General features: G+C 42.9%; 4 protein-coding genes across 9 annotated transcripts; 3 read left to right on the top strand and 1 right to left on the bottom strand.

Moving 5' to 3' along the window:
- The first annotated feature begins 24,213 nt into the window (after positions 1-24,213).
- On the top strand, positions 24,214-74,185 carry PLS3 (plastin 3). 6 transcript variants are annotated; one of them, XM_084294374.1, is made up of 18 exons: positions 24,258-24,335; positions 29,878-30,024; positions 34,732-34,798; positions 53,103-53,189; positions 60,210-60,373; positions 62,936-63,065; positions 63,528-63,660; positions 64,302-64,383; positions 65,055-65,220; positions 66,534-66,676; positions 68,135-68,230; positions 68,751-68,946; positions 69,510-69,588; positions 70,222-70,336; positions 70,479-70,612; positions 71,469-71,592; positions 72,166-72,290; positions 72,881-74,185. In XM_084294374.1, exons 4-18 carry the CDS (start codon positions 53,123-53,125, stop codon positions 73,011-73,013), a joined length of 1,887 nt encoding a protein of 628 aa, XP_084150500.1. In that variant the 5' UTR covers positions 24,258-24,335; positions 29,878-30,024; positions 34,732-34,798; positions 53,103-53,122; the 3' UTR covers positions 73,014-74,185. The 6 variants fall into 6 exon arrangements, with proteins under 6 accessions (XP_084150497.1, XP_084150501.1, XP_084150500.1 ...); XM_084294371.1 differs by lacking the exon at positions 34,732-34,798 and having other exon boundaries at positions 24,214-24,335; positions 29,881-30,024; XM_084294370.1 differs by lacking the exon at positions 34,732-34,798.
- Positions 74,186-81,937: 7,752 nt separating this feature from the next.
- Positions 81,938-83,200, bottom strand: LOC311213934 (uncharacterized protein; the record flags this gene model as incomplete). Its single annotated transcript, XM_084294271.1, has 1 exon — positions 81,938-83,200. One exon carries the CDS (start codon positions 83,198-83,200, stop codon positions 81,938-81,940), a length of 1,263 nt encoding a protein of 420 aa, XP_084150397.1.
- Positions 83,201-92,354: 9,154 nt separating this feature from the next.
- Positions 92,355-93,473, top strand: AGTR2 (angiotensin II receptor type 2; the record flags this gene model as incomplete). The annotated part of the gene is made up of 1 exon (XM_084294363.1): positions 92,355-93,473. The coding sequence occupies one exon, from the start codon at positions 92,355-92,357 to the stop codon at positions 93,471-93,473; it is 1,119 nt and encodes a 372-aa protein (XP_084150489.1).
- A 33,981-nt stretch (positions 93,474-127,454) lies between these two features.
- On the top strand, positions 127,455-141,087 carry SLC6A14 (solute carrier family 6 member 14; the record flags this gene model as incomplete). The annotated part of the gene is made up of 14 exons (XM_084294035.1): positions 127,455-127,505; positions 128,191-128,359; positions 130,050-130,181; positions 131,732-131,893; positions 133,336-133,471; positions 134,128-134,260; positions 135,920-136,060; positions 137,127-137,355; positions 137,440-137,565; positions 137,665-137,783; positions 138,983-139,082; positions 139,306-139,415; positions 140,182-140,349; positions 140,938-141,087. The coding sequence occupies 14 exons, from the start codon at positions 127,455-127,457 to the stop codon at positions 141,085-141,087; spliced, it is 1,926 nt and encodes a 641-aa protein (XP_084150161.1).
- Between the last annotated feature and the right edge of the window lie 2,482 nt (positions 141,088-143,569).

Consider the following 143,569-nt stretch of genomic DNA (forward strand, 5'->3'; position numbering starts at 1 on the left):
GGCAAATCCTGGAGGAAAAGCTGATGCTATGAAGGAAAAGCGGTGGCAGCAGGGCCTTGTTAATCTAAGGCTCTGGGCAGCAGGTCTCAGGAATGCCCATGGGCATGACTTGCAGCTGAATATATCCTCAAAACCAAAGCCACATCCAGGCTGGTGTGATGAGCCATGTTCAGTCGCGGGGGGCGGGGGGCACATGGGAAAGTGGCCAACATTGTCTGAAACTGTCCAGACAGCTCTGCTCGTGGTCCTCCCATGTGGGGAGGAGGATAAGCCCCAGGGCCCCCTGTGCCTCATCCCAGTATGCATCCTCCATGGGCTCCTGGGCCATTCTGTGGGTGCTGGGGAAGAGAGGAATTATACCCTGGCCAACCCCTCTTGTTCTGTGAGTGGCTCTAAGACCAGCCAGATGGCAGATTGCTGTCTTATCTGTAAAATCATCATTCCACATGCTTCTTCAGAAAGTCTCATAGTTATTGCATGAAGTCAATATAAAACTCAGTTTTGAAGAACAAGGAAGGATCACATTACCAAGATCTCAGATAGCTACCAAGTGTTCATCCAAGCCAATTAATTCCTGGCCTGTGCTGTGTCTTTGACAAGATCTAGCAGAGAATGTCACCACAAACTAGTATGTTTTAGCAAAGATTTTCCAGAGAATGTGGGTTGGAAAAAGTTCAGAGCTGTACAGCAAAAGCACAGCTTAACACTACTAAGGATGCTACCTCATTTTGCAGTAGGATGGGAGTGTTTTTTTTTGTTTGTTTGTTTTGGTTTGGTTTGGTTTTTTTGCTTGCTTGTATCATTTCTTCCCAGAATTGCACTGTCACTATTTCACACTTTTTGGGCTCCAGGCCTTAGGAACTCTGAACATGAAGAAAAAAAAAAATCAGCTGATAGAACCACCTTGGAAAAGTTTCTGGAATAAACACTCTGCAGTTTTGTATGACTTGCTCCAACCCTAGATGGGGTCTAGAGTTGCTCTAAAAATTCTGGGACATTCTGATGAACTGAATGAGTTGCTCCCACTTTGAGACTTGGCACATTTTACCTAGATGTAGTTACTCCTGCTCAGGCTTATACCATAAACCTCTCTGTGAAGGCCCGGCTCCTGGAAAGTCCTTGCTCACAGTATTCAGAGAAAATCTGTCATTGTTGCTGCAGAATTCTGCCCAGACCAGGAGCTCTGCCTTACTCTTTCAGGCATGTGAGGAAAAGTCCCATTAATATTAATAACAATAAATTATTCAAGTAATTTTACTGTTAAGGGGAGGATGCTGAAAGAATGAGAATTCCCTCTGCGCTAAATAGATGGCATCATTCACACCTGATAACATAACACATGGATATGATCCAAGCAAAATGATGGGATGTGGAATGACACCCCTTGGAAAACTTTACTTTGGACTGTACAGCTGCACTAAGCAGGTCCTGAATCCAGCCTGTCACTGCTGATTGTGCTGCAGAGAATTTTACAAATGTCCAACAGCCACTCTTTCAGTTGCTACTTAAAGCGATGGAAAAATTTAACTTCTTTCTGAATTGTCTCTGTGATTAATTAGCTTTGTCACTAGCTATCTGCATCTTAATTTGAATTTGCCCATTTTAGTTTGATTTTAACAGTGTTTGTTCTTAAAAATGCATCCTCATCTAGGCAGGTTGTGATCAAGTCACCCTCTTTCCTCCTCATTGATTAACAGGTTGCTCAGCAGTTATATTAAAAGTATTCTTCTAGTTTGCAAATATTTTTTGTGGCCCTCTTGAACCTCTTTCAAGCATTTAGCAACCTAGGGTTTACATCAAAATGGGAGCTGCTAGATTTTGCCTGATTCTCCCCCTTCCTGTCATTCAGCTTTTTTGAGCAAAGCTCTGCTTCACATGCACAGGTAACATTCCTGCATGGCTCTCATGTTCAAGTTACCATAAATTAATTTGTGTGAGAAAGGATATCTGAGCATGGGCTAAGTCACTTGTATGTCCAGCGAGAAGCCATCTTTTTTTCTGAGGAATTTTTTGCTGAAAAAACATTTTAAAGCAAAATCTGAGGCCAACAATGAGGTTTCAGACCATACCAACATGAGGTCTGGGTTTGCAGCAGTCTAGACAGCGTCTGTCACACTTTTTGAGGGTGGTTGGAAAGCACCGTGCCCTCAAACCGGAGCAAGCTGCCAGCAGTCAACAACAACGCGTGACTTTTTTTGTCCTATTACTCAAGGAAATATTTCAGAACAAAGAAACTTACCCAGGTCTAACAAATCACCTGATTTCAGCACCATTTGTCAGTTCCTCTGTCATTTGCCTGCTTTCCTAATAGCTTGTTCTCAATTATGCATGTGATGGAGCTGGTCAGGCAGCCAGCACTGGCATTGGCTACCTGCACCGGGAAGCACCGGTGAGCTTGGCTGTGCTGGGCTCAGCCCCCTGGGATGTATGAAAATGGGAAGGGAGCGAATGCCCTGATGAACAGCACTGATGCATTGGCCTCTTATTTCATTTTTGGATTAGGGGAATTAGAAAGGTTGTTTCTCAACAGTATAGAACAATTTGTTCTCAGATCATCAGTCACAGATGGTTCTTGATTGTTTCTAATCTTTTCCAGCAATACAGGTGATCTGGCAGTAATGCAGGATGTATTATCTTTATTTCCTGGAGAGCAACACTCTCCCTGGTGAGAAATGCTCTTCATAGTACACTGTATTCCAGCAACCAAGACTTACAACATCACCACGAAAGAAATAGCTAGATAATGCTGTGGTATATACTGGAAGTGCTTCCCTGGTGTAAACAATTGCTGCTTCTTTGCCTCAGGCAAAGTTTTTCTCATTTACAGCAGATGAATACTTGGACTTTCTTGTACTTTTATACTACAAAGAGCCTCCTGACCCAGCATCATCTGTTAGATTTTGCACAACCAGCAATGAAGCTCATGTTACAAAAAAAAAAAAAAAAAAAGTGTGTGTGTGTGAGCTGCTAGAAAAGCATGGTGCTTGCAGAAAATCCAGTTGATTCAGTAGCAGTTAGTCTCAAACCTGAGGTAGGTCTTAGTTCTGGCTATACAGAGCTTCTGTGAACATTCTTATATGAACAAGGAATCTAGCAAGGTTGGACTTTCATTTGAGTCAGATCTTTCCCTTAGTTTACGGGGATGGTTTATGAGCAATTGGCCTGACCTAATGCTGCAAAATATTCAGTTGACATGATATGTTCAGCTCAGTAATTCACCTTGTCTTCTTTGATTTGTGCAAACATTCATGCAAGCAGGGTTTTGCTAGCATTAATGCTTGCAGTGGCTGCTGTTCTGACAAATCAGGGCACTTGTGAGACAGAAGGGATGATGATTATTGGATGTCTTCTGTGTAAATGGGGTCAGACTGCTCCACATTCACTCCATGCGTGGCTGCTCCCTTCTCTTTGCTCCCAGAAACTTCCCACCCAGGGACAGGCCAGTCCAAGCAAACAGCTCTCAAACAACTCGCTGTCTGAAATGCACATGGGCTTTTTACTGAACAGTTACCGACAACAATATACATCAGTAACGAAATACATGTTCATTTGTGGATAACTCACAGGCAGAGAAAAGTTGGCCTTATGTGGCCTGGTAAATTGTTTGCAATGAATAATTCAACCAGTCAAAGTGCATTTGCTAATAAAAGAGAATGGGAAAAGAGATGTGCTAGCGGCAACAATGCGTTGTCAAGCCAAGTTGAAAATGAAAGCAAGAAGTAGGGCACTTTGCTGCTTTCCCTCTCTCCTCTGCATTAGTACCCAAGAAAGTTTAGGCCCTTTGAAAGCACGAGAGCTTTGCACTCTGGCAGGGATCTCCAGAAACAAAAGGGGGCAAGATGTCATCCTGTTCATTCCTTGGCATTCTGGAGTGTGCACAAGCACATCATTCTTGATATCACATGTTTCTATTGAGATGGTGTCCAAGGGGTGCATTCAGGCTGAGCAATGGGAAGAGGCACAGTTCCCATTGAAGCCATAGATGCTGGTGACCTGTGAGCATCATGGCTGTGCACGCTGTCAGCTGGTGAGTTGTGCTCTCTCTGCAGCTGTCAAGCTTCAGACCAGCAGCAGGATTATGCAAAGGTTAACTGATTTCAAACATGCTCAAAAGGAATTTAGGAGCAGCTGGTGATTAAGAGGATGGGATTATCACAACAGGTTCCTTATTTCCTTGTGTGACGTCATTGGCAAGGTGCAGCACGCTGCCCACCAGCTAAATTGGCCAAGGCCATCATTAGTATCTGGGCTGCTGCATGTTTCTGGGGCAGTGCTGATCAAGGCACTGCCTTTGCTTGGAAATTAATGTGAGCAAAACTGGCCGGGGATCCACACATTCACAGTCATTTTTGCTCTTCATACTGACAGTGATTTGTGAGTTTAACCCCTTTATGTGCCATAGTGAGCAAGGCAGACATGCTACGGTGAATATCAGGATGCTGTAACAGAGGAATGCTGCTAACTTCATCACGTGTTGGACTGTATGCATTAAGAGGAGGATTTTGGTACTCACAAAGAGGTGTGATTTGGTCAGAGAGCTCTCTCTCTAGTTGATTGCATTTTTCCCTAGCTGAGCCTCAGTTTTCTTATCTATTCTAGAGGCACAAGGGGTATTAACTTCATTGGTAGTGTTTTGAGATCTACCAGGGAAATTCCCTCAATAAGAGGAGAGGTTGTTACTAAAACACTTTAAATTCTTCTGTTTTCAAGCCCTGTTTTGCAACAGAGTGGAAAAAAAGCTTTTTAATGCCTCTTCTATTGGCTGCTCTGTTGCAGCCCTGTGTGCTTGCTTTAATACTCTCCCCCCTTGTGCTTCAGTGTCCTTCTGTAACCCACCACCACAGCTCACTGTTACCTACATACTTCCATGGGCCACCTAACCAGGCACATGGATGGCTTAATTTTTCTTGGCATAAGAAAAGAATAAAATGTCCCTTGGAAAAAGGCCTCTTCTCCTCCACTTCTCATCCTGATACCTGGTAATGGCCAGAGGAATTCTGTTTGCCTTCTCCAGGGCAGAAACCCCTTCATTGTGTTCCTGAGTGCCGCAGCCTTCTTAGAGCTGGTTTGGCATATGAGATCTCAGCTGGGTAATGTGGAGGGTAATGCTGCTGGCTGTCCTGGGCAGAGGACGCATATATGTCTGTCCAATGAGTAATGCACTCTGTGCATGACAGGGTGTGTTAATCCTGTATTTTATGAGCGTTGGCAGTGTTTGCTGACTTCCCCTCCTGCAGAGATGAGAGTAGAAGCACCGTGCCTCCTCACCAGAGCTGGCTTCTGAGCACTGCTGCTGTTTGTTATCCACACACCAGAGACCAAGACTAACAGTGGTTATTATGTAAGTTATTCAAGGGTAGTAAACAGAAATTTCATTAAACAGAGTGTGCTGAATCAGTTCATTAAAGTGCAGCTTTTCTCAAACACATCTGAAATATCTTAGTGTGCTGAAGGGATGTCTAAAATGCTTCTGAAATTACCATATGTATTTCTTTTCTAACAGGAGTCAGTCCTTTTTCTTGCAGGGCACAGACACTGAAAGCATTTAAGAGCAACAAAAGAAGGCCAGGTCATGTGATGACCGAATGCAGGTTGCTGTTGCAAGAGCCAGGAGTAACAAACCACATATGAAACAGAATCACAGTTGGAGGTGAGCAAAGGGACACCAGCCTTGCACGCTAACACTAGGATGGCAATTTCACTGCCTCTGGGAGCTGGACAGCAGATCCCAATTTATGTCTTGCAAGGGTCTCTGTCTCACCAGACCCATTTGGGGCCATCCCTGACTGTGCTGCATAGGGCACAGTACCAGCCTGGAGCACTGGACTGCTCAGCTCCCTTTCCCTGCAGCATCCCATTTCCCCTGGCTGCCTTTCCGCACTGCTGGTACTCCTTGCAGACAGATGGGGGTCAAGGTGATCTGCCAGAGCAAAATTACAAGCCTTGCTATGGTGCACTTGTTCTCGGTCAGGATTTACGTAGCCAGCATGCTCATTGCTTGGCCTCTGCTTCCTCTATTGCCATTAAAATTAAGGGACCTCTAAGGGCGGCGGCAAAGAAAAGAGCACTCAGCAGTTACTGCACCAGCTAAGGAAAAAATCTATGGCAGGACAGCACATTCCCTCCAGGCTTGCAAAATATCCTGTTCCTATCTTGCTGTGATGGTGGTGGCTGCAGGGCTGATGCCCAGCGGGTAAGCCTGCCACAGCCATGTGCCAGGGCTGTCTGCAGGATAAGTACACAGTGTTCCCCAGCGCTGTGCTCTGACACCACCTCTGGTCTGCTATTTCCTTCCATTAACCCTGCAGCAATTCCCCAGCTGGAAGCAGCTCCGTCACACCCAGCCTGGCCAATGTGTTCAGGACTGCTAGCACCTAATGCTTTTCCTGATTTTTTCCTCTGAACACTCCCAGCATTGTGTCTGATTGTGTCTGAAGAGGACTCTGATGCTTTTTGCAGAGATGCCCTCCTCCTTGGTGGACCCTGGGACAGAGGGCAGAGCAAGATTTGTCTGAACGCACAGCACTTGAATGCTTACGAGCTCAGTGGAAAAAATGTGAAAGTGTGGGAAGCAATGATCTCTCAATAACCAACCAAAAGTGTGGAGTCAGACATTTAAAAGCAGACTTGGCAGAAAAACAAAGAGAAACTCTGCATGAACAAATCCAAAAACAACAACAGAAGTTCTCCTTTGCCCCTCTTGGGTTAGAGCACAGCCTTTCTGTAACATCAGCCTGCCACTCTGTCTCTTTCTCACATGCACCCCATCTACTCCTGTCCAAAATGTGTTCAGAAAGCAAAACAACTCTGCAGGGACAACATTAACTGATTTGCATATTTTCTGTACCACAATTCAAGAGGAGAAATAAGAAAGATCCAACCATGAGACAGCATAGAGTACAGGGCTGTCATGCACAAAGCAGCCAAGGAGCAGCACTGTGCTGCAGGCACACCCTTGGCAGCTCCAATTGCAAGAGATCTGCTCCAAACTGGGGAAACTGGGAAGCAGCAGCGTCTGTGTGCACAGAGATACACAGGACTGGGACAGGGATGATTGTTTTTTCCTAACTTGAAACATCTCTGGGAGGTCAAGAGTAAATCTAGAGTGTGAAGGGGAGATGGCTGCTCAGGGAACAGGGAAAGAAAGGCATTTGGGAAACTGTTAGTCAGTTGAGCTTAGTTTGGTAAGTTGTAATCATAGCACATCACAGATGATACAGGGCATCACTTCATGAATAGCTTGTCTTGCACTCCCAGCCCAGACTGGATGGGGTTTGGTCTCCTAAGTATACATATTTGGCAAGGAGGGAAAGCTTGCCTCCTGCTATGCTTTCTTAGAACCACGAAAATGAGGATCCGGTTTGCTTCTATAGTTTGAAAAGTTTCATCATACATTTCTACCTCTTCTATCCAAAAGGTGTATGTATAATTTTATACAGAATTATAATTCAGTGTAAGGCACTCTCTATATTCCCTCTCATGTACTTTTTTATAGCATTGCAGTGAGGTGGCTTGACTGTATGTTTTTGCCTATAAGAGGCCCAAAGCTGCTCCTGGAGCCAAAACCTCTGATGTGCAGAGGAGTGAGGTAGAGCTGTGCTGCCAGCAGCAACGTTACAGCAGTATGAATTAGAGGGAGGAGAACACAAGGGAATAGTGCATTTCAGTGCATTCTCTTCTGTCAGAGCAAATGTGGTGTCCAGTGAGTCTGTGTGTTTATCTGGCCCTTCCCCTGTGTCTCTCCCAGTCGTTATTTCTGTGCTTTATCTCCTTGTGCCATGTGTCAGCAGGGAATAATGACACTTGGTTTCCCTGCTTGGTGAGACCGGGCATGCCGCCTGCCAACCCCTTCCCCCAGTGCATCATCTTCTCATACCAGTCAGTAATGGGGCAAATATCTTATGAATAATACAAAACTGATCATCACATGACCCAAAAACCATATTGCTCTTTCTTCGGAAATACTTTAGACTGGGATTACTTTGGGAGGAGAATATTCTCCTGTGATCCACCTCCTCTCCCAAAAACTGCTCCTCTGAGTGACTTCCCAAAATATCCACACAGCTCCAGGAAAAACTCCAGAAGTTCAAATTAGAGCAGTTTGCTCTGCAGTCAGGACTTCAAACATTGCTGTTCAGCAGCCTTCTGAAATACAGTATTTCAGTGTCTTTTGCTCTTTGCACAATAGCAGTAATATGAAGAACTCTCACAAGCACAGCTGGTCTAAATAACTATGTGTATGAAATATAAACAGACTTCTTGGGCTGGGTACATACATCCTGCTGCTCTGGATGATTTCTAAACACAGAACACAGTGAGCATCAATTGACAACTCATAAACTATTGAAAAGGGATGCTAAGCTATTTCTGTACCCTGAAAGTATGCACTGTCTGGAGAAAATGTGAAAGGATAGTTTTAGTTTGCAGCTTAGATTTAGTGAAAGGATTGAGACAGTTGAGTGCATTTAAAAATACCTTGAGATGTAGTTTCTTTTCTTTTTTTTTTTTTTTCTAGAATACCTATCAAGAAGCAACTTAACAATGTACTAATGTAAACAGCTCAAGCTCAGAAATGCTTAGTGAATTCTTTCTTAAGAGGAGAAAAAAGGAGACTAGCTATAGCTGTAAATATGGGGCAGCTCTATCTCCCTGCTGTCTTTTCAACCCTCCACACACCCATGCACTGTGCCATGGCTGCAGGCTGCTGGGGTGCAGCAAGCTGTGTGTCTCAGGCTGTGCATGTTCCAGGCCTTGGACTTCGGCTTGACCCATATGCGTATCCCAAAAATTAGAGCATTGCACCCAGGAGATCAGCCCTGAGCCATTTCTGACAGGACTTAATATATGGCACAAGATCTGCTGAAGGACAGAGGATAACAGGCTCATTTATCAACCTGTCCAAAGCAGTTGTCTTACGGGTATATTTCAGCATCTCAACTATTTTGCAAGCTGCTGCTTCATGCACCTCTAAATTCCTCTACTAAATTCCTGCAGACACTACCATGATGGTCTCACTTGGGGTAAGGAACCCATGTAATGCTTCATTACTGTCATGCTGTAAACCTGGAGCTGCTTCACACACCAAAACCCTGAGGAGGAGCTCTGTACCTTGTCTTGATGGTGTTGACACCAAAGCCAAAAACTGTATGTGGCCATGAAATGAGCTAAGTGAAGGATTTATGTCATTTCTTTCTTTCTTGGAACAGGGAGGGAAATATATGTATATATTATATTTATTAGTGAACAATTTTTGTGAATTACTTCCCTTCCCTCTAAAAATGTATGTATTACAGTTCTTTGAAACTTCAGAAAATCATTATTTGACTCTTTAATATGATTATTTTATTCTTAAAAACATGGTGGCAGAAATGTTCAATATGCAGTAAAATGATAAGTTCTTTGAGTTATATAATATGTACAAAAATATAATGATTTGTAATACCTCACAAGTAAGAGCATTAGATATACACTCACCTACTAGATAACCCCTGATCTACCGAAATCACTAGATCTACTGATGTATTGGATTCTAAAGTTGGGGAAATTAGCTTTCTCTTTAGTGATATTGAATCTATCACAAAAATAAAAGGGAATGTGGAAATTTCTGATCATTGTTACAGTGGTGAAGTCCCTGTAAAGAATCACCTGCTTCTGGATACCAGGATCAGCAAAACAAGCAGAAAACCAGAACAACATTGATGGCACTTTTCTATGTAGGTTTCACAAAAAGAGCACAGGGGAAAAACATGTATTTCTTGAAGATGTGCCAAATTAGCACCGTGAATATTCATGGTTTGACCATGCACCGTGCCAAGTCCATGGTGTGGCTACCTGCCTGTAGCAAAGAGTGTTGTGGGGCACAAGCCAGGGCATCTTCAAGTATCAAACTGTCCAGAGGTGCTTTCTCAGTTCAAAGTGAGAGTTTAGTGACTTCTTGCAACTTTTTGCCTCTCACCAGAATTTTCTTGCCAGCAAACTTGTTTATTTGGATATTTGTGGAAGGTGAATCATAACAAAGGAATCATAGACCCTGCTGAAACAGGCTGTGGCCTGGTCCGTCTTTTGGCAGCTCATTTTAAGAAAACACCACTGATTTACTGCCATTGACATATAAAATCCTACAGAGGAATCAGGCCTTCCTTTCTCGGACACAGCAGTTTGATTTTTCTGGCTATGCTGGATAACAGGAGGGTTATTATTTAGAAGGAAACAGTTAAGTACAGTGTAAACAAAGAAAACAAACAAAAAGGAAGAGAGATCATGACTGCTGCAATACCTTCAGCCTCAGCTCCCTGAAAGTCCTGTAACATTTCTGCAGACCACCAGATACGGACACTGCTTTTCTACTGCATCCCAAGCTTTGCTGGGGGTGGATGTTAACTCTGAAAAATGAGCCACCCTCACTGCAACCATCAGGGGGTGCAGGACCTTTTCTCGGTGCTCCTCACCTGGCACCAGGGTCTTTGGGATGCCTCTGGAAAGTAAAAAAGAAGAGGCCTCTGTGCCAGAGGCTGTGGTCCTGGAGCCCAGCAGAGCAGCCCCTTGTTCTTCTCATTTCTATTCCTGGTAATCAAAGCATGAATCAAAAATCTCCCCTCCAAGATTCTTCAAAAACAAAGATCCCCTTTCAGTCAGTTGTTTGCTTTGTTCTTTAACAAAGTGCTGAAGTTACACCCTCTTTCAGAACAGGGGGCAAAGTACTGGGCATTGTACACCTGTACAGGGAACCTGCACAACACTGCTTCAAAGTATGCAAGATGGGAGGCAGAAGAAAATGTCCTACATCACATGCTTCACCCCTCAGTGCAAAGGGTCAGTCTCCATGCCAACAACAGAGGGAGATCTGGCCACCAAGGCATGGAGTAGGCACCAAAAGGTGTGTCTGACACAGTAATGCCCTAAAAACCACAAGAGGCAGAAATCTAAGGCTCCCCTGCTTTTCAGCATCCTCTACTCCCCGTTACTGACAGCCTCTGAGCTGCTGAGCATGTTCCGTGACAGGGAGGCTCCATTTTCTCATCACTGCCTCCAGCATTGGATGCTTCAAAAACAAAGCTGGAAAGGTCTGTCAGGTATGAGATACATGTTGGACTCAAGCTGCTATTTGTGGTTGGATGATTGTATGTTCATAACAAATATAAAATCAGTGCACTGTGGTGAGGAACTTTTTTCACCACATGTGCACCAGGGCAGAGGTACAGGCTCGAGCTGCCTCTTTCTTCTTAAACTCTTTTAAGATTTTCTGTTCTGGTGGGCAGCCCCTGAACTGATACCCATCAGTTGGTCAGATGTCTCCCCTTCCCAAAATAAATGTAAAAAGTCTTTGGGGGAGAACTGAAATTATTCACAATTTCAACAGCAGATACAGCTGAAAAATATGATTGTTTCAGCACCTTCTGTTTTCCCCTTTGTTTCACCTCGGGACCTCTGTAACTATTTGAATTTCCAATGGAACTTTTAAAATGCATTTTTTCCATTGGAAGTGACCTGAAGTGTAAAAGGAGTTAAACACGGGGTTAGGAAACACTGCAATTATTTTTCAGGTTGAGCTAAGTGCTTTCGGTTGCTTAAGATTAAATATTTCTCTCCTTCTCATCTTGCCAACCAAGACCTGTTCTTTTGTTTTGTTTTGACCACTGAGCTGATAAGCACTTCCATTCCTTTGGCTACTTGTGGGCAGCTGTAACACCAGTGCAATACATGTACTGCATCATATGTTTCATCTTTCTCCTGATGTTCTTACTTGCCTTGAGCTCTTAGGGATGAGAATTTGAAGCCTTCATCTCTGCTTTCCAGCACATTTTCTCCTTTGCATTTTTTTTTTTTCCCAATCTGACCTCAACAGCTGCCCTGCACATCTTGCTGTGGACAGAGCAGATAGCATGTGCAAATCACACCCTCGCTTTGCAAGGCAAGAAGTTTCAGAGGATGTTAAGCTTGGCAAAGCATTACAGAGATGTATCATGGCACAACAAGGTGCTTTGTCTTCTGTTTCTTTAGCTTTTTGCACTTCCTTTCACTCTGACTGCCAATGTTTTTTGCTTTGGGATGGGTATTTATCAAACACTTAAAGCCTGTCTCCCACTTGTCAGGGATAGCCAACAATTCAGATGTGTGGAAGTTTCAGCATCCGCACTGGTGGCTTGTCCGGTTTTCCTCCTGATCACCCAGTGTGGAATATTTCTATTCCTGATTCTCCTGCCAGTGTAGCTTAGGATACAGAAAGGTCACAGGAGAGAGTCCTCATTGACAAAATCCTAAACATAGGCAGCTTTACTGGAAAGATGGCATATTATATGTGCTGCCGTTACCCGTGCTGCTAGAAGAGAGATAGCACAGACAATAAAATTCAAACAATGTGTGTTTGGCCAGCAGCATGTGAGCTCACAGGCGGCTGCTGGAGGAAGCAGGGAGCAGTTTGTTCATGGTCAAGGCCAGAGAAGCAGTAAAGGAAAACTCAGGAACGACAGGAATGACATAATAGCAGCTGGAGACCCTGTTAGATAGATCTGAGTTTGTGGTCTCACTTCTCCCCGGTGGCATTGGACAGAGAAAGCGGTGCTGGAGTTGTCCCTTAGAGACCCTGCAGCCTTCTGGTCCCAGCTGTCCTGCTCTGACCAGCCACGTGCTGGCCATGTGAGAAATACCTCTCCCTGCTGCCTTCCACTCAGAGCATTTTGCAAGTAAAAGGAAAGAGAAAGCAGATAGAGGTACAAGGGGCAGTGTGGACTGTCCCCAGCTGGATCATGCCATGTGTACAACAAGGGAGAAAATGCTATGGTTTGGCAAGTGTACAACTGAGTATATGCTTTTAATACTAGCAGTGGGGCTGCAAATCAGTTTGGCACACACATGGGTCTGCAGGGCTGCTGATGGGAGCTGCTCCAGAGGCAGCAGGTGAGCCCATGTGTTGCCCTGGCTGTCGGCACCACAGGCAGCTGCCTGCACCCGTGCTCTGCCTGCACAGGCTGTTGTTTTAGCAGCTGTGTCTTCCTAATCCCCCCAGCATGTGTTTGCTCTCCCTTGGCATGGCAGTGCCAGTGGTAAGGGCTGCAGCTATGCTTGGCTGGAGCAGCTGGAAGTGCAGGGAAGGGTGGCCTCCAAGAAGACTTTATTTTCATGCTGATAAAGATCAACATTTTTCTCTCCGTGGCTCCGCAGCAGTTCCTGGCAGGGAACTGAGTCACCCATCCCAGGGTGGAGGCAGCTGCCACACAGATAAGGCTGGGCTGCACGTGATGTCCAAGGCAAGTCACAAAGGGAAGCTCGGGACAGAGGGACAGATTCGTGTTCAGACCAGAAGATAAGTTGTTAGGGGTCATTTGGATCACAGCGTTTGTCACCCATGGGCTGGCCTGTAGGAAATGTTCGTTTGCATTGCCATCATTTTTCCCAGCCTGTCACCCTCCTGTGCCCCAGGATGCTATCACTACTGTCTCCATAATCACAGCTCTGAGAAATTCCATGTAGGCACAAGGACTCCACCGTGCTAGGTAGCACATGGGCACCGGACACAATCATCTTTACCCCGAAGCATTTAAACACTCTGAAAATAGAGTGAGAAGCAGCAGACAGGCACGCAGAGAGGTGTGATCAAGGAGGTGGCACTGTGGAGGAGGGCTGAAAGTTTTAAGAATTGTGTGAAAACCCTGCATGCCTCAGTAAGAAATGGTGGGCAGTGAAGATCTAGATAAAAGGCTGTGTGAAGGGGAGTATCCAACTCACAGGACTGGTAGATTCAGCAGCTAGTTAGCATTAGCTAGGGTGGGACTCGGTAGGGGAAGCTTTCAGAATCCTGTCTTGTTCATTTGGAGATTATTATCATGGTGAGAAGATGCCAGGGTCTCAAGCTGAGGCTTAAACCTGCATATGTGCCAGGAAGATAGATGCATGTGGAAAAAATCTTCCTCCCAGCTGGAGATGTAAAACCATTACAGGCTTATTTGCATCACAGCACAAAGGGTTTATTTGGTATGTGTTACACAGAGGGTGTCTTCCATCTCCTAGGTCTGTGGGACTGGTATCCAGTGGGGAAGTAAAAATCTTTTTCCCAGTTAGAGAGTGGGAAAATAATGGTTATCCAGTTTGGCTGGGAAAACCAAACACGGAAAAGATCAGTAGAGCTGGAGTCGAAAGTTTTATTATTGGGTTGACTTGATGTGAACACTTGCAACACTTTCAACCTCCTTTTAATGTTTTACTTCATATTTGAAATGAAGTATCAAGTGATGTTGCTTAAAAAATGTTAGACCTGAATGTGCTGTTAGAACCTGTGTCCCCAGCATTTGAGGGTGATTTGCTGAGTTTGACCTGACTCCACACACATTCTGTCACTCACCGATGCTGATATTTTAGGAGAATTTGACTATGTTCTGTACAGATTACGCCCAGATTTTATGAGGAGGGCTGGTCTGGCATTGCTTGTGGTTGAGTGCAATAACAGGGCAGAGCAGCAGGAGGGTGAACCAGGACTCACTGCGGTGTAAAACAGCTCTATGCCTCAGCTCAGAGGAGTCAGAATCCTTTTTTTTTTTTTTTTTTTTTTTTTTCAAAAATGAGTGTGAGCGAGATCTCTGGGTCTATCTGCCAGCAGCCACCCTCAAAGTAGGGCCTCAGTGGTGAAAAAATAAAACATCTGTGTGATTTCCAACTCTTTGTAAAAGAGGTCTTTCAGTATACTGTTTAAATAATTGCATTAATAAATCAATGATACCCACAGTGAACACAAGTCTTTAAAATCATCTGTAAATAAGGCCAGATTTCCCAAACTCACCTTGTGGCTAACTGGACTGATAAATCCATCAGACAATATTATAGTCACTACCACTGCAAAAAGTGTGTTTCAAAAGATAAAGCTTGTACTAGCTGCTTAGCAGCTTCATGAAAAAGAAAGCTTTCTCAGATTTTCTCCCAGTACCAGTTCGATGGATCATGGGCATAAAAAGATTGGGGAAAAAAAAATCTCTTTCTTTGCAGATCAAGAGGGGATAATTAGTGGATGAAGAATATTTTTATGTGTTAATGCCTTTGGCAGTGTTTTATTCTCAAATTTCTTGTGAGATACATGTGTGAACACAAAACTAAATCAATCATAAAAATATTTAGGGCAAAATCAAACCTAAGGCCAAAAGTCGCTTGCCCTTCTTCTAGAAGAAGCACTTTTTTTCATGGCTTTCACACTAGTTGAAGTGGGCTTGGATACAAATGGCAAAAAAAAAAATAACTCCCACACTGCCATGTTTAAATATGAGATGAGATCTCAGTGGGGCAGATATGTGTTACTCTGTATGAGCTTCTTCCTCCATATGGGGCATTGGATGCTGGGAGCTCTTAACACTGTGTTTTGTCTCCATCTGGAGCGCAGGAGATGCTAGAGTCAGGAGGGATGCCCCCACCAGCACTGCCCACCTGAACCAGCTGCAGTGCATGGACGCAGATGGTGAGCATACGGCCACCTCTCCTGCAAGTGTGGCCCTCAGAAATTCCTGGGACCAGCTGCCCCTTGTCAAAAAAAAAAGATGGATCTCTGGAGAATTTCAGCTTTGGGCTCTTCCACTGGAGTTGCTGCTGGGGCAGGGACACAGAAGAGATGCGGATAGACCTAGCCCTTAAATGCCAGCAATGAAGCTCCTGGGACCAATGCTTTGGGGAATAGCCTTGGCTTGGCAAGACTGGCAGCAGAGGCTCCCAATGTCTTCTGAGGACCAGTTTCTGTACCTTTCTGTATGGGACAGTGCAGCCAGAGTCTGGTTAGTCTCAGGTCTACTGCACATGCAGAAGCTGAGGACCTCTAACTGATTTGATCTCCCATGCTTAAAAATCTTTAAAGCCTGCTTGCAGAAGCAAGAGGACGAGGAGTGCCTTTCCTTGAGGACAACACAGCCTGTTTTCTAATTATGCCTGTAACTAGTCCACTAGAGTACTTTTTTTTTTTCTTTTTTTTTTTTTTTTTTCACAGAGTATTATTGCTTTTCTTTTTTTAAAGCCACGTTGCAGCTATGAATCCCCCTCCATCCCTATCAGCTCTAACAAAGAGAGAGAGATGGGCTTCTGGGAGGAATTCCTTTCTGGAACTGCTGCTGAGAAACACTTTTTATGAGCTGTTTACTGTCCTTTTCCAGTAAATGACTCTTTTTTATAGAGCATGTTGGTCAAAACCTGCAGACTATTGTCAGGCTGGAATGTGAAATAGCAGGACAGCATCCAGTTAAAAGCTACTGTGATGGAAGTTACAGGAGTGCAGAAGATGAGGTTTCTGCTCACCCATCTTAATTGGCAGAAATGTTCTTCAGCACCAGTGGGATCAAATGCCCATGCAAAACACATTTGGTATGAATTCATAAAGATTTGTCTGTCCATAGGAATTTTTAGCCTTAAGCAGCTTCTTCATTGTTGAGTACTCTCCCCTCACGTAGGACAAGGCACAGTCTTGTTCTTTCATGAACTCCTTGCACAGACTGTCCCAAGGCTGCACGCTCCTTAGAGGATGTGTTGAAATACTGTCTGAAGGACTGAGCTTGCTCTCAGACCTGGCAGCTGCTTTTATAGAAAGGTTTTATGTTTCCTAAGGTGGTTGTCATCACAGTAGAGCTGTTGGTTTGTCCTCATCTCCTCCTGCCCAGGAAACATTAAACATTAGCTACAGACTACTGGCTGAGGAGGAGGCATATGGAAAAGACTTTCTGCACTATTGGAAATAAGTGTGGTAATGACTGCAGAATGCAGACCAGAGGGAAAATGAGCTGGGTTCTTGCCATGTGAAAGCCAATCATTTTACAACACGGAAATGCAGTTTTCTTGTTCTCTTTTGAAGAAAATATGTCTTGTTTTTAAAATGAAGCTTGCAGGAGTTTTGGTGCTGATTAGTCACCATTCCAAACTAGGTTTTTAGAGTGTTACCAACCTGCAGCACAATGCAAATGATTTCAGCAAGTGAGAGCCACATGCTGCAATGACCCAGCTACCTAATAACCTCGCCTAGAGTCAGGCACCAAGAGAAATTTCTTTTTAACACGTCTAAATCAGCAAAAAGTAGAACAGCAAGGGCTAAGCACAGGGAGTAGTACTGTGCTGGGGTCAGAAAGGAGAAAGCTTTGCTGCCAGCTGGATCCAGCACTCTGCATGCTGCTGCTCTGAGGACAGATCCACGCTGCTGTGCAGTGAGGGCAGAGCTGAGCACCACTTGTGGGGCCAGGGTGGAGGCTAAACCCGTGGCACCCACATCCTGCAGCTTCTCCGTGCACTGCTGCTACACACTGTGTGCTGCTTGGCGTCCTGTGCAGGAGAGAAAGGGGAGGAATCCCAGCCCGAGTAGTATTAAGAGGTACTTTCCTGCCACAAACAGGAACTGCAGTCCTAGGAAATAGGTCTGGAAGGGTCTTGGAGAAGACAGCTACTCTGTCCCATGGCTCGCAGCAAAACCACCTCAACCTCAACCACCCCAGACTGGTTTTTGTTTGCCCTGTCCCTGCAGTTCCTCTCCCGATCCATCCCAGGCAGTTCCTCCTGCACATCAATTATGACAAAATTCACATTATTCTTAGCCATCTCTCTCTTTACCTACTGTGACCATAGCAATGGAGCTTAGAGAATGCAAAGCACTGATATGTAAATGTTGGCCAGTGCTGTAGCACCCACCCCACCTGTATGCCCATGACAGCATCCCTGCTTTCCTGCCGTGCCAGGATGCAGCAGGCTCAGCTCTGCAGACCCACCTGTGCAGTGCAGTTCATTGGAGTATTTAGCACTGTTTTGCAGCAATGCAAGCCTGCAACATCAGGGTGCTTGGCCCAGTCACTACTCTGTGGGACACAGGAAGAGGCAACAAAGCCTTGCAATTGCTAGATCTGCAAGGTAATCTGCTCCACTCAGTCAGTCCTGGTCACTGCCTTGGGTTTCCTGCATGCTGAACCCAGCTGGAGCAACACAGGTGTTTGGTTTGGCAGGTGTGGTGCAGCCTGGCCTTTGGGCTGGGGACAGCCACCTCCAGCCAAAGCATGGCACATGGTAGGGGTCCACGGCAGAGCCACAGCCCCCTACTAGTTTTAGGGCACAGATGCATGGCCCAGGCAGAACATGCCCTGAACCCCCGGCTTCTCTGGTGCACCTGAGGCAGCTCCTGCAGCCCAGCTGGAGGGCTGCAAAACTGCAAAGCACTTCTGCACCAGGCAGTGAAAAGGAGCAGAGTGTGTGTCACAGATAGACTTCAGCAGTCACACTGCTGTGTTTTATATGCTGCGCCTGCGCAAACACACGTATGGCTGGATAGAGAGGTATACATAGAAGGATAAGGGTTTTTTTTTTTCTCCCCTTAGGTAAATAGCCTTATCCAAAATCAGCTAGTGGGAATTCTGTGAGTCTTATCTTGTTCTGCAATTTTTCTGCTTTACACAGTCACTAATAATTCCCTATTTATTAGCACTGGCACATATCCACACTGTCTCCCAAGCCTGGGCTTGCAGGAATGTAGACAGCCCTGCTCTGCTTCCGCTCCCCCTGGATTTCAGAGGCTGTGGGATTGTTGAGTTTTACAGAGTACAGGGGAACTTTGTGTCAGCATAAGTAACGTGGAGGAGGAAGCAAGATGTAGAGGGGCAAATAAAATAAACAAAGTGAGAAGAAAGTTCAAAGAAAAGGAGAATACAATATTCACAAATATGTTGTGGACTAGAAAGGAAAAGAAATCCAATTGGCTTCTAGCAAATGGGGAAATATTAGGAACACCAGAAATGGTCAGAGTCCTTGAGAGGCAAGAACACTTCCTTGGTTGTTGAGCACAGCCTCCTTTTCTTATCCACAATAGATTAATAGTATTCATCAGCTGCCACACAGTTCTTTTGTGCCTCATTTTAACTTCAGCCAAAGGAAGACAGAGTGGTGAGAGAGAAGAAAGCAAGGACATTGCTGGCAGGCCTTGCTGGCACAGAGGCCAGTCCTGTGCACACGGGAGTTCTCCTTGGAGGCCCTGTCCACCTTCCAGCTCATCCCATCTCAAGCCTCATTACACTGTGCAGAATTGTCTGCATCAACAAGTTTTTACTTCCCGTCTCCAGCCTTGTTGCAGTGTAGAAACAATGTCCTGAAATACTGATGTGGTATTGGTCCCAGCATGCCAAACTACCAGGCTTCTCCCTGATCAACCCCTTCCTAAAAATTCATTCCAGGGTGATGTTGTCCAGCTCCAAGCCTGTTGCCAGGATTTAATAAGAAGCTGCACATGGAATATCAAGCTACAGTAATAACCAGATTAGTGCCTGCAAAATCGTCAACCTAGATAAACAACCAAAATGACTGAATGTCGGCTGCATGGACAGTGACTGTGACTGTGTTTTCCACAGTTTGCAGCTAACTCTGCTTGGTTCTTCTGTACAAAATTACATATATCTGACCTTCTGTGGCTGGTGCTGTCCAGAAGTGTGATTAGCTTTGGAGTTACTTGTACCTTACCTCGGAGAAGGGAAGTGTGGATTCAGTATCTTCTCAAAGTCTGGTCTTGTTGGGTTGATAAATTAAGTGAAAAGAAGAGACAAAAACTAGTTATCATTGCCATGCTTCATATTGTATTTTGTTTTATTTTATTTTATTTTATTTTATTTTATTTTATTTTATTTTATTTTATTTTATTTATTATTTTTTGGTACATAACAATGAAGGAGGAAAGTTCACCCTGTTGTTAGGAATGGCAAATAAATCAATGAATCCCCTGAAAGCTCAGTCCATGATAAAACAGTAGTTAGGGGTTGTACAAAGATTTAACATGAATAAATCTGGCTTGCCACTGCTATGCTGCAGCTGCAGAGCTCTCCTCATGCTGGATAGGTAATTATTAAATACTCTCCTTGACAGGAAAAGCACAAATTCAAACAAACAAAACCTACGTTTCAGAATAGAGAGAGCATGAAACCCCTGGGCAACCCCTTTTCCAAAGCACGAGCTTGCCTCACAACAAAATAAACAGGAGGCACTGTTAGTTTCACAACATGGTTCAGAGTCCCAGGATGTGATCAGTTACCTGGCAGCTGGGATGGTGAGAGGGAAGGCAGCTGGCAGCAGCATGCCTGCAGCCTGGCACACTGATAATTTCAGTGGCTGATCTGCCTTCTTGTGAGAGTCTCATAAACTTCGTTAGACTTTGGATACAGATTCTTTGCACAGGCCAGGCTTGCTGGATAGACTTAGTGATATTTATTTCCCCAAAGTTGTTCTTAAGTAACAAAAACCTAGAATTATTTGAGTAAATGTTTCTAGCAGGGGGCAAATTCAGTTTGCTGTAGCTCCAAAATATTACACAGAATTCAATCTGTTTTGCTGCAATAGACAAAAAAATAGTTCTAGCTAATTAATCTATTCATAGTGCCACTCAGTTGTTCTCCAGGATTGATGACAAGTGTTTTTGACATTAATATCCTGGTTCTTAGATTATGTTAATGTTTTGGATAAGCATTTGCAGAAAACAAAACAAAGATCTAGTTGAGAACAGATGCCCTAATTCTAATGGAAGAACTTAACACCAGCTCCTTTAAAGCCTGTTTCTTTAAAGCCCACTTCTGATGTGGGCTCGCCTCTCCCCCCGTATGTTTTGCAGTTTTTCTGTTTCTTCGGCATACCCCGCAACAGAGACACAAGTTTTTAATTACCCCGTCAGGCTTTCTTCCCTTCTTCCTGACTGTTGCCACCCCCCCAGTTATGGTCTATGATGATTTTCATCTTAAAGGAGCTAGGTTATGCATGGGATATCAGGAATAACTTGCAAAGATGCACACCATTCTATGTTTGACACCACCTCTTAGGACTGTATTGTTTCTTCCATAGCATTTCCAAAAAGCACCATCTCCTGTATAACAAACCGAATATGTTTTTTTGATGGTGGTGGTGGTGTTAATGACATTGGTAGGAGCTGTCAGTCTGAAAGGAATTAGATGTGCCACTGAAAAGACAAGCATTGTTTATCCTCAAAGTCCCTCTCTAACTTTATTTGAGTGTTGCCTCACTAAGAGAGTCACATGTAAGTGAACATAATTATATGCTAAGGGTACGTATTATTCAATAACTCAGCCAAGAACAAGGATGTAACTTTTATACATCAGAAAAGCAGTACAGGAGATTTAGTACTAAGCTGCCAGATAAGAAGCTTACATTTAAACAGACATAATTAAAATTCATTTAACTTACTTCTGTGGGCACAGTTACACTGATCTCAGTCTGACAGTGGCAAAGATTGTTAAGGACTGGTACAGCTTCCTCAGGAGTCAGTGACAAAGGAGTACTGGAGGCAGGGTCAGCTCTTCACTTGTCTGGGGATGATTATTAAAATAAATAGTATTTATGAAAAATCATGTCCCTACAGTTAAAAATATTCAATACAAAAATCCAGTAGGCAATCCTTCTACTGTGGCATTATAGCCAGGGCATTTTCTGATACCTGTTAATTTCACAATAATTTACTGAAGTACTGCATTTTCAAAAAAAAACAAGGCCTATTGCCTTTCTTTTAAGTTCCTGTACTCTATTAGTTTGAAAAGTCAGTATTCTGAAGGCACATATTTTCTTCAAAACTTTTTCACTGAAACTTTATTTATGAGTCATATCAAATAAAACCACCCTGTGGCGTAGATCAGGTTTGAAATACCTGTTCTCTGTTTGGGCCTAACCTCTCTATTAATGCATGCCATTGTGCAGAAAGTCCCACTGGGTCAAGAGTGTTCCCTGTTGTTGTCTAAACAGCAACCTTTTTGAAAGGGCCTTTCAAAATGTCCCAAGCATTATTTCAGACAGTAGCCAACACTGATATTTCAGATCCAGCCCATGCTTCAGTCTCCACTTAAAACCTCCATGGGACTTTTCATAAGGGCACTGGTTTTCCCCTGTGACCTTTGCCAAAATTTCACCTTTCCTCACCCAGCTACTTCACCTCTGGACATAATGAAATAAGAATTCAACTGCATGCTCTCAGGTGTTTTGAGAAAGTTTGTTCATAGTTCCACAAAGCAGTAATTGCTGAGCCTTGTGTTTATTTTTTGCAGGGAAGGGAAGCTAGTATCTGTGTTAATGAGTGCTTTTAACCGTAAATAATCACCTAAGATTGTGCATTTTTTGTTTGTTTTTGGAAAGAAGGTATTCACTAGTTATGTATAAATGAATCTTCACTGGACACATTTTGGCATCTCAGAATACAGTAAGTACATTGAGTATGCAATAAAAATCATAAATTGACCATGATGACTGTATCAGGATACAAAGCAGAGTTGTAGGTGAATTAATAGATTTGTCTGCTATAGCTAAACTTTAATAGTTTAATGAAGCCATGAGGAAATCCTGAAAAAGAGGCAACTGGTAAATGTTCAATATATTTAATACTTTACTCCCTCATTTGGAGAACAAAGAGTTGCCTGTTTCATACTACTGGTTTGGACAAAAGCAGGGCACAGAAACGTGTAATCTGCATTTTCTGAATAGTCAAGATGTACAAAGATGATTTCATGTCTCTAGCTCTTTTATGCTGGCATACTAGCAAAATCTGACCAAAAATCTGAAATGCAATTTTTGCCAAAATTCATAACCAGAATCAAAAATATACACAGTTCTGTCATGTCGGTAGTGCAATGTGAATCATTTGCCTAATATGAACACAGGACTCCCACCACAGAGCGTAAAATAGAACTAATCCTTTAAACCAGTATAAAATTACTACTCATCTCCTAAGAGCTAGTCTAATAAACTGATGAATATGTACAAGCTTCTGACATCCAATGAGAAATTCAGATGTACAAGGAAAATAAAAGGACAAGGGGAAGAGGGTCTGATTCTTCTCAGGAAGCTGTTCCTGCTAATGTGGAGTGGAAACTCCCACTGTGAACCATGTCGCTTCCATCATGTGGAACCACTCTGTGAGGTCTTTACATTTTGTAGCTTTGGAAAATTAACTAGAAAACAGCTTTTTCTGATGGTTTTGACAATGAAATGTGTTTTTCTTTATTCTGTAATGATTAGACTGACAGTCTTTCTGTAAATAATTCATAATGTGTGACTATGCATTTCAGATATGGAAATGTGCACCTGTAACATTGGTAACATACATAAATATTCATTACTATGGTTTTTATTGGACAGTTCTAGCTAAGTATGTCCTACATATATTTAATTTTTGAATAGAAGAGAGAGAATGATCTTGTTTTGGTATGCAACATACCTAATTATAGTTTGTTAGGTAGCTGTCACCTTTCGGCAAGTTTAATTTTCTCACAGTGGTGGAAAATAGTTAAACACACACAAAAAATTAGATGTGCTATTGCTTTATAAAAGACTTAACACCTTGCATTAATGTTCCTGTTTTATGTCTGATTTTTTTACTTTCTCACCTCTGGGCACAGACATGATTTGCCTTTCTGAACTGAAAAGGGTCTTGTGTGCCTGAAAGCATATCTGCTTTTCTCCTAAAACCAGAAGAAGCATTCAAACCTCAACCCACATTTTCTGCTGAGCCCAGTGGAGGTGGCAGTGTTGGGCTGGTGGCACACCATGCTGGGAAGCATGAGGTCCTTCATCTGAGATGCAGCTTTCTGGCCCAGCTCTGTGATAAACCTCTGGACCCCTGGTTCATTCTCTCTGTTCACTCCTTTCCTCACAGAGATGGTATTTGTTTTTCCTTTCTTAGTTCAAGGCTTCTCTTCTCAGGGAAAGGCTGCGGCAATGCCCCGTGCCCCACAGCGCAGAGTGCAGGGTGAAAGGATTGAGGCACCCCTGCACCCTCACACTTTTTGCGGGAGACTTTTTGTCTGGGTTGGCCCCCGGTGTGCCCACCTGCATCCTTAGCACCAGCATCCTCAGCACCAGCCGGGTGCTCGCTCTGGACAGAGAAAATGAGATTGCATGGGAGGAGGGGTGCGTGCCCTAGAAGAGGCAGGGATGCTTGTAGGCAGAAGGGAAGCCAGCTTGCAGAGATGCACACAGGGGAAGAACGAGGAAAGCTTCCAGGAGCGGGGCAACGCGTGCGTGGGATCGGGACGCGTGGCTGCGCGCAGGGGGGAGGCTTACAGGGCAGGAGCAGGCAGGCACGCAGGACACGAGGGATGCATGCAGTGCGGGTTAGGGCAGGGCAGGGCAGGGCAAGGCAAGGCAACTCCTCCCCGCCCTGAGTGACTCTCCCGACGCCTAATCGCCGCGCTGGGCCAACGTGATGTGCAGCAGCACGGCCCAATCCGGCCGGGGCGGCGGGGCTGGGGCGCGTCGAGCGCGGGCAGCGGGGTTGAGGCTCGGCACAGCACAGCACGGCTCGGCTTGGCTCGGCACGGGGCAGCACGGCGCGGAGCAGCACGGCTCGGCTCGGCACGGCGGCGGTGAGTGCTCTCGGCAGCTCTCCCAGCGCGGCTCCAACTTGCGGAAAGTTGCTGGCGCTCGTCCCCCCGCCCCGGAGGAGCGCCAGTCCGGGCGGAGCATCCTGCCAGCAGCGGCGGGGCGGGAGGCTCCCCCCGGCCCTTCTCGTCCCTTCTTTTCCCTTTCCTTCCCTTCCATTCCCTTCCCCTCCCGCTGCGCTCCCGGGACAATGGGGGCGGCCCCTGCCGGAGCCCCGAGCGCGGTGCGTGTCCGCCGCCCCTTCCAGCCCCGAGGCGGCGGCGGCGAGGGGCAGCTCGTCCCGTTTGGCCCCACAGCAAACTTCGCCCCCGGGGCCGAGCCGGGATGCGCTGCCCCCAGCCTCCCGTAGCGGTTTCCCGGCCGCGGCGTGGCCGGGCCCGGGCCGTGCAGAGGCTCCGGGATGGAGCGGGGGGAGCCGCCGGGGCCCGGCCCCTGCGAAACTTGAGGTTTTGGGGTGAGCCGCTGCGGGTTCCCGCAGAGCAGGACGCAAAAAGGGGGGATTCAGCTGGCGTTTAACTCTGATCTCTTGCGCAGGATAGCGCGGCCGGCGGCAGAAATGGCGAGGAAACTGGAGCCGGCTTCCCGTCTGAGCGAAGGGGGGGGGTGAAATAAAGTGAAGCAGTGGGGCAAGCGTGTGGGTTTATTTTTATACATCTCTAATTGGGACTGGGAGAGGAAGCGTCCCCGTGCTCCCCCGGACAATGGCTTCTTGTTGGGAGGCTGGGAAGGGAAGGGGAGCAGCGGGGAAATCCTCAGGAGGAGAAGCTGGAGGCTTTCCTCTGCATAGGGGAGGCTGGAGCAGCCTGGCACTGGCTGTAATAGCATCAAATTCTGATGCTAGCAGAGGTAACAGGCTCCACAGGCATGACTGTGCCCCAGAGCAAGTTTTAAATGTTTATCTAAGTGAAAATAGTGGTGAGACACGTGGAAGGGAATCCAACCTCCAGTTAATAGTAATGCTTCCCTGGGAGAGGCTGCATGTGTGTTTGCACTCTGTAGTAACATCCATACCTTCAAGCGGGGCATCACTTGGACTCCGTTTTTCTTCTTTCTTTCTTTTTTTTTTTTTTTTTTTTTTTTGCCTTTTCAGGAGAGCTGTTAGTATAGCTTTGAGCAAATGCCATTGAATTAGCCTGGAGGTTGTTATTGCTGTTACACAATCCCAGTGGAATGCCTGTGTGCAAGCTAGAGCTGGGCTTCCTGTTTTTGGTCAGTCTGTAGAAGAGACTATAAAAGATAATAGATATCTCAGATAAATTGCTTTTGCATGAGAACTTGGAGCCATTGTTCAACTAGTAACACTTGTGACGCCTCAAGTAAGCCTGGTAACCTGAGAAGAAAACCTCCTTAATGCTGGGAGACTTACTCAGAGTAACTTTAAAGACAACAGATGGAACCTGGATATAAAGAGGGAATAGTTACAGAGATCAACATATGTTAGTGCTGTTCATAATAATGTATAGAAATTCAATCTGTTTTGAAAAGAAACCTTGTTCAAAGAGGAGCTGCTGGTAGTTTGTCAGTGGTGAGCAGTGTTTCTGGGGGATTAGCTGACACAAGGCGAATCCCCTGGGTGCAGTCTTCTGTAGCTGATTTCAGCCCCAGGGGAGTTTGATGGATTTCAGTGTGGGGTGTGCCCACAGAGAACTTAAATTTCAGATCTGCTGGTTTGCATTTGAATACTTTTCGGAAAAATATACTTGAAAATAACTTGCTAAGAGAGATCTTTTTGGAACTGCGCTTATCGCTGCCCATTAATCTTGCCAAAAGTTTAACAATTTGAGGATGTTGCTTAGTTGTAACTGAGGTCCTTTGAAAGAATTCTCTGTGAAAGATGAATTACTCATTCTTTGTCTGTGTTAAGAGATCATAATGTGATTATTAAATTGAGTTATTCAGTGCTAGATATAAAGAACTGTGCTTAACCAGTGTCTTTGTTCTCTTATCAAAGCTCATCTGACAAAAGTTTTCCCTCCTATAAAGAATGCAAATACCTCCCCAGATTAAAGAATGCCCAGAACTCTAGAAACCTATTTACTAGTTTTGTCTAGATTAGCTTCACAGTGGGGAGGGCTCTGGGGACTGAAGACTTCATTAGATATTTGTCTGATAGATGCTTGGATTTGGGATAAATGCAGAGAAACTCCTTCCCCTGGGGCTCCTTTACTGAATTCTCTGCTCTGGGTTTCAATTGTTGTGAGATTAAGATGGTGAGTGAAGGAATTGCAGCCTTGTTAAATGGGTTTAATGCCACATCCACTCATGTGAGATCTAGTAGCTCTTTCCTGTGTTTACTTGGCTCCTGTGCAGCAACTTAACTTGCTTCAGAGAAATGGAAATACAACTGTTATGACTTCAAGAAGTGAATGAGAATTGCATCTTTTAATCATTGGTCAAAAAAGAATCTTAGGGACAGTAATGTGCTTAGCTGCAAGTGATCTAAGTATGCGCTTCTATAGTTAAACTTGTTTAGTAAAACTGTAAGTTCTCCATGTGGAGCATCAGTGCATTTGGGTGCATTTTTTGCTAATGTGGATAGCTTACTACATTGAGAGAAGAGAAATGCTTTCTTTTTTACATGGTTGATGGTGATATTGGGGAGGGAGTGCCTGTGATATTTCTGTATCTATATAGTCTCTTAATCCAATTCCTTATTAAATTGATGCTAGTGATAAGCAGTAAGTAACCTTGATCACCAAAGACAGCCTTGTTTAGCCTCTGAGTTGGTGTTTGGATGGTAGTAGTTCACTTGGCACAGTTGCCCAAGTACACCCTATCTGCGTTCTTGGTAACCTGTTTTGTATGACATTGAATGATAGATGGAGAAACATGAAGAGTTTTTTTTTTTTTTTTTTTTTTTTGGGGGGGGGGGGAGGGGAATGGGGAACACCATCCTAGGTATTTCTGTTTCACAGCAATCTTTTCAGATTTTTTTTTATTTATAATGTCTTGCATCTCTCCTTTCCTTTTTGAAATGCTGAGTACTGTAAACCAGAATCCTGTAGGGAGGTTTGTCCCTCTTCGGATACAGGCCTGTTGGCTTTGCCTGTGGCAAAGAAAGTGACAGGCAGCATTTCACCTATTTGTGTTATTCCATCACAGGCTGGGTTTCATGTAGCTCTAGTAGTGCCCCATAAAGTACAGTCCCAGCTCAGGCAGTACCTCAGAGCAGAGGCAATTTATGGTGCTGTGTTTGACTTGCAGTGCAGCAAGGCAGGTTGGTTGACCTGATGCATGGGCATGGGAGTAGTTTGGATTGAGAAAAGAGTTAGAAAGCTCATATGGAAAACGAAAAACAGTATGGTTTCACATGCTATGTTGTTGCTTTACAGGGTGGACTGGTGAAATTTATTTTATTTGGCTGCAACTTGGTTTAACTGTGTGCCACATAATAGCAATAAACAGCAGAAGAAACTTATGTTTGGGCTTTGTGTGTTACCTTTACCTCTATGTGTATTAGAGCAGTAATTCAGCATGGGAAGGCAGATTCTCATCTTTCTGCTCAGTGCCAGCTGTTTAAATATGTGACTGACAATCTATCAGCCTGCAATAACAGTTTAATTTTTAACTTACTGGTTACAACTGAGAACTGGGAACAGCTGCAATATGATAGGTTAATGTTTATGAACCAATTACTAAACTTTGTGTACTAGATACAATTGAATATGGACATTGAGCTCATCAAGCAGTTAAAGAAAGTTGCTAATTACGTCAAAAAGCCAAACATGAAGACAGAAATGTCTACCACTAGGTCTGCGTGAATGATAGTTAAATGTGGAATTTGAAAGAAGTGGAATTTAACGTGTATGCAGAGCAAAACATTCTCTTCATTTCAAGTAGATTAAGAAGAGTTGGTCTTAGTTTTGCAATGAGGGTGATGCAAGGATGTATTAATTTTATTTTTTTTTTGTTGGGTTGCTCTAATGAATGACACAATATCACCTTGTTTTCTCTCCGATCTATGGCTCCTCAAACCCTTAGATAGGCATCTGTTGCTGACATCTTTTCAGATATGTTCCTGTTGACACTTCGGGAATTGGAGCATTGCGTAAGCAGCCGTGGCTGTGTTTGCTGTGACCAGCTCACGGCTGAGTCTAGCGTGCAGCACTGCTGGCTGGGAGGTATGTATGTGGACAGACTGTTCCCCATGTCCCTCCCCTCTGCCAGTCCCAGAGATTGCTCAGCCTCTAACATACCATCAGCTCTCCCTGTCTGCACCATTAAAGCCTTTTCCAGCTCCAAGCTTTTCAGCCCAGAGGTGCCTCTGTCCTTGTTGCTGGTATGTGAGTAGGTGGGGAGGGTGAGAGTTGTGATCTCAGGACTGAAGGCAGCTGTGTGATGTTGTAACAGATACCTGGGCTCTGGGTGGTGTGGCTGGGAGAAGCAATGCTCACCGACCATCCTGGAGGAGCTCTGAGCAGAGGCGGCTCAGCTGACAGTGAGTGGCTGTAATCACTGTTAGCCGTGTGACTGCTGCCCATGAATGTGCTACTGTTGTGTCTTCTGCTCCACACATTTGGGTTTGTGTTCATCTGGATGTGCTGTTTCTTTTGAGCTTATTGGATGGCAAGGAGTTTAATGAAGGTATCCCTATTGTGGTCTGCTCTTGGGGTGCTGGTATGTGTGGGATGCTTTGGGAGTGGGTTGTGCTTATGCATGCCAGCATTTAGTATAGTTTCCAGCTGAAGTAATGGAGCAGGAAAACAGAAGTCCCCTCTTCAAAGGCAGGGGATGTGGGGCTGGCAGAGAGGATGTGGTGATCTGTGCATTGCCGATACCATGGACTTTGGTCCCAAAGAATTACTGCTGGTGGAGGTATTTAAGATTTTCACATGGAGGACACAATTGACAGCAGTGCTTCCAACAGGAGAGGTGTGCACCACTGGGGACATGGTGCTGGGGCATCCACTGGTCTCCTGGGAGCCTGTAATCTGTTGGCTTTTTTGGCAATAGATTAAAAATGCAAAGAATGACAAGCAAGTCCTGTCTGGCCCACTTGCAAGAATTATATCGTGTGTTCCTCTAACACAGTGGTTCAGGTCTGTATTCTGTGGGTTAACGCTTGGCCTGCTCAGAGCTGGTTTTGTCACTGGGTTTGCAAGTGGTGTAAAGATGGAGAGGTGGCCCTTGTCCTAAGAGGAGTTGCTATTGGCAGAGATGGAGCTATGTAAAGCCTTTCTTTCCCTTTTGCTTGTTGCTTCCTGTTAGTTTATCTCTAAATTTCAGCAGCCCTGTCCTCTGGTTTGTCGTGTCCAGGTGGAATGTGCTCCTGCATCACCATGACTGTCGCCACAGGGCACGTGCATTACTAATATTGGGGAAATGGTATGGAAGAAATAAAATAATTATTGGTTTGACATACAGCTGAGGATGTGGGAAGCAGGATGACTCTCTGAGATGTGAAGCTCTGGTTAGGACTGTGGCCGGTTGCTCGTGTCAATCCATATGGGCCATATGCCTCTAACCAATCTCCTTGTCTCATTTCCTCCTTTGAAATGCTTACAGCTGTTTTTCCTGCCTCTTCAGTAGGTTTTTGTTCCTGTAAAAAGACTGACAGCTCACAGATGCTCCTGGGAGTCCCTGCATAGCTGTGAAGAGAGGATATTACAGTGATCTTCAGGAGAAGATAAGTTGTAGTCTCTCTGCAGGAGGCCTAATTTCTGATGTTTTGAAGTAAGCTTTATTTTATTTGTTTCTTTTAAAGCTGAAAACAGTTTGTGTCATTCACTGTTTCCCTGATCACATAGGACACTTTGTGATGGGAAGTGAGAGACCAGGCAGTAGGTGCTGTCATTTGTCGTACTGCAAGGAAGGTGGGAATGGCATGGTAAAATATTTGTCTGTGTCAAACTGGGTTGAATGCCTTTACCTAAAGGAGTTGTTGGGATGGTGCCTGTAACAGGTAAAACCTAGTGGTCTGTTTATGTGATCTCACTCTCATTTAGGTACTGAGAGCATATGAAACATCTTTGCTTTTGATGGGTTGGTTGCCTGTTGGCCATAAACTCTAAGTAAGCAAAACTTCTATCATTTTCCAAACCTTTGACTTTGCTTTGTTTTGTTGTTGTTTTTTCTTTTTGCAATCCTAATGTCAGAAAAAATGTTGGTGTCCAAGCAGCTGTTGCACTGTTGTCAGAAATAGAAAGCCTTGTGTGAGATCCTGGTTGTATGTAGGTGGCTGGTGACCGCTTCCCTGTCTTATTCTCCTAAGAATTGCACTGCCGTGCAAGGAGCCACAGGCTGACTCTTCCTCCTGTAGAAAATAATGTGGGGCTGCACTCTTCTGTTCCCTGCCCATGTTTTAAATGGGAATTTGTAAACTGCTCTCAGAAGTAGAAAATAAAGTAATTCTGATTTATGTTCTTTTACAGCCTTGTTCTTTGGACTTAAAATACACAGGATAAGTCTGGCCCTTCCCTCTATTCACTTTTCATAGCCACCTTTGTTTTTTAATTTATATATCTTTTTATTCTAAATTCCTCCCATCCCCAAAATAGAACAGGCATCAGCCTGCAACCAAAGGCTGCCAGAGGTTGGTCTTGTGGGTTATAGTGGCTTTTTGGCCTGGTTGGAGACTGAGCCCCACCCGACATGAGCTTGGATTAAAAATAGCCTTTCTTTTCAGCAGGCTGAAAGCTGTGTACAACACGTTCATGTCTTGGCTTCTGGGGCACTGACATGGTGAGCCCTTCAGCTGCAAAATGGCTCAAAATCTGCTGCTAGCACACCAGAAAGCGTTATGGTGACCTGTGTCAGGAAGGTGCACAGCCAGGTGTCTTCTGCTCATGTGGTTATTGCAGAAAAGTTCTAGCCACGCTTCTTGCAAAAACTGATAGAGTTGAAAACTGTAGGCTGGTGACCACGGACTCGGCAGTCCAGTGGCCTGGAAAGAGCTCCTGGTCCGCTCTTGTTAGTGAAGATGGTTGGTTGCTGGGTGGAATAGATGCTGCGCTGCTGAGCCACGGATGCAGGAAGAAGTCAAAAGCTCTTTTTCTTCCTTAAATGCCTACCTCAGCTTAGTTAGTTGTGAGAAAAAACTCTGGCAGAAGTTATGGTGCTTCATTACCTGAGATGGAAACATCTTAGTGTGGTAGCAAGGTGTTTCATGGGTGGCAGGAGGACCCTGAGGCTCTCCTCTCTGAAAGGAGAGTGGAGCTGGAAGAGCCTCCTGGATGGGGAGGTGCTTTCACAGAGCAAAGTGCAGTGCTACCAGGTCGCATGAACTTGGCAGGGAGTTAGGTGAGAAAGGGCATTTATGCTGCTTACTTGGCTGGGGGCTGTGCATTCACTGGGAGATAGCAATCCTGGTCCCAAAGCACAGTCTCTTACCTTCCCTTGTTCATGTTGACCAGCATTATGATGCCCAGCAAGAACGGCAGCAGAGTTTTGGGGCTTCTCTGGCGTTAGGCTGCCGGTTTAGGTGTGCCCCAGCTCAAGAGAATTACAAGGGCTTGCAGACTGCTTCTGCCCTGTAGCCTCTCATGCTGTCCTGACTGTCCACTCCCTCTTCCCTCCTCTTAGAAAAGGAGGAAAAAAAAAGGGGGAAGCAACCTTTAAGAGCAGGAGGTTGACTAGTGCCTGATGTGGTGCCCATCTCATGCCCTCTGCCACCTATTAAAAAAGCCAAGCCCCAAAAGCCGAGGCTTCTTGGGCAAGTGGGAATGGTTGGCCTTAGGACAGCAGAGGGAAGGGCTGAGTGTCTCCTTGTTTTGGGCATCAGTTCTCTGCCTAGTAAATCTCAACCATTGACTTCTTACCTTGTTTTGCGTTGTTGTCCAGGCTTAGGAGGCAGCAAGTTGTTTCACAGAGTGGTAATAGTGCCAGCCACTCACTGTCCCCTGCTGGAGACAGTGGCATGCAGTCCCTGTGGGATGTGGGGCTGGAAGCCCCTGTCCACGAAATCCTCCAGCTCAGTCCTGAGCCCTGACAGGTGCTTTGGATAAATACATGAGCAGGGAGCATGAGAGAATAACAGAGATGCAAGGAGCCCGTGTGGTGCCTGTTTCATGGCTATTTCTGACTAGCATGCTTCATGGGCCTGGAATGGTTTACGTGACCTTGATGATCGAACGTCTCTCTGAAATGCCTTTTTCTCTTCAGTTTGCTGTGGACTCCGCCTTGGCCTGTTCTGTTTCTGGTTCTTCTAATCTAGGCTAGACTGTAGTTTAAAAAAAAAACCAACAACCTTCAAGATGGGAAATATTGTCTCATTTATAAAAACCTTTGTAAGCAGTCATGAAACTGACTGAAGAAGGGTGGTAGGAGGACTTTTTTTTTCCTCCCAGAGTCTAGGGACAGAGCCTTCATCCTTTGTCTAACTTAGTTGCATGTTTTTACTTTAGCTGAGAGTCAAGGGGCTATTAGTTCACATCTCAAATACTTAAAGTGGAAAAACTGACTCCTGCAGTTATTTCTTTACTAGACATTTTTGTGCTGAAGGGAACTGAGATTTTTTTTTTTTCCTTGAAAAGAATGTTAGCTAAGCTGCTTTTAAAATTATATAAGTACAGGAACTTAAATGAGGCAACATGAACTGCTGCCCACTGCAGAGGCAGGTCAAGACAAGGAAAACCTGCAAAATACCAGGAGAAAAAGCATAAAGAAGGAAGTCTGATCTGTGATGTCTCCGAGACAGGCAGAGTGACGCCAGATGTGCTGCTGCTCTGTACCAGTTTTTCCAACACCAGGTGCTGGATGAGGCTGCAGTTTGGGGAGATGCTGTACTTTTGCAGGAGACGTCAGCGGACACCAGTGCAGCAGCTGGGGTATGCTTGGCTCTGGCATGCAGTAGGTAATCCTCTGCTTGCCCTGGGGCCTGTTTGTGGGGCTCCTGCCCGTTTTATTTGACAGAACTGCTTCTGTTGCCTTGGCTCCAGATGATGGGGAGGCTGTCCTGCTAGAAGAAGGTAATTAATTGCAGAGCTCTAGCTAGGGAAGTCCTCTGGATTCCTACTGGAATTACAGCATCTCATTGAAGCGGCAGGAAACAAAGCTTAAGGAAAATCTCCTTTGTTCTCCCTTTTTTAAGATCAACATATGAAAAGTATTTTGATGGTAGAAGGAGAATAGGAAGACACGTGATTCTGCCCTCAAATTAATATATGTGGGACAGATTTTTGCCAGTATGTTAGGGATTAATTTAGGGCTCTCCAGTGTTGAATGCCCAAGATGCTTAAACTTGCACCCCTTCTGGATTAGATGAAAGGTGATGTGTAGTGTTTGTGGAACAATGTTGCACTGTCACCTGTGTGTCAGTTGCATGTTCTTCTGTATCTGTTGTGATTGAATCTGAAAATTGCAGCTACAATCCTGCTTTTCTGTATGCTTTTAAAGCACCTTTGTAGCTTGTTGTTGCAGGAGTTGATAAGATGAGGTGTGATCCTGCTTCTGCATGCTGGAAGTCCCATGTAACACTGGTACGTTAGTGGCAGGAATATGGGCTATAAGTGTTGATAGAGTGGTGAAATGAGTCCTGGTTGCTGCCCTGCTTTTGCTGGGAGAGCTCAGGGCAGCCCCTCCCAGCAGGCGAAACTGCTGGCTGAGCACCGAGGCTTTCAGCATTTCCGAAACAGCACTAACCAAGTGGAAACTCGAATTCCAGCTACCCATCCCTGAAATTGGCATTCATACTTCATGAAGCAGTGTTTCAGCTGGGTCATTGGCTAAACAACATTTGAAAGATCATAAATCCTGGGTCCTTGTTTATGCTGCCATCGCAATCTTATTTTCCTTCCTGATAATCAGCCGGGAAGGGTCTGTGGAGCGTTGTTTGGGTTTGGAGCAGGGCTGTGGTTTTGAGATTCCAGGATGCTGAGTCTCATCCCAGGGACAGGCTTGGATGCTGTCCTGCCTCAGAGCTTCTGTAGTAGGACCCTAATGAGCAGGCTGATACTCAAGTCTGTTGCTGTTTTCGTTGAGCTAAAACAGTGTTTGCTTTTTGCTGTAACTGCTGGATGTCTGCGGTGGAATATACATAACATATATTCCACTATAAATCCTGTAGTCAAACATTTCCTTGACCCAACATAGAACAAGGTGCTTGTCTCCAGCTGGTCACAGGAATGAGGGAAGTGAGTTCAAAAGCCATATTGCAATTAAGCTCTTTCTTCTTGAATTCTGCATAAAACGTTGTGCCTCCAAAAACAGATTGAGGACTTTACACACACATTACCCGTTTCCTAAAGTAAAGTTATGCAGTTACAATTGGTATTGTGCAGACAGGCAAGGGGAGGAGGTTTGCCCTGCCTTTAAGATTTTTTTTTTCTGTGATAGCAATGCTTTGAAGGAGGTCAACAGAGAACAAATGAAAATACAGCTAGAAATGTATTCCAGTCTTCGTGTGCTCCTACAAGTAATGACCAATCTTGAGTCTTTGTTTAGGTAAAACTCACCTTTCCACAGAGGAGAAAGGGGAAACTGGGCCTTCAGAAAACTGCAAGTATTTTGTGTAAGTGTCCCAAATGTCTGTCTGACCTAAACTTTAGCCTGTTCCTTTCTGCTCTGTTTGGCCAAGACTGGGACTAAGCTTTCTTTGGGGACATGGATGGGAGGTTCCAGTGCAATTCTGCCTCTGCCCTGCTGCTGCCTACCCCTTTGTAACATTCTCGTTGATCTAATTTCCAGCTGGTCTCTTGCCACTGTTTAATATAAACCAAATGCTTTAGCAAAGGCAGCGTAGTCAGACTACTTGTTGAAAAACTGAAAAACTTACATTGCCTGTGCCCGGCTAAGAACTCTTGGGAGTTATGCAGCTTTTTGGGGCGGGTGGTTACAGCAGCACCCAGCCTACTTTGCCCCTATTTAGAGCCATCGCTAATGGCACAGCCTTTTTTGCCTCCCTCCCCCAAGGGATATATAACCTTCTTATGGGTTATATAGGATAGTTTTAGTCTCTTTGCTCTCTGCCTTCTGAAGGTCTATGGAAAAAAAAATCAAAACACCATGAAATGGAGTGAGATTCAACCCTGTACTAATGGCCTTGAAACCCCCTGTTATGCAAGAGTCTTTATGACTGGCACTGGTCAATAATTCATGTTAGCGATTAAGGCTTTGTGCGTTGGGTTGAAAACAACTTGGCACTGAGCTGTGCATTGCTGTTTCACATGTTGGTTGCATTCACAGATAACATTCTGGATTAGCATTTGGATCTCTTTGGTCTAATGTGTGCTGTACCTGTGGTATTACTGCTCACACGTCCTGCCTGAGCTGCACAGTTACTTCGTGCCTTCTGTCAAATAGCATGCCTTGCTTAGACTTGGCTTTGTGGAGAATCTGTAGATTTTTCTTTTTTTTTTTTAACTTGGAAGGATGAGGGTTTTTTCCACTGTAATTCATAAAATATTAAACTCAGCAGCAGCAGTAGTAGTAGACTTCAGAGTATAAGAAGCCTGCAGTCAAGGCAAAGAATGGCTTCACAGGACAGAGGTCAGTCTGCTACCAGGAGCTTTTTTTTTTTTTTTTTTTTTTTGTGGGCTGGAAAACACGAGGCAGCTTGCTAATTAACAGCATAATGAGCTGTACGGTGAAGATAGCAGTCTAGGGACCTGAAGGCTATGAGTGACAACTTGCACTGTATGTGTGAGTGGTAATCTAGTACACTCATTTTTCTACACATCTGAACAGAGTGCAAAGGCTGTAGGAACTGCTGGAGTTGGCATCTCCAGCAAATCCATCCTACAGAAAATTTCCTGCAGTGTCTCAGGTAAAAGGAACAGTTCTAGGGGAAGCCAACAAATCTAGCCTCAAGCTAAATACCAGGAAAAGCTTCGAGGTCCCTTGAGATGAGATTCTGGACTTGTCCAATGCAGCTGAATTTATAGGCCCACTTGCACAACTGAATGAGCCATGTGCCAAAATCTTCAAGTCTCATGGCTCTTAGCTACCTCCAGCATCTGACAGGATGCCTGGGTGAGATACCAGTGTCTCCCTAAAGGTCCTGGTGGGCTGGGCTGGGTGTGTGACTGCTTCCCAGATTGGTCTGTGATTGCACCACCATTGCCCTGACTCCTCAGTGGTGAAACCTTTTTAATGGTGTTAGGTGACCCACAGATGAGTTGTGTGGGACTGAAGAGCCACCCAGTGGCTGTCTCCCACAGCCCCACTGCTAGCCAGGATCATTCTGCAGCAGACTGGTCTGGACAGTGGTCAACAGCTGACCAAAATTCTGCTTACTGGTCTGAGCAGGCTGTGACCAAAGTGGTGTAACCTCATCTCACGTATAGGTGGAAGATGTTACGCAGTTCCTGACCTCTGGTTCTGCATAATTGCCAGGCTTGCTACAGTCCACAGATTTATTTTGAGAGCCACATCCTTTTTGCTGTTGTAATCTTATTTTGAAGATTATACCAATTTGCCTTCTGCTTAGTAGCCTAATGAGCTGCTTCTGTAGACAAGTCACTGGTTCTGCTTGGTATTAGAGATGGCTCATTTGCTGTAGGCTTCTCAAATCAAAATGAGGCAGAGTGCTTGGCTTTGTAATAGTGCCTATATTTTAGTGTTAGATAAGTGGGTCCTTTCCTTGGAAAAGTCTGGTCTGAGTAGCTGGAAAGTTTACAGAGACACTGCCGCCACTCAGACTGTGCAATGTTCATTACTGATGGGAGGTAACAAGGCTTATGTCAGACTTGAATTAACTTCTTGTGAACAAATCTGCAGTTTGTATTGTGGTTCCATCTGCAGAAAAAAAACTTTTCCTTTGTATTTTTTAAAAGTTCCTTTTTTTTTTTTTTTCCCTGCATGTCAAGACCCCACTATAAAAAGCTACACTTCTATTACACTGCAGGTTTTGCGACGTGACTTGGACTGTATCCTCATGGAATAAACTTCACGTGGACACTTGATATGTCTCAATTGTAAATGTGACTAAATTGGGCATTGCCAGAAAAGGGATCAGAACAGCTGTTCTGTTTAGAAACCTTCTGTTTGGGCAGTTGTGTGTTCTGTAACAGTGTGATTCCAGTGTAAAACATTGTCTTCTTGAATGGTGACTTAGTGTCCAGAAGAATATCCACATTCTTTAGGTGAGCAGAGGAATGCCTGAGCCACACAAAGGATGGGCAGCCCTGGCATTTCAACTGAGAGATGTCTGTGCCTTCAAGACCCTCCTGGCAGACCGCTTGCCTCCCTGTCCTTTTCCTTTCTGCAGTGGCTTGGTCCATGGTGTGGCTGAGCTGGTGCAGCTGGGGCGCAGTGCAGGGCTGGTCTCTCTCTGCTTTGCCCATCCCTCAATGTGCTGACCCCACAGCGAGCTGGGACTGAGGAGGGGGTGAACGTGGTGGCCTGTGGATGGCAGCACGCACTGATGCCTGCCCTGCTTGGCTGTAGTTCTGCTGTGCTAAGGTCTCCTCTCTACATGCTTCAGTCCTTATCAGCCTTCGTCTCATGCCATTGTAATCACCCAAAGAAAAAGCTTTTCATTGGAGCCAATTTATTACAACCCATGACAGGCGCAAGGTGCACTTTGTGGTGGGTCAGGTGGAGGTGCAAAACTGGCTTAAAAAGACTCTCTGGTCCAGATTCCTTTCTCTTGCCTCTGCTCTGGCTCAAAGATGTTGCAGAAAGGATGGGAAGGTGCCCCTGCTCAGGCCTGTGGGACCCATGGTACCACCCACCCCTGAAACTTCGTGGGTGTTGGCTGCTGCCTGTGAAACACAGCAGATACGAGAAGCTTTTTGCAGTGACAGTGCAGAAAGTGTTCACAGCTCATCTGTAGTCTCGTTTCACAAACAAAACAAAACCCTGTAGTCCCTGTTGCCCATGATCTCAAGGGAATAACTCGTTTTTTTTTTGTTTTTTTTTTTCCTCCTCCCTCCATGTATCCCCTCTCCACACCCACCTCTGTCTTTAGAATTTAATAAAGTGGGTGAGTCAGTACTAAATAAAGCCTTCTTCCGGCATCATCTGCTTGTGGCTCATTTCCTGAAGCTGACATCAGTGGAGCCTCTGATTTCCTTATGAAATAGTAAGACATGAGATATCCTTTCCACAGTGGTCTGGGCATACTTGCTGACTTCTCTGGTGATTGCATGACCCCCTGCTCTAAGCTGTGAAGAGCTAGTTAGTTAATTAGTGTGCTGAGCTCTGCTGGAGCACAGGGTAGATCGGGCAAGTCCTCAGATGGATTTTACACTGCAAAATCACACTCTAGTTTGCAAGCATTTTAAAAATAAAGACAAACTTTCAGACCCTACTGCATATGCAGGTTTTTATTAAATAAGCATGAGCCTGACTAATGTCTTGCTTTCTTCCTGGTGACAGACTTGTTGAAAGAGTAGCTCAGAAAGCTATTAAGGGGGAAATCTCTCAAAGACAGATTTTTTTTTCTTCTTTAAAGAGACTAATAAATCGAAGAGATAAGGTCAAATACTTGCTCCTTGGTTGTCAAGTCCTTCTACAGATGTTTACTTGGTGAAATGTACTTCGCAGTTGGTCAGCATCTGAAGGTGAATGCAAGAAGTGCATAAAACCTGTTTGTGTTTGAAAAGCACAAGAGAGAGTGCTTCTGTCCATCTCTGCATAACTTCATTAAAATCTTTGTCTTTGAAAGAGAATGGACAGAACTGGGGAAGGGGAGGGTATGGTGCTTAGTAAATGGTCGCTGATCCCAGTCCAAATGAGAAGGTGATTGACCATCAACTTTGCTTTCCAGAGCCCCCTGACTTGCAAAGTGTGGTGTTTTCTGTTTGGTAGAATAAACTATATAGGTTATAGGGCTACTCTTCCAACTGGTTACTCTTTTTGCCCTTTCTCCTCCCTCTCTTTTGAAGGAAGGGGATGCTCTTGAAAATGCTTGGTTCGCTGAGCAGTTGTTCAGTGGTAACAAGACAAAGAATGCAAGATGTGTGAGTGTACTGCTGCAGGGCAGGTAACTGAGGCTGAAAAGTTTTTCTTGAATAATCTTGGCCTTCCCTGTCACTTGTTACTTGTCCTCCTGTTTCCCCAGCTCGCACCACACCTCTACAGCACCAGAGCAGGCGAGGGCCAGGCTGGGGCAGGAGGCTGAGCTGCGTTTGCTGCCCCTGGCAGCCTGCAGGGTGGCGAGAGCAGGGGCAGCAGGTGCAACATCACTGGGTGGGTGTGTGTGAGGATCATGGCAGTGCAGAAGGGGCCATCAGTGGGTGTCAATGCTCTGCTGGACTGGTGTAACATAGAGGTGCTGGGAAGGGGGGTGCACCATGTCCTACATCACCTGGATGGCAGAGTGGAGCCCAGCAAACTGCTTTTTGAAGCAGGAGGTGGAGGTGCCCCCATTCAAAGTACTTCCCCAGAAGTGGTTGGTGGTTCTTGTATAGCTTCCTGTATTACCATAGCATCTCTTGACATTGCTAGCTAGGGCTAGAAAAGGGTTCTTCTGGAGGGGGCTGGAGAGCCTGGTGTCCAGGAGCAGGTGGTGGTGTTTGCTGGGGAGAGCTGTGGGGTCACCCAGTCCGCTGTAGCTGAAGGTTGCCACGTGGTACCATTCCTTGCTTCCCCAGAGCATTACCAGGGCAGGGGGTGAGGGAAGAGAAGAAGAGAGGGGAGAGGTGACTCCGGGGCTACTCTCTCTGTTGCCTCATCACCTGGCAGGCGGTGGCTGCTCCTGCAGCTCTCTCTGAGTAACTTCTGGAGGGCAAATACGTGTTAGTGGCCTCCCAGTGAAACTTGGCAGCGGGAGCCAGGGAGGAGACGCGTCCTTGCGCAACGATGCGCTGGAGGGATCCTGTCCCCGGTATGTCAGCACCTCCCTGCAACTCAAGGGCGTTTTTGCTGCTGGTGACGTCTTTTGCTGTTGACCCTGACAGCACCACTGTCCTCCTTCCTGTGTGTGGGTTTCGGTCTGTGGTCCTGGTACCATTTGTGCCTCTCTGCATCCCTTCTGGACACAAGTACTGTCGGCAAACCAACCGGGGGAGGAGGGGAGGAAGGTCTTCAACTTAATGAATCCTCTTGCTCCAGCCACATATTTTAATGAGAGGATGGTTGATTTTTCTTTTGGTGTGTTGTGGTCAGGTTCCTCTGCAATGAGATGTGTGCTCCTGGGTTGCTGACAGTGATGAAGGAAGGGCTCCTCATCCCGTGTGCACCCCTTGCTGCATGGGTGCTTTCCACTTTGCGCAGGAGAGCGGATGCTTTGTCACCTGATCAGAGCACCTCAGGCATATCCTGTGCTTCCCTAAAAGGCTTTCTTAGGGAGGAAGAGGAAAATACGCTGGTGCAGTGGGCTGATTGTAAAACTCCTATTTTGGAAGCACATGGGGAGCCGTGTTTGCCCAGCCACACTGGAGGAAGCGGGCTGGGAGTGGCGGGGAGCTGTGCTGGGGCGTGCCACGGTGAGGAGTGGTGCTGGCGCTGCCGAGGCACTATTTTGGGTTTGCGTGTAATTGCAGGTTGCACCAACAAGGCTGGGTTTGGAGATATTTAGAGAGCTGAGTGCTTTTAAAGCTGCAGAACAACTGGCTGCTGCCGATCCTCTACAAATGTGGAGGATGGGTGTGTTTCACGCACACCCTGTGAGCGCAACCTCGAATTCTCACCATGGAGCCACTGAGCATCTGTGTTGGCTGAGGACAGTGGGTGGCGGTGCCCTTTCCCTCCTCGGCAAAGGGAACAGTGGCAGCTAGCAGCCCCATAGGGTGCATTACTCCTACCTGGAAAAGAAAAGTGAATAAGTAGAGGTTTAAAGCTCCATGGGCTGCTGGTGGCTTTTAGTTATCTGCCTCTGTAGCGTGGGTCTGACACCTACAAACTTGCAGGTGCTGCTTTTCTCTCCCAGCAACGCTCTTGCCAGAGGCAAGGGGAGGAGATTTTTCTTTCCCCTCCCCATATCAGGCGTTGCTCCTATCCAGCCCTGAAGGAGCCAAGGACAGAGCTGTCACGGAAGAAATCACAGTCTAGTTTGGGAACTGAGTTTTTGCATGTTGTCTCTAAGACCAGTAAAGCCCCAAAGCCTAAAACTTCCTAAAACTCAGTGTGAGTTTTTATTCTGTGGTATGTTTGCACATAAAACAAAAACGGAGAGGGACTAAACTTCCTGAAATTAATATATTCACTTTATGTTGCGTGGTTGCCCCAGGACTTCAGGTTTTTTTTTTGCTGTTGTGGGTCAGACAAACTCCCTACACCCAGGGACCGACTCGAAGCTGAGCCCAGCTGCTGATGCAAGTCAGAGCAGCGTTGAAGCTGCTCTTCCCAAATCCCATCTGATGTACAGGCAACCTGATCCCAGTGGAGTGCAAAAGCGCTTTTCAAGCCAACTTCTTTCTTTCTAAGTTGCAGCTGCAGTTCTCGGCTTAAAAAACTCTATTTTGGTTTTCATTATATTTACCATCCTGAGGAAGCTGGCAGGTTGTGGGTTTGGGGTTGGGTTTTTGTTTTGTTTTTTTTTTTTTAAAACCTCTTTTGAAACTTTACAGCTGGAAGCTAAATTTTAAGGTGATGCCCAAGAAATGGGACCAGGCAGTGACTCACTTCCCTGGCTGATGTAATTTAAAAAAAAAAAAAGGAAAGAAAAACAATGAGCCTATTGGTCAAGTATTTTTAATTTTTCTAATGGTCACGAGTTCTTCAAATTCTTTACTAATTCAAGTATTCTGCTTATTGGTAAGTGATGTTCTCTCCTTTTCACTATAGGAGGGCTCAGGCATTGTGGATTTATCAGGGAAGGAAAATTCTGAAATACGTAGTTGGAAAATCTCACTTAACCTTTTTTGGTGATTTATTCTGTTCCTGTATGTTGGATCAGCTAAAAAAAAAAGAAGTGCACATTTCTGTTGCTTGTCTTTTTGGTTGGTAGCAGATGTCTGTATTTTCCTCTGGAGCAGACTGGGATTTATTGTTGAGGTAATGCAATATATTGCTATGTGTACCAGCTCTGAACTTGGTATTTACCACCCATTTAGACCACATCTGTTTTTGTTGTTTGTTTTGGTTTTGTCTTTATTGTTGGGTATTTTATTTGGTTGTGGGTTTTTTGTTGTTTTGGTTTTGTTTGGAGAAGCAGTGGGGTGAAATAGGCACCATCCTACTGAATATGGGCTGAGACCAAACAGATCTGGCTTCTCATCGCTCTGTAAACTTCTGGTGGTCTTAAAGCTTTCCACAAAATAAGTGCTTCGAGCAAAATACAAGCTCTGTGTTGCTATTTGACTGGACAAGCTGAGACTAATCTGTAAAAATAACGATAAATTTTTTAGTGATGAGTATATATTAATATATGTATGTGTGTATTTGTGCATATATATGTAATGCATGTATATAATTTATACTAAGCTATAAAGATTTTTATATAAAATATAAGTAAGAATAAGAACATACACATAAATGCACACAATTTTATATTTTCTTCATATACAAATATATAAGAAAAATATATAAAGAAAATTATTTGCTTACCTAAAAGCTTTATAAAAAGCTTTATACCTTTGTATAAATTATATGCATACATTTAATATGTACACATATGTATATAAGAGGTACATGTATGTTTATACATGTGTATATATGTATATGTATGTATAAAATACAATATTTTGCTTACCTAAAAGCTTCATATCTTAGTGCCTTCTGCTCCCAGGTGCCGGGCACTAAAGGAACAAAAGCCAGTTAGGGGCAGGGGGTGCCCCCTTCCTCCTTGCCTGTTTATGGGATGCTCTGTGCCACCCTGTGGATCTCGGGCAGTGCCTGCCCACAGCGCAGGGCAAGCGCCCATTGGGTGGTGGGTGGGCGGGCAGCAGCAGTGCTGGGCTTCCAGCTCCGTGCTGTGGGCGTGGGAGACGCTGCCGCGCTCGCATGAGTTGCTGCTGCCGGGAGAGGAGGCGAGGTAAGGGAGGCTCGCTGCGGGCTGGCTCCAGGGCTGCACTGCTGCTTGGGCACCTGGCTGCCGAGCCGCCAGCACACACCGGGAGCTTGCTGTCCTGCGACTGCTTGTGTTGCTTTTCTTTAGTGGTTTATCCTCTGCAAAATGTATAGCGACCGCTAGTGCTGTAGCGGATAAAATAGTTCTAGTCGGAATCAAGAAGATGAATTGTGAGTTTTAATCTGATCTAAAATCGTTGTTTATCTGTGTACCTGGCTGAACTGCACGTGCGAACAGAGCAGAGGTGCTGTGACAGACTTTGCATCGAGGAGTATTTTGTTTCTGAGCGAGTGCTGAGGGTGTGTCTTCCCAGAAATCTCTGTCTGGGGCACGTCTTTCCCAGCCGTAGTCTGCACCAGACTTTGAAACAACAGAACTGCTTAAACTTGCATGTTAGCCTTAAATATTTAAACGTTTGTCTTGCAGAAAGTGAGGAGCTTTGAATACTTTGGGGAAATTGCTGTTGGCTGCTGGCTTTGGTGGCTACCTAACTTCCAGGAGAGGCTGGGCTCTGGGTTGCTGAGCTCAGACGGGAAGTGGCATGTGGCATTGCAGGTTGGCAGCAGTTTGTTTCCAAACTGACGAGTTTATCTCGCCTGCTATGTTTTCTGGCAGACGGTCTGTGCTTGATGCTGGGACTGACCGTCTCCAAATGCTGACTAAAATACTTCTGTACCTTTTGGAAAGCTGAGTTCTTTGTGGTGGGAAAGTGTGGACTTAACATATTGGAAAATCTTTGCCTGTAAAACACATCTAGAGTTGCTTCTTCATTACCTGGTTTTGTTTATAATGAATGTGTTGCTCTGAGGTATCATTAAGCTTGATTTTACTCTTACCTGGCATTTCTTCTATAAAACATTTGGCTGTGAGGAGTGACTTTGTCTGCTGGAGGACTGTCCCGTCCTCCTGAAGGTGGGGTAAGGCCAGATGCTGTGTAGAGCACAGAGCTGATTCCCTTCCACCTCTGTCCTGCATGTGCTGGGTGCTGCCAGGGAAGGAGGTGGCAGAACCATGTATGGGGACCCAGAGAGAAATCAGTGCTGGGTACATCTTGGAGAGCCTGCCTGGCTGTGAGATCTGCTAATCTGGGTGCGTTTTACAGAGATGAGTGCTTGTCCAAAATCTAAGAACAGAGCTAGCCTGATCTGAGTACAGGTGTGTGACTGGTGAGTTTGGTACCTTTGCTCCCTCTCTCTCCTCCCTGTAGTAATTTACATTTTAGAGGAGAAGTGTAGGGAACACCCTGCTGTCAGAGTAAACTGAATTTCACTATCATGGCAACCTCCTGGGAGGCAAAGAGAACAGTTCTCTTCTGCTCTTCCAGGCTTTTCACATTAATCTTTGAGATTAATGTTTCTGCTTTTGTTAAGGGTAGATAGGATCTTCAGCATCTACTCTAGAGAAAATAAGCATTGAATTTACAGTTTTTTCTACTTCCAAAAGCCACTAAAACAGCTATACAGCAAAGCTGATTTATTACAGTCTAGCATTGTTTCTTGCTATGAATCAAATTACTTTGACTTGTTTCCCTTTCTCCCAAGTACTTTTAAAACAAGATTATGAGTAGCAGGGGAAGGATGGAAGAAGATTTTTCTCATTTTATCAGCAGCTCTTTCTAGTAAGAGATCACTTAGGCGAAATTCCTGGTGTGTTTTTTTGTTTTGATTTTTTTTGAGACTTTTGAAACAAACATAGCCCCATGTTCAAGCTATGGTTTGTAGTTTCAGCATTCGCTGTCATGTTTCTCCGAATGTTCATTATCTGCCCAGTGGGCAGCGGTCTCTGGGCTGCTGGGATTTCAGTCCTGGCTGTGCAGTCTCAGGACAGCTGTTTACTTCAAAGCTGATAAAACAGTCTGCAAAATCGCTTGACCATGGCTGTACCTTTTGAAAGACTGCACAAAACCCACCCTCTCAAAATTAATTGCTGAAACTCCCTATTGTCCAGTTCACCGGGGATCAGCAACGTCACACTGGGTGTTTGGCTTGCGGGAGCTTGTTTGCTGGCATGGAATAAGCAGTGACTGTGTTGTGATTTAATTTAAGGATTGGGTTGATTTCTTTGCCTGGACAGGCAGGAAGCCTAACAGGCAGACTGAGTAACACTTCTTTTAATCATGGAATATTTTTTTATCAGCAACTTCACCTGCCAAGCAAAGGTGATGCCTGGGAATGGAAGCTGTAGTGGCTGTTACCTACCAAACGTGGGAGAAGCTCCTGTGTCATTTAGCTTTTGGGGGCTGAGGACCCCAGTTTGGGGGTCTGTGATGCTGCAATGGCCCTTGGTAAAAGCAGGGACCTGGTACAGAAATCATATGATGGCTCAAGCATCTGCCGTGACTTTTCTAGAGGAGGAAAGTCTTTGGGCCAGAGAGCAATGTCCAGCACAGTGCTCAGTGGGCACATCCCTCATGCACAGTGGGGCTGGAGGTGCTGGGGGAATGGAGGAAGGTCTGGGCTGTGTGGCTATGACTCCCTTGTATTTGTGAAGAGCATTATACAGCTGCTGTGGGCCAGGGCACAGCCTGAGGTCTGAAGCCACCTTTGTAAGGAACTGGGCTGTGTTAGGGCTGAATATTGGGAAATGGAAGGATACATGCCTAAAGCATGTCAGGGGTAAACTGCAGGTCTCAGCAAGCAGATCCCATTCTTTTCTGAAAGGAAGTTGCACTGATTCATCCTTGTGATTCTTATACCTCCTTGCTCATACAGGTGGGGAATCTGCTAGCTTTTCCACTGTTGCTCCGGGGGTCCCATCATAAAATGAGGGCTGCCTTTTTTTTTAGTTGTGCATGGGTGCTCAGAGGTGGGTCCTCAAAGTCTTTTATGGCTAAGAAACAGAATAGGCAGAAGGAAGTGTTTAATGCTCTGCTTTATTTGGTGAACTGCACAAGAATAAGGATTACTATGAGCATAAGAATTTCCTGAGAGGCTAGCATGACTATTCTGTGCCAGAGCCAGGAATTTAAAATAAAGCCTTCTGAGTCTCAGTCCATTAGCAGACATATGACCCCTGCCATCCCCTTTGCATTTAGGTTTGAATTCACTCTGATGAATTGTTCTTGCTTTTGCAAGTTCCAGGCAGAATGAGTTTTCTTCACCTTTCCTGAGAGGCCTTGAAAGGATTACCTGTTTTGTGCTGTAATAGCTAGTTATTGGGGAACATCATTCCACTTCCTCTGATGCGAACATATCACTGAAATTCAAAAGCAAGTTAAACTGATCTAGTGGGCTACAGTCTTGAAAGTACACTAATTCTGGAGCAGCTGCCCTACTAAAAACAGAGGTGTACATAAGTGCAACGTTTTGGGGGAGCATTTGGCAAACAGACTTTGAAGGACTGATTCACTGGTGCCTCAGGCAGTTCTTTATCTGGTTTCTACTGTGCCCTGCAGATTCCAAATCCTCTGTAGATAACTGTAATGGACTTAAGGCAGCGAGGCAGCTGGGAGCCTGTGGTGTGGTGCGGGTGAGCAAAGGCAAGTTGGTGAGGTCTGGGAGGCAGCTGCTGTCCTCCTTGAAAATGAGCACGACCCCTTCATTGACCATCCTTCTGACCCACTTGGTCTTTCATGTCAGGAGCCTATAGGGAGGAGTGTAGGTCTGTGGGAAGCTTTGTGCTTCTCCCTTCCTTTGCAGTCCTAAACACAGTTTGAAGTGTCTGACAATCCAACCTCCTAGCAAATGCTGTCTCATGGGAGTAAGCCTCCATTCATCGACCCTGCTCCAGGATTGCAGGTTGCCCTTGGCATGCATCAGGCAGCTCAGGCTTGTAGTCCTTCAGGGCTGGATGGGGCTGTGCTGGAGGGATGGCCTCAAAGTCTGTGGAAGCTTTTTTTCTTCCCATGTGCAGCTGGAGTGGGGAGGTTGTGTTACTGACTTCTGCCCTCCCATCCAGCCTTTGGGCAGCTGGGTGCCGTGTGGTTGAGCATCACCAGGTTCTTGCTGTCTTTCTGCTGGTCTGTGTCTGATACACAGAAATTTGTGTACTCAAATCTATGCAAATTTCTGTGTTGTTTCCCCAGCTTTCAGTATTTCAGATGCTGTCCTGAAAGATGTGGCTTTTCTGCTCCCTGGGCTTTTAGCGAGGGGCTAATTCCTATTTTGATGCTGTAAGTAGAAATTTATCATGCTGAATCTGGGTTACCTGTGGGTACCAGCTGCAGCTTGTTCTGGATCAGGGTGCGAATGGTGCTGACCCTGTCTGGGCTTGGCTGCACTCTAGAAAGTCTGCTTTGCAGTGCTGGAGAGTCTGAGGCATATGAATTGGCTGGTGGGCTCAGCAGTCATTTTTAAAAGGATTTAAGGGGATTGAAACTAGTGAATCTTGTTCTATCCTGCAGGGAGAGAAAAGACTTGGACCAGTTTGCAAAAACTGAAGGATCAGGCTGTCCAGGTTCAGGAAAACCAGCTTGCTCCAGTTGTTCCCTTACAGCTGGAGTGACCTGGCTTCTGTGCAACATGGGTCCGCACTGGGCATCTGCCCAGGCACTGTGCAAAAAATTCTCTGGCATTATTCTTGCTAGATCTAGCTTGGAGAAGTTTGTTTTTTAACCTGGACCTGTTGGAGGAAAGTGTGTATCTGGAGGTGGGTGCCCCATAAACATGTCTCCAAATCCAGAGAGAGCTGCTGTTAAGCCAAGGGTGGTGCTGAACTCCAGAGTGCATCTCTGCTCCTGATGGATTTGACAGATTTTTCCCTACAGTGGCAGGGAGTTGTGTAACAATGGGAGCAAAGTCTCTTCATCCGCTCCCAGATGAAAATAAACTTAGTGGGAAGCATGTCTCTCCCAGCGTGCCTGTTAGGGGAATTTGAAAGAATAAAAGCAGACCTGCTAAAGGGACACTTGCTGCTGTTGAGATGTACTAAACAGCACCCGGAGGTAAGCTTTGTGCAGAGGAGGGAAGAAGAGAGCCTTAGGGTGTCCCATGCAGTGGCAATTGCTGCCTGTGGTCTCTTGTACTTCTGCAATGCAGGGAGTGTCTGCACGACAGCTGGTGAGGCACAGAACCAGGACAGACAAATCGAAAGGACTTGGTGTGCTGCGTGTGAAGGCAGTGTCCTGAGCAAGGTGCAGAACTGAGGGGTGGGAGGTAATCAATTAGAACAACTGGATGAGCTTAGATAAATTCAGTTATAAAATTGAATCTCCATGGGGTTGCTTCTTGGTCTGTTAAGGTAAGTTGCTTGGTGCTATGCATGAATGAAGAGAGCTGTGTTCACAGTAAAATAAAGCTGAGGATGGGTATTTTGGCTGAAACTTCTTGCAAAATGAGCCGGGGGAACTGGGAAGCATAGGAATATGGATGGCCACACCATCCTCTGCTGCTGCAGCCCTGCCTGCAGAGCAGGGAGGAAGACGATGGTGAGCAACAGGAAGCCTGGGGGCCAGATCCTATATCAGCTGAATCACCAGGATTCCTTCCAAACTAGTGAGGCTGCTGCATGTGCTGCAAGCCCAGAGGGTCTGGCACTTGCAGAGGGCTGCAGGGTGTACCCAGTGCCTGCCTGGCTGTCTGGTACGTTATTCCTAAAGCAATCCTGATATTTGTTGGATTAGTGGTCAAAGGCATGCAAGTTTTGAAGTATTTTTAATTTGCTAATGCTGACTGACTTGCCTTCTCATGTCTGGAGCCTTTGTCACGAAGTGACAGCAAAACCACAGGTTCCTCTGAAAAGAGGAATATACATTGGATGAGTCACTGTTCCAAGACAAGTCCTATCTCCTTTCTTCCTTTTTTTCCTGAAATTGGATGGGAAAAGGACATATTAATATCTTTTTGTTGACACTTTAATGTGTCTCTGCGTTTGCCTGTTTGAGTAAATAAACTGATAATCAGTCAGTTGTAAAGATATTAGAATGGGGTGGGGCAGGGAAAGACAGAGTGGCTCAGTTTTCAAACTAGTGCAGAGCTGCTAAAAAAGCAAATTCTTTCATTTGGATCAGAAGCAAATTCCAGCTCTGTTTCTGTTGGAAGTGTTTGACTTGCTGTCGGGAAATATTTGGTTGCTGTCTCTTTTTAAAATTGAATTAATCCTTCACATTTTAGGATGTGCAAACTACTGTTTTGTGTTGTTGTTTTTGTTTTTTTTTAATAATTATTTTCCTTCCCACCAATCCTCTGCACAGGCTGCAGTTTCCAATGCTTCCCTCCTGGGACTGTCTGGGGACCTTTTGCATGGACAGGGTGTCTTAAGTTGCTGTCTGAGCTGTTAATCCACCCAGAAGTACTGGTGAGCTCCTGGAACTTGTGTCTGATGTCTGCACTGCAAGTGTGGAGTTCCAGAGTAGAGGCATGCCTCTGATGGAGCATCCTCACAGCTCATCTCCAGGTGGCTTACAGCTGTGAAAACACAGGGGCTGGGGCAACTTTATTTGACCTGCCAGTATTGCAGTTCTGTCTGGAGAGCAAATAAACTGACCCTGATGCACTGACTGTGGTGTGTTTAGAAGCTACAAAGCTTGTTTACACAGAAACTTGATACGGCTCCTATCTGGGAAGGGAGTTGATATTAGAAAACCTGAGATGTACTTAAAGCAGCTCTCATCTCCAGCAAAAAGTGAGGTCTTCAAAGCGCATAAATGGGCTGCACGCCTGCTGGCTGTGTGCTTCTGTGAAGCTGCTTTAATGCATCCCAGCAGCAGGGAGCCCCCCTTGCTCTTCTTTCCTGATGGAGGGATGCAGGCAGGAGTGAAGGGATGTTGAACAGGAATTACTTCCTTATACGCTCTGTTTCCGTGCACATTGACCTGAATGGGTCAATTGCACATTGAATGGGCCTTCTGTCACCAGGGTGTGTAATGAGCGTGGGATCACTAGCTTCTGTCATCTCTTGTTGCTCTTTCTCTCTTCCTTCCTCTAAAATGGGTCTTTAAGCAGAGTTTGTCTCTGGCCATCATTGCGTGCCCTACAGAGGCTCTTCTCCCAGCAGAAGTCGATGGGACGTGGCGAGGCATGAGGGACGCGGTACTGGGTCTCCACCAGGACTTTGAGAGAGACAGCTGATGTGTGATCACTAGTGTAGTGTTATAAAAGGGCTTTTATGTCCCTGAAGACAAAGCCAATTGTTTAAAAATGTGTCTGAATGAAAAACACAATTCTGAATGCCCTTGACTCAGCTACTAAAAAAAAAAAATCAAACAAAAAACCAACTAAGCAACACACACAAAAAATAAAATAAAATAAATCTGAAGAGCTCTCCAACCCAGTGTGCCAAATGTAGGTGTAATCCTCTTCACTGGGAGAAAGCAGGGGGGGACCAACCAAAATGGAAAACCCACAAACCTCCATAAAATCCTTCTAGGAGCTTAACTGTCCCTGTCTACTTATAACTGTCTCCATCTCACTAACCTTTTCAAATACTGTTTTGTTGTATCATAACACTTTCCCCTTCTCAGACAGCTATAATGAGGTCAGGTGTCTGCTTTTTTTCTCTCTTGGTTCAAGTTCTCTCTTTCTCCTCTCAACTTGAGAAACAGAAAGAAGAAAGTGATATGAAAACAGAGGTAAATCTTTCATAGACTTGCTAAGATGAAAAACATAGAGACTGGATTTTTTTTTTTCCAGTGAAAACCCACACAAACAACGGTAGGGCGTATCCTGAGTGTGATAATTCTCTGATAGTCAGACAATGCAGCTTTAATAAAAAAACTCTCAGCTTACAGTGGTTTTGGTTGTTAAGGATGGTAGAGATAGACAGCAGCAAGTTAAATTCCAATGAAATGGATAGGTAGTGATGTTTTTGGAAATCCATTTTTCAAACCCTAATGGTTTGAAAATGAATTGGAGCAAACAGGGATTAGGAAAAAAGAATGAGTGAGGGTGGCTTGGCTGAATCTTTAGTATTATAGTTCAGCCTCTCCTGCCTGTCAGGTGATGCCATGTGTAGCCGAAACTGCTTTCAATCTCGATACCAGAGTGTTTCTGCCAGTTGTGAAATCCACCTTTGGTACCGTGCACTGAACTTGCTCAGAGCTGACTTTGTTGCCAAGCAACTGCTTTATCCCCTGGAAAAAAAAAACAAACACTCAGGTTTTGGTTTTGGAGGCCCCAAGGACCAGGCTGGTTGGGTGCTACAGAGGAACTGGCTCGGTAACAGAGAAGGTCCCGATCGGGTGGATTGGGCACGCAGTGAGAGGAGCAGCTGTAAAAATTTACCATGGTGTTGTTTTACTCTGTGAACCTGAACAAGCTTTGCAGCAATTCCTCCTTCTGTCCTGTTCTTGTAGTATGAACCCAAGGCTGAAGTCAGTTGTCTGGCTGTCAGTGGCTCTTGCTGACTGTTAAATATCTTGTCCTACCTGCTGGCCACTCTGCAGATGCTCGGAGCTGGGGTCTGATGTGCTCTCCTACATGGCTCTGCAGTGATGCAACTTCTTGTTGCCTTTCTCTGCTGCCACCTGTCAGTGCTGTTTTCCCAGGGTGCCACGCCTGCCCATCGCTCTCATCTCTAATGACTTCCCTCCTTCCAGACTGAATGAAGTATTACAGAAAATGAATATTTACAGCTATAGGCAAACTTGTGTTCTTAACCCAGCAAGTGCTGTAGAGCAGCTGTGAGCTTCAGACAAGAGGTTTGCTAGTCAGAGCAGAGGTATTCATGAATCCAAGCCTGGGTTGTCGCGTAAGCAGTGAGCCAGCCCGTTCAGGATCCTGTCTTCTGAAGGTCTGTAAACCTGAAATCAGCCTTCATCCTTTGCTCACAGAGGTGTAGGCTGCTTCTGTTCCCATAGCCAGAGGAGGAAACCTTTTATTTTCCCACTTTGTAGCTAACAAAAAGTTGAAAAATCTTGGGTTGCAAATCTCACTGGAGGTTGCATTGAGCCTGCCCAGATCCTCATTTTTAAAGACCCTTAGCTAGTGTGTAACTAATGTGTGTACTGGAATGTGGTCACTGTTAGCAATGCCCATAGTTTTGTAGGAGACCACTGCACAGGGTTTGTCCTGTTTGCATGTCCAATGAATCACTGCTCTCTCCTGTTTGTATCAGTCAAAGTGCCAACATCATCTGACTCTGCTGTCACAAAAGTCATAGGAAGGGGGCATGGGCAGGTCCCTGGTCTTTCGCTATCTTTCTGGTGATGCGTCTTCTCTAGGCTAGCAGGCTGCCACCTAATCAGTGCTTGGAAAGTAAGATTAGGATATACGGGGGCAGGAAATACATGCCTCATCCTTTGCTTCTTTAAACACCCTTGAAGCTGTGCTGGTCTGATCAACGCAGCGTTTCGGCATGCTCATGGCTGGTGTGGGGCTGTTGTTGGCTGTAGGGCACTTGCTCGCAGTGTTCCTGGCATGCCTGGCTGAGGAGTGTGCATGGGGTCAGTGGCTGTGCAAACAGCCCCCATTCCTTGCATACCATTGGGAGACTGACTCTGGGAAATCGGTGTTTATTCAAAGAGTTTTGTTGTAGAAAAGCAGATTTCCTCTTGGCAAACAATATCAGGTATACTATTTTGTGGAAAAAGACCTTTTTCAGCTACGGTTCAGAATCTTTATTTGGTTTAGGTAGTTGCACGCTGTCAGTGGGCAGATGGGCAGGCAGAGCATTCAGTATCTATTGTATTAATATTTTAATTGTAGATACCTGTTCTGTCAAAGCTGTGGAAAATCCCTGGAGATACGAACTTTTTCCAAACTACAGCATGTACCTGTAGTGGGTATCTTAATGTGTGCAGAATAACACAGCCTGTAAAATAAATATAGAGAGCTAAATATTAACAAAGCTAATGGGATTTCTGACTTGGTAAGGAGCACATTTCTGATCTTCCAAGTTTCACATCTGTTTTTCTCGGTGGAAAGATAAATGTGACTTTGAGAGGTACGGTGACCTTGTTACCGATTGTTACTGTACTGCTGTTCAAAACTGTGTGTGTTTGAATGCAGCTTGGTTTCACATAGCGTCCTTTTTCTCTCTTCAGGTGCTCACTAAATTCATGAGATGGCCATCACCACGCAAATCTCCAAAGATGAGCTGGAAGAACTCAAGGAGGCCTTTGCCAAAGTTGGTAAGTCGCAGTGAGAAGGTCACTTTTGTCCCTGTCTGCTGTATGTTTGAAGAGGACTTATCCCAGCCCCATGAAAAATGGTGCCAGCAGGACACAGGCAGTCGCCTTATCTCATGGTTGTCTTCATGCCCAGGAGTCCCTTAGCAGTCTTGTTACTTCTGGTATGTCACTTCTAGCCAAGGAGCACGTAGGAAAGGATGTGGGCAGTGTGGCTGCCAGTGAGCACTGGTGGATAGCATTGCCTTGGTGCTCCAGGTGGGCTTCTCTGGCTGCTGATGGTGGAAGAAATATCTCAAGAGACATTGTGTTCCTTTGGCCCAGGCAGCACTTCAGGGCTTGCACAATGCTTGGTCCTGAGGGTGTTGGCTTTGGCAGTTGGGGCTTAGCTGTGCAGAGGGCAAATGTAGGCTCAACATTTCTGGTTTGTGCAGGTGCATTTGAGGCACCACGGTTGGCGACCTTATAGGTGAAGCCTAATTAGTGGCCGCATACCTGGGCATTACGGAGCAACTTGCGGTGATAATAAAATGCTTTGTGGCCACTGTGCATGTGCAGTGCCCTCTGGTGGCTCTGTTTCTCCCTGGGTCTTCCATCCCTCACAGCTGGTGATGCTCGGTTGCCCAAGCTGCAACCTGCTGCCTCCGCCTGCCTCCCTGCTCCCCTATATTGGCATTGCACAAGCCCCTGGCAGGCTGCTTCAGGAAGCTTAAATGGGCAGAGAGGTGACATCATGGAGAAAACTTTTCTGCTGGTTTAGTTTCCTGATAGGGCTTATAGGAGGATCAGAAAAAGGCCAGGGAGGGGTGGGAAGCAGCAGGATGGTGACAGTGGGCTGAGGTCAGTGCCTGCAGCTGGGGAACCATGCCTGGGGCTGGCACTGGATGAGAACACATTGCACAAGTGGTCAGATCCGCCCCTGCTCATCTCCCTGGCTGCACATCCATGCTGCTTGAGCACTGGTTATTGCTCTGAATCAGTAGCTGCCTTGCATCTGAACAGAAGTTTCGCTTGCTCTAAATTAACAACATGTAGGGGAAAAAGTAGCTTTCAAAGGTAACCAATTCTCACAGAATAGTATTTGCTGTCAGGATATGAAGCAAGTTGTGTTTTAGGCAGTTCCCTCTCCTATCTTGCTCTTGTCCCAGACTTTTCCAGCAGGTGGAAGTCAACTGGCACAGAGGCAGGTGAGTAACCATCCTGCTTCTAGCTGTGTAATGAACCTCTAATTGCAGACTTTGAGACATGGGTGTGGGCAGCCTGCTCTGTCCTTGGATAAATTTTAAATGATTCATTTGGCTGGATGGAGTGGCTTTTTGTCACTAGTGTGTAGGGAAATTATTGAGGTTGGGTTGGCTGTCTGCCGTTGCACTGAAAACAGTGGGAAACTCAAGTCAGATAGTAATTTGTTTCAAGAAACCAGCTTGTTCTGCTGTCCCTGTTCAGTTTACCAATATAAAAGAAATGTCAAAACTTACGTATTAAAAAATGTGATAATTAGCCATTAGTATGTACCCACAAGTGTGATGAGATCTACTAGTTTTTTTATCTGCCTTCTGTTTTGTGTGCTTTAGGCATGGCACAGTTCACAGACACTGCTGTGGGAGGGCCTGTGCCTGTCAAGAGCATTTTTAATGCTCTTGGTCCTTTAATTCTTGCCTAAAGGAGCCATCTTTGCCCTGGGCTATATAACTGCCTGCTAATGATGTGACTGGCTTCCTCTGGGAACTTCTAATGGTGTCTCCAGTGAATGTGAAAAAACAGTGGACTGAGGCTGCTGTTTAAAGTGAAATTTTTCTTCCACTTCAGAATCCAGCTACCTGGAAAACTTTGAATGCAATGAGGCATGGTTATAGTAAAACTCAGCTAGCTGGTTTCTTTGATATCTTAAGAGAGATGTGGGGAGGGAGGAAGAAACACTTAATGGAGTGATTTCTGCTCACCAGGTGATGTGCAAGCTCCAGTACATGGCTGCGCTGGCTTCCTGGAGACCTGCTTTAATTCTCATATGGGGCAAGTTGCGGCTCTGGCCAGGAACGCTCCTACCACAACAGCTGTTGCTAGCGTAGATTCACAGGGCTTTGAGGATGTGCGTCTGATCAGTTGCTCTGTGTGCAGCTCGACTGGGTAGATAGTCAGCTTTCTAGTGTCAGAGGGTGTCCCTAAGGTCTGCTAATGTGTACTCTGTCACCTCTTGCTCTCTGTGCCTCTTGCAGGTATCCCCTCTCTCTCATGCATCTGGTATGCTGTTCTGGCAGCAAAAGGCAAGTCCGTAGGCTACCTGCTGCTTGCTAGAAGCAGTCCAGTCCACAGATGAGAAACTGCGGTTTAAGGCTAGCAGTAAAGTCAGCTGCAGCTTGTGCAAGCAACACCCAGCATCCAATAACCAGGTATTGCTGCTGAAAGTGAGCCAAGTGATAAACAGCAGGGGTGGAAGAAACATTTTAACATCTGACAAAAGTAATTATTAGAGGGGACATAATAACTATCTGTGATTTAAACAACCTGTGTTAGTGGGGTTAGCTGTTTGCTCCCAATCTCAGCTAACCTCTGAATTCATTCCACAGAACTAGTCGCTGCACTTGGCCAAACAGTGGCACTTCACAGAAGAGGTGTGGCAGAAAAAAAATCTGAAAACTTGCTCTGTTTATTTGTTTTCCTCCTCCTTGATCCTAATAGCAGTGATAAGCATCTTTTTCTGGAAACACTAAGTACTTAAAAACACAGCCCAGTTGAACACTTTGTTCGATGCTGCAAGGTAGTAAAACAATGCTCTGAAATGGTAGCTTAAGGCAAATAGGGATCTGTGGTCCTGCTGTGAGCATATGTCCTTAAAAGGAAATGTGTGGGTTACTTTCCCCTCTTGCATCCTGTTATTTAAGCTATTTTAAGGACTTGTCTGGAGGAAGCTGAGCCAGAGCTTGGAGCAGCTTTGGGGTTTTGTTTATTGCGGCTTTGCTGCGCCACCTGCATATGGGCAGAAGGTGGTGCCATATATCACGGCAGTGACCTTTTGCAGGTTTAGTATGCCGGCATGCATGCATCTTTCAGTGGAAATAGGAAACTTCAGATGTGCTGTAGTTTCCTTTCCATCAGGCAGATTATAATGAATCCAGGCTGTAGCTTGTCTGGTAAAACAATTTTACTTTCTTCCATTAGTAATTCTGGGTCATATGCTAAGGGATTTTGTTTGGGATAGCTTCTATTTTGACAGCCTCTTCAGCTGTTGAATACCATTTTAGATTTTGTTAGAGAAGGATTTTAGACCACCTCCTGTCTGAAATCTGGCCCTGTTGCAGGACATCCAGCAAGGCACCATATGGTGGACCTGTAGCAATGCTGGAAACAATTACAGATCTTGCTGGTGTTGCGAAGAGGACATTGTTTTTTTTAATGGTGTTACTTTGTATATTTGACTGCTGTGTCAGATGTTCCACCACGCAGTGAATAACTAGTTACTAGGCTTTGCTGCCAAGCCAAAACCATGGGCTAGCATATCCACCAGGCTTCAATGCTTAAATCTGCATTTCTGTGGCCAAAGAGCTAAAACTTGAAATGAGAGCATCTTTACTGAAAAAACCTCTAACTCGGTGTGGGGTCTTGCGATTGAGCCAACAGACCTGTTTTACCGTTAATTCCCACTTCCAAAACGTCTGGGGCATAGATGCCCTTTCAATCTATGAAATAAATCAGTGACTTTTTTTTTTTTTTCAGGATACTGTAGAAGAGTAGCTATTCTAGGTGGGTGTTTGGGATGTCGTTAACAGTTGGAAGGATGTAGATCCTGAGGGTTTTGAGTGAGTTCAGGTGTGTTTCTCACCAGGAGTCCTTCAAACTTGTGTCATGTGCTGACTGTCTGAGCCTGAAGCAAGTGCTGGGAGCAGCCAGTGCACAGTCCCTCATAATGGGCAGCATCTTTCCTGGTGCTGCACTCCTGTGTTGTATGTGCTTGTATGCAAACATGCATTTTGAATGATGCTTTGTGCTGCAGAGCTTCTAATGTTTTTCCCCAGTGAGCAGAGGGAAAACTCTGAGCCTGGCAAACCCTGAAGAATGGGAAGGTGCTGCTTTGTGGGGGTGAGCTGATGTACCTCAACAGCATCGTGGGCAAATGCTGACCAAACTGCAGGAAAATTCTGATATCTGACCTGCAGCCAGAGGTGATGCTTTCAGGCAGAGGCTGAGCTCAGCAAAGCAAGTTGTGTGGATGGGCCAGACAAGGGGCTGGGCTAATGCCTCAGTTGCATTCCAGAGTGTTTTTATGTTACAATTCCTGTTTTGCAAGAAAACCAATATAAATGCAAGGTTAGGGATTAATTTGTTGAACTGGATTGTACCCTTAAAAGACTTGCAGGGCTTCATACACAAAACTGTGCTCTAAACAGATTTAGGTATTCTTTTACAAGGCACATCTCTACACAGTGTGTTAGAGATGAGGACTGGAGCTCAGTTCCTTGCTGTCACCCAAGTGGCTTTTTGCCTTGTGAAATCCCGTATGTTTTTTCTTTCACTTCTCAATAGCCTCAGACAAGGCATAGGCAAGCCTAGTTCGGAAACTCTTCTGAATGCTTAAGGTAGTCACTTCAAGACAAAAACTGTTAACAAATCCAATCAAGATCACTTTAATGATTCCATCAAGAATACAATATGTATTTTGAAATCTTACCTTATTTTTCTCTGTGGTTTGCTTCTTTAACACTTGGATAGATGTAAAACTTCATTTTTAGGAGGTGGACTGATCAGAAGAAGTGATGAAGGGGTATTTCTGGATTTACCTGCTTTATTTGGCGGCATGGTAAAGGACTGTGGATAGTTCAGCCAAGCACAGGCTGAAGCAATAGGTGTTGGCTTCAGGCATGCTGAAGGTGAAATGAAAGACCTGTTTCAGGTTCATAGGCCTGGAGATTAGCAAGTCCCTTCTTTTCCTTGTCTGATTATTATTTTTTTCCCTGGATGTGAGATGGAAAAAAGACACATATTGTGTAGTTAAATTTAGTAGTAAGAAAACTGTAACAGAAGAAGCTGTGATTTACCTACAGGGAAATAGTTTGCTGATGACATCTCAGCCTGGACTGAGATAAAGCTTGCCTTTGCAAGCTTATATTTTTTTTAATAAAAATCTAAAAATCGAAAGCCAGACAGCAGGCTGTTGCCATCATTAATTGTTGGACCCAAGCACTTTATTTCATCAGAATTATTGTAAACACTGGCACTTCATAAAGTAGTTAAATCCATTTATTAATTGTCTGGACTCAATGTTCTTCTTTAGTTTGAGATCCAGGGACTGTTACTTTGTATGTTTGTCAGTAAGTGTTTGAATTTCACTTTCTGGCTAACTTATGAAAACAATCTTAAAATCCCATATTGACCTGGAAAATGAGGGGAGTTGGAGCAATGGTGAGGACATGCTGCTTGTTGGTTTTTAGTGCTTAAAAACCACTACTGCCACTTATTAAAAGTAAATTGACTTTCAAAATATGCTAGCTGGACTTCTGAGCTATCCTAATTGCTTTCTCTTATTTTAGAAAGTATCTCCCTTTAAGCATAGGTACTGACCCAAGTGGCTGTAGTGTGAGATTCCCATGTGAACAAAACCAAAGCTTGCTGGGGCAGGTGCAGCTCTTCGATCATGCAGGCTGTGGTCTGCAAGGGTGTTTGGGGAGCAGAATCTTCTGCTTGAATGCAGTTTAATTCTGTGGCCTTAAGGAGAGACTGCTTCCTTATAAATATTAGAAATGGAGGTTTGGGCACTGAATCAAGTTCCCTGGGCTGTCTGTGCCACTTGCCTACGGCAAACAGATTTTAACGTCGCTTCTGAGCTCGTGGTAAGAGCACAACATATTTGCAGTCCCTGTCTCTGGCCATGCTGGAGGGTCACACTTATGTGTTGGGACATAAATCTGGGTGCACAGGCTGCTTCAAATGCTCTGGCCTCGTGTGGACATGCCTTTTCTAAAACTTGGATACCAGCTGTGCTGGGAACCATGTTTGCTCACCTTAGTCCTCTTGCAGAAGGCAGCACCTAGACTGTGCCTTTCCATGGTGGCATTAAAACCATTCTTGCCTGAAGAAAGACTGGGGCTGCTGGATTTGTACTGCATGATCTGCAAATGTGATAACATCTGCAAAGGGGATGGGATCTGTTGATGTGTAAAGCTCCAGGCTTGCACTTATTTTTTCTTTCTCTCCAGATCTAGTAGGTGATCACATCTCAATGAGTGTGAAGTGCTGCTGTATCTTGGCAGTGACTGTCAAAGTGAATGTCATTGCAGAGCTTTCTTGGGCTGTATTAAAATGTCTGGCCTCAATTTTCTGTCAGCAATAAATGAATAACATTATCAACATGATTAAAAAAAGGAAATGCAGAGCTGACTTAGTGTTTTCAGTTCAGAATGTTAAAAAGTGCTGTGTTTCATTAACTTCTATTTTTAATGCACGAACCCAGCTGCAGTGCAGTTCGGATGTAAAAAGTAACTCTGGAGATGATTTATGAAAACACAGATGTTCTCTTGCGAAACTTTTTACAACAGCCTTGGTCCTGTGTGTGAAGAGCTGTCCTGCTCAGCTCTGCTTTGAAGCTGCCATTGCACAAAGACAGAGGGATCTCATGGCTTGCAGTCTGTTTCAAGGATGAGCTATATGTATTTAACTTGCACCTTTGTGCAAGTGAGTGTACAACTGAGTGGTGTCCATTGAATGGTGTACTTCTTGGACTTGGTATTTTTGGTGTGGGTGTCCCGCTGTGTGTCTGCATCCTGCACGGTTCTTGCTTTCAGCAAAGATGAATGATCTGTGCAATGTAGCCCTAAAACATGTGGATTGTGATGATCATACTAGGAAATCCTGCTTAAACTTTCTGTCTTACAGATGTCCTCAGAACATAGGTTGCTTTCTCTAAAGCATGTTTGAGGGTGGGGGCTTCTTTTCTTCCCTGGTGTTCTGGAGTTCATCCTGTTAGATGACTGACATATTTCTAAATTGCCTTCTCCCACCCCTTTTTCTCCTGCCCCTTTTAATCCTTAGACCTCAACAGCAATGGGTTCATCTGCGACTACGAGCTGCATGAGCTCTTCAAGGAAGCCAACCTGCCTCTCCCTGGGTACAAAGTGAGAGAGATCATCCAGAAGCTCATGATCGATGGCGACAAGAATAAAGATGGGAAGATTAGTTTTGAAGAATTTGTCTATGTAAGTGATATTTCTGAATTTTCAGCAATCTCTGTTAGATGGCCGGGGCTCCTTTTAGACAAAGCTGAAAAAAGGGGGCTAAAAGGGGCTGACTTTAACACAATTCTAGTTTTCTAATGATGACTTTTGAGGACTTACCATGTAAAAAGTAGCTCTTTGGTCATATACTGAGATTTCTATGATTTGTTTTGCTGTTGCTGCCAGCCTTTCGATTTGGACAGAGAAGGAACATGTTGGTTTTCAAACAAAACAAACAAAAAAACCAATATTCTCCCACATGCTTTTGCTTTATGAAAAGTCTATTGGAGGCTAAAAGCCTGTTTCCATGTGGCATGACAACTGGAAAAGAGACTTCCAGTTCTCCAAACTTAGAGTATTGAGTGGAATCTGCTCACTTTTTCCAGGCATACAGATGAATGGTTGTTTTCCCTGTGAAGCAGTATAATTTCCTTTCTCAATTTAATGGGACTTACAAGTATTTGCTAAAGATTTGTGAGGGCATTTCAAGGCACACTTGGAGATTAATTTAGTTGCTGAAGTAGGAAAATTTAGATCCATTTGTTGCCTTAAAAGGGAAGAACCAGGAGTAGGGAAGTGGGAAAAGTTGGAGGATGGGTCTCAGCATTTTTCCTTCAGCCTTTTTCCTTAGAAATAGGTCATTTTTTTTATTAATTTGTCCTTTTTTTTTATTATTTTCAAAAGCACAACACTTCCTCTCCTTATCCTTTTGATATTCTGAGTGAATATTAGAAGAGTAGTATAAAACATGAGCAGTGCATTTAGGGAGCTGTTTTCATGTCAGCTACTTTTCTTGATATTGCTTAATTTAGCTTTACCTTTTTCTGTTCCTTAATTGTTTTCAGACCCTCTGAACTTTTGAGTTCGGAGTCAACTAGTAAGTTGGAGTTTGTTTGCAGTTTGTGAACACTTGCATGCTGGGTGCATGTTTCAGCTGTTGGTTTGAACTTGTCCATAACTCTAACTTTGCACTAGGAAGGAAGAAATCAATGTCTTCTGTCAGACGTCAATGGTACCAATGGTCAAGTAAACATCATTAGTTGTCTTAGGGGCAACCAATCCATACAGTAGATGCAATGGTTAATTATAGAACTTTTACCATTGATCTTTTCTAACTATGAGCACTTCTGCTCTGGTTTCTGGGACACAAAGTAAGACATGAACTACCTTGAGGTTAGAGTCAAGGTACCTCAGTGTTAAAACATGTTTTCCAGAGAGGGTGTGCAATACCAGTAATGAATCTGGCAAAACTAAAAATACATAACTGTTTTTAAACAGATTTAAGATAAACCAACCAAACAGAAAATCCCAAACCTCTGTGCTGTTGAGTTTTCACTCAGCTCTGCCTGATCACTGGGGTGAGCAAAACCTCTGCCTGCCATCAGGAGATGGTTTAACTCTGTGCTGCACCATCATCCTGACTTGCTACGTTACCTGTGTTTGAGGGTTGGGAAGGATAAAGTATGGCAACCAGGCATGCTGACCCTGCCAGGTGACACCTCTGCAGCCAGGCAGGCAAGTCCCCTTGTCTTGTTTTAACAGAAGCACCTTGTTCTATTTGCAGTGCTATTCCATTGCCGTTTCCAGGGCAGTGTTTGGAGAACCTTCCTATGTTTTTCTGCAAGAAAAACATAGGAAGTGTTTTTTGTGTGCAATCAAAAAAAAAAAAAGATAGCAGAATGTTGGGTTGGGATGGATGAGACTTGAGGAATCAAACAGAGGAACCCAGCACTGCAGAAACCTGGCAGGAGCGAGGAAGGCATGAACAAAACAAAGGGGTTTTATTTTTTCTTACATTTGTATTTTCAGTGTGGTTGAAACTAGTTTACTTAAGTAGGCTTTCAAACCACTGAATATATTTTTCCTAATAGTTGGAATAGTCCTAAACTCAAGGCCACTAATAGTAACACTCAACCTGCACAAACTCCACAGCATAGTCCTGTGCTAAAGCATCTCTTCTGCTCTCACACATGACAGCATTTTGTCCATTAGTCCACACCTGCTAGAAAAAGACTTAGCTGAAATATCTGTTATGGATTATTGCAGATTAAATTGTTATGCTCTTACTAGAGAACTGCTTTTTTGTCTCCTGTGGGCTGTGGACAAACTCTTGTGTGTGAACTAAAGTCACAGTCACATGAGCATCTGGCTTACACAGAGAGGTTAAAATTACACAACAGCTTTCTCAACTTCGGTCCTATGGAAACTGCTGCATGCGTACCTGCCTTCATATTGCAAAGGATTCACTTTTTTCTTGTGGTCCCTTGAAATCTACTTGAAAAGGTAAATGTGTGAGAGTTACTTCAAGCCTAATGCTTCTGTTTCAATTGCCACTTGCAATATGTGTTAAAAGGGAGTGGGACTAGTCTCTGCCTCCTACCCGTGTTAAACTTAATACCACTACAATTTTGCTAGGCTGTTCACATTTGCTGTTGTACTGTGAAGTTTGCTTTAAAGCTGACAAAGAGAAGATAACTTCTTCTGTAGCCCTCTCAGTATATGAAGGCAATCTTTTTTTGTCTAACAGCGCACTTTAAATTGTAGATTTTCCAAGAGGTGAAAAGCAGCGATATTGCTAAAACTTTCAGAAAAGCAATTAACAGAAAGGAGGGAATCTGTGCGATTGGGGGCACCTCGGAGCTCTCCAGTGAGGGGACGCAGCACTCTTACTCAGGTACTCCTCTGACTTTCACCTCTTTTTTTCTCTGGTAAGTGGAGGCAAAACTAGTAGACTTCGACTACCTGCTCCACACTCTGCTTTTGTTCTCCAGTAGCTGAATGATCACAGATCAAGGTGAGAGCAGGACGGAATATAGTGTAATGCAAGATTAGCAGTGTGTAAACTGTGTGTAAAACGTGTGCTTATTTGTTTTGTTGGCTGTGCTTGCTGATGAAGCCCTTGTGTCACATTTGAACATAGTAAAGATGCAAAGTAATGAGTAAATGACAGGAATATTCTGATAATTTGAAGTCAAACTCAGGTTTCTTTAAACTGTGTCTAATAAAATAGTGTGGTAATGATAGTGTGGTGTTTTGTTGTGTTTTTTTTTTCCCCTGGGCTATTGTAAAATGCTTTGGGTAAATCTTTGCTATGTTGTGAAGAACCCTGTATTAAATTTATAATTGGTTATCTTAGAGGAAGAAAAATATGCCTTTGTAAACTGGATAAACAAAGCCCTGGAAAATGATCCTGACTGTAGGCACGTTATTCCAATGAACCCAAACACAGATGACCTGTTCAAAGCTGTGGGAGATGGGATTGTGCTATGGTAAGTCATGATTGCTCCTGAATTTAAAAAAGAAAAACAAATAAAATACTCCCCGAAAACTCCATAGTTATGGGGAATTTTCATCCTCTTCTAGTCTGTTTTTTTTGTATGCCAGCATGTGTGCACAATATTTTGTATGTATAAAGAGGGGTTCTATCCACCCAGGCTTTTGGTGTCAATGCATGATGCTTCTGCTTTGTTACAAGCTAGTGGTTTTGTCTAGTACTTTTGTTTTGGGCTTGAAACTAAGTTTGCTGAAGGGGATAAGTACCTTGCGAGTACTTATCTGTTGCCTTACTAGTCTTTGCAGCAGATGACAAAGTAGCAATGAGTCTTTGCTAGTTCAGTGACTGCATTGTGAATAATTCACGTGCTCTTTTTGCTCCAGCATCTGAGATCAATGGTGGCCAGTAACATGTGTAAGGTTTCAGGTTTAGCTATTAGTTTCAAATACATTCCAAATACATTCTGGATAACATAAATATTAACGTCTGATTTACAAAATATTGATTTTTAAACAAAAGCAATGCAGGAGTAAACAAGTAAAAGGAAATGTACTGTGCTAAGTATTGTAACAGTGAAACAACTTGTTGAGATGGTATACAAAATGTCATTCAAATATTATTTTTTCCTCCTACCAGCAAAATGATCAATCTTTCTGTTCCGGACACAATTGATGAAAGAGCGATTAACAAGAAGAAACTCACACCATTCATAATTCAGGTACAGTACCATTCTATATGTTTGCAGAAATTCACATTCAAATAGAGTAAAGGAAAACTTAGCATGGTGGCTCAAGGAGCTGCTATGGAACACTGGAAAGGAAAGATTTTTATAAGTTGCATTGAATTATTAAAGGCAGTTTTTACCGTGCATAATTGGCAATTTTAGTGGTATGGGTACAGTTCAAGAGACTAGGATGCCTAGTCTTAAGATAAGATAACTTAATGACAAAATAGGTAAAATGGCTGAAATGCAGTTCACACCTGTTATTGCTGCACTGATTATGTGTATTGGTATCTTCTCAAGCAATCTGATTATTGGTGTTGACCAGCTGTGAGTAAAACAGGTTTTGCACAGGTGCTTGCATGTATTTGAGTACCTTACTGCTTCTCTAAGTCATGTTCTTGTTGATGCCACTAGATGTGACTGACTTGAAGGCTGAAACTAAATAGCAGAGGCTGAAATTAAACCCCTGTGCCTAGTTCAGTTCTTATTGATGCACTCTGCTACTGTGACAGCTCCATTAAAGCTTCTACTACTGTAGGAAGCTGGGAGAGTTTCCTCCAAGCTGCTGATGTTGGAGCAAGGACGAGGGGGAAATCCCTACTCTGCTGGCACTGGATGAAAGACATCTCTCTGGGCTGTGTCTCACTTGACTGTGCTGTCCACAGGAGAACCTGAACCTGGCGCTGAATTCTGCATCTGCCATCGGTTGCCATGTTGTCAATATTGGTGCAGAGGACTTGAGGGAAGGGAAACCCCACCTGGTTCTTGGGCTTCTCTGGCAGATCATTAAGATTGGCTTGTTTGCGGACATTGAGCTCAGCAGAAATGAAGGTAAATGATGCTGTAAGTGATAACTTGGACAGCATGAATGTCGTCTTGCTCCTGAGCTGCCGAGGGGCTGCATGTGATGCTGCGTCTGAGCCTGCCAGTGTTGCTTGCGCTGTTGCCTCCAGCCCCGTTGCCACATCTTCCCTCCCCTCTGCCGAAAGGGGAGAGCTGGCCATCGGCTTCATCGAGGGTGTGCGCCAGGCTGAGTGCCCGACAGCTGGTTTGTAGTTGCGAAGTTGGCTTGGGTTGGGGGGGTTGTGCACACTTTCTAGATGTGGTCAAAGTCAATGTTACAGCTCTTTCACTTTGCTTTCCATAGGATTGCCTTTCCTGGTTTAACATCTTACTAGACAGGGCTTAATTTCATCAGCCCTTTTCTCCTCCTGCTCCCTGATAATGCACAGGCTGTGCTTTGCCTTGTCCCTGCACAGGGATCTCTTAGGTGTCGCAGACCACTCAGTATGAAGCTGTTCTGTGTCCCGTCCCTGTGCCGTTGCCTTGAGGCTTGGGCACATTTTACCTGGCAATGTCAAGCTAGGGGTGAGGTTGCAAAAGCTGCTTGCATTGTTTTAGGGTGATAGATCATCCTCCAAAAAGGAGGAGGCTTTCTGTTCTTCAGGAGCATGTTTGCAGTGACATGATTCTCCTCAAATCCTCTTTGCCCACAGTCCATGCCACAGCTGAGCTCTCACATCCTTCTCAGCCATGGGAGCATCATGCTGCAGTAACCCCACTGTGCTTGCTTGGTCCTTTGAACAGCCTCCAAAACTGAAATTTCTCAAATAGTTCAGAGCACATGGATGGGAGGGGCTTCAGTGTCTTTTATCTAAGTTTTCTAATCCTGTCCTAGTGGTAAAGCTATTTACCTTAGACTTGAAAATCCTGGGTGAGTGAAGAAACCTCTAGCTGAAAAGGTGCTTATCATGGTTTCAAGCTGACATTGTTTTTATGAATGAAACAGTGAATATGAAATCATTTGGAAACATTTTTATCATTGAGATAGATGTATACTTGTATTTAGCTTACTGTCATCAACTTAAAAGGACTGTACATAAAATCCAGAGAATTTTGTTGCACAAGAAAATGGGAAATACTTTTTCTCATTTTTATAATGTTTTCTATATTGTTCATATTCTCTGTGGAACAACCCATTCAGGAAACTCCAGTAACACCCAAATTGTATTGACTTAACTGGTATCTGGTTGTGTCCCCTCTTCCACTCTGAAATGTTCCTGAAGTTGTGACTCTGGGAGGGAGGTTTGCCTCTTTTGAAACTCGTTTCTTCATTCTTCATCTTACGAGCATTTTTCTTCCAGCACTGGCTGCCTTACTTCGTGATGGTGAAAATCTGGAGGACCTTATGAAACTGTCCCCGGAAGAGCTGCTCCTAAGATGGGCCAACTTCCACTTGGAAAATGCAGGCTGGCACAAAATCAATAACTTCAGCTCAGATATCAAGGTATTGAGAACTCTCCTGGCTGCGCATGCCTGGGAAAAAACTGGGAGCAGGCCAGGGCTGTGTTTGCATGTGTATATGAGACCTTTAATCCATAAACAGGACCTTTCTTAACCTTAATACTCCAAATAGGTATAACAGGGGTTTCCAAAGGGTAGATTTAGGGTACCACACTGCTACTGTCTGTGGCCATTAGAATGAGCCCAGCATTGAATTGTCCAAGTGTTTACTCCAGTGTGAGCACGATCCTGCAGCAAAACTGTTGTATGTTTTAATCAAGTAGCAAACTGGTATTTGCTGTATGTTTTTGAATGTTCTTAGTCAAGTCTTTTTTTGATGGAGCTAATCTGTACTGCGGCTCACATGGACAGGGTGAAATAATTAGCCGCATCCTTGTGGAGTGTGATTTCCACATGCTCCTTGCAGGTGGTGGCATTTCATCCAAACTGTCATGGGTTTAAGAGAAGAAGGGAAATAACAGCTGTTTTTTCAAATGTGAGATGTGGCTCTTTTCTCACTCTTTGCAGTAGTGAAAACCAGAGGGTGATGATTCCTGGTCGGTTTGGAGCTTTTTCACACTAACCCCCAGCAGGTTTCTGGAGCATATTTGCATAGCCAGTAATTGGGAGGAAGAGAAAGAAGATTGAAGTGGATTCTGGGGGAGAGGACTGTCAGGGTGGAAGGGGGCGGGGGGAAGATACTTGAGGTGTGCGTGTGTATGCATGTGTGTGTGCATACACTTTTATTTCCAACTTCAAAACTACACAGAGTACTGCTGACAGCTGTGGCTTATCTGATGCAGCCCATAGGCTGGCAGGATATTGCAGGCTCCTTTGCAGTGCTGGGGAGTGAAAGGACTTGTAAATGATGAATAATTACAGCAGCTTTTGCTCTTAGTTTGTGACCATCCCTGGTATGTCTCCTTCCTACCATTCTAGCTAATGAGTAGGCACAGGAGAAAACATTGAGGTTCCATGTAATCAGCTTTTTGCCAGAAATATGTCTTTTCTGACCCACCTTCATCATCACTGTAGCAGTAGGAGTGGCTGCTTTGTTCAGGGGTTAGGGTTGCATTGGGGTGTCCACATGGTCTGGCAGCTGGGGGCTGTTCAAGCAAGTAGTGCTGGCATTTCTGCCTCCTCCAACCCCTGAAAAGTGGCTGACACCAGTGTGCAACAAAGTCAGTATGCAGAGAGTTAAAACCCATAATTATTTGCCTTAAATACTTCTAACATTTTCTTTTCTTCTAACATTTTCCCTTTGTTTTCTTTTTTCTTGCTGCCTGGATTTCTGCCATCGTGCTCTTATTATTGTCTGTCAAGCTTACAGATTTTGGTAATTCAGTAAAGGTACATACGCCAATTAGGCACAGCGTTTTGGTAAAGATGAGCTTGAAATGAATTGTTATGATGTATTCAGTGCTGTACAGGAGACCTGAGTTATATTTCTCATCCATTTCAGGATTCTAGAGCTTATTTCCACCTTCTCAATCAAATTGCACCTAAAGGGCAGAAAGAAGGAGAGCCTCAGATCGATATTAACATGTCAGGTTTCAATGTAAGTATTCAGGCTGTTGTGGCTTCGTGCTGTATAGTTGCAAGCTACTTGTGACCCTGTAATTGCTCCATGACATCTAGGTAACCTGGTATCTTAATTTCAAGACTGTGTAAAGTGTCAGTGGATGTGTACATACCTTGGGTATGTTGTAATTTGTTGTTTTTAAGTGAGGCCTGGTCACTACCTCCCAATTAACATGTATGATTGAGAATTATTTTGGATTTTTGCTGCATTTGGGAGCGTGCTGTGTTCTAATTTTGAACCATCAAGTTCAAAAAGCATAAAACTTGCAAAGCATACAAAATTGGAAGGGATCGAAGGGATCATGCTAGGAAAAGTAGAGACAAGCCTGGACAAGTGGACTAGTGTGGATGCTTTGTCCCTTCATTTGATTAGCAACCGATGCCCAGTGAAGGCAGGTGGAGTTGTGACATTGCTCCAGGTAGCAGTCAGGAGCTTCCCATCTGCTTTGTAGCTTGATCTTTTCCCTGACAGATCTTCTCCACTGTGTCTCCGGCAGGAGAAGGACGACTTGCGAAGAGCAGAGTACATGCTTCAGCAGGCAGACCGGCTCGGGTGCCGGCAGTTTGTCACGCCGGCTGATGTGGTCAGTGGCAATCCCAAACTGAATCTGGCCTTTGTTGCAAACCTGTTCAACAAGTACCCAGCACTTACCAAGCCTGAAAACCAGGACATTGACTGGACTCTACTAGAAGGTGATGGCCTTATCAGTCACGAAAGTAGTAGGAGAGAAATATCTCAAGTAAACACTTAGATCACAAGAGACAATGCCCAGTGGAGGCATTTCTGTTGAACACCTATGATTTGAGGTTTAAGCGCTGCAATGGTGGTTTACTCGTTTGGGGCAGATGAAGAGGGTACCTGAGGGCCTGTTCAGCTGTTCTGAGCTTTGCAATTTCCTGACACAGGCAAGAGCACCTTGGTAAAGCACAACTGGGATTAGAGAGTGAGTTAGCTTACTCCCATATGAAAGACATTCTTGCTGCACTTTCTGCAAGAAAGTGCAAAAATCATAGAATCATTCAGGTTGGAAAAGGCCTCCAAAAACCATGTTCTTCTGAGGTCTGGTGAAATCAATCTGACATCCAAAACATGAGGTCAGGGCGATCTTCTTTGTTTGAAAAAGTTCTGGTAGAAACAATCTCTTTCCACTGAAAAACTTTGAGCTGTGCTGTTCAGAACTTACTGTCTTGCAAGGTGGGAAACCATACAGCTCTGAGCTTGCCAAAAGTCTTATTGAACTCTTTCTTTCGTTTAGGAGAGACCCGTGAGGAACGGACTTTCCGTAACTGGATGAACTCCCTTGGTGTGAACCCCCATGTAAATCACCTCTATGGGTAAGCATTAGATTCTTGGGAGAGACCCAACCAATATAGATCAACGTGGAGATGTGCCCACACCAGTGTCCTGTTGCCCACAGTCATGAGGAAAGAGTATAAGAAAAGGTGTTGGGGAATGGACGATGCTCACTGTATCCTCCCTGCAGCCCTTAGCTTAGGGTTTCTGGGCCAGCTCTGGTTTTAAGGTGATTTGTTTATTTTTCCTCCCCCTTGCAAATTGGTACACTCAGATCCCAGTTAGAGCTTGAGCAAACTGCATTACAGCAACTGGACATAGATTCCCTGTCACCTAATTTTAGGGCTTGACTAAGGCATCCTAGTTAAGGAGGCAAGATATTCTGGACCCCTGTAGTCAATGGAGAAAGGTGGCTACTTCTGGTTTTTATGTAGCAAAATTCTTTTCGGGATCTGTTGCTGATTACCATGCTAAAACCTGTGTTAGCTTAGCAACTAGCTGGTGATAAACATGGAGCATTTCTTCTGCACTGAAAATTACAAAATGTTTTGAAATTTTTTTCTTTTTAGGGTTGTTAAAATTACAACAACCTGTAAAGAGTAGTAATTATTCGTGATGTTACAAAATCACTTAAACTGGGAAATGTCAGGCTTGATCAATGTTTTCTGTTTTAGTGATCTCCAAGATGCACTGGTAATACTACAATTATATGAAAAGATCAAAGTTCCTGTTGACTGGAATAAGGTTAACAAGCCTCCATACCCTAAGCTGGGAGCGAATATGAAAAAGGTGAGCATTTCAAAATACTTCGAAAGAAGCCATGGACACTAGGATCAGAAGTAAACGTGCACTATCTAGAAATTCCTATTTGAGGCTTTCAGTCAAGAGTGTATTTGTGAATGATTTTTCTTTGAACTCTTTTCCGGTGTAGCTAGAAAACTGTAACTATGCTGTAGATCTGGGAAAGCATCCAGCCAAATTCTCCCTGGTTGGCATTGGAGGACAGGATCTGAATGACGGAAACCCAACGTTGACACTAGCCTTAGTCTGGCAGTTGATGAGAAGGTAGGTTTGATCTGATCAAACACATCAGCCTTGTGACTTCAGTACAGTTTGTGAAGGTTTTTGCTGGGTGTGTGAGATTTGTGCCTGCAGCAGTGGAACAGTTTACCCACAGAGGCTGTAAAACCTCTGTCCTTGGTGAGATTTCAAGACTCAGCTGGACAAAACTGTGGCAGAGCTGGTCCCGCTGCTGCATATGGGAGGCTGGAGCAGAGACAAGACCTCCAGTGAGTCTGTTGTCAGAGATGACCTCTCTCGCCTGCTCGAGGCTGACCCATGTGTAGCAACCATAGGAAGCAAAGCTTAGCTGGCATGACTGTTCTAATGTTTAGCTGGAAATTGTGAAAGAGATATTTGATATTCTGGGGCTGCTTCATAATCCCAATCAGAACCTGAAGGGGGGGGGGGGAGGCGGCGCTTAACGGAATTCTTCAGAACTAGACAAAATGATAAAGTTAATACCTCATTTTAAGATGATGCAAATACCTAAGATATATCTGCAGATTAGTTGCATGTCAGCTCTGTATTTGGCAGTAGAGGCAAGAATGCTCAAGCAGATTAAACAGTACCTTCAGCCCATGCAATTTTGTGAGCTGCTATTACAAACTCAGGCGCTTCCCCTTATTAGACTTTTTAACAGCAATCACACTTTAGATAGATGACTCCTTTTTTTTTTTGCTAAAGGGATAAAAAAATAATAATAATAATAATAATAAATTAAAAAACTTTACAAAAGCAGAGCTGATACTATGTGAATGCTTGCCATGCTGCCATGGGCTTGCATCGCATCCGGGCAGTGTCCTTGCTGGGTCTTAGCCCAGGCTCTGAGCCTCATCTTGTTCTTTCTGTCTGTGCTCAGGTATACGCTGAACGTCCTCGAGGATCTGGGTGATGGTCAGAAAGCCAACGATGACATTATAGTCAGCTGGGTAAACCAGACCCTGAAAGAAGCTGGCAAGTCCACCTCCATCCAGAACTTCAAGGTGCAGGTTCCCCTCTTGCATCCAAAAGGAGAAGGGTGCCCGAAAAGGGTTTCTTTGGCTGCAGCAGGACATGTTCAAGATGGGGTTTTACACAAGACAGGTTGCAGCCTGTGCTGGGAACAAAGTGGCTTCAAGCTACCAGAGAGGAGACTTTCAGAACCCCCTAGTGGAGAACAGTGGTGTGGAGCAAGAGAGTTGATGGGGTGTCAGAAGAGGGGAGGAGTGTGGTTGGCCTCTGGGGCAGTGGTGGGGTCCAAGATACCAGCAAGCATTGAGGCTGGAGCTGCTGTTGTAGGTTGGCATTGTCCCCTGGGGTCAAATCAGTGGGGGTGGCTGTAAACACTTCGCGTTTTCACACCACTTAGTAAAAGATTAGGTCTCCAATTTACTCTGTTACCAAAGGAGAAGCAGCACTTTTGTTTGTGCTGCAGCTGGAATAATCACTCAGTGCTGCCTGGAAATAGCTTGTTTAAAGTTTGTTTTGTTGCACATTGCAGAGCAGCTGGATTGAGGTGAGAAGTAATCTTAAGGATGAGACATTTGTGTTTACTTTTCTCTGCTTGTATTCTCTAGGACAAGACTATCAGTACAAGCTTGGCAGTGGTGGATTTAATTGATGCTATACAGCCTGGTTGCATCAACTATGACCTTGTAAAGACTGGTCATCTGTCAGAAGATGACAAACAGAATAATGCTAAGTAAGTTAACTATCTGAAAAGCCGCATTGCATTGGGAGAGTACACCTACTATGCTGTGACTTAAAGTTGCAAGAGTTTTTACTGCTTTACTGTAGTTCTCAAACACTGAACCTTTTAGACTGGCATTACTGACAAATACAGCAATTTGATTTCAAGAAGCACTGCCTGAGTACTAGTTGGTTGGACTCTTGCCTGTTGAGAGGAACACAGAACAGCCCATGCACTGATCTACCAGCAATCTCTGTTTCTCGCCTGTTTGTTCAGGCTTATGAATGCTCAGCCAGTGGCTCAGGGTTTTGAGACTGAACCCTAGTCTGTCTCTCATCTTGTTGAATCATCATAGGTTATCAAATTTGAAGTATGCCTGTGAAATCATGGCTTTGAACTGTGTGTTCTGCGACTATTCTGCAGTGGCAGAATGACAGGAAGTTTTCTTGCACGTAATACTTGCTTGATTATTCCTAAAAAGCAAGCAGAAGAGGGAATGTAAATGTTAGCTGATGAGTCCTTGATAATGAATTCTGGCTATTAGCCCTATCAAATACTAATTATACCTTTTAATAACACACTCCTCTTTCCATGGCAAATAGGTATGCTGTGTCCATGGCAAGGAGAATTGGTGCCCGAGTCTATGCTCTTCCAGAAGATCTTGTGGAGGTGAAACCGAAGATGGTCATGACCGTGTTTGCCTGCTTGATGGGCAGAGGAATGAAGCGAGTATAAAAGGGTTGATCCATGTAAAAATTAAACAACAAAACACAACAAAAACCCAACCTGCCACCCTGGGTGCATGAGTAGCAGACCAGCTGTGTCCATGCTGAAATGCTGTTGGCCTAGGAACTGTTGAAGTTCAAAGGACGTTGTTTTGCTTTGCGAGACAAACTCGTACCAAAATTCTCAGGGAGAGGAGTTTTAACCAACAGATGTGCTCTTTTCCCAAATGAAAGTTTGATTTATCAAGAGCTCACAGAAATGCATTCATAACAGACCAGCACCTTGAACGCTGCTCTGGAGCTGTTTTCACCGCGTTATTTCTCTGATGCTTGGTGTTGTCCCCACCCCACCTCACCCCCGAGGGCTCTTGAGGTGGTCAGTATGAGTTGTAATGGGAATGGATCTTATTTCTTTCTGCAATCCAGCTTAATTGCTGTCATTTGGTCCAAGTGCATTCTGGGTTTGACCACTTCCTTAACTTTGCAAACAAAGCTACCATACAAGTTGGGACCTACAGACCAGCTCGCAATGCTAAATGAGAAATGTGTTTTGGAAGATGGATCTTCTGGTATTCTCTGTACATGGTGCTTCTTTTTATACATCTAACTATTTTGATTACTTTACAAATAAAGCATAGCAGTTTTTTCTCTTGCTGCTTATAAAAAAAGAAAGGGGGGTTGTTTGTATTTTTAAGTTAGACTATATATGAGAATACCACCATCCTTGGACTGCACACAGTAATGTGATACCATGTTGCTGATGGCACAGTTGCACCTGAGAACGGAAGTGAATGCATTTTTGTATGCATCTTGGTTCAGTTGTGTGTACTTAGAACATAATTTTTACAGAAATCTGCATGAAAAATATAACTTTTTTTTATTTAAAATGTTGTTGGATATAAAACTATACTACATTGTGGGGAGGTTTTGTGCAGGGAAGAGGCAAATGTCACGAACAGCAGGGTTCAATAAACTGAACAGCAAATGTGCTGGACTATAAAATTATTTTTACAGAAAAAATGAAGTGTTGTCGCCAAAGAAGGAAGATTCTGTATCCATAGGAGTTAATATTATCTTGCTTTGGCAAGCTGTTTGCTAGATTTTGAGATCATATTGCTATTCTGAGCTATTCAAAATGATGTAATATGGTGGCAAAGCATTAGTTGAAATAAAAAAAGACATTTAAATCCAGGGTTCTCTCCTTATTTACACTGTCCCAGCATTGAAGCCTGTTGTCAGATACTTTTAGCAGTGCTTTGGTTGCTTTCTGTATTTTGCAGCAGGTCCCACTGATCTGTAAGATCCCTAGAATTAGGGTGTACTTGAGGGGGTGAGGAGGAGGGTGGTTTTGTGTTTTTTTTCCTTTTTCAGTTGTGAGTGATTTTTAATTGGCAGTGTTTTTGTGAGGCGTTACCTTTATGATAGCTTCTCTAAAACATTACTCTCGAACTTGTGACTTACTGCGTGGCTAAAGATAATGGCCGAAGGTGTAGGGGAAAAGCCCCATTACAGCAAACCCTAGGAAAAGTAGGAGAAAAGGTTGTACCCATTCAGGCTCATGACCAGAGAGCCCAGGTCAGTGGAGGGGGGAGGGTGCAACAGTAGCAGCTGACACAAATCAGAACAGCAGAGAGATTGAAGAGAGGAATGCGACAGCAAGAAGCAAAGGGGAGGTTTTCCTGCAACTTCCCAAAGTGCTTGAAGCTGAGGAAAGCGAGGATTGTACTGAAACCCCTGAACTGAAGCAGAAACATTGCAAACAAAAGGCAAATCAAAAATGTATTGACCGTTTAATACTTGGCATGAATCTAATCACAAATCTGATAAGCAGGAAGATGCAGCATGTGTTGCTTTGTGTTGCTTTGTTGTGCAGCCCTGGTTTGTCCATTCACTGGTATCGCAGTAATAGCAAAATTTGGACTTACCATGCTCGTGTGAGGTTGCTGTTGTCAAAATGTCCACTTTTACCAAGCTAATGAGAGGTAAGAGAAAAAGTAAACCTTTTATTGTTGAAAACATATAAAATTCCTCTAAAGTCAGGGACAGATGCGGTATGTCCGTCACACCTCCTATTACCTCCTCTTATGAGCAGTTAGTAAACATGTTTTTGTATGTGTTTTTTTTTTTTTAAGAAAAAATTAATTTGGTAGGGACAGTGACCATTTAATGCTTGGCACAAATTGATCAAGAATCTGATGCAGAAGCAGATAAAAGATGTTGTTTCATTGTGCAGCCCCAGTGTGTCCATTGGCTGTTGTTGATGTAACAGCAAAGGCTGGACTTCCTCTGCACTCTACAAGAGCTTTCTCTTGACAAAAAGTGCATTTTTGTGCATTTTCAGCAAGACGCCAGTGTTTTGTACCACCACCACCACTTCCCTGTGGGGCTTTAGCCCACCTTCACCAACCTAAGCTCACTATGTCCACTTAACGCTTGTGTGGAGTTGCCTGCAGTTCCAACTGAAGATAAAATACATCACTGCTACGCTTCTGCGTTGTCAGCCGACAACTTCCATCAAACCACAATGATAACAGTGCAGCAAAATTAGAAAGGAACACTGGAGAACACCAACATTCATACCATGTGATAGCCACACTAGTACTACCTTCCCCTACTACCCAATGGGAAACACCACACTGAAATGCCATTGCCTCTGAGCATCACATCTTCACACCAACAGAACAATACCCCCTAACTGCAGCTGTAAAGCCTTCACCTGCACAGCATGACAACCACACTACTGAAGCAAAGTGGACAAAGACATGACAGTGATGTCACAAACTATCTTCTAATCATATTTTGGGTATTAAGTAATACAGCTGTGGGTGAAAGAAACACTGAAAAAAATAGGACAGTAGTGTTGTTTCACGATGCAGATTTTATAGTAGAAGATGGTTATGAGTCTATATAATATGATGTTACAGCTGCAAAGTCGGTAATTACTATCTAAAACGTTCTGAGTGCTTTTTTTTTTTTTTTTGCGGAGGGAAAGAGGGATGTTTGCATGGATGCAAGATGATCATTAAGTGTCAAAGATTCCCAATCAAAAACTTAAAACTGTTTTGACAGTACTTCAAATTTTACAAAGATTTAAACAACAAAATTCCAATATTGGCTTTATTCAGTCTGCTTTATTTTTCCATATTGCATTAATTACAAATGACTGACAAATGATTTCCATTTCAGACAAACACTTCTTCATCACCTCTTCCTTATACTTCCACATCATGCCTCTCCCTCTTCTCCTCTTCTTCGTCAGTCTTGCCTCGCAGTGCAGGTCCACACGACGCCTCCCTCTTCTTTCTTCCCCACCGGCTGCTGCTGCAAAGGAAGGACGAGACGCTTAGACCAACTCCTAAGCACCAACTCCTCTGCCTGGCAGATATGGGGAGCCCCGTCCCTGGAGAGAGCTCCCCACAGCACTGCCTGGCCCCTGGCTCAGCCCAGCCACCCTCCACACCAGACACCCAGACAGCCCCTGACAAAAACAGCAGAAATGAGCTTTGCTCACCTGAGGGACGCGCAGCAGAGCTCCAGCCGGTGCTGGAGCTGGGCTCGGAGGCGGGCACCCTGGGCAAACGGTGCTGGGCAGGCAAAGCAGCGGCCCGACAGGCTGCACCCCTGCTTACAGGGGGCTCGAGCCGCTGCCTGGACCGCAAAGTGCCCGGGACGCCAGGGCACTGGCTGGGCCCCGAGTTACAGGGCAGCCCTGGTCCCAAAGGCAAATGGAGGCTCCTTCTCTCCGATTCTGGGGCACCCTGATTACAGCGGGGGCCCTACAGGCACCTCCTGTCCAGGGCAGGGGACACGCACAGCCCTGCCTACAGGGCGGTCCCCCCACGCCTCACCGCCTTCCAAGAAAGCCTCGTGGAGCACGAGGCTCCGGCCTAGGCCCGACGGACGGGCTGGCCCTCCTGGCTGCAGCACACCACATCTTCAGGAGCCCAGGGAGACAACTCCGCGCCAACTGCGCGCACGTCACCCCAACCAAAAGCAACGCCAAAGGCGATGGGACTGTGCCCGCCTTCCGGCACAACACTTCCTCAGCCGGCCCCCTCCGATGGGGCGACACTGGGGTTGATCCTGCTGGCTGGCTAAAGCAGCCGGCTGCGGGGAGGGCGGGGGGGGGGGGGGGGGAGGGAAAAACTGATTTTTGCCCACAAATTACCTCAACATTTTCTTCAAAAAATTCCACCTTTGCCACTTCTAATTTACCTCAGGTTTTCCCTCAAAAAAATGCTCATTTTTGCCCACTAAGTTACCTCACTTTTTTCCTAAAAAAAATGCCAGATTTGACTCTCTAATTTACTTCAGCTTTTTCTTACAAAAAAGTCAATTTTTGTCCACAAATTACCTCAGCATTTCCCTTCAGAAGAATTCCACCTCTGACAATTTTAATTTACCTCAGCTTTTCCCTACAAATATGCTCATTTTTGCCCACAAATTACCTCAAAAATTTCCTCAAAAAAAAAAAAAATCCAGCTTTCTCCCTTCTAACTTACTATCTGAGATTTCCGAGGAAAAAAGGAAAAGGAAAAAGAGGAAAAAAAGAGAAAAAGCCACCTTTGACCCCTGTCACTCACTTACTTCAGCTTTTCAGTGAAAAAAAATGCTCATTTTTGCCCAAAAATTACCTCAACATTTTCCTCAAAACATTCCTCCTTTGACCCTTTTAACTTGCTTCAGCTTTTTCCTGAGGAGAAAAAAAGAAAATAAAAAAGAAAAGGTGATATTTGCTCACAAATTACCTCAACATTTTCCTCAGAAAAATCTACCTTTGACCCTTCTAACTTACTTCAGCTTTTCCCAGGAAATAAAAAAAAAAAAAAAAAGAGGATTTTTTTTTCAATTTACCTCACGTTTTCACTGATAAAAATGCTCATTTTTGCATACAACATTTTCCTCAAAACATCCTACCTGTGACCCTTCAATTTACTTCATCTTTTCCCTGGGGAAAAAAAAAAAAAAAAAAACTGATTCTTGCCCACAAATTACCTCAACATTTTCCTCAGAAAAAAAAAAAGTAAATAATAATGCTAATTTTTGCCCAAGTTTCTTCAGATTTCCCTTAAAAAAGAAAAATAAAAAATAAAAAAATAAAGCCATTTTTTATCCTTCTAACTTACTTCAGCTTTTCCCTGAAAAAAAAATTTTTTTTGGTTTTTGGTTTGTTTTCGTTTTTTTTTTTTCTCCCCCACAAATTACCACAGTTTTTCCTCAAAAGTGCCATCTTTGACCCTTTAATTTACTTCAGCTTTTTCCTTGGAAGCAACGCCCATTTTTGCCCACTAAATTACTCAAACTGCTTATTCTGTACCCTCTAAATCACCCCAGCTTTTCCCTCCTAAAACGCCACCTATGCTCACGTTAATTTTTCTTAGGCTTTCCCTCTAAAATGTTCACGCTGCCCATATTACCTCTGATTTACCCTGAAAAATGTTCATTTTGTCCCAAGCCACCTCGGGCCCGATCCTTCTCCCTCCCGCCCCCGCCTCAATTATCCCCACTTTTCTCTTAAAGAATTACCCCGAAACGCTACGCGGCTCTCTAAGATAACCGCCCAATGTCCCTAATTAACTTGTGCCTTCTGTAACAGCCCCCAGCTCCTCACACGGAGCGACTTTTTAAGGTTTATTACTACACCCCACGAAGCGCACCCTGTCGACGGCCGCTCTCCTCAGCCTCCGCGACTGACAGGCGCGTGGGCGGGGCTTTCAGTCAGCGGCCCGCCAACGGGCTCGCGCGCGGCGCGAGCGCCGCCCCCTGGCCGGCGCCGAGGGGAGCGGCGCGCTCCGTTCCCGCGCTCCGCGGCTCGGCGCAGCGCCGCCGTCCTGCGCGGGAAGAGCCCTGCAGCGCCCTGCAGCGAGGCGCGGGAAGCCGCGGGAAGCCGCGGGAAGCCGCGTCCCCGGGCGGTGCACGGGGTGTGCGCAGCCCCCCTACACCCCCGTGTCCCCCAGCGGTGACGGGCCGTGCAGCAGCAGCCCCCCGCCCCCTCAGAGGGGCACACGGGGCTTGCACAGGTGGCTGCTTGTGGTTACCTTGGTCTGCAGAATTGCAGGGCAAAGCATGTTAGTGCCCGCAGGTCGGCTGCGTGTCAGCTCTGTGGGGGCGGTAGAGGCAAGGATGCTAAGCTGGGAGGTGATCTGCGCCTCCTAGCTAAAGCAGTGCCCCTCTGAAGCAAATTGCCAATGCTCAAAGAGTTTAACCCGAGCCCAGGCAATTTTGTGAGCAGCTATTAAAGGACTGGGAAGGCTAGAAAGGCTAAATGCTTTAGGAGAAAGCAGGTAAGAGGTGGTTCTGCCTTCTCGCTAAAGGGGTTTCAACCAAAGCAGAGCTGATACTGTGTGAATGCTTGCCATGCTGCCGTGGGCTTGCATTGCATCCAGGCAGTGTGCTTGCTGGGTCTTAGCCCAGGCTCTGAGCCTCGTCTTGTTCTTTCTGCCTGTGCTCAGGTACACACTGAACGTCCTTGAGGACCTGGGTGACGGTCAGAAAGCCAACGATGACATTATAATCATCCGGGTAAACACCTTGCAACAATGTTCTCTTCATCTGGTTCTCTCTTATGCACATATTTGTTTCTTTTCACATGAGGGCTCTGAGGTGGTCAGTATGAATTGTAGTGGGAATGGATCTTGGTCTGCAATCCAATTTAATTGCAATCATTTTGTCCAAGCACATTCTATGTTTGACTGTTTCCTTAGCTTTGCAAACAAAGCTACCATACAAGTTGGGGCCTGCAAGGCCACAATGCTAAGTGAGGAACATGTGATTTGGAGACAGGTCTTCCTCTTACACAAACCTGCCCTTGTACAGGTTGCATGGTAGAAGCTGTCACCACATCGGAGCGTTTTTTGGCCATCGGGTGGCAGTCAGCCCCAGTGCAGGAGGGGACCGGCGAGGAGAGGTGGAGTGCCCTTCGGTCAGCTCCAGCTGCGTGCTGCTCTAGGGCTCAGTGCTTGGTGCTGCTCTGTGCTAGCAGCCCTGAGAGCAGGGGGCTGTGGCATGGAGGAACGCCGAATGCCAGGGGTCTGGGGGCTGTGGGAACAATGCACTTGGATGGGAGAGCAGGGAGTGAAGTTTGTTTCTGAAATATTAGGGAAGTGAGGGTCAAATACTGATTCTCCCCCTCTTCCATGAAATTTCTCAGTCCTGAGAAAACTGAGGAACTAAGGCCCCTGCTTCTGCAGATTTTCTTGGAAAATCCTGGCACCCTCAGCTTTTTGTGCAACGAATCGATGCTTAGGGTGCTTCATGTAACAGAAACTTGGCACCATGTTAATTTAATTTAAATTGACCATGTTAATTCTGCAGGAAAGGTCTCTGTGAGCAGACTTAACTCAGTGTACCCTTGGTGAGATTTCATCTCTGCAGGAAATCCAGATTTGCCAAGTGCAAACAGAGAATGTTGATTGTCCTTTGAGCCAGTCTGACAAAGGATGGGATTTGCCTTCGCTGCTGTTGTGAGCATGGGACGCATCCATTAAGCGCTGGCACACTGACATTGGAACCGGAGGTTGCTGGGCTGCTCCTAGGAGCCAGCATGGGGATGTGCTTACTGTAGAGTGGACAGATTCTTCCTGCGAGGTGTCTGCACCTGGCAGGGGCAGAGGCAAAGGTTTAACCCATCAAGGTGTTTTATCTGGCCAGGAATATGTTGCAAGTCAATAATCTTGCAAAAGAAAAAGCATCCATAAATACTTAATGTTTTTGTACCAGCTTGGGGAGGAATGTGCCTTTGAACCTGTGCTGCTGAAGCTTGTAAAAAAACCTCCTCTGTATTGATGTGCCACTATGGGACATTTATTTGCCAATTTAACAAAACTGAGTAGCATTTTGGAGCAACTGTGCAGAGGATGGTAATTGATGAGCTTGGGGGAAGGTCTGGTCAGGGATGAGACTCTGATCAGACCATACTTAATCACTGGAGTGGAGGACATGTTGTTCAACCTTGACCCTACACCTTAAATGAAGTTCATCCCTGGCCATGTGAAGCAGCATTTGGATGTCATTGGGACATTCTAGCAGAGCATCACATAGTCCACATAAGATTTTTTATAATATACCTACTGCAGAAATGGAAAATCGCCTTTGGGAGGATGGAGAAGGCTACTCTGTGCGAGAGAGGAAAGACAAGCAAATGACTGTGGCGGAGGCATCACAGGGTCTTGGCAGCATATCCTGGCAGCTGGAGGTAGGTGGCTTGAGGATACAGCAGTGGTGTGATGATACCATGTTAGAGATCATTAACAAAAGCAGGAGACAATTCATACAGACCATCCATGAGACACCCACGTTCCTTGCAGGGGCTAATGCATAATTCTGTTAGCTGAGGCTTGATACTCTGAGGAGTAGCTGAGAGATAAAAAGTTTTATTTTGTGACATTTGTTCCCACTACCCCAACACTGTTTTATTGTGTATAGTATATTAAAGACTGTCTTTGTCTCTTAACAGCAAGCATCCATATTCCATCTGTGGGAAGCTACCACATGTTCACAGAGACACCAATAGACTGAGTCTCTTACAGGGATTCCAAATGTGCTGGAAAACTTGCAATTTATTTGTATTTCAGCAGTACTCACAATCTCCTGTGCATGAACTGGACACGGGAAGACAGAAGAGCATGTGTGGTTGTGTTCAATCAGCAAGGGAGCAGAGGCTGCCCCAGGGCTGCGCTCACCAGCCCCACATCTCCAGCACAAGTCCCAGCCCTGTGCTTGCTAACATGAACTCTTTCCAAGCACATCAGTGGTGCCACTGAATCTTGATATTAGCATTTCAGAATTAATTCCTTTATGTTAAGAAAAAAAACTATTTTAATATAAAAAAAAGAAACCTCCTGTAATGAAACCCACTTTACATAAGCAGGTTGTGAGAAAATATGCCTCCACTTTATAATTTAAACACTGACAAAGCGTGGCCGACAGGGTGTCCTATCTCCTTGCAAAATACCACATGTGGCAGATGACTACCAGCAGGAAGACCTCGTTAGGGGGAGCAGGAGGCCCAGCAGCCATGCTGGTACCAGCTGCCCCACACTTGTCCTCGCTCACCAGCTCGGGTGGTGCCATGCAGTCCGTCTGGTCCCCTGGATGAGGGACACTGAGCACCGTCATGTTGTGGTGACCCGGGAAGGCACAGTGCAGCCCTTCGAGTGCTCCCCTGTACGTTGCTGTCCACTGCAAAAACCAAAACATCTTGCAGTCGCACTTCCAGGGGTTGTGAGATAAAAACACATACTTCAGTTTTGGCAGTTCTGTGAACAAGTGGATTGGAAGGGAGCTGAGGTTGTTCTTACTCAGGTGGAGGAAATGCAGTTTGTTTAAGTAGGAGAAAGCAGAGTCTGAAATAGAGGATATTTGGTTGTTGTTCAGGTACAAGTTTCTCAAGTTAAGCAGATGTCTGAAGGTGCAGTCAATAGCAGTGATTCTGTTGGCTTCAAGGTGCATAGTCTTGAGCTGGATCAACCCGTTGAAAAGCTGATTAGGCAAATCACCAATGAAATTGTGTCCTAAATTTAACACTCCCAATCTGGGAAGCTTTGTAAAAGCACCATTCTGAATAATCCATATCCGGTTCTTCCTGAGATTCAGATCATACAGGGCTTCCAGGTCCTTCAGGGAATCTCTGCCAATGGCTTCTATGTGATTGCCCTCCAGGGACAGCCTCATAAGGCTGGAGAGATTCCTAAAGGCTTGTGGGACATAGCGCATGTTGTTGGAGGCTAAGTCAAGTCTTTCTAAAGAGGGCAGGTGTGAAAATAGAAGTGGATGGATTTCAAAGATATTGCAATGAGACAAGTCCAGGCTGATGAGGTTTAATAGTCCTCTGAAGGTGTTTGCATGCAGGTAAGTGAGGCGCGAGTTCCTGCTGAGGTGCAGCTCTCGCAGCTTGCTGAGAGCATGGAAGGTTCCCGGGGACAGGAAAGTCAGATTGTTTCCATCCAGCCAGAGGCTGTGGAGGAAAGTCAGGTTCCTGAATGTGTTGGTGGTAAGAATCCGCAAATAATTATTGGAAAGGTTTAGAGAGACTGTGGATGGTGCTATTTCTCCAGGGAGGGATCTCAGTCCAGCTCTGTTACAGTGGATGATCTCTTCAGGTGCACATTTGCACATGCTTGGGCATGAATCAGAGAGATTCAGACTCAGTCCAGTCTTTGCTGCACAAGTAAATATAAATATAACAAGAAAGAACATGACTGGCCACAAGTCAGACACCACATCTAATAGTTGACAGATAGCGGAGAAGAAGACAAGAAAAAGAGCATGTACCTTTTGGATAGGTGAACCACAAGCATTGCAGGAACAGTGGGGCTGTGCTTTTAGCTCACAGTGAAATTAAATTAGCTAGTTCTGGCTGCTGCAGACCAATGGGGATCAAGTCTTAGGCAGATAAAAGCTGATTAAGTGCTGTTGCATTGCAAAGAGCATTACTGAGAGGCAGGAAGATTTCTCTGGCAGGGTTTTTCCCTACCTTCTGCTCTCTGCAAACAGCAGCAGGTAATAGACTTCACTTGGGATCTACCTGGGAGACCCTCCTGCTCCTGGATTGATCATGGTTCTCAGGATTGGCTTGGCAGTTTGCTAAAAAACCAACCAACCAATCAACCAACCAAAAAAAACAAAAACAAACAAACGAAAAAAACTGTTGGGAGTAGGGGAGGGATTTGGGGGATTTTCCTCTGGTTTGGACTTCAACACAGGCAGTTTAGAGTGGCTCTCCCATCTGGCATGGGATGTGGGAGACTGTCACGAGCTGAGCAAACCTCACGCTCACTGCCAAACGGGAATATGCAGGGCAGTGCCGTTTCCTTATTGAGCAGCATCTCAGGATAAGCCCTGAGTCATCTCTGGGTGGCAAGAGATTAACCCCATGGGTGAAGCACAGAGCAACCCAGGGGCATGCTGCCCTTCTTAGGGTGCTGCCTGTCTCCAGTGGGTCTGAAAATGCCACTGAGCAGGAAGAGGTGGACTTGGGTCTATAAAACTTACGTCCTTTGACTTCTCCCTGGTTTTCATCCTATATCCAGAGTGCAGAAGAAAAGATTTTGTTTTAATTTACAAGATTAAATATTTTCATTCTCCCCATGTAGAAAATTGTATCTTCCCATTGTAGATAATTTGGAAAAGGAGAAGCGACTGGACACACATCTGAGCTCTCCTCAGGTTCCCATGCTCACATCAATCTTTTGCTGCTTCTGCTCTGGAGGAAGTATGAGGAACCTCAGGGGGCTGATCACTGTTGCACCTGACAGCCGGGGACTGGCAATCTCCTGTCTCATTATTTTACTTACAATGCCAACATGACTAGGCCTGGATGATGTGTCAGCAAGGTAAACAGTGACACAATTACTGCTTTTTTTTTTTTTTTCCTCACTATTTTATTTTTTGTTTCCCCCCTCGCTTCTCTATATTGGAGTTCTCAAGTTTTTGATGTGCTTGAAGCACCTTCTCTCAGCGCCTTCCGTTCAGATGCATTTTCTTGCTCATCATTTCTTGGTCTGCCTTAGTTTTTTCTTTCATGGTTTTGGATTTCTTTTCTCTCACCAGTTCCTCGTATGGTAATCAGAATCTGCTCTGACAACTCTGTCCAAACAGTGGCTAAAAAAACCACAAACGTATGATATGCCCAATGGTAAATGTTAAATGTACAAATTTGCAAACCCATTGCTTTCTATGCAGAAGCAGGTTAGGTTTGCCATACTGTTAGATCACTGTGTTGGCTTCAGTTAGTTCTGTTTTCCTCTGCATTTTTTAAGCAACAACCCCCCAAAGAACAGTTTCCTCCTGGAAGCTTGGCTGGGACTGCTGCGTTGTGTAATGGAGACCATCTTCCAGCTATAAACAACAACATTTACTTAGTTAAACATCTTTGTCTTGGTGTTACTGGGGTCCAAATGCTTGTTTTCACCCTGAGAGCAGAAGTGTCATGGCCTTGGCAAGTGGCTTGTCCTGGGAGTCCTGGAGGAAGATGCAAACATGTGCTGCTCACACTATCCGGATACTCACAACTGGGGCCATGCCAAAGGCTTTAGTGGATGAAATCTTCATGTTCTCTGCATTCCTGGCTCAGCTGGGACTGCAAAGGAGCCAGATTTCTGCTGGTCTCTGTACAGGATGAGTGAGCTGCTCCATGTCCCCAGCCAGGAATGGTCTGTCTCACTTCTAGCTGAAGCTTTGTAACTCAGTCTGAAGAAGATAGATCACTTCCTCTGGTGTCCTTTTTGTTCTACACAGGCTTTATTTCTGGTTGTAATCCCGTTTGCGTAGCCCTTGTTTAAGCCCAGCTCTCTGTTTAAATCTGCTTGTTTTGCAATTGATTTCATATTTGAAATTTTCAGAGACCAAAAGTATGCAGTTCAATGGGTGCAACACGTTTCCAAAGTCACTTATGCGCTTGTTTTCCTTACTACTTTTAGTAACTTGTAAATCGCTTAAGGCCAATTATTTGAACAAACAATGTCATAGTGGATAATCTCAGTGTTGGCAGTGGTATTGGCTGGACACAAACAGCTTATAAAAGAAATGCCTTGGAAACTTTCTAAATGCTAAATGTGGAAAGAGCTTCCCTCTTCCCTCTGAACTGCCTCTGCCACACTGCACTATAAGGTGCAACCAGACACTGAACTGCTTCAAAAATTGTTTTCCAGCAGATGAATGGGAGCAAAGCTCTTTGATAACATATTCTGATGGGTCCCAGCAATCTCGTCCCTGTGCTCACTGCTGTGCTGCTGCAAAGTGGAGAACTAGGGATTTCCTCAGGCCTGCTCAGTGCTTCCATGTAAAATCTTGGCTCCAGGAAATAAAGTGAAACACTGACTAACATCTTCCCTTTAAAAATGTTAGTAGTTCTCCATCCTGGCCAAAATACTGGTTTGTCAGAAAAAGAACCCCTGCCAGAACTGATTATGCTTCAGAAGTACCCGAGGCAGTGTTAAGACCCAGCACACAAAGACAAGGACCATGGATGCTGGGTGTGAGCAGGACTCAATGCCTCAAACATCAATTTTCAACTGGGGGCTGGTCACAGCTGCTGTCCTCCCTAAAGCCCCGAAAAAGATGTGACAGCAGCGTTCTCCACAAGAGTGTTCAGAGGCTGGTGAGGAATGAAGTAGATTCTCTAATCTTACTCACAACATTGAACAATTAATCCCTAAAGAAACCCTTAAACAAACAAAAGTGGGAAGGAGGAATGCATTTAAAAGTTTATAGAGTGCTGGGGGAGCCCAGCTGCAGGCAGGATGGTTTCGGTGTGTGCGTGCAAAAGGCTTGTTGTCCATCATGATGCAAATGCACTGTCCAGCACGATGCAAACTTGTCGCTCCCAGGCTGCGTGCGTGCAAGGAGTCCCCTTCTCCTGCTGCTGCCCTGGGACTGTTTGTTGTTGTTGTTGTTGTTTTTCAGAGTTAGGGAATCCTGTTGTAAATCAGTACTGAAGGGGTTAGAGCCTTGCTGACCTACACTGGGAGATGTGTTCTGGGGAGCACGTTTATGAGAGATTTTTCTGTCTCACTTTCTCCAAAAGAAACAAAGCCCATGAATATGGTCTGTATTTAGGTCCCATGTTGCTTTGAGAATTTGGCAGGCCGGCAAGGTTTAACCTCAGGAGCTGGCTCTGATGGTCTGCTGGAGCAGTCTGATACGCTGCCTTTTTGGAATATTCCATCCCTGACAGAAATGCTTCCCTATGAAAACTAAGACCTGAGAATTGGAGTGCATTAATCCATGTTGTAAAAATGTGCACAGCTGATCAGAAGTTGCTCTTTGAACACCGTGTATATTTTTGTTTTGTTTTGTTTTTCTTTAAACACTTCTAATGAGCACTTCAGGTGTATGGGCTTGAGGGCAGAAAGGAAAACCTGAGTTTGCTGTAAGCATGAAGCAAAAACTCTGTATTCTCTTGACCTGTGCTCTTTTTCAGCTCCTTGATATAAAAGACATGCACAGAATTGTTCCTCAAATACGTGCCCCAGGAAGTACTAGCTCCTTACCATTTAAAACCAAATAGGTGTTCTTGTGGTGAAAACTCCCACCTCTTGAAACTTTCCAATCAGACGAACAGTAAAAAGCTCGAAGACTCTGCCCTTGTTCTGAGCTCTGTGCTGGGTTCTGATGCTGCAGGTCCATGTGCTGGGCCAGAATGTGCATTTAGGAGCCTGGCTGCGGAAGCTGAACAAACATGACCTGCAAGCTCAGGAGGCATTAGCTCAGCTGCAGTGTTGCATGGCACAAGGCTGATTTATGCACAGACAGTTTGGGCATCCATATTGGGCATGCCTTATATCTTGCTGCTGCTCCTGTACTGGCAATGCTCAGAAATAGAGCCATAGAACCGTAGAGCCAGAAAGAGAGAGAGAGGGAGAGAGAGGGAGAGAAAGGAAGGAAGGAAGGAAGGAAGGAAGGAAGGAAGGAAGGAAGGAAGGAAGGAAGGAAGGAAGGAAGGAAGGAAGGAAGGAAGGAAAAAGAAAAGAAAAAAGAAAAGAAAAGAAAAGAAAAGAAAAGAAAAGAAAAGAAAAGAAAAGAAAAGAAAAGAAAAGAAAAGAAAAGAAAAGAAAAGAAAAGAAAAGAAAAGAAAAGAAAAGGGGAAATAGATTTGGAAATGGAGTTTTTGCACATCACTAAATGGAGCTTTGGAGCAAGAACTTGGGGTCAGATAAGGAATCAGATACATTGGGCAATGCTGGGGGGGAGAAGCAGGGTAGGTTTTGGCAAAGGACAGCTTGAGGTATGACCTACTAAGAGATATGGAGCCAGAACAAAGGTTTGAACCATTTTTGAGGTACCATTAGAACAGAATAGGCACAGTCAGTGTCTGTGAGGATCATAACTACATCTGTAAGGGAAAACATTATATTTAAATCTAAACAGTCTGAGTTTGTTATCTTTGCAAAATAAACATTCTCATGCATTTGACTTTTTTCCATGCTTACGAAGTGCACTGGATGTTGGACGAAAAACAGAGTGAGATCTTCTAGAGGCCATTTGCATGCAAAACAGTTAGTAGCAAGAATTCCTAGCTGAGGGTGTCCTGTCACATACAGTTAGTAAAATATTGAATGAATTTGGATCAGAGTGAGTGCTGACCTTTCATGTCATTCCTTTGAGCGCCAGCAGTCCTCCAGATCTGAAGCGGGGTCTGTAGATGGATGATTGGCTGGCAAAAGACACATTTTTTTTGCTTTGCAGTAAGACAAGTAACTTCTGCACTTGTACATCCTGTATGCTCCTACTGACCTGTTTTGTGGATGTTTAGTTTGTAAAAAGGACAGAGTTCTTGCAGTGTGTCTGTAGAAGATGCATCATCTGTTTAAAACCTCTTGAGCAAAACAACTATGTCTCCTGGTGCTAGTTGTGGTATGTATGTATGAACTGAGCACAAATCTTCGTCATAAAGCTTTTTGATTATGTCTTGACTTTTTCAACTGCCAAGCCCTTATGGGTATTACTGTTTCCTTTATATTTTTCTCTCTCTTTTTTTTTTTTTTTTTTTTTTTCCTGAGTAATGCAAACTTCAGCATTCCAGGGTGTCTCCCTTTCTCACCTGCCCTTTCCATGACAACCTCAAATGCAAGGGTGGAGGAAATGAGTGAGAAAAGGAAGAGAAAGAGATGACACAAATCCAAACTAAAAATCTATGAAATTGGTGAGTGTGTGCATTGGGGAGATTCTTATGTATGCTGAGATGCCAGGGATGTTCTGACTTGTAAGTTGGTTAAACCTGGCTGTAAAACACAGTGCTCGAGCCTTTGGGACAGATGAGGGAATCTCCCATCCCATGCAGTGATTTGGTATCGTCCTCCCTCAAGATACCTGTGATGCTTAGGTCTGCTTCTGTGTTAAACCATTTCATTCTCAGTGTGCCATTTCCTTGAGATTCTTGAACTTTATTTCCCTTCCAGATTTTGCCCCAAGTACAGGCACCATGTCTTCCTGCAGCCTGACAGTCCTGACTGCTGTCTGCTTTGTTGTTGTGTCCATGAAGCTGTAGATCAGCTGCACTGTGATAAATAAAATGCTGCATGGGATTCCCCTTTAAATAACCGTCTCTTTTTGCATAGACAATACCAAGAGCCAGACTGTAATATGAGGCAGACAAAAACAAAAGCTGCCAATTTGGGTGCTTTAACTCTTTTTCCTGCCTTAGCAAGTATCTCTCTCTTCCAAGAGAGTTTGCTGATGAGCATTTCCAGCATTCTTTGCAGTTCCTGCTGTGTGAAAGACACAGATGGATAGAAAGATGAGTTTGTTCTCCACAGCTTGCTCAGACCATGTTTGTTTTTGTTTTTGTTTTTGTTTTCTTGTTTGTTTGGGGGGGAGTGTTTTGGTTTTTTGTCTGTTTCATCTCTCTCCTAGGTCACACTGGTGTAAGCAGAGCCTGCTGGTTATGGAGCCTGTGATGCCCATTGCCTCTGGCGTGCTGCACAGTCCCAAAGCAAGGGCAGGCACTGGGGTTTCCCCCCAGCCACTGGGGTCAGACATCCTCCGCTTTGAATTAGCATTCAAAAAAGTGGATGAGTGGGGGTCCATCCTGGTGAGGGACCGCGGCTGGCAGCAGCTGACACTGCTGACAGGGACTTCTGTGGCTGCCTTCCATCCGACAAGTGAAGCCTTGCCTGCAGAGCACAGCCCACATCTCCCCAGTAGATGGGCTGTTGCTGCAGAGGAGATCACAGTTGGGGTACTGAGGCTTCTGGATGTTTACTTTGCCCCAGTTTTCATTTTCCAGAAGCCCTCTTGGATGATGCAGGAGCTTCTTCTAGAAAGAGGCTGGGGCCAGGTGGAACATGAGAGGCGAGGGAGGAGGAAGCAGATGGAAAAACTTAGTTTTGTGTGGATGGGAAGTTAGTGTGATTTCACAGCCTTGCTGATCTGCTAACTTTGATTGTGTGCTACTCCAGTGCAGCCTCAGAGCCAAGTCTTCTCTCTGCCACGTGGATTTTTCCTGCTGTTCTCCTTGGTTTGAGTAGTGTGCATGTCTTTTCATGGACTTGGGCAGTGCTTTTCCATGCTACTAATTGGGATACAGGATCATCCTCCTTACACAAGCAATGCTGTGATGTTCCCCTGCTTTCTGTTTCTTTATGTTCACATTATGGTCAGTTTTGCCAGTACTAACAACCTATTCCTCTCTCAAGTTTATTAGCAAGCACTGGGACTCTGTAAAGTGAGTGGGAATCCCCCTGCCTATAGAGGTACACAGATCCTAATCTTGGGGCTCTCACATCTTGCATGTACATGGAGGGGGGCGCAGAAGGGGACCGTGTGTGGGTGTATCCTCCTGGCCCAAGAACTGCTGGAGAAACCAGCTTTTGATATTTGTGTGAATTATTTTTTTTCTTGCTTGCTCTTTTTTTTTTTTTTTTTTTTTGGTTGTCTTGTTCCTCTCTCCTGATTTACTGCATATGCTCACGTGGCCTTGGAAAGGGGGGTTCTCAAACTGTTTCACTTCCAAAAGGAAAAGAAGCTGGCAGGCATTCATATTTCAGTCCTCAAGTTATGTATGTTAAAGTCTCCCGGTGGAAAAATGGAAGATATAAGAGAGCAGAGAGCTGGTGGAGATACTCGTTAAGCGAAAACGGAAGAAAGAAGCATGTAACCCTAGAGCTACATCCAGACAAATTAGAGGTTTCACAGGTATGTTTTCTGTCTGTTGTTAGAACATTTCCATTGATTTTATACATTTTGTGGTAAGATGCCTCATTTTATCTTATGTAATTGTAGGAATGACTGTATTTTAGGAGTAGATTATAAGATATAAGTTGTTCACATGCAGAGGGGATAATGTTTTTATCAATGAAACCTTTTGTTATGTATGTAGCTAAATCAAGTATTAAATCAGATATAGAAGGCTTTGTGACTAGTTCTGAGATTTAAACTTCCATAGGTTGAACAAAGGGGTTCAGAATAGAGTTAAGGGGGAAAGGAGACTTTATTTTTCCTTCTACGCAAACAAACCCTTTCTCTGTTTTAAGACTTGTTTGATTAAAAAATGTGGGCTTGTGATTCGGTACCTTAAATACCAGCTCACTGCAGAAATCAGTATTAGTATTTTCCTATTGAATTTTCGTTATGCTGAGAAAATAAAATTAAAATTCAATTTTGTCAGTGTGTTCAGAGGAACATATTGCATATTTTGCATTACGGAAACAATAAGCGATCGTATACTAAATGGTTAATATAGAAAATATTTTTGAAATGATCAGTTACCCTCTTTTAAATGAGAGATCATTATTCAACTCTGTTGTCTTTACTTGGTCAAAATTTCTGTTGTTTTAAGGGCCCCATGAGAATTCTTAAATGCCTAAGTGATTCCATAAGGACTTAATTAAAAGGAATGGTCTTTTTATTATATACAGTAAAATACTTCGTCTGATTTCTTTATTGACTATAAAATCTTGAAGCTTGAAAAATGTTCTGCTTAGAGTACAGACTTGAGAGCCGTTGAACTGGAACAAAGAGATCTGTCAAAGGACTCTCCTATTTTAGCTGCTTTGTAGCCACATTTTTCCACACTGAAAACCAGTCTTAATCTTTCTAAATGAATGGTAAATACTGCTGTTAACTCTAGTGCTTGTAAGAACTGTGTATGTAAGTGTCTGTTGCTTATATCTACATGGAAAATATTTCTTTTCTGACTAAAAGCCATCACGGGGGCAAGAGATGCAGATTTGAATTGAGAAAGACTCTGATTGTAGGTGATATTTTGTAAAGACCCTTCAGTGTCTTTGTATCTAGCCCCGTGATTTAAAAAAAAAAAAAATCAAAGCCTGCTTTCCTAATAGCTTTACTAAAAGGCTGCTTTCATGCCTGTGAAGTCCCAGGAGATCCTCAGGTGTGAACTACCTAATCCCCAGTGGCAAGTACTGCCTTTTACATTATTTTAACTGTACAGAGTGCTGGAAATAGAATGAGAAAGCAAAGAAAAGGATTACAAGGAGCTTTAGTGCTGCCTTTGGTCTCAGAAGGTCTTGAAGTATCTGCAGCTCTTGAGTCAATGATCTTTCTGCTCAGCTGGCCACAAAAAGCACCATCTGTAATAGCAGATGAAACCCAGCTGCTCGCTTTTCTGCCAGGCCAATTAAAAAGTGTCATGACCTCTCTAGTGCTAATTGTGTCCTGTTAGTGGGACAGAGGAAAGGAGTCCAACAGGGTTGCCTGGTATAACAGCTCTCAGATTCCTGACATCATTTTAAGTTATTTTATTTTATTGCAATTCTGTGATTCCAGAACTAAAATGGCCGCAGAGTGTATGTCTAATACATGGTTTCTGATCTGCAGGTGAGCAATGTGATAGAAAAGTGCCACTAGCACATGAATTTCCTGCAGAAGCTCCCTTTCTGCCAGCACCAACATGCAGAGCAACTACTCTGTGGTCATCACCACCAGAGAAACTCTCCAAGTCCTCTATACAATGCTGGCAAACTCATCGGCTGCATTGCGCTCTCTGCCTCCCTGCCCACTTGCCTCTTCAGATTACCAGTTTTCGTTAATTCCAGCATTTTTCTCCGTGGTTTTTGTTCTCGGTTTGGTTGGAAACAGCATGGTAGTTGTGGTGCTCTGTCGTCACAGTAGCCCCAAAACAGTTGCTAATATCTACATTTTCAACTTGGCCTTGGCAGATTTGCTGTGCCTTGCCACACTTCCCTTCTGGGCTACCTATTACTCACAGAAGTACAACTGGCTCTTTGGATCTCTCATGTGCAAAATCTCCAGTTCTGTCCTGTGCCTGAACATGTTTGCAAGCACATTTTTCGTTACATGCATGAGTGTGGACCGGTACCATGCTATTGTCCATCCTATTCGCTCTCAAAGAAGAACTCCACAACAGGCGTATTTTATAGCAACGGTTGTGTGGGGCCTTGCTGGTTTGTCCTCCCTTCCAACTTTTTATTTCCGTGACACACATTACATTAAAAGCCTGGGGGTGAAAGCTTGCATTATGGCATTTCCTCATGAGAATTATGCGAAATGGTCTGTGGGAACAGCCTTCCTCAAAAATGTACTCGGCTTCTTCATCCCCTTGACAGTGATCACAACATGCTACATCTGGATCAGGAGGCACTTGCTAAAAGCACAGAAGTTTGGGAAAAACAAGCAGAAGATGGACAAAGTCCTGAAGCTGGTGGCTGCTGTTGTTGTGGCCTTCTTAATTTGCTGGCTCCCATTCCACATTTTAACCTTTTTGGATGCCCTAGCTCGTATGAACATTATTAACAACTGTGATGTGACAGGGATCATTGACACAGCACTACCATTTGGCATCTGCATGGCGTTTGCCAACAGCTGCATCAACCCTTTGCTGTACTGTTTTATTGGGAACCAGTTTCAGGAGAAGCTCCATCGCTTGTTTAAGCGACGAGTTTATCAGTTCAACAGCCAACAAGAAAGTTCTTCTTTGAGGAAAGGGAGCTGCTTCAGAGACACTGAGACCCCCGTGGGCAGGGAGAGAGGCCCTGAATCCTTTCTGTAGACACTGGGTTGTGACATGGGGCTGTGTCAGTACAGCTGGCTGCCCCTGAAATGGGGACACGTTTTTCTCCAGTTCCTTTCATTTTTTGTCCTTTCACTCACCAGCTATTTGAAGGAGAATCTGTTTTTTTCTCATACATGAGGATTTATTCTTCCTTCCTTTTCATAATGAGCACTAAAGGGAAGATTCTGGCAAATAACTGTATTGATGGCATTTTAAATATCTGCTTATATGTGCCTGAGATCAGGCAAGTGTTTAATACAGAAAGATAAGATACACCAGAGGAACATTTCACCATAGCTACAACTGTGTAGGTGCTGAGTATTACACCCTGACTGCGATGATTTTCTAAAAGAAATTCTCATTAGAGAATGTGTAAATAAAGCAGTGCAGATACTTCTGTACCTATCTGTAAGAAAATATTTGATCTTTATTATGTACACACACACACACATATATATAGTTTTGAAAATATATTGCTAGAGATAACATATGTTAAATGCATCAGATATACCTCCTGCTTGCTTGGGCCCAGGATCCTGAGAACAGGTGGAGACATGGATTTGCAAATTGCTGGAGGCAAAAGAGAATTAGTGGGGAAAAGTCCTACCACATGAATGTTTTTAAACCTTTCTCGTAGCATATAACAGGTTTGCAAGCCGGGTAGTCCTTTCCTTTGGTCCACTGTGGTCACTTTTGACAGTAATGCCCTAGGAACAGTCCTGGTACACCAAGTCCTGGTGCTACACGGGTGAGATAAGTTCCACACACTGTCCAGCAGCCTTCAGGGAAAGGACTTGCTGATGGTCTGGACTTTTTGCATTTCAAATGTCACTTACTACTGTATTTTTTGGGTACTGTATACAAAAACCCTAAATGACTCTGTCTTGACACCCAGAAGCAAAACCATGGTGTGATTGCTAAGACTTGCCCACATCTCAATGCATAAGCTTTCTCATTTATAAATAAAAGAAAGGGGAAAAAGATTGTGGCAAATAATGACTCTATTTTGAGGTTATGTTTGATTATTTGAAATTTGCTTTTGCTAAAGAGATACTGATTCTAACCACCAATGTGGATCCTTCCAAAATGATTGTGTTTATTAGGCTCAGTATAAAAGAGGGATTTTTTAGCACCATGCTCAATTTCCAGCAGGCTGTCCCCATGCTGGAGGACACAAGGACCAAAAGATAATTAGCTTCAGTGAAATGTGTCCAAAAAGTTACCCTTGAAGCTTGTCTAAGCACTTCTGAGTCCATAAATAAGAAATTATACATGCTGCCAGGGTAACAAGGAGTCTGGCCTCCCTGAAAATCCCAGTGCTGGCCAGTGCCTGGGAGCCTTGGGAACATGATGCAGGAGCCATGTATCACTCTTAGAGCAGGGGCATGTTGCTTTGCTGGTGCCCTTGAAAATAGGATTTTGCAAGAAATTTGGCAGTTTCAGAGTGATGTGGGAAGAAATTTTGTGCAGAACTGAGCAAAATGGGGCCTTCAGGAATATCCACTTCTCCCTGTCCTGGTTTGGTGTTCTGGTAGTAGGGTATGCAACTGGAGAGATGCTTATCCCAGAAAATGGAAGAGACGCCACTGTGTTTCCCCTGGAATGTTTTTGTTGAAAATGTTCCGACAAGCTAATAGTGTCTGGGGCGTTGGATATTTCTGGAAGGACAAACTGTTAATTGCTTAGCAATGAACACAACAACACAGTCATGCTACTGCAGAACAAATAATTATACTAATAAAATTACCAGGTGTTCAAAGTGGTAGGCTCAGAGGGGTAATAAGAGGTTGTAGAGCCTTTTTACCTTTGCTGCAGTACAGATTGGGTCAGTAATCAGCACAACTGTGCCACTAATTGGCATCTTGGTAGTCTCAAAACAAAATACAAACTACATGAACTGACCCCACTCCTACCTGTGCTTCAGCTGTATCTGTTCTGGGCGTAAGTACAGCTTATATATTTTCAACATGTCAGTTTGGACCTGCTCAAAAAGAACAGTTTTCATCCAGTCCTATGCCTGTGCAAACCTCTACAGGTAGGAAAATAAGACAGAAATCTGAAATCTAGCTACAGTTAGATTTACACCTGTGAGAGGCAAGGAAAATGAAGATAAAGCTTCCCAGAGGATAGAGCAGCAATGCAGGGTCTCCCATGGCTGCAGCTAGAGAGCAGAAATCAATGACTGCTTCTTGGGGCTGAGAGCTGCACTCTTTTCTTCTCAGAAAAAAAAAATAATAATAATAATAAATGGGAGGCAAGACAGGGAGAGGAGGAAAATCCCTTCTTTCAAAGGTCACATTCTGCAAGGGTGAAAGGGTGATAAACCAAGAGAACTCACTAGCTCAGCAGTGACATTTCTGTTTGCCAAATCTGCTTTGTATTTTATACATAAGTCACGAATTTGAGTAGCTTGGTTAAACAAACACCCAAAAAAGACTGTCTGGAGAGGAACCTGAGATGGAAGTCAGGAAGATCTGTGTTGGTGTTGCTTTATTTTTAGAGCAAATTGAATACTGTTGTGCTCTATGACTTTTTCATGCTAGAGTTTCTCTTGGGATTTTTCAGGGATTTTCCATGGAAAATGTGATTTTCCACACTTTCAGAATGTTGTGTTTATTTTTTTCTGGATTTTATGAAAAAGAATGTAGACACATATGCAAGTGTTGTTTTTTTTTTTGTTTGTTTGTTTTTTCTTGCAAATTTAGAAGCTACTTCTTTCCTTTCAACATAACATTTTGCTGATATTTGCAAACCATTCTAGTAGCGTGATGCATGCAATTTTCTCAGGGAATCTCAAGCACATGCGTGGTTTCTCAGTGTCTTGCTCTCTGTGCAAGTATGGTGAGATGAATTTATGAGCAACAGTTGGTTTTGGAGAGGTTGTGCCAGTGTCAGTGCCAAGGCAAACCTGCTGCAGAGGGGTGAATGATGCTCTTCCCTGTGGAAGTGCTAATGATTTGGAGTTAAAGCTGAGTGGCAGCATGATTTCTTTGGAAAGGGGGATGTTCTGGAACATTGCTAGGCCTGTCAGTGTGTCTTTCCCGAGAGAGGCATGGAAGGGATGGTTTCCCATTGAGTTCATTTGGTCTCTGTCATATTTGTACACCAAATCCTATTTGCAGCTTCCTTTTCTAGCTGTATTTGATTACTATCAGCTGAAATGAATTGCAGAGAATCTTGATCCAAACTGAGCATCCTGTGTGTGTCCCTGAGCTGACTTTAGTATGCTCCTTCAATATATGAAGCAGAGCAAGTCACTGGCATTTATTAGCATGAACTAGTACTGAGTGCTAAGCTAAATGCCTTGTTTATATAAGATATACAATAAGAAATGTTTGGTACAGCATGTTCTCACTGAGAAGTCAACACAGCCTGAGCCTGCCCTGGCACCTACTCAGCACACTTGTCCAACTCCTTGGGCCAGAGTATGGGCAGGAATATCATCTTGCTACACTGCAGCTGACAGTTGCAGCTTAGCTGCCTTCTGTGGTGAGTCCCCTTGCCCTTCAGCCAAGGGACAAACAAATTGCTTGTGCTTCCCTGTGAAAATGAGGACCATCTGGGAGTTGTCCTGGAGGGAACACAGAAAAGCTGAAATGTGGGGATGCAGAGGTCTGGCAGCCTTTCCTTGAAGCTGGCAGGCTTGCTGCTCTCGTCTCAACTTCCCATCCCTCAGAAGAAAATGACTGTTCTTGTTGGGATGGGCTGCTCCATTCAGCTCCTGTCTGCCTGCTGTGGGGTCTGGCTGAGTGCAGCAGAGAGGGGCTTGTTGTGCTGGCCCGTTGGCTCTGCCAGGAAGGGTCTGTGAGTCTCCTGTGGCTTTGTCTTACCAGGTAACTCGCTGTGGAAGGAGCCCAGGGCTGCCATCTTCAGCGTCACATTCCCTCTCTTCCAGGTACAGTGGCTGGCTGATCACCTTGTGGTTTGGTAGAGTATCTACTGAGGTACCTGTCTGAGAACAAGTGCTCCCCCAGTTTGCTAATTTTCACAAGAATCAGGAGGAAAGAAGCAATAAACACAAAATAAAAGGAGTCAAAATAGGGAATTGCTTCTGAAAAAGATCCTGCAGTTTTGTGTTTTTTTTTTTGTTTGTTTGTTTTTTTGGGGTGGGGTAAAGTGAAGTGATGCCTAACCCTGTGGAATACCCAGCCAGCAGCTGCAAGTCTGCGTGCATTTCCCTCAAGTGATGAGGTACTTCCAGACCTTCTTCCGCACTGGCACTTCCACAGCTGTACTCACGCTGTTGCGCTGCCCTCACAGAAAGCAAGGCCAAGGGGTGCTGGGCCCATGTGCAGATGGAGGAACACCAGCGGCTGGGGACAGCAAGGACAGGAGCGGGGCTGTTGTGCCTCTTTTACACTGGAAGTCCAAAACCATCTCCCAACAGCACTCATGTTCTCCATAACCCAGAGGATATCCACCCATCTTTCTTTGTGCCCAAGCTGTAATCTTGCCCACTTTGAGTGTCAGCCCTTGTGTCTGTGGATGGTGGTATAACTCCCTCAGCTTCCAAAAACAGTTTGTTGTTTTTTTTTTTTGCAGCCTGTCTGCCGCTGGGAATTAGCTGGGGTACAAAGCCAGTGGGAGACATGTCTGGACAATCTATCTGCAGGCCTGGCAAAAATGGTCTTAGGCCTTGGTCTGGGAGTGAAGAGCCCTGGGAGAGGAGTGGACCAGCCCCACTTGCTGCCTCTTTCATATGTTTACTTTCCATTTCCTCTGCAGCTGACACAGAATCTGAATTTGACATTATAGACTCCAGACAGAATGCAGTTAATCCCAGAAACATTTCACAGGGACAAAACACAGTAATACAGAAATGAATGTGAGTCATGATATCTATTTCCCTGCTGTGAGGGGATCTGAACTTAAGCCCTCACCCACTGGCATCCAGTAGCTCTTCTGTTTGAGCAAAATTAGGTTTGCAAAGCTCCACTCCATGCCTTTAAGACAAGATCCAGTGTAAGTTTTCTTTTAAAAAAACATAAGTTTAAATATCTTGTTTTTTTTTTTTTGTTTGTTTTTGTTTTTGTTTGTTTGTTTGTTTGTTTTACATTAGAAAAAATAAAAATAGATAAGAAAATCAACAATGCCCAATTTAATGCACTGCAGCAAAAACAACATATCCATTGCAGATGGCAGGTCAACATGACGTACAGCTAAAATGAAATGTGATGGGTTGCCTCTAGAAATCAGTCTCACTTTGTAATAAATGTAAGAAGCCTTTCTAGCAGGAAGGAGAATGGCATAGTCATTAAATGCATTTAGAAACAGATTTATTAGGGATATAAGATAAATTTACTTGTTGACTAATGTGTGGGAGAGCTTGCAGAGACAATGCAATGAAATTGAAAGATATCATTTATATAATTATATTGTTCATGTCATTCATATAATAAAACCATAGAGAAGCAAAAGCAGCACATTATTAATGCTGTTAAAATTTCAGTTCAACAGTTTCTTCTGCATTCCCCAAGGATTCCTTTAAGTTTTTGTTCTGAAGCTATCTGCCCATGCATAGGGCAGTTTATTCCTCATGTAGGAACTAAATGCATGCAAATAGGTTTGCAGTTTTATCACCAGTGCTGGAGGAATGGGGTTGAACCCTGAAACAACTTGCCAATGCCCTAAACCTGCCCCTTTGTGCTTTGCCAGGAGTTGGCATGCAGGCAGCTGCCATGTGAGCACTGAGGCTGGGAGCCACTGGCCACGACCATCCCAGCCCCAGGGTGCCCCACTAACTGGGATGCAGTGCCATGCATAACACACAGCTTCCTTCAGAAAATGACAGCAAAACATCTGCATTAAGTATTAGGACAGCATCCAAACATGCAGCTATTTCGCAATGATATGAAAGTGAAAATTACAAATACAAAATGTGCAAGGCATGCAGCCGTGTCACAATGGAGTAGAAAAAGTGTATCTGCTACAACTTCATCTTGAGAAAACAAAGCATTTCATCTCTAGTCCAAAACCAGCTTAAAATATGTTGCTTCCCAAAATCTTTAATGAGATAAGGATTACATGGCATGCAACTGTTCAGGGCCTTCACTTGCAGGGGAGCTCAATAAGTATTCTTTGCAGATGTTGAAAAGGAAGCATCTGTACTCTGACCTGCTAAGTGATGTAAGAAACTTAATACATCATTAAACAGATTTCATGACCCCTGAGCTGCTAGCATCTTATCCTGCAAACTCCTTCACTGATCGCAGTGAAATTCATTCTGAAGTAAGGTCACTCACTGCAATTTGGTTCTCTATACAAATCTCTACTGTTTTGAATTCAGGGCTGTTAAAATGTCCTGGATCCCTGTTTACCATAAAATGCTAAATGTCCTTGTTTTACTGTATTAATGGTCCCCTTTTAGATAAATATGTTGTACAGGATTTGTTCTTCAAAGTGTTTTTGTTTCTTTGGAAGAGGATTCCTCTATGTGTTATTCAATATGCTATTCAAAGTAAATATGTTTGACAAAAGTCTGATTAAGAATGTATAGAAATCTACGTATGGACTAATAAAAAAATTTGTTTGTCTTTCAAATCCAAGATAATAGATTGCTGTCTAGCAAGGAAATGATACAACATAAGGGAGTTGTTTTCAAGGACATGTCTGGAAAAAAGTTTTTAGAGTATGATACTAAATGTACTATATTAACTGGAGAAAGCCCCATGGACATCACTGGCTGTCCGCCCAGGATTTGGCAGTCTTTCATCTGATTTTATTTTGATCCTTATCCCCTGAAAGACTGCAAAGATATCTTTCTTTTATGCACTGGAACACCCAAAAAAGAAATTCCAGAGAAGTCAGGAATGTTTATTCCTTCAGCTGACAGTCCAACATGGATCCGTACTACAACAAAACTGTCTTCTTATCAGAGGCTCTTCTGCTGAGATTCATTCATGTGGAATGAACAGGATAGATTCAGCATGAGGGCCTGTTAAATGCCTTTGAATGTTCAGAGGCAGTACTAAAGAATGTTCACAGGTTTTCCATGGGTCGCAGAGCAGGTGACAGTACCAAGAACTTGTGCATTGGTAACACGTGGCCTGGTGAACCACACTAGATGCGGTTGGAGACACATGAAGAATGAGGGGTTGTTCCCAGAGCTCCCCCCCTACTGTGGATCCCATCATAAATCTTTGCTGTGTTCAAGTTGCTAGCTGTGTTTGTTCTATAATATTTGCCTTAATATTACTGCAAGTATGCATGTTAGACCAGCTTAAAATATAACAGTAAAGTAAACTCAGTAATATTTAACATCATGTCTGAATAGATCATAAAGTAGTGTAAAGCTAGCTGTTAACATCTCAGTTGTCATACAGACCATTTTCTTCGCCCTTGCCCCCTTTGTGTATTCAAGTGGTTTACAGAGAAAATATTTAAAGAAAGCACGTAGAAGAAATCTGTTTTCAGTTTCTTTGAGGTCTACAACCCTCCCTGTTACCGGTTCAAGCAGAAAAATACTCAGAAGAAATAGTGGAGCTAAGCCAGAGAAACTGCAACAGGGAAAAGAGAGAGCTGAGTGTTTTCCTTCATGCTGTGACTAAGAGAAGTCACTATCTGCTTTCCTCTTCACAGGGGTGTCTGTCCATGGAGTATTTGTCTCCTCTGTAAAAAAATTCATCTCATTTCCGTGGATGGAGGAATTTGCCACACCATAGCAAAACATGCTTTATTTCCTCATGTAATCTCACATAACAGCACATACTGCTCTAAAGACTAAACGTGCTTGCAAGCATTTGTTTAGCACAAAGTTCATTCTGCAAAAGCACAGTGATTTTGCAAGAAAGTGATTGTGCTTTCTGTGGTTGGGAAATACTGAAAGGCAAATTAAGAACCCCTGTCCTGAAGCCATTTTGCCAGATTGCTCTCTTGCTTTAGGCAATGCCTTAGTTCCTCATTAGTGTCTTCAAGAAAGCTGAACACTCCAATTAAACTATTATGTGCTGGTCTCTATTTTAGAAACCTCAATCGCATTAGAATTTTACCATCCATGAAAGTCTCTTAAATGCTCCATGACTTATCACAATTCTCTGCTTTTGCAATCCACTTGGCAGCAAGAGGACACACCAAGCAGGAGCTTGGTTCAAAGGGAGAGATGAGGCTCTGATTGTGGTTTTGGATATTATCTGGGAAAACCTAAGCAGGGTAGACAAGAGCAACAATTCTATCTTCATAAACTCTTCCTTTCTGTACGCTCTGATATCTGTTAGTTGGATGAAATGGTATTGTTTTTATCTGTTTTTCGGGAATAAGATACTATGTGTATCTTCTTAGAGGTTGCTGTGTGGATGAAACATTGTTCAAGGCTCAGGCTGCTAGCCAAGATATTCAGTTCCTTATTGATTTACAGTGAATACATTCAAGTTAGGAAACAATGGACTATTTTGCAGCAATTATCTTAAAACCTTACTGAACAAAGTTCTGTAGATTTGCTTTTTTTTTTTCCTTGTTATGTCCTTAGTTCATATAATGATGTATCAGGGTTCTCCAAAAGAAGAAAGAGGCCACCTAGTGACTAATCACAGCCTGCTGCATTAGAAAACTGGAAGATACGAAAACAATTTCAGTGCACTAATACTGTTATTTATTTTTTAAAAAGAGAAAGACAGATGGACATTGGAAATCAAATTACAACCAGCTGTGCTTTAAAAATTTTAACATGTCTATTTTTGGTGTGGATCTCGTGCTCATCGTAAAAATAGTCAGATTTGTCGGTTTGTAAGTTACTGAAAGTTTACTGTGGCACTCAGAATAAAACCATTTCTACTCTATCTGGTAACTTTACTGATGTATTTGTGAAAACTCCATGAACCCACAGAACAATACCAAAGCTGAGTGAGAGGTGAAATGTGATTGAACAAAAATGTTCATAAAAGGTAATTGCTGGTGCCAGACCACATGCTAGGGTGCTGCAGAAAATCCCTGTGGATTGTTCTCATCTATGTGCAGAGATACCACCAGCACTGCAGAATCTTTGGCTTCCTTTTTTTTTTCAGCAGTGAAAAAGGATCCACAGCAGTTTGTCTCAGACAAATTTCCCTCTGTCTATATCAGCTTTTAAGGGAGCCTAAAGCTACTGGTATGGTCTAAGTTTACGTTTTTTGAATTAATATTTCTTTGTTTTCCTCTGGACATACTTAAGCTTTCCTGCATTGTCTGCACAAGGAAATTGGGCTCCTATTTGTCTATGCTTAATGTCACTTGGATGACTAATATAGATAATAGCTCCCTAAGACGTGTATCAGATGTCTCTGTTAAATATTGATCTTGCATGCTTTAAGTGTTCAGGCAGGATTCCAGTGACACCCTTACTTTCAAAGAGAACTTACTGTATAGTATGTGTAGTGTAATTTCAATACCTGCAATCACATTTTATTGTATTCAAGCAGTATCCTGAAAATACCTTCTCCCTACAACTATTCCCTACACACAACAAGGCTTTGTTCTAGCAGTGTCTCCAAGAATAGAGAATGCTAACCTCGGACTACACAAGTCGTCAGATGTTGCCCATATTACAGTTCCAGTGTCATGTAGTGCCAGTATGGTCAGTGTCTTTTGTTATTTTATTTTATTTTATTTTATTTTATTTTATTTTATTTTATTTTATTTTATTTTATTTTATTTTATTTTATTTTATTTTATTTTATTTTATTTTATTTTATTTTATTTTATTTTATTTTTTGCCTACCTATAGCGAGTACAATTCTGGTTTACCTGTCATCTAAAAAAATCTGCATAGAAATAAAGGATAAAACAGAAGACAAGGTAAGATTCCATCTAAGACTATGCATTGATGAAATCAGCTTTGACCTGTGTTTGAGGCATTTTGTTACAGGTATAAATTGTTGTTTTCCAGATCAGATGGGAATATCAAAAACAATAATTTAAACAAACAGAAGTTGCATAACTTTGGAGAAAAACACGTTTAGAAGACTCAGTGTGACTAACTCAACAAATATGAATGTTACTTTATACCTAAATGAAATATTTCAAATGTTTTGAAAATGATTGTGGCAGTTTCCTGTGGCAATTCCAGGCCTCTTACATATTTCATTACAAGCTCTAATTCAGTCTGGCAACCGATGTGAGTACTAAATTAATTTCAGAGCAAAGCCATTTGTTTTCTATTTGCTGGAATATAAGTTTGTCATAATTTAACTTTTTTGCTTGGCTGTTATGCCTCCTAGGTATCCGGTTCATATCAAGTCTGTTCCAGGTGTTCTGTTCCATATGTCCTATGTTTAAGAATAGTACAGTTCATGTATGCTAATGTGATGTGAGCTTAGGAGTTTGTTTTGTTTTGTTTTTCTATTCGAAATTCCAAGATCTGAATACAGGAAGGATATTAATATTTGCCTACCCTTGTCTCCTGCAAATGAATCTCATGCAATAATGTTTGCTTCAGCCAGTTCCTGTGGTTGAATTCAATCAGCACTTTTCTACCTCTTTCTATACATGTATATGAATCCCAAAAAATGTCCTATGAAAGTGCAAGACCAAATAGCAGACTGGTGTTTTGTAATTGTTCTTTGTAGACCCTTATGTACTCTTTCAGGTACCATAATGTACCATAATTTCTGTACCATAATGCATTCTTTGCTGGTGATGATATATCTGGTAGGTAGGAAGTGTTACTGTTTTTTCATTAACTTTACTTGAAGTCAGCAGCAGACTGTATCTTCATGGCCCCTTCCAGAACACAGTCCAGGAATAGTACACTATAATCAGAGTGTAAAAACAGTGTGTTTGACAGTGTGTTTTTTGCAATGAGCAATACCCACTTTGGGGAATTTCTGGGCTGCAAGGCTGAGTTAAATAGTGAAGTCCTCCTTTCAATATGTACAGTCACAAAAAAACAAATTTGTTATGATTTTATGCTGTACCTTTAACCCTCTTCTATCTAAAGGAAAATGATTCCTTGAGTAAATACATACCACCTGGCAGATTTATCAGCAGCAACCTTTCCTTTCAGAGTACTAGCTTCTGCCTGCAGAGTTCTCTGGTATTTTCTGGCTTGTGCAATTGAGGAAATGTTCTTAAACACTTAGAAGACAAGAAGTGAAGGAATACTCCAAAGCTTTTCTGGTAAGCTTCAACATTCCAATAGTATTAATATCTTATCTTTCCAAACCTGAAGAAATAATACAAATAAAAATTGCGTGAGGATCAAACACACACACAAATTACACATTTCATAACAGTTGTGGGTTTTTTATCATTTCCAACAAAAAGTTAATATTGAGAAATCTGACGGCACCCATTAGTCTCATTCACTGCAATAACTCCTGATGAAAGACAACAGCACCCAAATCTTTGCTTTGCTTTTCCTTTTTTGCCCTTTGCTTTTCTACAAGCCTATTGAAGCTCAATTTTAAAAGATCTCAAGTCAGCATTTCAGAGATGAACCTGACTGTCTTTGCCCTGAGTAGGGATGGAGTTAGACATCATTGTTAGCAATGATCTCATCAGTTCTTTTTATTTTTTATTTTTTTAAAGTTTACCTTTTCTATTTTGCAAATCTCTGGCCGTCTCTACTCATACATCTTCCTATCTGGCTCACAGCTTTTACAGAGCTTTAGCACTGCATTCCTCAGAGCGGAGGTTAGATTTTGTGTCTGATCTTGTCATTTGTCTCCTGTGCCATGACCACATTCTTCCTCCTGATACTCCTTGGTGTCAGTAGAACTGGTTAAGTTTTATTTTTATTTTTGTTTTTATTCTGATAGAATACATGTTTTGATCTAGTAATGCAGCAAGTTACAAATGGCAGGACCCAAGTGTTGGTTGTTTACCTTGTGTTTGTTCCAAATTTGTTAACCTTGTCTTCCTTCCCTCAAATCCCATTATACAAATGACCAGGGTAGTGCTGGGATACTCCTGGCAATTGTCTTTCTAAGTTATTTTTTATTGTTGCCTAATGTAGGAAAACTAGTGGTGTTTATCCAAGAATTTTGATCTAGTAGCTTTTAATGGGTATGCTCCTTTTTCACAACAGTCTGAACTTCTTGTGTGAGTCATAAAAAGCAATTATTTGTGTAGGTGTAACTCTGTAAATGTTCCCCTAGGTCCCCGTACAGATTGCAGAGAAAAAAATACTCCCAAAACTATGCCATGAAAAATCTATAGTGTACTTCCTGAAGAACTGGTAAAGTATTGCTCTAGTATAATCCTCGAACCTTTTTGCTGCAAGGCTTAATCCTCTGAACAAGCATTTCTCTAGTTCTTAGCAATGTATTTTAGGACACCATCCCACACAGTCAGTGTCAGTGCTTTATTCTTTCTCCCACCAGGCGGCATATTGGACATTTTACTGTCACTTGTTTAGATGGTGAGAAAGAATCTGTTGTTGGGAGCAGCTGGGAAGGGGTTGGGGGAAAGGCTGCTGTTGTGTTTGTCTTTGGATGGAGGGAGGGAGAGGAACTGCTCAGTATTTGGTTTTGATCTGGCAGCCAGTAGGTTCATGGCTTTATTCCAGTTCTTTGGTCTGAGTATAGAAGCCTTTAAGGGAAAAACTTGCAGGAATAAAGTTTTCCATGTTCTTCTCACTGTTGTATTATAATGGGTAGATTGCTATGCCAGTCTCAGTGCACATTGTGATAAAGGTAACACAGTCACTGATATGGGCAGGTTGTGGGGTTTTAAACTTCCTGAAGTGCAGGAAGTCCTGGGAGGGGGTGAATATGGTAGCTTATGGGCCTGGAAAGAAAAAGGAAATCCCATTCTCATCTTTACTTTCAGTTTCAGCAGAAACACCTTTATCTTGAGGTGAAATCCACCTCTCCTTCCTCCACCCTTTCAGTGAGGTCACTGTAGCTAAGGAATGTGCTTATGAGTTTTGGGAGAGAGAAAAACAACCCCCTCCCACACCCAAATATAACCCTCAGAGCCTACACTGTCCTAAGACTTAATAGCATGTTACCTGCCAGTATCATGATGATTTAGTGAGAGATTAAACAGAATCACCTGTTACTAGTAGCCTTTCCTACTCTAGTCTGGGTCTGCTATCAGCTTATGAGAGGCTGCCAGAAGTTCAGCTTCATTGTCTTGAAGGGCTGCAGAGATGGACATTCCCTTTGTACATGGTCTTGCTCATTTTGCCCCCAGTGTGATCCTTGAGCAGGCATCAGAGACCAAGCTGACACATAGCCAAGCTTTGCTTTCTGATAATGTTCTGCATTGCCAGCATCCCACAGCTGATCAGGTCTGGGGATTGAATTCTGGGATTAAAAATCCAAATTTTAGGGCAGATTTGCTGGTGGATGATGGGAAGAGGAAGGTTAAGGAGTTGTAGCTTTTGGTTGTAAAATGGAGAAGCATCTGCCTCTTTCCCCACTGAATTCATATCCTGAAACAGATGTAGCAAAGGCTCTGGGCTCTGCTTGTCTTTAGGCACATCAGTCATCAGGACTGAAGAACACACATACCTCTATATGCAGCTTTTTGGAATAACCACGCATAACCTTTAATACTCTACGAGTCCTACTGATAAATCAAACAGGTGCAAGGTTTTGAGTTGCTCTGCTCTACATAATGCTATGCAAGAATAACCTTGGGTTAGATATGTAGTTTGGTCATGTCCTCCCTATTTTATATACGAGGAAACAGAAAGATGAAATTGCCCTCTCAAGCTGTGTGTCTGCATTCCAGGCATATCCCAGCCTCCTACAGGTTCACTGACAACTGTAGGTGCAGAAAGAAGATGGAAATTGGCCAGCAGTGTGTTGTGTCAGACTCAAAATGGGTGTTCTTAGTTTCACATTTGCTGTTTTGTCTAGCAAGCCGTATGGTCTTAGTTTAAAAAAAAAAATGTAAGAATGCACTATAAGCCATGAGAAAAGTGAAACTGTCAATAAACTGCCAGTGGTTAGTGTAAGGTCAGAGGTTGGACTAGGTGATCTTGGAGGTCTCTTCCAACCTAGATGACTCTGTGATTCTGTGATTGTGTGATAGTTCCATTTATTTCACCTGATTTTACAATGTAATAAAAAACAAACAAACAGATTTCCGGTCAGTTGTGACAGCAACTGCAAGAACAAGAAAGATGTGTTTTTGCTTGTTTGTTTCATCATTTCTAAGATTTCTAACATTGTAAGGCAAATAATTTTATAGGCACATAGAACTGGAATTCTCATTAAAAACTGTACTTTTTAATGAGAAGAGCCACAGCTTTTCATAAGCATGTGGTAAATATAAAGATTAAGTTATGAAGCGAGTAAAATATCTAGTTCAGAGGATTTAGTTTGGCAACTGTCACTTGTTTTTAGAGTAGTTTCTGAATTCTCCTTTGAAACTACTGTGGGCATGGCATTACTGAGAGCTGTCCATGCCCCTTACAGTGAGAGCAGATGATCAGTTCTTCACAGGTCATTCCTTATAGCATTTGTCCTCTGCAATTGCCTTGGGCTCAGTCATGTGCCTCAAGGGCAAGAGCAACTGTTTCGGTATTCCCCGTGGGAACACTAGGGCTGTCTTTTCCCGGAGTGATGAAATCCTGATCCTGCAGTGCCAGTTCTGTTTGCCTGGTGTGTACTTTTATTTGCTGTTCCCTGGCTCTTAAGTCATTTCCACTGATTCAAGCTGAGTTATTACTACACGGTGGAATTCCAGTTCATAAGGGAATGAATAGCTTTAACCTGAATATTATTTCTAGTCTTTTCCTCATTTATTTCCTGGACACCCTCACCTTGCTCTCTCCCCAGCTTTGGGCCTTTATTCTGTAATCTTCTGTGACCTTTAGAAGTATTTCCTTGCCAAAAGCCAAATAAAAATCTCCACACAATAACAATTTCTTCAGTCAATACTGAACTTTAAACAATCCGTAATGATTGTCTCTTGTTTTGTTTTAAACTGTTTTCTGCCCATAACTGTGTGCATTGTTTCATGCAATAGTTTTGATCAAATATGATTCTTTACCATGTTTCTAATCTAATTAACGTATTTTATGAAAGGTCACAGTATTTTGCCTAAAACAGATGCCTAAAACAGATTAAATCTCAAATTCAAGCTCTGGTTTGTGGTTCATAACCCTGATTCTGAATTTGTCCAGTGGCTCCACTTTGGGATTTGACCTTGTTTCCTAGTTGTTGGTCAGATAAACTGGCTTTCCCATAACTTTTCAGCCCTTCAAACAATAAGGGAGCTTATAGTTTTTCCTCTGTACACAGTCTCAAGAACAATTTTCAAATCCAAAATTTACCTTGTGTTATAGTCCTGATATATGTTCTGAAAGCCAGTACAGAAACTGAGTACAGAAATCAAGATGCACCAGGAAGGCAGAGCTAATGCCTTTTTAGATCCCAGGTCCATACTGTGTTGTACCTGGCAAATGACACTGACCTCACAATACAGTCAAGGTCTTCTGCCTCAGAGGTTTATTTCTGATAGTGCTGCTGTCAGACACCATCCCAGTCAGAAAGCCTATATCTTGAGAATCCAATGGAATAAAATTTGGGAATTTTATTATTAACAGTGAGATTAATGACCAACTGAACTTGACAGCAATAAAACTTCCTGATTAAGAATGCTGTAGCAGCTTGTATAAGACATTTCTTCTTGTTTACACAATCTGCTCTCAGTAGTGTGTGATCTCATATCATTTTTATAGTACTTCAGATAAACTCTTTGATTATATTACATTGACTTGAGTTCACTTGAAGTTCATTTAATGTTTTCACTACAAATACCTACAGCAGAAACAAAAATCAACATCAGAAACATAACTAGAACAGCAAATGAAGTGTATCTGATGTTGTTACATTTAATAAAACAAGACTGAGACTGATACCAACCCTGACCCAGATGCCACAGTGAAGGTGATTAAATATAGCACTAGAATGGGTACTGCTCCCACATGAGCTGACACCGAGCACTACTAGATGGTTTTAAAGCCTTATGTTTCTGTGGTGAACCCACTCCTGCTGTCCAAATTTCTTCAGCAGCACAAACACAAAAAGTGTGTTCTCTGCCTGATGTGAACAGTGTATCTCTACATGCTCATGTGCTTTGGCTGTCACCATGCTATCGTAGGACTTTTTAAGTCAATGTTGTGAGTACTTTTCCATGCATGTTTCTGCAGTGGCTATTGATACAAATAAGGGATCTGCAGGGAAAGGAGATTACTTCTCCAAGGCCAAGATAAGGAGCATTTCATGCCAGATATTAAACTTCCTCTACTAGGTGTCTACTTCTCGCTACTCTCTGGGGCCAGCTGTTGTCCAGTCCAGCTCCCACTCACCCACTGAGAAGGTATCCAAACAGCAAAGTCCAGGCAGACAGCAAATGAGAAATGGAAGCTTCAGTAACATCTGTATTCTAATGCAAGTGTCTTCTAGGGTCTCTTGTATTCAGTATGAATTTGAACACATTATTTTTTGATACACATCCTTTCTAGGAAGGGCAGTAAGAGAAAGAGACCAAACTGAAAGCAAAAAATGGTTGAACTCCTCTGCTGGCACTTATGAAAGAACATTGCAGTTTTAGGGGCAGTGATGGGCAGGGAGAGGAAGATGCTGGAGGGAGTGCAAGGAGAGACTCATTTGCAGCTGTGAGGTAGATCGCTTGTGTTAATCAACACATGAGATTACTCTTATCTGAAGAGAAGGAAGTTGCAAGAAAGACCCAAACAATAGGTGAAGTCCTACCTTACTTAAATTAACAGATTATCAACTGTGTGTGTGTGGTTTCCATAAACACACATAATTTTCAAAGCTAGGAGAAAGTTAGTGAGTTTGGTACTTTCATACATTGAATCTTCATAAAATCCTATGTGAAAAAAGAAATTTTCTTGTTAAACCTCAGCACCTCCATGAACAGCAGGGTTAGGACCGGTGTCTCCAGGACTCTTTATGCCTTAGAAAAAGAGGTTTGGAAACTCTCTCACTGTCTGAGATCACCACCAGTACCAAACAAGACAGTGCAGAGCCTGTCGCAGCCCCTGTCATCCACAGCTACAGCAGAGGCTTAAATAGAGCCCTGAGGGCCCCAGAGCTACCTTTTGTGCCCAAAGCTGGGACAGAGCTAGTTCTTCTGCATCCCATTTGTGGTTTTACTGGTGTGCAAGGATGGCCTTCAGGAACAGAACTGTACAACAAAAACTTGCAGCCAACAGTACAGAACATTTCCCTTTACCAACTTTGGGGATTTCCTCTCATTACAGTGTCAGACTCAATCTTGTTTCCTGGTTTTTGCTTCAAAGGCTCCCATGCTGCGTATGTGTAGTTTCCAAGGTTCTGTTGGTGTGACACCCAGACCTTTGTGGTATGATAATTTACCTGCTTTCTTGAACTTTTCAGCAGTTGGCCTTTACTCTGTGACTGCCACAGGTAGAACTACACACTAATCCTTTTTATGTGGTCTTCCTGGTCTCAAGTATATGGGAGGAGAGGGCTTGTTACAGCTTTAAGTAAACTCCTTTTGGCTAAAACAAAGAAGGAAAGGTTATCTTGGGTTATATTTATGTCTAAACTCAAACCACTTGTATGTAAATAAACTGCCTTCCTCAATGGAAGTAACATTAAGGAAAGTTTAAAAAGCCTTCACACCTTTCAAACAAATCAGCCAGAAAACAAAAACATAGCCAAACAATTGATAGTATCTGGGAGTTGCCTCTTTACACAGCTCCAAGTCAGGTTTTAGAGCCTCCCACATTTCCACCTGCCAGAGTCTCACAGCACGGTGTGTGACTGAGAAACTGAGTGGGAAAAAACAAAGCAGGGACTCAGCAGGAGATGCACTGCACACATTTAATACCTTCCTGTGGGAGTTATCTTTTGTTCAGTGGGTTGGCAAGCTAGAATAAAGAGATCTGGGTGGCTCACTGAAGTTGCTGTTTCTAATAAAGCATCCCTCTTCGGTTCCTTCATTTCTGAGTATTTTAACTCCACGGTGTGTGTGGGGGTGATGGCCATTGATGGAGGGTGGACAGGAGTGCTGGAGGCTGTATTGAGTTTCAGAGGACATGCACGGTGGAGCAAGGGCCAGGAGTGTGTCTGGGATGTTGGATGCCATCTCCTCCCACCTGAGAACACAGAGTTCTCAGCAGGGTTAAGGCCTGATGTTACCAAACAAAACCACAGCTTTGGACAAATACAATCATTTAGCTCAGAGTGGACTCACGGGGTGGAGGCCTTTAAGTTTTCATGTGTTCAAGACTTGCTGGCAGTGTCAGGAATATAACTGTTTGGGGAAAAAAAAAAAAAAAATTAGCCTTCCAGTTTACATCCTAAAAGGTATGGCTTATATGGCAGGAAGTAAATGCAACCTTAAAAACAATTAGCAAGGCTTCATAGGTTCCATGTAGTAGTTTCTGTGAAAATATATATAAAATATATAAACATATATTAAACATATATATAAAATAATTTAACTGTTTTGGCAACTACCATAGGAACCTACTGCATCCCATTTGGGAGGCAAAATGAATTTTAAGTAGCCTTTTGGATTCTGATTCCCCACCTGGCCTGCTGCTCTCTTTGTTCATACAGAAATCCTTTGATGTGAATGTCACTGCAAATAAAAAAAGAGAAGAGCTGCTCCATCTGTTAGGCATTGCACCTGACAGATGATGGTGTAGTTTAACAAAGAATTAGAACAAGTCTGACATTTCCTTTCTGATCTAGTTTAAGCCACAGAAAACATACCAGACACGGATTTTTTTTTTTTTTTTTTTTTTTTGAGCTTTTTAAAAAGAGAAACTAAGGAAGAGGATGTACAAAGCAGCTATAATGACAGAAAATAAAATACTAAGATAAGTAAATGTATTATATTTTTTTTCATTTTGAACGAATACAAGAATTAAATCATCACGTTGTCCTGCAAAGTTTATGTATGTCCTTTGATTACTAACTTTGGCCAAAATTGCTATCTGTATCTTTCCTCTTAAAAGAAAGAAGAAAAAAAGTTATTTTAACAAAAGTTTTATTTTTTGAGTGAGACTTTACCTCTGTTTTTATCCATGTGTTTTGTCATAAAAAGAGCTGGAGAGAGACAGAAAGAATAAATTTCTACTACTGAAATGTTGCTATTTAATAAACTCCCTTATTCTCAAATACCAGTGAAAAAGCCACTTGCTAGAGCAAAGAGACACCATTGCCAGCACTTGACCAGTTGCCCTTCTCTGGAAGAGGGCACACTTAGCCCACACTTAATACAATATACTTTGAGTCAGATGTCCAGGAAAGAGTTCTCCAAGTTATCACTGAATTTTGAAAACTTGGTCAAGGAGAAAGACTGGTCCCATCATCAGGAAAACCAACCTGTTGTGTTTCAGTACTGTTAAATCAGCTTGATTTCTTTAGCACCAGTAAACGCGAGTAATCCCTCTACAGAAAATGGGGAAGGCAGTGACAGTGGGTGGAATAGTCATGCTGCAGCTCCTAGCAACCAGCGTCACACCCCGAGGACATTCTGCTTGCCCAGCTATGGGCACCCAGCCACTCTCCTTGCCCAGGGGTAACCACCAAGGTATAAGGCACAGGCATAACACCTGTGCCTGTCCTGGCCAAGAGGCACTGCTCTAGAAGAAGAGGTTATCATTATGTAAGCACTGAATTTCCCTGGACGTAGTCTGGCAGAATATCTGCCCTAACACATTGCTGAAGAGGGAGTCTGCTATCTTTGGACAGCCATGTTTGCACCATGCCTCAAAGAAAAGAAGGAATTTTCATAGCAAAGAGCTATGAGATGTATTGTCTTCCTGAAAAACTGAAACATCTGGGAGAACAAACAAACAAAAACAAGTGCAAATTCTTAAATGCCATCATTAAATTCAACAATGTCAGGATAAAAAGGTAAGAGGGAGGTACAAGGGTGAAGGGTGCTGTGCCAAGCCTTGAGATTTCTCTTGCAGCCTTGGCGCGAGGAGGTGTGGATGTGGGTGACAATGGGTAATTTGCATGAAGCCTCCTGTCAGTGCAAGGCGTGACAAACAGAAATGGCTGTACTTAGCTGCTGTATGAAGTGGAGTTTTGGTTGTAAAGGTTGGAGAGAGGGAAAAGTCCAAGGCTACCAGAAGAAAAAAAGACAAGAAGAAAAGCTTCTGGAAGAGGAAGAAGTAGGTATTTATATAAATGGCTTAGAGGTCATCTTGAGTGTGACCAGTGTGACTGACATAGGCTCCAAGCCTCGTGTTCATTTCAGCTTTGCATGTACACAAGCTAAGCTTGGCATCTCATTAAAGGGGTGGAGAATTAAGGTAGTGTTAGTCAAGCAAACAAGTTACACTTGTTATCTTCCTTCCACAATTAAGCATGAACTTTGTCTCTTTCTCACCATCCTGCTGTGAAACTGGAATTTCTGTTGTGATTGTATATGGCTCAGGTATTGTGTATGTTGGTTAAATGGTGTCTGGGTTACATATCAATCAGTCCAAACTGGAAGAAACCAGGATAGATGCACAAGGAATGGACTGGAGAAAGAAAGGGAAATAGCTAACACACACACACAAAAGCACACCTTATCTACTGCATCTGTAAATTCTCCTTCATTTATGACACAAAATAAGTGTGGTCAACAATATTAGAGGCTGGCAGATTTCAATAAAAGTGAGAAATTTCATATTGCAATCTCACAAAAGAGCTTTTGAAATATATTTAAATCCAGCGAGGATACAGGAGATTGACTCATAAACAGTTGCAGAGGGACAACTGCAACTGTTTGGATGATATCATGGAGCTTTATTGTTTCATTATTGTGGGGTCACAGCATCATCACCAGACTCTTGTTTATGTGAAAGACCTGCCATATTGCCTATGCATGGGATACAAACAAAGGTGTATCTGGAGCTAATAGTTGCTGAGACTTCAAATTTTCATGGCTCTGTCAAGTCTTCAGCTTCCAATATCCTCTAAAATGCAATCTCAGTAGAAAAAAAATAATAAAAAAAAAAGTAGGAGGATTTTTTTTCCAGAATATATTATATTTTCCTGGCATTAATCTGGCAAGAATTTGCATTTCATGGACATGAAGAGATGACCTGTATGATGCTTTCCTCCAGCTGAGCTTGTGAAGTTCTATACTATATCCAAGCTCCATCTCCAGGCTTCAGAAAAATTTGTACCTTTTATCTGCCTGTTTCCATTTAATTGCTTCTCTATGGATGTCAAAGCCTTGTAGTGTTTTTTGTTTGTTTCTTTGTTTGTTTTTCCCATAACTTTAAATGATTTTATAGTTTTAGAATCTTAATTTTCTATTACACTACTGTTTGTTTCTCTCATCTCCAAAAGGCTTTTGATTTGGTATTGATTTTTAATCACTGAGCATTTTTCTGAATCTCTCTTTTTTCAGGAATCTTACTTGTATTGCTACTAGTATTCATTAAATTTGATCTCAGGACTTTCTGTAGAAATGTTTGTTGTAACAATATTAAGATGGGATATATCCGACTGGCTTGTTTCAGTCTGAGACCAGAATAACCTATTTCTCTTGGCTAGTTCTCAAAGGAAAAATCAGTCTCAGCAGAAGGGATAGATAAGCAACATCTGAGTTATCACTACAACCTGTATCTCCATCCTCTCCAGTGGTATAATGGTATTGCAACTGTAGATGTTCACTTCATTTACTTGCATCCTTTTGTTTTCCGTTTGGATCAGACTACACAATCCTGCATTTAGAGACCTTGAATCAGCAGGAATTCTGGCAAAAAGGAACATTGAAGAAACATACACAGGGTGTGCATTGTGAAAGGATTTGCAGTTTTCTGATTTATTTCTTCCCTATGTGAAGAAAAGCATTTCTATTCTCAAAGGTCCAGTCATATCATCTGTAAGTAAATGGCAGTAAATGAATGAGTGTTCCAGTAACACAGAGCAATGTTTTATATGATCTTCATACAACAATTAGTGTAACAGGGCCTGAGGGAATGGAGTAAAGCTGTGACAGGGACGGTTCAGGCTGGATATCAGGAAGAGGTTCTTCACTGCGAGGGTTGTTGTACACTGGAACAGCCTCCCCAGGGACGTAGTCATGGCACCAATCCTGTTGTAGTTTAAGAAGCATTTGGACTATGCTCTCCGTCACATGGTCTGAATTTTTAGGTAGACCTGTGTGGAGTCAGGAATTGGACTTGATGATCCTCATGGGTCCCTCCCAGCTTGGGTTATTCTATGATTCTAATAAAGGTTCATCTGGCCAAGGACCTCTCTGGGATTAGTCAGTAGCTGATTAGTCACTCAGCAAAGAAAGGAATGGATTTAATTCCTACATCATTTCATATCAACTTCCAGCTGTCAGTAGTTTCAGAATCACCTAACGAAGCTGAATACGGATACATGTACAGGTTCAGCCAGCAGTGCCTCAGAAATGCATTCCAGCATGTGGGAAAGGCACAGGTTAAGCTAACATAGTACATGAAGGCTTTCTCAGTAGTTACATCTCTTCCTCTGAGTTTAAGCAATAGTTTAGACTCTAATGAGGTGGTTAGAAGAATTGAACCACATTGTGCCCAACAGAACAATAACTGTCCTGGAGGACTGCATATAAATCAGATATCACAACGGTGGAGAGGAGAGGAGAGGAGAGGAGAGGAGAAGAAGAAGTAATAATAATCTTTTGTCTTTCAAGGAACAGAAATTGCATGAGAAATATTTGAGTCCTTGTCTTGCTAAGGGATTTTTCAGGTGGTGAGTGGGGTAGTCTGGGAAGAAGACCCATTCTTTCTTCTAGGTCTTGGAATCAAAATGAACTAACAGTTGTATCTTCGTAACATTATTTACAGTTTTACACCAGATAAGACTCTGATTTTGATGAGAACGGGTTGATGCGATGACCTGTATAAATCCAGAAAATTTGTCCCTTTCTGTAACCACCTTGCTAGCTCTAGATATGTCCCGTGCCTCATAAAATTGTCATCTGACTGAATTTCTCCTTAGCACAGCATTTTAAAAATGCAGAAAGCCAAGGATTTCAATAACATCTCATGAAAAAGTATCTCAGTATTATTTTATCATGTTCTGTTTCCTGGGGAGGAGAGTCCATTCTCCTCAGAGGCAGGAGGCTGGACTAGAGGTACCTTCCAGTTCAAGTAATTCTGTGATCTTAAACAATATATTTCTTAGTTCTGTGGCTGGAGTAATACAAATGCTCAGGATAAATTGAAAGGAAAAAAAAAAAAAAAAAAAAAAGCAGGTGATAACAATTTAAAAATGTTTTGAAAAGAAAAATATCAAAAATTTCAAAAAGGTTTATATGTTTTAGCTTTTTTTTTGGGGGGGGAGGGGAAGGGAGATGAGGAATGCTCAAGCTCTATGCTGTATTTTAGAATTCTTTTGTACTTCTAATGAATTTGCTGTTTTTTACACAAAAGTTTCCCATCTCCAGTGACTTCCTCCTAGACTCTTCTTACTACAAAACTAACTAATATGACTTAATCTTCTGCAAATATAATTTAGTTTGTTTTGTCTCCTCTGGGAAACTACCTTCAAACATTAACCAAAGGATCTCCTTAATAAATAAATATATTAAGGTGACAAAACTTTAGACTTGCTGGCTCTGCTTTATCACCCTGCTGAGATCAACAGCTTTTCAAATGGCTGGAGAATGTGCCTCATCTGTTTGGGCTCTCATGTAAACATGATGCTTAGATTGTCCTCAAAGGCTGCATACTTGTCCTCCCCTCTCTTTGTCTCTGCCTGTGCTTACCCACGTTCAAAGAAGCCTAATTCAGACTGGAGGAGGTGCAGAGATGGGATGCCAGAATTACCAGAGGAACTGAGATGTGACTCTTAAGAATTTGGTTTATTTATCTTAGGAATATCAAAGACTGACAGAAGGTATGATAGGTCTCAACAGACAGGGTGAAAGGAAAGACTAGAGGAAAGACATGGGCTGGGGATAACAAAGAAGGAAAAGAAAGCTAATTAAGCACAACAGCAATTGCTAAAATGTATGTTAGATCTTCAGAGGTGTCTTCACCTTTGAATGTTTTGGAACAGTGCTCTACTTGGAATAACAAGGTTAAAACAATGGGCTAAGCTAAGGTTTGATCATTTTGAGGTTTGATAATTTTAAGGAGAAAATGGGATGACACTACTGTACACAGCGGCACCCAGACCTATCCTTCCCAAGACTCCTGATTTAGGTCTTCAGACACTGCAGTAACCTTTCGTATTAAATAAAATGATTCGGATAAACCCTTTCAGAGTATCCATTATAAGCCCTCTAAGAAGTCTATAATTTATTTTTCCTTCTTCTTGCTCTGAGTCTGTAATAACAATGTTTGATAGTTTCTTTTTGTAAGGAAGATACAAGTGCCAAGCTGGTAAATATCCATAATATCTTGGAGCAAAGATACCAAGTTATCTATTTGCAGTATATTTTATTGTTTGTGACCTTAGTGTGCCTTTGAAACACCTGACCTTGTTCAGAGTGCCACGTGGCGATAGCATTCTTGTGTTTGCAATCTTTATCTTTCTAAGTGAAAGGACTAAAGCACATGTGTATGTCATTGCATATATTGCTTGAAATATTCAAACTACTGTATTTGTTATCTGGCCTTGATTTAGGCACACAAGGAAGAACAGGTTCTAAATATTTATATAAACACCTACTCGCATAGTGGTAAATCCGTATGCCAATGTGACAGATTGAACTCTACTCTAGGATTCAGTTTTCTCTCATCCACATCTGCTTTAACAACCAATGCATACCCACAGAGGAAGCATATTCTTTGCTAAGTGAGCCAATGAAACCTGAAAAGCCTAATTTATTAGGACACAATAAAATAAATTTATCAGAATTTTTGATTGAACTGGTATAATCAATAGTCCTTTAGTCAGTGACAGGAAAATGTTTCACAACGCCATCAACATCTTTGTAAACTTCCTGAAGTTAATAAATTGAAGCATCTAGTTTAGCATCTCAGCCAGTTACTGACGCACAAGATTAAGCCCCAAGTGCACGTCATTTGAATGTAAATGAAAAACACGACTGTCTTCCCATCAGTTAAGCAAATGGGTAAATGAAACCCACATCATCTCTCACACTCTACCTACAGTGTTTCCTCTTCTCTCCTGCCCCCATTCTTCCAAGGAAGGATACTAGTTAAACAAGTTTGGACACAAAACTGTGTAATTTAGCCTGTAAAGCAACACTATATAGGAGCAAAGGGACAAGAAATGAGAAGCAGTGAAACATATGAAAGAGAAAGCCAGTCCCTTGCTAGAAGGATTCATGTGTTGACCCTTCTAATACTATTGTCTAGTTTAGTATTAGTGTCATATTATGCTGCACAGGTACCTGGGGCCTTTCTTCAGTGTCTTGGTAAAGAAGGAAACCATGACTTACATTCTAAGAAGATTCAGGTAATGTCTTGCTTTAGTTCCATACATGTGTATCAGACTAGAAGTGACCAAATTACATGCTGAACAATTCATTCTCTTTGGAATTACACTCCAACATGAAAGCTCATATTCTGGGGAAAACAAAACAAAACAAAACAAACAGCAACAGCAAAAAGCCGAACAACAAAACACAGAATCACAGAATGTTATGGATTGGAAGGGACCTTGAAAGATCATCTAGTCCAATCCCCCTGCCAGAGCAAGGTGTTTACCTTGATCAGGTTACACAGGAACGTGTCCAGGTGGGTTTTGAATGTTTCCAGAGAAGGAGACTCCACAACATCTCTGGGCAGCCTGTTTCACAAACACACAAGCAAAAAAAAACAAACAATCAAACAATCCCCCCCCACCCCACACACACGCAAAAACAAAACAAACAAACAAAAAAACCCAGCTCTCATTCCAGAACTGAAAGCAAATTTTCATGTAACTAAGTTATACCTTATGAGACTGCCTCCGATACACAAAATCTTGTATAAATAAGACTGCCATGTCTTCCCAAAACTGGATGTTTGCTGACAGCATAACAAACATATCTGGAAAGAGTGCTGGTTGGTGTCTTTTACTAGAATGGCTCATGTCTTTTGCTGGAATGGCTTTAAATGAACTACTATCTTGAAAAATCTGTACTGCAAGAGTGGCCTGGGATTAATCTAGTTCCTCAAACTACAATAGCTAAACATAAAATTTTATATTCTGCACATTAATGATCAATTTTTAAATTACCCTTACATAGAGGAAGACATAAAGCTCTGTTTGTTCCATCTGAAGCTCTGATCCCACACACGTTATGGACACTGAAATGTTGAAATGAGGTGTAAATGAGTCAAACTGCAAGGAAAGATAGATTTTACACTGCATGATTAATAGGAAATTGTATCCTGAGAAATTCCTTTCAGATGCACACCCACACTTAGATATCACATCGGGACTGTACTCGGTCATGTACTCTGTCATTCACCTTTCTGTACATAATAATAATAATAATAAAAGCATTTAGTTAAGTAATTGTTGTTATAGTGTCCCTATAACTTTGTTTGGGGAAGTATCATACATTGTATATTGCAATGGATGTTAATGTGTAAATCCTGTCTTCTTTTTATATTTAGAATTGTGTTGTTTTAACATGTGATTTTATGGTGTTATTACTTAACGTGAGGTTGCTTTTGCCTACATGAGAAGTTCCACTGATTTGATGAACCATTTCTGAGAGTATTTATAATCTGCAGAAATAGATACCACACAAAGGAAAGCATTGGTGGAGGCATTTTCCTTCCTAAATTTTTAGGAAATTTTTATGGCTAACAGACTGGCTTCTATTGTGAAGGAAAATAATTCCAAGGATAATTCCCTTAGAGATCACATAACAGTACTGTATTTTACTATGCAAAATTACATGAATGAATGGTGGACAGAGTTGAAAACTTTTCTTTTTGCTTTATGGTAGTCAAAGCCTATACCTCAAAGCCTTACTGTTAGGTAGAAGTTTCTCAAGAATATGGATTTATGTTATCTTCTGTGAAAAGCTGTTTGTGTATAACCATCTGGCTTTGCTGAAATATCAGCACTTGATACTGGTATTTCAGTAAAAAATTGAAAATAAAACTGTTCATGAGAGTGCTGTATTTGGTTCAGCATATTTGAAAACTAGTATTGTTCTCATTCATAGGCTTTATTTTACTCAATTAAAAATGACTCCCTAGTTTCTACTGGTCACGCCTCTGGAATGTTTCCCGAGAGGTAAGTCATTATATTCTGACACCTATGCACTCCCTAATCATTAAGTTCTGATTATGGCACCCTCCCAGGTTTTTGTTCTCCTGTACTTTGTTTCTTCCCTCTGTTAGTTATATCTGTTGTTATGACTTTAATGATACTCACCCAAGGTTTTGCATTACAAAGTGTTTCAGTTAATCAAAGACAAGCTGCTTGTGTTTGGAGCATGCCTACAGGATGGGCAGGGAAGGGGCAGGCAGGGGCTGGCCTGGTAGATCTCAGACAGAACTAGATGCTAGTTTGGCACCAGGCTCATTCGTCTATGGAAAGATAAGATGCTCTGGGACATATATCTAGCGGCAGAACTGGGGAAATTAACAGTCCTGGTCTGCAAATGCAGCTGATCTCTGCACTGAAGTGACTCTAAAGCAAGTCAGTATTTTTGCTGTCATTTTTCAGAGGTTTATGTAGTTGATATAAACACATAACCTCTATTTAATCCTACCTTGAACATCCTAGTCTTTTTTTTTTTTTTTTTTTTGATTGTTTTGTAACTTAATCTAGTTGGGGCTCCATGTTTCAGAAGTATCATATTCACATGTGACAACTTTAGTAATATGTGCCAAATCAATAAGGTGTCAGGGACTGTGACTTCTAATGTGTAGACTAACTACTGTAGATAAAAAACTGACAGTCTTTCAAATAGTCTTGAAAACACCTTGATTAATTCAGGGGATGAGACTTGCTACTCCCTTTTGAGTAGCTGGGAGGATGAAGTCCTTTTCCTGAATCTGTTTAGTAAAAGATCCTTAGTACAGTCTTTCAGTTTTGCCGCTATATTTGAAAGTTTTTCTGCCTTATATATATATTTTTTTTTCCCACATGCATGTGTAGAACATCACAATCACTACCTTTATTAGTGTATATTTTGCTAATTGTAGGTTGCACCCTGCTAAAAATACCTGAAGGCAAATTTGCTTTCCATATAGTTTCAAGCCTCCACCTTCAAAATAAAAAAAAAAGAGATTCTCCTAGTAGTGTGACTTAGAAGGGCTATACATTTTGCATTTATGGCACTTTTCCAGCCTCTCTGTTATAAGGAGATAGAAGAGTTGACTTTCAGCTGCTGTTTGGGGTATGATAGCAGACAGAGGGAAATAGTTCAGCAGAAGTGACCTAGCTGTACTTCTCACCTCTGAGATGAATCCAGAAGTGTTAAGATTGAGGAAAAATCTGATCAAGGAGCAATCTTTGAAATTTGGTCAATACTGATCTTTAATATGATTACATAATGCAGAATAGAGTATAAGTCTCTTTAAAAATATTGTTGAAATTTCTCGTAAGACAATGCCACTCCCACAAAATAAAAATATTTCACGAAATTATGTCAATTTTGCTACAAATCTTGATGGAAAAATCCTCAAATGATTCAAAGTTAAAACAGATTACTTAATTTCAGTTTTCATTTTTTGTTTCTAATCTCCATTTTATTCCCTCTGATTTCTTAGTCTAGGCTCTTTATCAATATTTAATATTATATTAGTGAATACAATTATTTTGATATTATTGAAAACTTTCAATACCGCCTTTTAAAGTTTATGAATCAAATATTCTTAGAACTTCCATACCAGATTTTAAATGAAAATGAGCTTTTGGCTGTGAGATCCAAACTGAGTAGAAGTTAGCTTCCTAATGACCTATTGAACAGTAGAGGCAAAAACTAACCAACCAACCAAAAACTTCCAGCTGTGGTTTTAAAAAAAAAAAAAAAAAGGCACAAAGCCATAAAGAAAGACAACAAACACACAAACAAACAAAACAGTTCCAGGAAGAAGGATATATAGAAGAACATCTCCCATTCCCATGAACAAAATCTAACCCCTCACCCTGAAGGGATCAATAGGGATGGAAGCAGAATATGCTGCTCTGTTTCAGTTGTCTGACTCACACAAAATGTTGGATGGAGGCCATTAGGATTAGCAAGCAAGTATTGGCCAGAGGACTCTTAAATAATTATTTTCCACTCTCTTTGTGTTCTGTTACAATTCCCGACAGCCTGCTTCTGCAAGTACCTCTCTGCAGCTGCAGATGGGTACTTCAGAAAAACAATGGGTTTCATCTCTTGAATGAGGCCTGTGCCCTCATTAATACTAACATCATCTCTGTGTCTTGTCTTCTGTGCAATTGTTGATGTACATTCCTTTCAGGTATAATCCCAGTTTGCTTACATCTGGCACACAGTGAAATAATACATTTCTCACCTGATGGAGAACACTGTCTTGGTTTTGTTGGTTACTTGACCATTGATTGACTTTTTGATTTTTTTTAATTTAGCGGTAGAGGTTCTTCCAGATCATCTGCAGTCCAGTTAACCACTAAGATCACCATCTCTTGGTCTTTTAACAAGGGTGATACTTTCTTAAACAAAAAGTATTAGTTTAAATAAGAATTGTAGGGTTTAATTTTGTTCATCTCTGTAGGAATAGATAATACCTGTTACTGCAGGAGCCAACTGCCTAAATCTGTTTTACCTTGTCTGTCAGTTTATAGTAGTTCCTTTCTGGCTTTCTTTCTCTTCTCATCTAGATTACCATGTGGCTGTGGAGGTCTGGATTACAGTAATTATGTGCTGGTGAGAGATGGTTATATGGTTTAGATGTGACATCTTCCTCAGATCCTGAAGATCAACTTATTTTTATTTATTTATTTATTTGTAATCTTGTTGCATATGTTACTGCCATCTGGTTACCTAATGTTTGTCTGAAGCTGTGGAGAAGCTGCTGCAATGATGCTGGAATAAAAGAAGCATGAGGAAGCTGTTTCTGTCAGCCAGCAAATACAGATATGCAGTCCATCACTCAAATTTTTGGCTTTGTGGGAAGGTACCAGCATCCTTGTCATGACCATCTAATGCATGTTGGCACATACCTTGTTTTTCCTAGGTGTAAAGCAGGTTCATGACACCACACTGTATTCCATGGGGTGAATGCCTTGTAACTGAATTTACAGGTATACCAAAAGTTAATTTCTACAGATAAAATGTGTTACCTTGTAGGCAGCTGGACCAGACTGCCAGTTTTTCACATAGCACCTTTGTGTATCATTGATGTATTTGCCTGTTAGCTTTGCAGAATACTGGCAATTGTTCCTGCATTTGGTCTCTTGCTTATTTTGAACTCTCAGCTAGGGCAGACATTTTGAACTACATGATTCGCATTTCACAGAGTCTTAGAATGGCTTGGGTTGAAAGTGACTTTAAAGACCATTTAGGTCCTTGAACACCTCCAGGCATGGGTTCCAAAGAGTGTTTATCAATATGTGATAGGCGCTTTATATAAATAAATATAAATATATACATATATGTTCCCCAGGCATGGGAACATCTTCTCTGGGCAACCTATTCCAGTGCCTCACCACCACATCCCACAGGCGGACACTTTCATATCGTTGCTTTAAAGCTTAAAGTAAGTGTGAGTGATACCCAAATAGTCATTATAAGTCCAGTTGTGTTCAGTGTACTGAACTATCACAATTATGGATGCACAAAAAACGTAATACACCCTCAATCTAGTTGCATTCCATGAACTACACTACCATGGCCATACCTAAAAGAGTTTGCTTGCATTCAGTGAGAACTTCCACAGCTAGATTAGTGAGCAGTGCAGTTTATTAAAGCAACAGATATATAGGTTCTTTGGCTTGTTGGCGATAAATTCACCATCTCCAATGCACATGTAAATACCAAAAGGATGAGTAATACAGCCTGGCTACAAACATGTTAAAAGATATGAAGCAACTCTACAGAGATTTCTAAGTTTCCCACACACATGCATCTGCTTGATCTTTTCTGCATAGGAGGAAACTTACTTCAAGATTCATGACCATTTTTCCAGGACTATAGATGCCTGCAGTCTTGCCATCTCTATACAGTAATTGCATGGACCAAGGCCTAATGGCCAATCACTGTATTTATTCCTTCTCAACAGCAACTGTATCCCCTGGGACAGTGTGCTCCTTGGTATCATTGTTAACACTGTAGGAGATGTGTACAGCTAAGTCCCATGTTTGGACTGCATTTGTTGGTGAATTTTCAGGTTTTCTTGCAGCATTCACTCTTGCTCCTCTCTGGATCACTTTATCCTAGAGAGGACTGCCTGTCTAGTACACATATCAGTAGCTTCCCTTTAGTGCTTCAGTGCAAGGATTATCGCTATTCTAAAACCACTGCTCCTGTTCAGAGTGGGTTTTCTGGTCTTTAGCGTCTGCTCATTGGCAATAGGAATGGTGAATTCCCTAGCATTGGTTTTGTCTACTGAGTCAGTTTTGAATGTGTGTGCCAGGAGCCAATGCTAGTAAGCATTGCTATCATGGAAGATATTAATTAAGAAACCGAGTTTAATCATCTTGTTCTTAAATAAGCATACCAAACACATCTACTTCACTGTCAGAGCTGTGATGTGTTAGCTAGAGGCCATGTCCAACGTGTGATACAATCACTGGTGCAACTGAACGGAAAACATGGGGGATCTCTCTACTCCCTAGGAACTGCCAGGATTGTTTGCTGTATTGTCAGCACATCAAGGTTATTAACAATATATATATATATTTATTTTAAGTTAGATTAACAGAATTCTCAATAAGTTGACTTCATAATAATTCAGGAGTGATTTTCCAAGGTAAAAGGTGACTTAGGTACCTGATACGCTGCTGGGCAGGAGATGAGATATCTCATCTTTGCCAAAGCCAGGCTGTTATCTCTGTATTTCTAGTTGAGGCATTCCAATGATAAGTGGCTCACAGGGTGCTTGGTGGGTGGGGGTGGCTATGCTAGCTGTAAGGAAGCAGCCTTCAGGGCTCAAGCTTGATGGTTTCAACCTCTAGTAAATGCAGATCAAACTACTGTGCTATTCAGCTGCATATCTAACACACAGGGAAAATAAAGCTCTGCTTCAGGCACAATTCTCCCCTTTAACTATGCTCATCTCTCCACTGATCACCCCTGGAATGTTGACTGTTCTGTGATTTTTATTTCTCCCTTTAAATATAAAAATGTATTAGAAATAAACATTCATATGGTTAGAAACTGAATGTATCCCAGGAGCGATACCGGCAGTATAGTTTTACTTTTAGTCATCTTGAGTTACACAGAGAAAATGCCACAGATGATGACTCTGCAACATTACAACACGCACTTAATCCTAATAAGGAGGGAGAGGCTGTGGCTAACAGGTTGTTTTTCATCTCATTTTGTTTCTAAACAAGCTGATAACCAGTTCTGAATCATGAGTTTGGAAGAGAGCTCCGTGCTTTTGTCAGGCCCAGCATTGCTTACAGGAACATTTTCTTTTCTACCTGGGGAGTTAGTGATCCACAGATACCAGAATCCAAACCAAAGTCACGCTATCTCATTTTATATATCCCATACTCCGAACTCAAATCAGGATTGCCAGAAAGGTTATTTTAGTTTGTTTAAATCAAAATGGCTTTGGAAGGATCTTGCTTGATTTCTTGGTTTGTCCTCAGGGTATGTAAATTCTGTGTTGTTTCATTGAGAACTGGTTTGAAGCTTGGCATTTTGTGGCTTGACTGTTTGAATCCACAATTCATGGGCAACCTGTCAAGAACATTTGTTGATTCATTTGTTTTTAATTTCCAGACTATCATGCCAGCACACTAGATTTGTGCTTACTTTTTGTTCAAAAGATATAGTATTCTAGCATCCATCTAGTGGCTAAAATAGAAGTCTTCTACAGAACCTGCTGCACAGGGTGTTTTTTATTTTATTTTTTTAAGTAAAAATCTGATTTGACCTTCCTACAATTCAAAGGAATTCTCTTCCACACTTCTCACTCCTGATACAGCTCTTCCTCATGGCTAGACTGAGCCATGGTAGTGCTTTCTTCAACAAGAAATCTCACTAACTGAGGACCAACAGTGAATGGTTCTCAGAGTGTGGATCTGAGAGTCTTAGAAAAGAGCAGCTGAAGATGCATTTAAGCAGCTAGTCAACCTGCATCCCCTCGCCCATGCACACCTGGTATTCTTTGGTCAATGTATTCCTCTGTATCCTTAGGGCATGCCTGGTGAATGCCAGTTGGGTGGGTGAAGCAGGGGAGGTCTTCAGAAAAGTTGTCATTAAAGTTGTCATGCTTGTTAAATTCCTCCTCTGGAGGCTGGCTTTGCTTTTATGACCTGCCCTTTCTGTGCCTGTCCTGTGCATGGAAGGTGTGTTTAGAAACTGAAATCTCCATCTTGCTTAACCCCCTTGTGCCCTTTGCTTTCATGTGTTTCTTTTGCTTAGACTCCAGGACGGAGAAGAGAGAGAAGCCATAGGAGGCAGAGATGTGTGGGAAATGGATATGAAAGAGGGGTAACTCTTGAGCAGGGGTCTGCTGGTATGGCATGAACATAGGTGAGGTGGCTGGGCAGCAGCCCTGCAGTGAGAGGCAGGGGATGAGCATGGGGTCGCTTGTTCTGGCAGGTGTGCAGCACTTAGGCATGTGTGTGTCGGGGGGAGTTGGCAGCTCTGTAGGTGGAAGCAAGATACGGGCAGAGAAGGAAGAAGGTGTGCGATGAGGGAAGTGGGTCTGGGGCAAGGCTGGGAAGGGCAGGGGGTAGTTAGAAGGGGAAGTGGGCAGGAGACTGGGGCAGGCTTAGGCAGGTGGGTGTTCCCGAGGATGTGGGCGCGCGGTTGGTGTGCGGAGGGGAAGTGGGCACGGACTGTGGCGGGTGGCGAGGGGATGCCTTGAGCAGCGCCCCAGGAGCGGGAGGCGCTGCTTCGCCGGTGGCCCCGCCCGGACCGCGGGGCAGCCCCGAGGCCGCGGTTCCCGGCAGGGGGGCGGGCGGCGGGCGGGAGGCGGCTCCGATAAAGGGCCGGGAGCCAGGCGGCGCGGGCAGAGCGGAGCGGTCAACGGCAGCGGCAGCGATGGGGATGCTCAACCTGCCGGGCTTCCTCTCTTGCGGGAAGAAGAAGAAGGTGGGGATGGGGGAGGCACGGGGCAGGTGGGGGAATTCGAGCAGGTATGAAAGCAGAAGGGCAGGTGAGATACAGAAACATCTGGGCAGGTATGAGAGCACCTGGGCAGGTGGGCTATGAGGGTGCCTGGGCAGGTGTGGGAGGACGGGTATGGGTGAACCTAAGCAGGCAGGGTATGAAAGTATCCCATGTGGGTGTGGGGCACTTGGGCTGGAAGGGTATGTGTACCTGGGCAGCTATGGAAGTGCTGGACAGGTGAGGTATGGTTGCATCTTGACAGACATTAAAGCATCTTCAGGCAGGTACAAGAATATAAGGGGACTCAGACATGTAAGCAAAGGGGGATGAGCTGGGGTCAACACCTGGACAGGTAGGGGTGCACCTCAGCATGTACTGGGGCACAGTAGGGGGGGTGTCCCCTGGAGGTGGTGCCCCCACAGGGGCTGAGGTAGGAGTAGGGAGAGACTGTCCCTGAAGATTCTTTGGGCTCTCTGGGACAACACTCTCTAATGCTGTCTGGCCAGGGACCAGTTGGACTAGCAACCTGCCTGGCTCTGCCTTCCCTATGTAGCTGCCCTGCTCAGTGATGCCCAGGTGCTGTGGCAGACAGATAAGTGAGGATATGACAGCCCTGCTCACATGAGGGGTGAGTGATCCTGAGTCATCCTTCTTCTTCTCTTCCAAGGACTTCAGTTTGTCAAGTGAAAAAGATGCCCATGCCAGTGACAGCGATGAGAACTTGGAACGTGGCAACTGGTCGAGCAAAGCTGACTACCTGCTCTCCATGGTGGGCTACGCTGTGGGCCTGGGCAACGTCTGGCGTTTTCCCTATCTCACCTACCAGAATGGTGGAGGTAACTGTATTGAATGGCCATTTTGGGTGGGCACTCCTTGCTATCTCTGAGAGCGATGAAGGCAAGCCCTGAGGCTGGGTGTGTTTTGTCAAAGCTGGATGTGAGCATCTCCTTGGGAAATGGCATAATGCCCACTGATAGGAAAAGCAAGAGGAGGAAGAAGCATCTCCGTGTTCTTTGGGTACCACCTGAGGAGGGAAATACTTAGTTTTACTTGCAAACTTCCATCTGAGTATTCCAGAGCTCTGATGATTTACTTGTAAGAGGCTTGCACCTTTCCGTCAATGTGTCAATATCCTCTGTTAACCTAAATAGCCATTCTCCCTCCTCAGTGTTAACCTTCTGATATGTCTGTGGAGAGCAATTGAATTCTCTCTCAACCTTTGTTGTGTCCAGCACGCAAACTAAGCTGGAGTAATTAATCCGAGCTTGATAACTATCCCCATCAGATACTTGAGAAATATGAGGCAGAGAGAACCTTTACCTGCTAACATGATAAACTAGTGGCAAAGCCAAATGGAGGCTCTGGATTCCCCACCTATGATCCCAGGGCTTTGTCTACCTGCCAGGCAATCGCCCTTAATTAAAGAGAGTGTAGAAAAGTAACTGTAGAAGACTTACCTGTATATATTTATTTACTCTGCCTAACAGTCATTTTAAGTCAATTCTAGTTTCTGAATGCAGCACAGTGCTTTCAGCTGCATGTGAAACACAAGATGGGATTCTTGGTACAGAAACTTTGTTGGTTTGAGTTATTGGCCCAGTTGTTAGTTACAGTTGTTGAAGAAAATTGTGAAAACAAAACAAGCCATTACATTATTCCATAGACTGGGTGCCTTTGTATCTGCTGCAGCAGAAAGCTTAGCATTTGGAGCATATCTGTGCTATTTCTTGTATCCTTCTTTGCCCCAGCTAATTCAGAAGGGGCATTTACATCCTTAAGTTACAGCAGGTATTTGCAGTTCCTTGTAGTACTGGGCCCTTGATTGCTTTTATGTTTGATAGCAAAGAGGATGAACTTCAGTTCACTTACATGTGTGGATATCAGGTCATGTTTAGGAAAGCTGAACTCTCACTTTCCCTATCTTTTGCACATACACAAAAGCAGTGCCAATCCCTTTCACAGAACAGGGTTCTCATTGATATCAGGTTAATGTGCACTTTAACATGGACTCACACAAAAGCCATGCTGAGATCCTGTTTGACATAGGAGTTAGCCAACCGTATAAAATAATTTTCATGCTTTGACATCCAGTAGCTACTCTAACAGTGCAGCTGCAACTCACAGTTAAGTACATGAAGAGATGGTTCTGTTCCTCTTTAAGTTAAAAGCCAGAAGATGAAATAGAAAGCAGACAAAGCCAATGGAGCCTACAGCTGAGCAGTGCTCCTGTTTCTATGAGAACAGGGTCTTCAATAGCTCCTGTAAACTGCTTTTAATTCTATAAGAGAAATAATACTATGCAAATCATTTGTTCTTCTGGTAATGTGTCCCTTCATCATAGGTACTATTTAGTCTTACAGAAGAGTTCATAAATCTATATTCTTCAAAAAACAAAACAGACAAAATCGGTGGGTTATTTGAGGCAGGGAGTAGGGAAAAGTGGGAGTATAAAATGTACTACAACTGTGATGACTACTGAAATATTCATTGTTTTACGTGTGTGTGTTTTTTCTGTTCTTCCTTCAGGTGCTTTTCTAATCCCATATACACTGATGTTGGCATTAGCTGGCTTGCCTTTATTTTTCATGGAATGTTCCCTGGGGCAGTTTGCCAGTCTAGGGCCAATTTCTGTCTGGAGAATATTACCATTGTTTCAAGGTTGGTATTGTTAAAATTTCTTATAGTTATTTCTCATTTTATTAATAAACAATTCCATGGACTAATCATTAATCCACATCTATTAACTATAAGAAGTCTTTTTTTTTTTTTTTTTGTGTGTGTGTGTGTGTGGAGAATATTCCTACCATTACAAGGTTAGTGTTACATTCTCAGATATATATCTTTCTTACTAGTGAATTAATAAATAAATGTGGGTTAATGATTTTCCATGAAGTTGTTAATTATGAGAGGATTTATATGTGATTGCCTTGGTGTCATGCAGCCTGTCAGGCTATCTGCAGCTGTCCAGAGAGAGGAAAGTTACAGAGCTTGCTGTGTGAGGGAAAACCCCAGTAAAATACTTAGCCCTGTATGTAAGAGATTGCAAATCATTTTTCGGAACTTAACTTTACTGCTGTTCCTTTACGTATATATCCTAAATACCTCACAAGGCAATTTCAAGCTGATTTGCTAATTCTGTGTTTGGCTACTGGAACTGGTACAGGAAAACAAGGTTGATTGTTTTATGCACCACTGTTTGTGCATTCATCCACGTCACTGCATTGGGATTCATCTGTTGTTATGATAAAATGGGTTAGACCTCAGATTTATAAGGTGAGGTGCCTCTTGTGATAAGAGAAATGATATTCTGTAGTAGTAGTTTGCATATCTCTGTGAGAGTTCGAATTTGATATGAAGGCATGCGTTTGGAAGCAACTGACTGCATGCTTTACTCAATTATATTCATCCTGGACTTGAAATGATGGGTGTAAAGGACTATGTAATTGGTCTTGTTTGTCCTCTTTATCTGTCAGGGAAATTAATGTAGGAACAAGGAAGTTTTTTTCTGATAAAATAAGAAATTTACCTGCCACCTTCTCTACAGAAACAAAAGGTATTACAATCTAGCTGGTTGGCTAAATACTTATTCCTTTTGCCAGTCTCCATTCTGCAGCACAAACAATCATTTTTGAGAAGAATAGTGACTTATCTTCAAAGAAAAGGTCTATAGACATAGCTAATGCTTTACGTATCTGTGAAGATATAAATTTAAATATACACTCTAAAACAATTAAGACCTGTTTAGCAGATTTTCCCAAACTTTCAGGACAATGTTAATTTTAACAAAGGAGGATAACAGTATTATTGGCAGAGATAGCTGTGTTGTTTCTCATTCACTGGCAAAATTAATAATTACACAAGGATCTATAAAATATCTTGATCAGTCCTAGTTTTTGTATCGTTTATTTTACTAAGCACTAAGCAATCAAAGCTTCCCACTGAACTAGGAGAGAACAAAAATATTGAATTTCTCCTTTAGACTTGGACTTAACAACTGTTCCAGTTATTCTGTTTGTCTTATTCAAACTCTGTTTGAAAACCACCTCTGAGTTGGTCATACCTCTCATTTTATGGTTTTACCTCTTCATGGGTTGCAATTATTAAAAGTAATTTTTTCCCAAGTAACTTTTTAAAATCCAGCTGAAGGCTGTTCAATTTTTCAACCCAAGTTTAGAGTAATTAAGACAAATGTTTTTTCTCTTTCTTAGGAGTGGGCGTCACGATGGTCATCATCTCAACGTTTGTGGCGATCTACTACAACGTTATCATTGCTTATGCACTCTACTACTTATTTGCCTCATTTCAAAAAGTGCTACCATGGTCAGATTGCTTTTCATGGGCAGATGAGTTCTGCAGCAAAACACGCCTAAGTACTCAACTTAACAAATATATCTTAATATTACTCTTTTGCAAAATTGTACTTCATGCTGTTTTCTGGGAGAAATTACAGGAGCAAGATGGCTTGAAACAGTTGTTCCTGGATTTTGTCTCTAAACACACAAGCCTGAAGCTTGTCTGCTTCCCTTTTACCAGCTTTGGGTACTTAGGAAATCTACAGAGAGCTGGGGTGGACTTTCTAGTTGCCTTTTTTTTTCCTCTTTTAAGCACTAATGTTTCTGGGGATTGTACATACTAGAAGAAATACTGCTTTCCCATTTCATTGGGCTTCATGGCAAAGTAAATACCTCCCTTATGTGAAACAAAAGTATTCTTACTTTTCTTATTCTTACTCTTTCTTATACTTTTTTATTCTTTTTTTTGGGGGGTACTTTCATGCCTCTCCTGTGGCTATGGTAATCCAAAATACTAACAAGGCATTGGTTTTGCAATTTATTCTATGTTTAGAGCATATCTCCATGCTATTGTTTTTGATATTTGGCAGTCCATGTAGTGCCAAACATTTACCTTACCAATTTCCGTGTCAGACCAGTTTAAGGCAAAAGGTGAAGCTGGTGAGATAATTATTAATCATTAGCCCAGTTGGAAATGTATTGCCATGTAACCTCTGAGACTATTAAAATAACAAGGACAGGATCTTGATGGATTATATTGTTTAAAATGCTAATCTAATTGTAACTCTCTTAACTGCATATTTACTAACATCTCATAAGATTCATAGGTTTCATAAAATGAAGTTAAGATGTTTTATTTAACAACAACAAAAAAAAAGATTCCTGCTTATGAGTAGAACAAACATGTTTTAATCTGAAATTTCAAAGTGCTGGAGCAATACAAAACACAACTGAAGGTGTTGTTCTCAAGTATTCTTCAATCAGACTTTCACAATAAGTGCTGATACAGTGCTGCTCTTCAATACTGAGAGCAGATCATGTTTGTTCTATGTTCTAGCACCCCCTCCCCCCCAAAAACAGACTGACAAACAACAAAACAAAAATAATTATAACAAAAAGCAATGACAGTAGTGAAAATGTTTAAAGTTCTTTAGAAGTCATCTACTATAATAACGTCAAGCTGCTAGAGGTTAAACAGCATGTAAGCTTGGTTTGGGACAAAGGTTTCTGTAGTATAACTAAGGCTCAGATCTTAACTATCCTCAGTTCTGCCTTTTGCAAGTACTCTACAAAAAGTGAAAGGGGTAGCTGAGCACACCAGGTTTCTGGTGTTTAGATTTACATTCAGAGTAATGAAGTCACAGCTGCAAGTAGTAGTTCAAATTTATTTCTAAATGTTGTTACTTTAGTAGAAAAACTGAAGCTATAACTTGAGAAAGCATACTTAGTATAGTAGGCTGGCATTTATTTTTTTTTTTATCACTGCCTGTTAATAGTCCCTTTTTCACTTTTCCTTTTAGTAAGTGACTGCAATGCAACCTTAAATGGAGAAATCATTCATGCAAACTACTCATTCATCACAAGCAACAATCTCACGTGTATCAATGACACCATAAACTATAAACCAGTGCAATTTCCCAGTGAGCAGTACTGGAAGTAAGTAAGACATAAACTAGTCAAGGAGTGTGGGCATGTAAATCTGTGCAGACAGAACTTAAATTTTCATTGGTGAGGCTGGGCACTTAAAATTACATATATGGAAGCAAAAGAGTCAACCTGTAGCAAACAGAAAAATAATCCAGCTAAAGAATTCCACTTCTCTTGAGTCCTGATATATATATATATATATATATATATATATATATATATATATATGTGTGTGTGTGTGTGTGTGTGTATATATATATATCGTTCTTAAGGAATTATTATGTAAAATATATTCACCTTCTGAACAACCTGGGCCTAATGTGAAATCTCCATTTCTTTAGCCACATGATTTTTATTTGTCTGGGAACTGATTCTTCTCAGAGGCTCTTCTTCTGCCAATAGAATTTTACAGTTAACTTGAAAGGCTGTGGTAGTCATGATGGAAGACATATGGAGAACTGAGGGCTGGCGGAAATTAAAAGTGAAAAACATGCAGTTGAATATTTTATTTTTCAACTCCATGCAGTTACAGCTGCACACTCATGAAAATGTCTGCAGGGTCTTGTAATATATGCAGAAAGCAGCACATTTTCCTTTAGGAAGGGGCCAAAGGGGAGTGTGTTCTGCTGTCACTCTGTTCTCATTGCAGTATTTTGTGCTTTCAGTAAAGTGGCTCTTCAGCGCTCAAGTGGGCTGGACGAGACTGGTAACATCGTGTGGTACCTGGCCCTCTGCCTCCTCCTGTCTTGGATGATTGTTGCAGCTGCATTGTTTAAAGGAATAAAATCTTCTGGAAAGGTAATTTAGGGAAAGCAGACAGCAGACTTCTTGCCTGATCCTGCCCAGCAGCACTTCTAGTATCAGTTGGACACGAGGGAGGCTAGCACAAGGCAGGATGCAATCCTAACCCACTACCCTCTGTTGGTCTCTGAATTAGGAGTTGTTGCTGCTCCTTGGCTTCATAACTGTTACATAAAATATGAGTAAGGTGCTGATTGCACAGCAGTTACTTAAAGCAGTGCTCTCCTGGCTCCACCAGGGCCATGTATTCAGAGTTTGTGCTGTCACGCAAACGATCCAGGCTGAGTTCTGGCAGTTGCTTGGCCTGTTGTGATGGATATGTGCATGTGACTGCACACACCCGCCTGCCCTGGTAACACCCAATAATTTGCACCTACAGACTAGCTAAGATGTTTGGACAATACAGGTCAAGTCCTGCAAACAGATATGCAGGTACAGTTTCCTACTTGGTTGTGAAATCTTGTTTATATTCAAGATTTCAAGCAGACTTTAGGGGTCAGGTCCCCACAAATGTTGGTTTTCAAACTCTAGTTCTGCTGAGCTCCCCTGGCTGCCTGGGTTTTCCTGGGAGTAGGTGAGTGAGTTCTCCAGATTTCAGGAAGGCTGAATTTCATTTTTTTACCTGCCTGCTGTGATTCCTCACTACCTGTTTGATGTTGTTCATTCTAATATCTCCCTCTGTTCTCCTTTTCTATTCCAAGCTTTCTACCCTCGCTCTTGGTACTGGATTACCTCTGGAATACCTGTGTTTACCCAGTCTTGTTTTTTTTTTTCTGGCACAATGCTCTTCTTACACTCACATTCCTTGGGTTCTCAGCAAATGGCTCTTCTAACTGTCAGTTCTGTTGTTGTATTAAGGTAAGGCTCTTTGAGAAATAAGTTAAGAATCAGAACGATCTAGTTGGGAAGGAATTGGGAAAAGATAAAGTGTGGAGAGAATTTGCCATTGTGGGCAAATATATGTGAAGGAGGACTTCAAAAATGACGACCCATCGTATGATGGTGTAGTGCTATGGCTTTATGTAATCAGAAATATTGTGTCAATTATCTGGCTGTGTAATGCTGAAACCAAGATTAGAGAAACAATAGTATTGTTGAACATAACCTGCATCTTAATAGCACTGCTGGGCCCTGCTGCTGGCCTGGATCCCATCACGCTAGAAGTTGAATAGACAAACAACAAAAAAGATCGGTGTCTGGGAGAGCTTAAAATCTTTGTTTCCAGTAAAAAGAAAAGCTTCCAGCATGGTTTTCTTTTTCAGTCTCAACAGGAGATAATTCCATCCTGATAACCTAATTTAGACTGTTTCCAAGCTCTCATTTGCTAGAAACACTGCCTAGCAAGAGGCAGCTGGGGTAGTTGAGTTCAGGCCTTGCTACTGCAGTAAATCATGTCAGAAAACCTTTCTGAAACTGATCAAGTGGTATCTGAGAAGTGGATATGTGGCTTGGGCTTTCTGCTGGAATGAAGTTCCAGAACTGGCTAAGCCAGATGATTAGTGTTTGACATGTGTGTTCACCTTCGGCCTCACTTCCCTAATGATCTGTTCTTTGTTTGTACCAGTAGCTCTTAGCCTAAACGCTCATTATTCCTCATGCACAGAGGGCTGTGTATCCCCTCACTGCTAATGTGCCTCCCCACCCTTCTTTCTGTAGGTTGTCTACTTTACTGCACTCTTCCCCTATGTCATCCTGCTCATCTTACTGGTACGAGGTGCCACCCTGGAGGGTGCTCTGGATGGCATTGAATACTACATTGGGAAACAGTCCAACATCACCAAGCTGATGGAGGCAGAGGTGAGACATAGTGTGAGGTCTGGAGGCATGACAAACTTCTGTGGTTATATGGGCTTGTCATTTATGGAGCAATTTGTTTATTTATTTTATTTTTTTAATCCAGCCAAATGATTCTTCACTTCCTGCCCTGGTTCCTTATCCACAGCAGGGTTCTGATTTTTCCAGCTCTATAAGAGGTTCAAATTCCCGTTCCAGCTATACTTGATCTAAAAAGTAGCTACTCTTTGCTCCCTCCCTACCACACCAGAGAGTAGCAATTTCTACCATATTGCCTCCAAGTAGTTCTCTGGAGGCATGGGTTTCATCCTAGCAAAGCCTGCTGAGAAAGTTCTTTCCGTGGGAGTGAGCACTGCTTACCTGTTAGCCCATGTTGCTAAAGATTTCAAGGGCCTTTATCAGAAAAATGAAGGACCACCTGAGCTGGAAGTTCGTGCTGTGCCTTGCACAGCAAATTAGCTCAAAAAATTAGATGGACAGGGAAAGGCACTTCATGCAAAGGGAGCCTGGATTTTTTTCTGTTCTAGTTTAGGACAGCATTAGATCTGTTTGAAGAAAAACAAATATTCAGTGCACTTAATTTGTGGCATTTTTTGAAAGCATTTGGCACTAGCTGCAGGGCTGCAGCAGAGGCTTGGTTTCTCACAGAAGTGGTTTGTCTGGGTCGTGGTGTGAGGAACACAAGTGGGTGAGAACATGGAAACTCTCATTTCTGATACCCTGTCCTGGTTTTCCTTATTCATTGGCACTGTGACAAGGCTCCTATCTCAACAACCTACATATGTGAATGAATTGAATCTCTTCTTCACGGTTAATCCAATCAGGCTTATATATTTGGCAACATATTTGGGATGTGACCTTCCTGAGATCACAGACGATATTATTTTTGCTGGAGACTGCAGGGTCACCAGCAGGTTATATCCCACCTACTCTGAAATTCATATGAAATAAAATTAGATACTTTGACTAAGTGTAGAAAAATGCTGGAGCTTCCATGGAGGGAAGACTTGAATATTTGTGATATGTTTTATAAGTAGTACAGTAACTCTCATGTTCTTGTTTCTGGTAGGTTTGGAAAGATGCAGCCACTCAGATATTCTACTCCCTGTCTGTGGCATGGGGTGGGCTTGTTGCTTTGTCTTCGTACAATAAGTTCCACAACAACTGCTACTCAGATGCTATTTTTGTTTGTGTAACAAACTGCCTCACCAGTGTGTTTGCTGGGTTTGCAATTTTCTCCGTCTTGGGACATATGGCATTTGTGTTGGAGAGACCTGTCTCAGAGGTTGTAGATTCAGGTAAGTTGATCATTACACTGTCAGTACAGGGACCTACTTCGACCAAGGCATAACAATAACATCCTTCATTCCACTTCTTTGCAGGTTTTGATCTGGCATTTGTAGCCTACCCAGAGGCTCTCTCCAAGTTACCAGTTTCTCCTCTTTGGTCCTTTTTATTTTTCTTCATGCTTTTGCTCTTGGGCCTTGACTCTCAATTTGCCACCATAGGTGAGTGAAGCTCTAAATAACCCATTGCTTTTCAAATGAAAAGTCATTTTGTAATTGTGCTGCTTCTGTTCAAAACCCACACTTATCCTTCCCTTGCAGAAACACTTACAACCACCATACAAGATATATACCCCCAAATGATGAAAAAGTTGAGAATCCCTATAACCCTGGGTGTGTGCATATTGCTCTTCTTTCTTGGTCTTATCTGTGTTACTCAGGTGAGGCATTAAACTTTCTTTGGCAATGGCTTTAGTTATGCTGCAAGTGATAAGTCAAATCATCCCTTCACAGTGTGACAAGGGCTTCCTTGAATGCCCCTATTTTTATGGATCTGAGAGAATCATGAATTTTGATAATGTGCTGGACATGCAAAGCGGAAATTCTCATGGGGAACCTTTGAAGAACCTAAGGCTTTCTGTGGTTACTAAACTGAGATATGCTTTTAAATAGAAGGCCTATAGATAGCCTGTGAGGCATCAACCTGACTTTTCGCTCTTCAGTTTAGGAGATTATCTGTGTAATCTCAAGCATATATATACAGTATATCTGCAGCACTGTGGGATGTGGATGGGATCTTTGTGTTTATAACCGACTAACAGACAGGACAGCATTTGAGTAATAGCCTGCTCAAGTCATAAAAAACAACTAGCTCACGATTACTTCTGAAAAATATGGAATTTTCTGTACACTCTACTTTTTCTTGAGGCAGTTGCTCTTAAGGATGGAAAGGTTCATTGCAATGTTTACATTAGAAATACAGATTCATGCATGCAATTAGTCTGAGAATGTAATGAAGATGGTTGTGGTGAATAAGCAGTTGTGTAGTCAAGCAAAAAACAGGTTATAAAATGAGACAGAAATTTGCAAAGGACTTAATATGAAGGAGTGTGAAGTGTTATAAAGCTTGTTCCCTGCTTTGTGATCCTACTACTGTATTCAGGTGTTTAAAGCTGTGTTTAACCAATCTGGGACACTTGTGTGTGTAGGAAAATATAAACCTATCAGAGTTATTAACTGGCATAGCTATTCCTGTTGCTCAATATTCAAGCTGGTGAAGCAATATTTGCTAACATTTAATCCTATATTCTTTCTTGTATTCCTGTGAAGCTGATGCTTTGATACTGTCAAGTTCCAAATTTGAATCTTGTTATCAGCTGTTTATATATTCTTTACATGTATGCATATCTTGTTAATATGCAGATCTATGGTATTTCATCAGATGTGCTTTTCAATTTTACATAGAGAAATTTAAATAAAATAATGTTCACGGATGTGTACTTAACCCAAAGAATCAGGAATTTAAAAAACTTGGACTGGTAACTAGTTAAAAAGATTTGAATGGCACAACTTATTTTATTTGCATAAAGAAATTATGGGTACCAGGTAAATTTTTGTCTCTTTCTTGTTTGTTCTACAGGCAGGAATTTACTGGGTTAACTTAATAGATCATTTCTGTGCTGGATGGGGAATACTTATTGCTGCTGTCCTGGAGATAATAGGCATCATCTACATTTATGGTAAATATTTTTGCATTGAAAAGACATGATTGGATTATACAATCACAGGCACAATCTATATTAAATGTTTATTCTGCAATAAAAGATTTATAACTTCTTAACGGTTAAAGTCTTTCATCTTGTTATCACAGAACTGGAGACCTTTCTTCTATTATTTTTAAGTAAACACACTTGCAAGATACATACCAGCTTTACAATACACCGTTTAATTGTTTTTCAACAGGAGGAAACAGATTTATCGAAGACATTGAGATGATGATTGGAAAGAAGAGTTGTTTCTTTTGGATGTGGTGGAGAATGTGCTGGTTTTTCCTTACTCCTGTGCTGTTAGTGGTGAGTGCAGATGACTGAATTACGTTAGTGTGACAGAATTTATTAATTTGATATAGAATGAGTTTCCATGCAGATATGAGATGAATGTCTGGGCACCATATGTAGAGATAAGGTATGATGGAGTCAGTATACCAATCTATATGCTACCTGTGATTTCCTATACATATCACTCCTCTCTGTGTCCTTTCCAGGAGAAACTAGACCTTAGATCAGTAGCTAGTGAGATGAATCCACATTTCAAGGAGTAATACCGAGCAACAAGATTGTCTGTCCTAGCAGCTGACTTCATATTCTCTCAGTCTGCAATGATGAATTGAAAACCTAGACTCTCCAGTTTGAGAGAAATTTCGTGTTCTGGACAGATCCCTGGCATGGATTTACTCTTTGGACGTCCAGCTGTTCCCCTGTCTAAGATTTTTGTCTGTGCTGTCGCATGCCATCTCAGTTTTTCATTACTGCTGCATTTCTAATTGTAGTTGTAGATGGTTGGATTATGTTTGTCTTACAGAATTTATTAATATCACAAATCCAAGAGATTTGCAGACACATATATTCTCCAGCAAAACATTGCAACAGAACTCAGAAATCTCATTCTGTTTAAATGTAGATGTAATTGAAGTGTTGGGCTGCATGAACAAATCACATGTCCAAAAAGTAAAAGAGAACTGTGCAGTAGTTGTAGATAGTCCTTTTTTTAACTAGCTTGGAAATACAGTGCAAGTTAATTATGTGAAACTCTTCTTCTCTCTCTCTCTCATTTTAATAGGCAATTTTGGTTTGGTCTTTGGTCACGTTTTCAACTCCCACTTATGGCTCAGTTTTATATCCAGCCTGGGGAACTGCTGTTGGCTGGTGTATGATTATCTTCTGTGTCATCTGGATTCCCATCGTTGCTGTTGTAAAAATATGTAAAGCTGAAGGAAACATTTGTCAGGTAAGGGCACAAAAAATCCGTCAGAGTATCAAATCTCACTTTCCTTGGAATTTTAAGGAATGTCTGTGCCCTCTTTTCAGGAGCATGTTCCTCAAGGTGTCATCAACTGCATTTTTAGATTAAAGCTCATCTTTGGTAGTTTAATTGGAGGCAAATGTATGCTACTGTGATCTGATGTGAAGATAAAATTTAATTCTCTGGGAGTGTGCCCACGCATTCAACAGTGTTTTTCATGGCTTCTGGTGTTATTCCATCTACCTTTAAACCTTAAATATATATATATATATATATATATATATATTTTTTTTTTTTTCCTGGAGTTTTAGTTCCTATTCCTCACTGAAATGATACCAAGCTTTTCCAGGGAGTCCCATTTTCACATCTTTCCTTGCTTATATGATATCTGTGGCTGAACCCACTGAACACAAAGACATTTGGAATGCTTTTTTTTTTTTTATTAAAAAAAAAAAGATAATTTGTCTGCTATTTGTTGAGTTGCAGGGCATATTTAGAATTACAGCTTTATTGAATTTTAAGAATAGTACAGACTAAGGTAGGACATTAAGTGTCTTGTTTTTTGTTTTCCAGCGTATTGTGAGCTGCTGCAGGCCTACTGCAAACTGGGGTCCCTATCTGGAATGTCACCGAGGTGAAAGATACAGTCATGTTGTAAATCCCCAAAAGGAAAAGGAACATGAGATTCCTACTGTGTCTGCTTTCACATACTTTCGTGAATGAGATGGCCATTTGGATGACAAATTTTTAACATAGATGTGTTTTTTCTTTAACAATTAGAAAGTGACAATGCAAAATAACAACAACAAAATTAACCCTCTGCCCTTCAAAGTTCAACCCTCAGATGAAAGCAAGCCATACTATTTATTTTTAGAGAAGTATGTTTGAGGAGGAACACACCTCCCCAGACAGCTTGGTTGAGAGGGCAGAAAAATGCTCTGCAGCCTCCCCAGGCTGATGGACTGGACATGCTTAACTGCATCCAACCAGTATCCAGCTGGACTGTGCATACTGGTGTGGAGGAGAAGAAAAAAACATTCTGGTGCTCCCCAGCCATGTGAAATTTAAGATGAGGTGCTGTGCTTGCATGCACCTGTGTGCTACAGACAGTGTGTAGTTGCTACCTTCTGCTGTGTTTTGCCCTCCACAGTGCTCCACAGTTGGAGGTGAGCTGCAGGGGTGTGCTGCTGCTTGGCTCTGTAGCTTAGGGAAAATGAGTAATTTTTCTCTAAGCCTTGCTCAATGCTGTGAGGCTGCTCAGAATTTGATATTTTCTACAGCATGTGTTCATTTCATCTATGCATCTTAATGCTGAGTGGCAAAAAACTTTCATCACTGGAAGTAAGGCTATGACATGGTGAAAAGCAGGCTTCTTCGTCATTATTTCCCCTGAGATCTACAAATAGTCATTTTTTTTGTGTGTTGTCATGCTTCATTCCCAGCATTCATCTGTCTATAACTCAAAAATTCTTTGTTTCCAATAATCCGTAATTAGGCTCTGCAGACTGAAATAGTAACTTTTGATTTCTGCTGTGTCTGCTCTCTCTACACTCATAAAGGCTTTTTTTATTGTTCTCTGCATGTTTCATTCAGGCTGTGATTTTTCCTTGCAAAGGAGACCAGAGAGCATTTAAAATGTTCGGACAGTGTTATTAGTCTTCCAGTAGAGCCAAGAGAAGCAGAACTTTACCCTAAGTGAAGGTCAGAATTGCCTTGTAATACCAGTAGTCCAAAATTTGCTGAAATCACGAGATTACTGAAAAGTTAGGTTCTCTTAACGTAACCCCCCAGTTCCTAGGTAGAAGTGTAAGTCTGTGCTCCCAAATAGAAGTGAACTCCCAATAAAGGGAAGAAAAGATCTATGGAATGAATGCATACATTTTGTGTGCTGAGGAATGTCTCTCTCACTGTGATAATGTTCCTTGGGAACAATGCAACAGGGTTTCTAGCTGTCCCTTCCTCTCAGGGCTTTGTCACTGTTTCTGGACATTGAAGGAGTGTGGATAATGGCTTGATGCCCAAGCTGCATACCTTGCTGTATGTTTTATATTGATATTTTTGTGACAAATCAACACTGTATTGCAAATAAAATGCAATTTTCTGTTTTTAATGTGTTTTGTTAGTTTGTTTGGAGTTTTTTTTTTGACCCGGAAAATGAGATTTCAGCCTTTTACATGGAGCTGTGGAGAGCACTTTGTCGGGTGGGAAGTACCACCAACTGTTCCATGATCCTAAGCTTTTGGGAGATCCAGATTGAAAGGTTCAACCTCAAGAATCATTTTCTTAGGGAAGTTAGAATGGAATGTTCTGGAGCTGACTCAGAAAAGGTAGTAATTGTGTGAGGGTTTATAAAAAGGACTATGGGATTAGAGTCTGTGACAGGAGGTAGTGAAATATTCCCGCATTCCAACTGCTTTGGGGTCAGTGTCTAGCCATGAATCAGGAGAAAACAGTGCTGTTGTTGGCTCTGATGCATGGAGAGGTTGGGAGCGGCAGGGAGGCTGTGCTGCAAAGTTGTGGTGTTTGTTCCCCAATAACCATCAGAGCCACAACTGGGCTGTGGTGGGCAACAGCTTGTACCTGGGAAGGAACAGTCTTTGGGAAGGAGAGAGAAGTTAGTTAAGTAGCTAATGAGAGAGCTCCAAAGGCAGTGGCGAAGCAGGCAGGCTGAAAAAGGTCCAAAAAGAGTCCAGAAGAGCTTTGGCAAGAAATGCTGAAGACTAATACCTGGTGCCCATCAACTGCTCTGTGGAGAAACCCTGCTGCTGCACACAGGGCCCCTTTAACAGGGCTAGTTTGATGTGGTTTCTGCTCTAGACTTCCCTTACAAGCTTCTAGGAGCTATTTTCACGATCTTGTACCATCTAAGCCTCCCAGAAGAGCAACAGAAAACAAATTCTTAAGGGCTGGGGACCCAGATAGGTGCTTTCTCTCTCTTTGAAGGTAAGAAAATCAGCACATTTATGAATATGAGGTTTGCCTTCCTCGCCTGTAGCAGAGCTGGGGGATCCCTCTGTATGTGTATATGGGTGCATGAGCAAGTTCCATCTTTGCAAAGCACCCAATTATTCTGTTCTCTTTAGGTAAGCTGATTTACTCCTTATGTTGCTGAAAGCTGGCAACTGCTGAGCAGTGTTAATGAATATTTAGGTGTCAGCATTCATATTCCTTACCTATCGCAACTCTGTCCTGGCACCTGGGGTTG

This window comes from Netta rufina (assembly GCF_964035555.1).
Source record: "Netta rufina genome assembly, chromosome: 12".
Lineage (NCBI taxonomy): Eukaryota > Metazoa > Chordata > Aves > Anseriformes > Anatidae > Netta > Netta rufina.

Excerpts from the sequence above, each read along its gene's own strand:
- PLS3 (XM_084294371.1), top strand. The coding sequence starts at position 53,123 with ATGGCCATCACCACGCAAATCTCCAAAGATGAGCTGGAAGAACTCAAG. Across the intron at positions 53,190-60,209 it reads GGAGGCCTTTGCCAAAGTTG|ACCTCAACAGCAATGGGTTC; the intron begins GTAAGTCGCAGT and ends TTTAATCCTTAG. Across the intron at positions 72,291-72,880 it reads GACAAACAGAATAATGCTAA|GTATGCTGTGTCCATGGCAA; the intron begins GTAAGTTAACTA and ends CATGGCAAATAG.